The 126,503-nt window shown below is 36.8% G+C and overlaps 9 protein-coding genes across 11 annotated transcripts in view; 6 read left to right on the top strand and 3 right to left on the bottom strand.

The window, feature by feature from the left end:
- The first annotated feature begins 9,392 nt into the window (after window positions 1-9,392).
- Window positions 9,393-25,827, top strand: gjd1a (gap junction protein delta 1a). The gene is made up of 2 exons (XM_051108948.1): window positions 9,393-10,338; window positions 23,468-25,827. Exons 1-2 carry the CDS (start codon window positions 10,268-10,270, stop codon window positions 24,294-24,296), a joined length of 900 nt encoding a protein of 299 aa, XP_050964905.1. The 5' UTR covers window positions 9,393-10,267; the 3' UTR covers window positions 24,297-25,827.
- Window positions 25,828-39,030: 13,203 nt separating this feature from the next.
- On the top strand, window positions 39,031-43,567 carry nfkbib (nuclear factor of kappa light polypeptide gene enhancer in B-cells inhibitor, beta). Its single transcript, XM_051108947.1, has 6 exons — window positions 39,031-39,870; window positions 39,960-40,077; window positions 41,241-41,445; window positions 41,555-41,643; window positions 41,738-41,974; window positions 42,053-43,567. Exons 1-6 carry the CDS (start codon window positions 39,380-39,382, stop codon window positions 42,095-42,097), a joined length of 1,185 nt encoding a protein of 394 aa, XP_050964904.1. The 5' UTR covers window positions 39,031-39,379; the 3' UTR covers window positions 42,098-43,567.
- A 1,220-nt stretch (window positions 43,568-44,787) lies between these two features.
- ftr84 (finTRIM family, member 84) lies at window positions 44,788-53,367 on the bottom strand. The gene is given in 9 exon segments (XM_051108946.1): window positions 44,788-46,397; window positions 46,502-46,555; window positions 46,657-46,710; window positions 48,386-48,416; window positions 48,418-48,543; window positions 48,670-48,777; window positions 49,310-49,435; window positions 51,869-51,964; window positions 52,781-53,367. Coding segments are annotated over 9 exon segments (1,710 nt in total). The 5' UTR covers window positions 53,348-53,367; the 3' UTR covers window positions 44,788-45,849.
- Window positions 53,368-59,098: 5,731 nt separating this feature from the next.
- On the top strand, window positions 59,099-62,921 carry tppp2 (tubulin polymerization-promoting protein family member 2). 2 transcript variants are annotated; one of them, XM_051108954.1, is made up of 5 exons: window positions 59,099-59,389; window positions 59,721-59,826; window positions 60,929-61,126; window positions 61,249-61,402; window positions 61,481-62,921. In XM_051108954.1, exons 3-5 carry the CDS (start codon window positions 60,930-60,932, stop codon window positions 61,673-61,675), a joined length of 546 nt encoding a protein of 181 aa, XP_050964911.1. In that variant the 5' UTR covers window positions 59,099-59,389; window positions 59,721-59,826; window position 60,929; the 3' UTR covers window positions 61,676-62,921. The 2 variants fall into 2 exon arrangements, with proteins under 2 accessions (XP_050964911.1, XP_050964910.1); XM_051108953.1 differs by lacking the exon at window positions 59,721-59,826 and having other exon boundaries at window positions 59,103-59,389.
- Window positions 62,922-63,009: 88 nt separating this feature from the next.
- On the top strand, window positions 63,010-66,761 carry LOC127164846 (complement C1q-like protein 4). Its single transcript, XM_051108951.1, is given in 5 exon segments — window positions 63,010-63,455; window positions 65,435-65,542; window positions 65,633-65,679; window positions 65,681-65,774; window positions 66,041-66,761. Coding segments are annotated over 5 exon segments (684 nt in total). The 5' UTR covers window positions 63,010-63,448; the 3' UTR covers window positions 66,469-66,761.
- Window positions 66,762-71,961: 5,200 nt separating this feature from the next.
- On the top strand, window positions 71,962-75,173 carry LOC127164845 (cerebellin-3-like). Its single transcript, XM_051108949.1, has 4 exons — window positions 71,962-72,146; window positions 72,236-72,412; window positions 72,531-72,662; window positions 74,547-75,173. Exons 1-4 carry the CDS (start codon window positions 72,053-72,055, stop codon window positions 74,846-74,848), a joined length of 705 nt encoding a protein of 234 aa, XP_050964906.1. The 5' UTR covers window positions 71,962-72,052; the 3' UTR covers window positions 74,849-75,173.
- Window positions 75,174-79,358: 4,185 nt separating this feature from the next.
- Window positions 79,359-85,654, top strand: tagln2 (transgelin 2). The gene is made up of 5 exons (XM_051108952.1): window positions 79,359-79,522; window positions 82,846-83,030; window positions 83,121-83,292; window positions 83,745-83,847; window positions 84,975-85,654. Exons 2-5 carry the CDS (start codon window positions 82,851-82,853, stop codon window positions 85,123-85,125), a joined length of 606 nt encoding a protein of 201 aa, XP_050964909.1. The 5' UTR covers window positions 79,359-79,522; window positions 82,846-82,850; the 3' UTR covers window positions 85,126-85,654.
- Window positions 85,655-94,577: 8,923 nt separating this feature from the next.
- il13ra2 (interleukin 13 receptor, alpha 2) lies at window positions 94,578-106,705 on the bottom strand. 2 transcript variants are annotated; one of them, XM_051111058.1, is made up of 10 exons: window positions 106,547-106,705; window positions 105,259-105,391; window positions 103,599-103,750; window positions 102,846-102,999; window positions 99,983-100,103; window positions 96,537-96,721; window positions 96,223-96,374; window positions 95,602-95,755; window positions 95,401-95,518; window positions 94,578-95,307 (listed from the first exon to the last, which is right to left on the bottom strand). In XM_051111058.1, the coding sequence occupies exons 2-10, from the start codon at window positions 105,362-105,364 to the stop codon at window positions 95,208-95,210; spliced, it is 1,242 nt and encodes a 413-aa protein (XP_050967015.1). In that variant the 5' UTR covers window positions 105,365-105,391; window positions 106,547-106,705; the 3' UTR covers window positions 94,578-95,207. The 2 variants fall into 2 exon arrangements, with proteins under 2 accessions (XP_050967015.1, XP_050967016.1); XM_051111059.1 differs by having other exon boundaries at window positions 95,401-95,515.
- A 3,257-nt stretch (window positions 106,706-109,962) lies between these two features.
- lrch2 (leucine-rich repeats and calponin homology (CH) domain containing 2) overlaps window positions 109,963-126,503 on the bottom strand; it is a 26,656-nt gene continuing 10,115 nt past the window's right edge. Inside the window, exons 5-9 of the mRNA XM_051111139.1 lie at window positions 120,570-120,633; window positions 116,624-116,736; window positions 115,671-115,808; window positions 115,428-115,505; window positions 109,963-112,869 (exon numbers count right to left, since the gene is read on the bottom strand). Coding sequence (XP_050967096.1) covers window positions 112,750-112,869; window positions 115,428-115,505; window positions 115,671-115,808; window positions 116,624-116,736; window positions 120,570-120,633 — 513 coding nt within the window. The 3' untranslated portion in view covers window positions 109,963-112,749. The remainder of the gene's footprint in view (window positions 112,870-115,427; window positions 115,506-115,670; window positions 115,809-116,623; window positions 116,737-120,569; window positions 120,634-126,503) is intronic.

Here is a 126,503-nt window from a genome sequence, read left to right as displayed (position 1 = left end):
GAAAGATTTCATTTTCTATGTACCAAAGCACATTTGGTTTATTTTTATATCCTTCATATGTGGAGAAGCACTCAGTATTTTACTACTAAATGCAGTTCTGCATTTAGGCTATAAAATCTGGCAGGACTGTAATATAATGTAGTGTGTTAAGTGATTGTCTCAAGAGTCCTAAAAAGCTTTTAGTTAAGGATCAGGGAGTCCCAGAGGCTAAACGTGCTTTGAAGTCTTTAATGTGACATACTCTCTAATTCATGTATAAATTGGGTAATGCATCAGATCCATTTAAAGATTAGCAATGGCTGCTCAGTAGAAGCAAAGTGGCCTTTCATTTATTTAACTTGGCCCGCATACACACACACACACACACACACACACACATATATATATATATATATATATATAAACCCACATTTAATGGCTGTAAGTGATGGGCTTCCAGGATCACAAATGTAGGTCATCTGCAAGAATGTGTTGCAGTTTCACAACAAAATATCACACCTAAACATTATTACCATAAGTACAGATGTTCCACCTCTCATTATTGTAAGATTAATTGCACCACCATTAGATGCTCTCTATAATGCTTCATGTAGAATGGAAATACTGCTAATTCAGCAGTTGTATTGCAGTATTTTTCGTTCCACTTCCTTGTGTGTTTCTCACGGGAAAAGTAAGGCTCATTCAATTCTTCTTCTTGGTAGCAGCTGCAGTACATTTTACAAACAACAGAGAGCACTGTCCTCCTGATAAAATCAAGCGGATGGTCTGATTAGGTAAAGAGGTAGTGGAGAAACTAATGGATTCATTCATACGAACTGCTATGCTGTTGAAGAGCCAGCTATATCAGTGTTTAATTTCTAAAAGCAGCCTTCTCTGTGGCAAATGGACATATTTTTCATATTAGCATGTTTTGTATTTTTCCTTGTTTACTAAACAGATGTTTGTGAATTTTAAGAAAACTACCACATCTTGTTTGAAACATCATTTGTATGTGACCTTAAAGTAGCAACGTGCAATTTTTAATTACAATGTACATAAATATATAAATATATACATTTATGCCTGACTAAACAGAAAGTACATAGCCTACATAGTATAAGAGAAGTTTATTTGTGATGTAAATATGATGTTTAGAGTCGCTGCCCGACATTTCTCATATACACCATTAGAATGATAAAATATCACAGATTTAGCTCACAAATAAGGCAAACAACAATCCAGCTTAATCCACCACCCACACTCATTGCCTGTGTGCTCCGAAAGGTCAGCCAGGTATCACAGCAAGGTGAAACTCAGTGTGAAAACAGTTACAGCCCATATGTCCTCATCTCCACACATAACACTTTTTCCATCCCCACAGTTCTGGACCAGGTTTTTTCCAAATCCACCGATGTGGCTTTTAAGAGCATTTACCTACTATTAACTATGCTTTTGGGCTGTATCCCAACCCAGTCACACTGTAAACTGACAGTGCCTCTGGAAACCATTGTTGTTGAGCAGAATCCTGAGTTACTAGCAAGTAGGAAATCTGCAGTGCTGAAAAAGTTAAAAAATGACCATATTTATGAGCGTGGTCAGCAGCTATAGCACAGTATGGTATGGCAGCTGCTCTATCTGGGCTCACAGAGCACTCTAGTGTGCTAAAACCTGAACACAACATTCCTGCTACACAGCCCAATCAATTTCCCATCCCTGGCAGCTATTTATTAACATAATAACTTCCATTCAACACAAAATTTAAATAAGGAATTTGCTCTAAATTGCACTCTTTTAATTGCTATACAGAAAGATGGATGGCATGGATGCTGAGCTGGAAGCTCATTGTTCATGTATGCATAGATTCAAATCCTTTTCCCTTAAAATGACGACACAATTAGACAATATTTTGGGAGGTGGTAGCATAATGATATGGACCAGGTCCACTTAGAGGTTAGAGAGTTGATGGCAAGAGATGAGATCTGGATCCTTGTGCCTTCGAGCCAAACACTTTGCTCCATGTTATTCCAGGGAGGGGACTGTTCCTGCAATTAGTGCACTGTAAGTAGCTTTGGATTAAAAGCATCAGCTAAATGGCAAAGATAAGTAAGAAAACCCCCAGCAGCATTCATGTTGGTTTCTATCTTGCCCACCAGCACTAATATTTTAAAAACACAAAGCTTTGTTCTTAGTCTCAGAGCTAAACCCTGCGGTTGCACAGGCTAAGTTGTGGATTATGTCATCAGTTTGCAGACAGGGTATGGTATTCTCAAATTACTACTGCATATGTTTTACAGTTTAGGGCAAATTAGTTTTTTTAGAATCGCTAATCTAAACACATGTATATGGTATGTCTTATGGTATATCACAGACATGCACACAGGGTAAATGAGTATGATGAATGTAAATGTGTCTAAATGTCTGAATGATATATATAAAGCACAAAGCACAAAGCTTTTGACCTGTGTGTTTCCATGTTCCACAGCAGTGTTAAACTAACACTTTCTATTGGATTAACCATGAGGAAGAGCCTGGCTCATGAAAGTCTTTACTTCCCTATTTTCCATGAAAATATGATTTTACAGCAGGGTTATTAACTAAACCTAAAACTAAAACCCAAGGGACACAGAATCGTAGGCCACTAGAGTTAAGCCAGTCAGCATGATAGCTCAGGCATACATACAGTAGATAGTAAAACATGCAGTTCACATGGCTCCTTGAAGCAAATGTTTTGGCAATAAATCTGTTTTTTGGGGGTTGTTGTGTTCTATCCTGTCTTTGTTTTCATTTTTTTTCATATATATGGATATATGCATGCCTGCTGATGCAGCAGTTTATATCTTACACTCAGCAGCATGCATATATATTGGCTTATAGTGTCTCCTGTTTTGCTGCATGGGGGTTAATTTTATATATGTCATATGTGCAGCTGCAGTATTTTACTCATGCTCACAGCAGCATGTCTGTGGATGTTGACAGAAGCAAGTCACGGTACTTGCTCTGTCACAGGAGCAGCAGTGTAATAGGTCTATTCCGCCAAGACCAAACACATTGACATTGCCATGTATCCATTTTTTCTTCCTGTAAAAGTGGGCACGGCCATTTTAACATTTTATGGGTCTGGCTTCCGGTCTCATCTGCGTCCAGCTATTTTTAGCTGTACAAAACAGCTCATTTTGCTGCTTGATATTGCAAATTGGTGTGTCTTACCATATTATTTTTAATGTATTATCTTAAATGAACACACTGGTTTATAGTGCAAACCGTTTTACCATTTACTACACATTGTTATTCTTCTCATTATTTCCCTATAGCGGTGTCACACGGATAGGCTTACTTCCACATTGAAGAAAAACATGGATACTATCATGGTAAACTCTCAGAGAGTTTAGGTGAAACAAATGCAAAGTTGTGTCATGAAGCTCTAGATAGTGCGGGCCAATACTTTGATAGTCTGATATTATCACATCATTATTCTCATGGCAGAGCTGACTGATTTCTTTTATATCAGCAGCCAATGAGCTTGCTGCACAACATTCAAATGCTTGGCTAGTGCTTGCTGTAGCGGTTGCACCTCCACCTTACCCAGCTCCACCTGTATAGATCTGCTATAGCCTATGGGGTGATTTCATGAATTTTGAATATTTTATAGATTTTTCTATTTTATAGATGTTATATGTACAGCAGCAGTATTTAATACATGCTCACAGCAGCATGTCTGTGGATGTATTGGCAGTAGTAAGTATTAGCTGTTTGTCAATTTGTTTCATCATCACTTTGTGTATTTGTGACCATGGACCACAAAACAAGTCATAAAGGTCAATTTTTTGAAATTGAGATTTATACATCACATGAAAGACAAATAAATAAGCGTTTCATTGATGTGTGGTTTGTTAGAATAGGACAATATTTGGCAGAGATAAAACTATTTGAAAATCTGGAATCTGAGGGTGCATAAAAATCAAAATATTGAGAAAACCGCCTTTAAAGTTGTCCAAATGAAGTTCTTAGCAATGCATATTACTAATCAATAATTAGATTTTGATATATTTACAGTAGGAAATGTACAAAATATTTTCATGAAACATGATCTTTCGTTAATATCCTAATGATTTTTGGCATTAAAGAAAAATCGATCATTTTGACCCATACAGTGTATTGTTGGCTATTGCTACAAATATACCCGTGCTACTTGGGGTCCAGGGTCACATTTAAGGTCCTCACTTTCACTCCCTCTTTGTCTGGTATTGTTTGTGTTGCATGCACACTGCTGTTATATAACCTGAATCCTCTTGGTTGTTTCTTTATTTAATAAAATGGACTATTTGATCATCTTTGTCTGTTTTCGAACCTCACTGATATTAAATCATCACCAATGAGCAGCAGTTAGTCATTGTCATGTCTCTTTTCAAAATTAAACTGATGGGATGCAATGAATATTATTTTAATTTCAATAATGCTAATATTTAGTGGTTACACATGCAACAGAAACAATTAGGGTCATTAAATATCTTCATGTTAAATTAACTATGTTAACAGAATTTAGCATTCTAGCCTGACAGAATACTTATAATCCTCATGACGCTCTCATAAGATTGCCTTTTTGTAGGCTAAATGATTCATGATTAAATGAAGGACAGAATTAAATACAAATTATATTCTTAATACTATTAAATCTTAACCGCATGATGTTCTTCCCCTTTTAGTCTTCTGCACACAGGTCCACTTGCTTCCAACCCCGTTTCTGCTAATGGCCTGATTTGGTACCCCAGCAGAGTAAACCGGCTCTATATTTAACTTCACATTACTGTAACCTCTGTAGCAGGCTATAGGTGAATCTAATTTGCAGTTACCACTAAAGTAAACATATAGATTAGCACATGCTAACTCAGCGTACGACCCAATTGATCCTCCTTTTAGACTGTGTTTGCGACCCTTAGAAAATCCCTATATGTCATTTAATTAGTACAATGGCTATAGCAGAACAACTGCAGTCCGAACATGTGCCTCTCGATCTTAGTGCCTTGAGAAATGCATGTGTTGTAACATTTATAATTCAACTTCTATTTCAAATAAATTAACTTAAACTAGCATTCAACATGTTGTTAAACAGTGGTCCTCATTATTCTTCACATGCTCCAAATATGAGAACAATAAAAGAGAAAACAATCTGCACAACAATAAATGTGTGTGTGTGTGTGTGTATGTATCTACCGTTGCTGAGTGTTACTGATGCATAAAGGTACTGTTATTTTCAAAGGGCTCTGTGAGTGTTTGCTGCAATTTTTGGAACACTCCCAGCACAAAATTTGGAGCATCCCTGAAAATTCCCAGGCCTCTACTTCTAGGTACTATATACTGTATGTATTTAATGCGACCTAAAAATGAACACGATGCAGTGAAACTACATGCCAAAAAAATGAAACTATATGCCAAAATGTAGATGTAAGAGATGGTTAGATAGATAGATAAATAGATAGATAGATAGATAGATAGATAGATAGATAGATAGATAGATAGATAGATAGACCATTTCAAATCCACATTGAATACCCATGTTCACTCATGTATATGTAATTTCATTGTATGTGTGTGAGAGGGAGAAAAAGAGAAATAGCTGTTCTAGGTCACAAATGACACACCTGTGCCTCTTTTCTTCAAGCCCACAGCCGCCCAAAACCTGACAGCCCATAATTTCCAAAACCGTGCATTCCCTGAAACAGCAGTCCTGACAGTCTGACCATGAAGAAAACCCTCCCTCCTCCACACGGTTAACATCTTGAGTGTTCATGCGTGTGTGCATTATGAGAGTAAAAACACCTGACATAGCCAAAGTCAGCGTGTCCTTACCCATAATGCTCCCCTTATAATGACATCGCTGCTCTGTGATTAACTATTTCATTTCAGAGTCACTCAGGCAGCGAGAGTGCGAGAAAGGTTAATGACTGCTTGCTTATGTGGATAGTGAACTCCTCCCCTCTCTCTGTGCAGTACAAGACTAATGTAATTATACACAATGTTACCATGGCACTGACACACACACACACACACACACACACACACTCATGCCAGCACACAGTTCAGCCGTATCAGCCATCACACAGCAGCTACAGATACACATTCATGTAAATTACAGTTCAAGTAGGTGCTCTATCAAACTGATTGGACATCAGGCCTTTAAATGTTGTTTGAATAGTTTTCTTTCCCTTTCCCCATCTTCACGCCCCTTGTCTCTGAGTCACATGGAGGAGGTGAAACGAGGGAACGTGCAAGAGGAGGGAAGGGGAGGGAATCACCGAAATATTAATCAAATAAATGCAGCACTCACAGTCATGTGGCCACAGTGATGGACAGTGAAAGAAATAGGGCAAGAAAAAAGAGAGGGAGATATAAGAAAATTAACTTAATGAAATATAAGTGCATGACAGGCAACTGAGGAGCCAACCTTTTAAATACGTGGGAGCAAGCTCTAGAAACTGGATAATACCTTTACTTAGAAAAAAGTTAATAACAGCTATGAGTTTGCACTGTACGAAAGTGACAGCTTGCAATTTTAACTTAAAGAAATATTTCATTCAAAAATCTAAATTCTCTTATTATTTACACACCTACATATAATTCCAAATCTTTATCACACTCTTCCCTGTGTGATGCATAAAAGCAGATGTTCCAAGTGCTGTCATGAAACTGTAGGTGTCGCAGGCTGGTGGTCGTTAATGCAAACTGATGATATTCACAGTGTTGAACTACTTGGCACAAGCTGATTGGTTCATGTTGCATATGCAGCCAATGAGCTTGCTGCTTTACATTTAAATAGCTGGTTAGCATTCAACAGAGCATTTCGCAGCATTCCTCTGAAACCCCGTCACCTCCCCAGCTCCACCTGTATAGATCTACTAGGGGATATTATATATGCAACTTGTGCAGCAGCAGAATGTCTTAAAGGGAACCCGGGTATTAAGACTTGAATGGCTTAATGTAATGTAAATGATGTCTCTTACTGAAATGAGAAATAAAAACCCAAACGAAAGATTCACATTATTTAAAAAAATCCACATAGTTTTATTCATATTTTGGACTATGGGGGGTGGGCGATGGCTACTGGCGCTACCTGTTGCTATTTTTACAGCAACACAACTTGGAAAATAAAATAGATAAGAAAAATGATAAGATGGCACACTGTGCATCTATTGGTTGTAATTTTCAGCCGAAGGGCTACAAGAGAAGCGATGTACGCCTTCACTGCTTCCCCAGTGATAAGAAGAAGAGAAAAGAATGGGAAGGCTTTTAGTCGACCACAGCTACTGAACGAGCTTACAAATGGCAGAGTAAAAAAACGCTGGATGACATCCTGGCAGGATGTAAACATGCTTATGCTTGTCATGACGCCGCAGCCACTGAAGGAGTTTCTCCGTGCAGATTTCATTCAATATCCAGGGGCGTTTAGACTCCTTGTGGGGAAATTCAATGGTACAGCATTTGGTTTAAGCCTATCCATCACCACCTGTAAGCTCTTTCGGTAGCTGTGGTCATTGTATCAATATTTTATTTTAGGAGTTGAGTTGCGCCAGTAGCTCACAGAATGCAACCATTTCACGCCATGATGGCACCCCCATAGTCCAAAATAGGTATAAAACAATGTGGGTTTTTTAAATAATGTAAATCTTTCATGGGTTTTCTACTGCATATTTCAGTAAGATTCATCATTTACGTTATATTAAGCCATACAAGTCTTAATACCCAGGGTATTCTTACTCACAGCACGTATATAAATTGGCAGTAGCAGATTCCCGTACTTGCTTTGCAGCAGCAGCAATAAACTACAACAACAGCAATAACAGCAACTGAGCAGTGTAGCAGATCTATTCTGCCAAGACCAAATACACTGACACTGTCATATCCATTACCATAGTAAAATCTTCATTAGTTACCAATATTCAAAATATCATCTTTTATGTTTTGCAGAATACAGAACGTCAAACAGGTTTGAAGCAGCATGAGGATGAGTAAATGATGACAGAATTTTCATTTTGGGGTGAACTATTTCTTTAAGCAGCTATTTCTTTATGTATTATGTGCTGATTGAGTGATGTCAAAAAATATCTGGTAAAATTTGGTGAAAGTTTATTGAAATGCTCTATGCTTACTGGTCAGTCCCAACATATTGGCCAGATATTTCCTAATATTCAGCACGATCCATGGCAAAGCTGTATATATGAGCCACTCTTTTGGGTAACTGAAAACGGTATACGTTTATGTCTCATGTATCACATCAGCTTTTTTGTTTTTACAAAAATTTTTTATCTCTGTTTTTGACTGTAGTGAAATTCATCTAAGAGGAACCTTTGTTACTATTGCTCTAATATTGTTTCATTGTTTATCTTGTTGCACATTATTTTGTATATTGTAATATATGGAATCCAAGACATTATACAAGTAAAATTATGAAATATTTTCAGCTCCAATAATTTCAACAAAAATGGCTGTACATTATCCCTTAGTTAATGATTTCAGCCAAAAATGAAAATTCTGTCATTAAGTACTCACCCTCATGTCATTCCAAACCCGTAAGACCTTTGTTCATCTTTGGAACACAAATTAAGATATTTTTGATTAAATCCAAGAGCGTTCTGACCCTGCATAGACAGCAATGCAACTGAAATGTTCCCAGACCCAGAAAAGTAGTAAGGACATTGGTAAAACAGTCCATGTGACATCAGTAGTTCAACCGCAATTTTACAAGAATACTTTTTGCACACAAAGAAAACAAAAATAACGACTATAATGTACAATTCTTTTTTTAAATCACATATTCCACCATTATTGAGAATCATCAAAAATATTTTAATTTGTGTTCCGAAGATGAACGAAGATCTTTTGGGTTTGAAGCGACATTACGGTGAGTTATTAATAGCAGAATTTTCATGTTTGGGTCAACTATCCCTTTAAATTTACATTTTTTCAGCATTTGTTCCAAAGAGGTGTGTGGCACACACTGAGGATCAGATATAGATGACTGGGAGAAAAACGATGCAGAACAAAAGAGAAGAACAGTTTGATAGTGAGCTGACCAAAATGAGAAAAACTGAGAGATGGGTTGGGCAGTCCAGAATTACGATTTCCCAATAATCCTCCTGACACTAAACACAAGCCGAGAGGAAAAATTCAGGGGGAAAAGGGTCCTGAAGTCAGGATGTGTCATTATTAAAGCGTATGTAGTGAGGGACAGAATGAGGAATGAGTGCAGAAGGTCAAAACCTGTTTCGCTTCTGCAGCACACATATCCTGAACAGCAGCACAAGTAAAACAGTCAGCAGAGCAGAGGAGAACGAGAGAAAGAAGAGGGGAGGGGAGAAGAGAAGAGAGCAGGTCTGGGATGGAGGGAGGGAGGGAGGGTGGGTGGCATGCTTACGGCATGTGACAGAGGGAAAGAGAGAGAGGAGGAGGAGGAGCAGAGGGAAAGGTATCATCAGCAGCAACAGCAGTGCAGTACAAAGACGAAAAGAACGGGGAAGGTGTGGAGAAAGAGAGCGCAAGAGAGAGAGAAAGAGAGAAAGAAGAGAGGCTGAGGTCTGAAGAAGACTGAGCCCTTTGCCGCAGACATGACCACGGGCTCATCACTCAACCGGACGTAACCTTGACGATCCTCGTCTGCTGCTGCTGCTGCTGCCGCCGCTGCCACACACTGGAGCACAGCCGATAGTGTGTGTATGTGCGTGTGTGAGTGTGAGGGTGCGCTCAGGCGTTGCTATGAGATTCAGAAACCCGCTTCATCATCCGTGTGCTCTTGCATGTGTGCTCCTTTAGCGTTCAGCTCAACTAATGGAAAAAGAGAGCCTGCAGTGACCACCAAGTGAGTGAGTGTGTGTGAGCCAGAGTTGAGTGTGCATGTGGAGGAAAGGGTAGAAAAGGTCAGATAGGTGTACAGAGTGTGTATTCGTAGAACAGGGTACAATGCAAGAGCTGTCAGAGTGTCCCACACCCTGAGAGAGAGAGATAAAACAGTGAAGGTGGACAGAATGTGTGTGTGAGAGATGCAGTATGGTTGAAGTCTCTGTGCCTCAGCATCATCAGATTTTCTGCTGCAGATGCTACACTAGCTCATCTCCGCACTAGAGCGCTACCCTGACACATACGCACGCTCAGACGCACACAGCTGCGGCTTTCAAGAGGAGCCCCAAGAATCCCACCAAAGGTCAACAGAGGGACACTGGAAGAGCTGCCGAGGGCAGAGGTCGTGACAGCTCAGGCTGAAGGTCAGGGGAGGAGTGAGAGCCATAAGCGCGGCATCATGGGCGAGTGGACTATACTGGAGAGATTGCTGGAGGCTGCGGTGCAGCAGCACTCTACTATGATCGGCAGGTAAGAGCTGTAGTGCAACACACACACACACACCTAACAAAAGGACTGTTCCTGTGTTTGCGTGTGTGCGTGGTGAGTGTGCAATAAGAATATGCTGATAAAACTTAAATTTGGTCACATTAGTAAATGCATTAGGTCAGTCTAGGTGGATAGTAATTTCTACATATTCTAATAGATTTTTTAACATTTAAACACATAAATTAACTTAAGGTAGTGTATTAAAAACAGTATTAAGCAGCACAGCTGTTTTCAACATTGATAATAATATGAATGTTTCTTGAGCAGCAAATCGATATACGAGAATGATTTCTGAAGGACTCTGTGACACTTAAGACTGGAGTAATGATGCTGAAAATGTAGCTTTGCCAACACAGGAATGAAATACATTTAAAAATACACTGAAATAGAAAAGATATTTTAAACTGTAATAATATTTCACAATATGTGACCCTGGACCACAAAATCAGTCGTAAGTGTAATTTTTTCTAAATTGTGATTTATACGTCACCTGAATGCTGAATGTCTTTCTATTGATGTATAGTTAGGATAGGACAATATTTGGCTGAGATACAACAATTTGAAAATCATACAGTGTATTTCTGGCTATTGCTACACATATACTGTGCTACTTAAGACTGGTTTTGTGGTCCGGGGTCGCATATTAGACTTTTACTGTATTTTTTAACAAATAAATCCAGTCTAGACAATCCAGACTTTTTTTAAAATTTAAAAATATTTTTTTATATCAATAAATACAACATTCTTGGTCATTTTAGAACTGTATGCATTCCTATCTGCCTCTCTTTGATCCAGAGTAAATTGTCAGTAATCAATAGGCTGCTTTATAGGCTTTAAAGACCAAGACCCAGAGATTTACTATTAATAGAGAGATTATAAATATGGCTGCTGAAAATGAATAGTTGATATAAAGCATATTGGGAAGCATATCAGGGAAGAATACACTCCCATTACCACCTAAACACACACACAGCCGCACTGACCATGTGTATCATGAAGGCATGTTGAGATTGGGAGCTTATAGTGTGCACATTTCTGTGTGTGTGTCAGACTTGAGTAAGCACTACTCTCTGCTGTGCACATTAACCTTAACTGCAGGTAGCCCCAAATCAAGGGCACGTCCTTCTCCTGTCTGTGAGAGGTTGTGTGTGTGGGTTGTGGCACAGAGGGCATGTAAGTGTGTGTGCAGGACACTTTTACAAGTTTATGTATTTCGTTTCTACACACACATCAACTTTTTTTATGTATTAACTGTACAATTTTGCAGTTAACTATTTTAGGGGGAGATTTTTATAGCTTGAGTCAAATTTTGTGTTTTCTTATATTCAGTATATTTCATCAAACATGCCTCTCGAGATGTCTTTAAGTGTTTTTCATTTAATGAATCTTCAGCCTGTAATGGAATACTGATTTAATCTTAGATGATGTAATATACTTCCATCAGTCCAGCACTGCTTAAACCAGCAGTCCATCACTTAACATCAATCGATCACAAAACATCTGACACATAATGAGAAGCAGACCTGCTGTTGTTTAATGAATCCTTAATGTGAGTTTGTCTGAGGTTAGCTAACTGCTTCATACATTATGTAACACTATATACGTATGAAGAAAATGCACACACCGATTTGTTATTCTATCATGATCAGAACTTTCTATTGACTTCTGTTGTTTTTAAACAAAGCTAGTGATGTTTTTGAGGAAAACATTTCAGGATTTTTCTCCATATAGTGGAATTCAATGGGGATCAGCGGGTTGAAGGTCCAAATTGCAGTTTCGATGCAGCTTTAAAGGGCTCTGCATGATCGCAGCTGAGGAATAAGGGGCTTACCTAGTGAAACTATCGGTCATTTTCTAAAATAAATAAATAAATAAAAATGTACGTTTTTTTTTTAAATGCTCATCTTGCACTAGCTCTACGTCTGCTGGGTCAGTACTTCTGCCAATGTCATGCGTGACCTTTCCAATGTGATTATGTAATATGTGAGGTCAAGCTAGTGCAAGATGAGCTTTTGTGATTAAAAAGAATATCCATTTTTATTTTTTTTTTACAAAACGGCCGATCATTTCACTGGATAAGACCATTATTCCTAGGCTGGGATCGTATAGAGTCCTTTGAAGCTGCATTTAAACGGCAATTTGGACCTTCAACTCGTCGATCCCCATTGAAGTCCACTACATGTGACCCTGGACCATAAAACCAGTCACAGGGGTCATTTTTTTTAAAATTGAGTTTTATACATCATGAAGCTTAGTAAATAAGCTTTCCACTGATGTATGGCTTGTTAGGATAGGACAATATTTATTTGTCGAAGATATACCTCTGGAATCTATGGGTGCAAAAAAAAAAAAAAAATCGAAATACTGAGAAAATTGCCTTTAACGTTGTCTAAAAGAAGTTCTTAGCAATGCATATTACTAATCAAAAATGTTTTGATATATTTATGGTAGGAAATTTACAAAATATTTTTATGGAACATGATCTTTACCTAATATCGTAATGATTTTTGGCATAAAAGCAAAATCAATCATTTTGACCCATACAATGTATTTTTGGCTATTGCTTCAAATATACCCGTGCTACATAAGACTGGTTTTGTGGTCCAGGGTCACATATGGAGAAAAATCCTGAAATGTTTTCCTCAAAAATGTTAATTTCTTTCCAACTGAAAAAAGAAAGACATGAACATCTTGGATAACATAAGGGTGAGTAAATTATCAGGGAATTCAGGGAACAAAATAACTTACTTTCCAAAAGCTGGAGCTGTTTTGGAATTTGCATGGCAGTGTTGTGTTTTTGAAAACACGTGTCTGCAAATGTATGTGTGAGCGTGTGAGGTAATCAGCATATTCTTCTCTCCGTCCCTTTGAGGTCTGATCAAGCACTTGAGGCCGGAATCATAGCGACAGAATGAATAAATGAATGAACAGATGAATAAAGCCTCTACTATCATTCATCAGCTGCTGCAATCCCTCCCTCCCTCAGAACACACATAGAGACAAACACACACCGCAGCTCAGCCACTTTCAGTCCCAGGCTTTATAAGTATTGACACAAACACTCTCACACTCTCTGTTCTCGTCCTCCCTGGGAGAGCGTCTAAACGGTTCAGAGCAGTTTGATCTGTCTTTTCCAAATGAATCCTAACAAAAGCACACACAAACACTTGTATGTGCGTCTGTATGTGCACGCTTACAGGTGAAAGATGATCCGTTGCAGTTTCAACTAGTCAATATTTTCTTTCTGCCACTGGTCACAACACTGTAATCTACACCGTTCTCCATTTACTGTTTGGTCTGGACAACATATGGGTCAGCAGAACAAACACACACAAACACACACACACTTACTCATTTTATTACTATGAAACGTCACTATGTTTTGTAGTCAGCGGCAATAGCCGCATTAAAATCTACTAATATTCTTTCACAGATTAAATATAGAAAGAATCATCACTCTCTCTCTCTTTCATAATCTCTTGCCACACACACACATGCACACACCTCCTGTACAAACGCAGATGATTAAGCGGCACCTGTGAGATGGAAGCAGAGAGAGTAATGTGCTCATATATCACTCAATCTTTATTGCACCACTATGAGGGAGAGTGAAAATAACAAGCCTCATATTCAATTCAGTGCAAGTATTTGTAAAGTACCTTTTCCGAAAATGCTTGTTTCAGTGTTATGATTAGAAAGTCTGCAGCTTTAATTATGACAACCATACTAATTACTTAGCAATTTATCACTAACCCCATCTTTAAAAATACTTTTTGTATTTGTACATATACAATACCATTCTGGAATCAGAGTACTTTCATTTATTTATTTATAACTTATAGGGCTACAGGAACACTATTTAAAAGTAAAAACTATCTTCATTCTTTATTATCATATCAAACACACACAGACATCGTGAGTGTGTAGATGAGCATGCTTTGATAAAGTCTATGTACAAATTGTTTTTCTGAAGTCATGGTGCACGCATACAACTAACATTACGCCTCATTTTCTCATCCTTTCATCTATTTAGTTGCTTTTGTCTCTGGAGAATTTTTTTTTCCCTTACTTGTCTTCTTTCATTTTCGCTTAGGATGTAGGGCATTACTAGTTATATCTTGTTTGAAGTAGGAAGTCTTTATTGACACAGAAGAGACGCAGAGGAGACATACAGAAGGAGAAAGCGAGTTAGTGGAAGAGAAAGAGAGCATGTGAGGTAAATCTCTAGAGTGATAGTCATTTGCAAACACATATCTGTCCCGGTGTCCTCGTTTTCCATGTTTGAATAAGTGTGTGTGTGTGCGTGTGCGTGTGTGTTTTGGGGTTTATTTAGCTGTCCTTTGGAGACAAGTGTGTCTACAGCAGTTATTTAAATATGATAAAACCTCCCTTTGAGGACATTTGAGGACGCCCTCATTTGAAGAATTAATTCATAAGTCATAAGTCATTAGAATAAGCTTTCTTTTTAAAACATTTTTCCACTTTAAAGAACATTTTGTGCATTTGAAAGGTTCCATGGATGTTTAAGGTTCTTTGTGGAACCATCGATGCCGATAAAGAACCTTTATTTTTAAGAGTGTAAAGAGAAAAAGCATTGGTTCTTCATATTTGACGTATCAGGTGGCACTGGGACACAGGTCAGGTCAGCTGTATAAAATGAGATGAGATGGTCAGCTATAAATACATAGCAAGGAAACGCTTTTTTTTTTTTACTGGGGACATTGTTTATTTGAAGAATGAGTGTGTTTTGATGTGGAGAAAGAGAGACGATGGAGAGAGACACAGAGCAAGCGAGCTGAAAATCTCAGAAAAGCTCTCAAAGTTCATGAATAATTGATAGCCTGCGAGAAGATGCTGTTAGTTCTAGTAAACTTTCCTTGTTCTTTCTGGTAGGTAAAAATAAATACAAAACCTTTTGGAGCGTTATTTCACCCAAACTAAAATTGTGTGTTGATGGTGTGTGCATAAGTATACTTGGGAAATAAAACACTTATATACTATGTGCATATTTTAAGTGTAACTAATATATACTTGCAATAGTTCCACTTCAGCACAATCAAATATCTTTAGTTGGACTTTAGCACTACTTCTGCACAATTAAAGTACATTCAGTACAATATTAGCAGTTCCAATGTAGCAGACTATATACCAGTTTAGTATACCAAAAATACAATTGCATGGTATAAATGTACATAAATGTATTTGTAGTATACTTAGCATGAAATAAAAGTATTTACATTCACAATACATTTTAGTAATTTTTTTTTTTTTCACTAGGGGTGTTTGCATGTACACTGAAAAAAGCAATTTTCTGAGTACTAAGTATCTACAAGTATTTGTTTTCCAGTATAAATATCTGCTCATCTATAACAGTTTAAAAAAAAAAAAAAAAAACATTTCTTTGAGAAAAAAAAAAACCTACCCTGAAAAAGAAAACTTTTTTTTGCTTGTTTGTTTTTTGTTTCTCCATTGGTGGATATTTTTCTTCTTTTAAGCTTAAACTCACCTAAAGTAGAAGTTCACTTACAGAGCAAAATTTTACAGATACATGTCATCCTCTTGTCATCCAAGATGTCCATGTTTTTCTTTCTTTAGTCATAAAATTTTTTTTTTTTTTTTTGAGAAAAAAAAATTCAGGAATGTTCTCCATATAGTGGACTTCTATAGTGCTCGTGAGTTTGAACTTCCAAAATTCAGTTTACATGCAGCTTCAAAGGGCTCTAAATGATCCCAGCCCAGGAATTAGGGTCTTATCTAGTAAAACAATCAATTATTTTCTAAGAATTTTTTTTTTTTTTTTAAATGGACAATTTACATACTTTTTAACCTCAATACCCTAACATACCCTAACTGTCTTGAACCAGAATACACAGAGTTCACGCAGAGCTAGACAAGACGAGCATTTGAGGTTAAAAAGTATGTATATTTTCAATTTTTTTTTGAGAATAACCGATCATTTTTCTAGATAAGACCCTTCTTCCTCAGCTGGGATCATTTAGAGCCTTTTGAAGCTGCATTTAAACTGCATTTTGGAAGTTCAAACTACGGGCACCGCTGAATTATATGGAGAACAATTTCACTTTGCAAAGACTTGGTCAGTACTTCTGCAGCAATGTAGGATGATTTTGAAATGACTTTTGAAGTTGGGGGAGAAAATAAGATTGGAGTTTTTCAAAATACTGGTCTTGAACCAGAATACACAGAGTTCAGGGAGAATAAGACGAGCGTTTGAGATTAAAAAGCATTTAAATTGTTTTTTCTTAATAAAGACAACTGATCGTTTCGCTAGATAAGACCCTTCTTCCTCGGCTGGGATCATTTACAACTGCGTTTGAAGCCGCATTTAAACTGCATTTTCGAAGTTCAAAATCGGGGCACCATAGCAGTCTATAATATGGAGAACATTGCTGAAATGTTTTCCTCAAAAAACATAATTTCTTTCAGACTGAAGAAAGAAAGACATGAACATCTTGGGTGACAAGGGGGTGAGTACATTATCTGTAAATTTTTTGTTCTGGAAGTGAACTTCTCCTTTAATTTTCATGTATTTTTCTCAGAATTTTTTTCTTGATTTAGGAAAGTCTGAGTCAGGAAAATGAGTAAGAAAATTACTTTTTGTGACTGGAAGGTGGAAGGTGGACACATATTAAAAAAATGTTGTTTAAAGGTTTGTGTGACTTTAGAAACAACAAAGCACAGAAAGCTTGACAGTCTAATGTCCAAACAAGGAGAGAGTCAGTGTACCGTACACATTTCCAGCTGCTTGCTCACACACACACATACACACACAAAGCCCCACCATCACACATGCCCCATTCACTGTAAATTACACTGCAGCTGACACGTTATACACAATATGCATGTTACTACACACTCACACCAGGTGCTTTAAAAGGAGTCATTCAGTATGTTTTATTTCCTGAATATGCTGTTTCTCAGTAACTTGCTCCCAGTCGTCTCTCTCCATCTGTCTCTCCATATCTGTCTATTTGACTCGTTGCTCCTCTAGTCTGTCTCTGCCCATCTGTCTGTCTCCTCTTGCCTCCTTCCTTTTCTTTTTCTCGTCATTTTCAAGCCTTTTCTTTCTCTGTTTAGTTCACCTTGAGATGTCTCTCTTTCACAGTCCCTATGTGTTTTTCATCATCCCCCATTTCCACACTCTTGGTATGTAGGTTTGTTCCTTCCTGTGCCCTTGCGACGCCCACTTGCTCTCTTTCTCTCTCATTCCAGGCTCTACTCTTTCCTCTCTTTCCCAATATTCCATCAATCATTCCTCCCTCCCTGCCTCCTTATTGCATTCTCTCTCTCTCTCTCTCTCTCTCTCTCTCTCACTCTCTCACTGGTACAGTGCAGAGTGCTGAGTGGTTCACTATGTGGTTGCTATAGTAACGGCAGCAGGGAGTGGGGGATGTGCTGCTAATTTAAAGACCCACCAGGGCCTTTGGCCATTGATACAGCGCTAAAGAGCTTGCGTTAGTTTTTTCCGTATCCTACGGTAATTATTATTAAGCGTTATATAAAGGTTACACCGTCTGCCGCTTGAACGAGAAACATCTCTTGCTGTTATACTACAGTAAAGTGCCGTTGAGTTTGATCAAGAGTCATAACTGTCCTACTTAGCGCAGCGCAAATGTTCACCATATGTCCATTAAAACCAGTGCTAGACAGCACTGAGCTAACATTAGCGTCTCTGATTCACAGCACAAATTATTTCCCATTATTCTCTTCACATTTATTTTCTCTGTAGCAATTTCAAGAAATTCTTTCATTAGTGAAGAACTCTATGTCAGGAACCAAATCAACCAGCTCCGGAATGAATCACAACATTATGAGCCTTGATTTGAAAACAAAGAAATATAAAAGAAAAAAAGTACATGGCTGTGTATTTAAATTGTTTTTTTTTTTTTTTTTTTTTTTTTTTTTTTTGAGACAATAAACTATGCATCCCTTGAAGAATTGAGAACAATGTCATTAAGTTACTCTTTCATCAAATTAACTTTCAGAATATACAAATATGAACAAATATCAAACTGGCCAATTTTTTTTTTTTTGGATTGACTGCCCATTATTGCATTAATATTGTATTAACAGCTGCTAAAGTCATTCTGAAAATTCATCAGGAATGCCTTCATTATTTCAACTCACTGACTTTAATTTTCTCTACTTAATTAAGTCTGGGCGGGGGAACTTGTGATTGAGACTCTTTACTGTTGATAGAAAGCAAAAGCAGTTTGTCTTCATTACTCTCTATCTTGTAATATACACTACTGGTTGGGGTCCTGTGTTTTTGTGTTTTGTGTGTGTGTGTGTGTTTTTAAAGAATACTTTGATTCAGCAAGAGTGCATTAAACTGATCAAAGGGGCAGTGGAGACATTTATGATGTTACTAAACATTTGTATTTCAAATAAATACTGTTCTTTTGAACATTCTCTTCATTGAAGAATCCCAAAAAAGATTATTGCATTTTGAACAAAAATACTGAGCAGCTCAACATTTAACAAGTGAAATAATAAGAAATCTTTCTTCAGGAGCAAATCAGCATATTATGATGATTTCTGAAAGATACTGAATACTGAAGCTGCTGAAAATTCAGCTTTGCCTCACAGGAATAATTTCATTTAAAAAATATGAAAATATAAAACAGTTACTTTTCATTAGTAATAATATTTCACTATATTTTACTGTTTTTAAAGGAATAGTTCACTCAAAAATGAAAATTCTGTAATGAATTACTCACCCTCATGTCGTTCCAAACCTGTAGGACCTTCGTTCATCTTCAGAACACAAGTTAAGATATATTTGAAATCCGAGAGCTTTCTGACCCTGCATAGACAGCAATGCAACTGACACGTTCAAGGCCCAGAAAGGAAGTAAGGACAGTTTTAATATAGCCCATGTGACATCAGTGGTTCAACTGTAATTTTATGAAGCTACAAGAAAATTTTTGTGTGCAAAGAAAACTAAAATAAAGACTTTATTCAACAATTTCTTCTCTACTGGAACAGTCCACTGCCATTATCGAGAATACCACAACATATGCGCAATTACGGTTGAACCACTGATGTCACATGGACTATTTTAACGTCATCCTTATGACCTTTCTGGGCTTAAACGTGGTAGTTGTGTTGCTTTCTATGTCTATGCAGAGTCAGAAAGCTCTCAGATTTCATCAAAAAACATCTTAATTTGTGTTCCGAAGATGAATGAAGGTCTTATGAGTTTGGAACGACATGAGGGTGAGTAACTAATGACAGAATTTTAATTTTTAGATGAACTGAGATGTTTTAATAAAACAAATGAACCTTGGTGAGCCTAAAAAACTTTTCAAACATATTTCAAATTCTTCCCAACCCTAAACATTTATATACATTTTAGTGTATATATCTTGTACATCTTAGTAACTGAATCACAACAATGTAAAATATAGAATAGAATAATTGTTTCATTATTTATCACCACACAGCCTACAAATGTATGCAAGTTTACTGCAGAACAGCGCTATGTTAAGTTACAAGGACAGTTTCCATAGAGAAACCTGGGGATAAGAGCTGAGCTCAAGGGCACATACTAGTTATATTTCAAGCATCGCCCCTTGCAACCTTTTCGTTACCAACCCAGATCTTCTGCTACTAAGCTACACCACCCAATATGCTAAAAATAAGCTGAGGGACTTGCACTGAGGGCTATATGAATCATTCTTTAAGGATGAACAGAGAATGCCATTGTTGCAGAGTTAGTACATTAACACGGTCAACAGAGCCTAAATTAAGTACTTTATGATTGCAAGTTTCATGTAATATAAATGAAAACTACTGTATATGTACTATATAGCTCACACTATGTGTGTGTGTGTATGTGTGTAAGAGAGAAAATGTATGTGCTCATGCATCAAGACAGCCTGCAATGAAATAACGTCATGGCTGGTTCTAGAGCAAGGTTATTGTGAGTGAAGGACGGTCTCAGCACAAGAGTGTGTGTGGATCTGTGTGTGAGGAAGAGAGCTAGACAGACTGAGGAAGATCTGTGTGCTCAGGCTGCATCTGTTCAGATGAGTGTGTGTGAGGCAGAAGGGTGGAGATGTTTCGCTCTAAATGGCACACTCACGTGAGTCCCATGCGTAAAGCTTCAAGGTGTTTTACTTCTCATCAGGACGCTCACATTGTATGTCATATTAGTATGCTGCATATGTGATTGTGGGATCATTATTATCTGCACTCTGTTATCTGTCACTATCATCGGATGTGTCTGTGCTTGAGTCTGGATTTCTCTGTGTATGTTTCCTCATTTATTTTTTCACTGAGAAGAGATTTTATCTTGCAAAGAGCTGATAAGAGAGCAGAGATGGGGATACACATAACATACACAGACAGTCGTCCCAACATAAACTCTAATGGCCTTGATGCAGTATGCCCCAGTTATCATCAGCAGGGAACATATGCCTGCACACATACCCGCACGTGAATCAATGTTAAAACATGAAAGGTGTTCCTGAATGGCCTATAAAGATATTTTCAATATTTCATCAATAAAGATGAAGTTTGTAAATTCAGCACCACTAGCATTAATACAGAGACACATGACTTGCAGAAAATATTAAAAATAAAATCTCAATTACGAATTTGTCCCCTCAATTTAGATTCATTGTGGCCAACAATGTATTAAGTCTGTCCCTTGTTTTAGTTAAATCATTGCCTCAGTTTACCCAAATTAAAACAAAGGAGCAGAGTAGTACAACGTGTCCAACAAAGGAATGAATTAATTATGTTGTGTAAATGAATTCTTAATTTGGGGCCATGATATCTTTTATTTATCCCCAGCATGTCATATCCAGGACTCTGTGCATTATCCAAAATATTAGGCGTTTTTGACTTCAACTGTGGCTGACCTTGCAGATCGGCAAGATTTGTCACATTGAGCTGAAAAAGGAGCTGTCAAGTCAGATATTTTCTGCTTCCCATTGTGACTCATGGTATTTGCTTTCTTTAGCGTAGATGAAATGGATTAAATGCAATATTTGTCAAATAACCAGTAGGGCTATTGAGTTAACACTTTAATTTGGAAAAAACAAACAAACAAACACATGTTAAAATTATAGCATTTAACACACCTAGCCAAGCCCTGTATGTCATCTTACCTTGCTACCTCATCTTACAGTGATGCAGGATGCAGGATGATGACTGACTATCCACTTTATACTTCAATGTGGAAGTACGCCTATGGGTGAGACTTCCAGTTCATTAGCAGCTATAGGGAAATAGCAAGAAAAATAACAACGCACCAAGAACAGTAAAACTGCACTACAAACCAGTGTGTTCATAATTGAGTAGTTTTGTACAGCTAAAAATAGCTGGATGCGGATGAGATTGGAAACCAGACCCATAAAATTTACAAATGGCCGCACCCGCTCTTACAGGAAAAATAAGGTGGAAATGCCCCAAAATAACAGATTTGAGGGCAAAAACTATTCTATATGGGCCTTTGTCTTATATCATATGATATACTTTAGCAATATTACACATGCAAGAACACTGTTTTTTCCCCAAATATCACAATTGCAATTGTGAAACTGATTTTATACAACAGTCCAAAATATAGTTAATATTGTTAACATTTCAGACACAATATTGTCTGTTTTGCTATATTTGAAAACAAAAACAGTTCCAAACTAAGCCACAACAAAACTGTTGTGAGTCTCCAAGCAGCACATTGTGGTGTTTCAGTACTGAATGAATCCTCAGTTTTGAATGAATCAAGCCAATGTTTCAGTGACCCATTCAAAAAACAGGCTTCACCTCTGAATAAATTAGTCGTTTGAACAAATCTTTGAATAAATGACTGAATGATTCACCTATGGTTTCAGTTTGAAATTTAGAATATCATTTATTTATTTATTTTTTTAATAAAAACATTATATTTCAACATTCAATATTAAGAATGCACTATATTAAGTCTCCGTAGAGAAACCTGTGGTTCAGTGCTGTGCTTAAGGGCACATACTAGTTATATTTCAAGCATTGCCAAGCAACTTTTTGTTACTAACCCAGATCTTCTGCAATAAATGGTTAAGATTGTTAACATTTTAGACACAATACACTCAAAAATAAAGGTTCCAAAAGGGTGTATTTGCAGACATTCCATAGAAGAACCATTTTTGGCTCCCCAAAGTGAACAGTTCCTCAAAGAACCATTTTAAAAATCTACAAAGAACCTTTTCTGCATTTGAAAGGCTCCATGGATGTTCAAGGTTTTTCATAGAATGACTGATACAAATAAACCTTTGTTTTTAAGTGTGTATTGTCTGTTTTGCTCGATTTTGCAAACTAAATTAATCAATCGTTTGAACCAATTGTTAAATAAATTACTTAATGGTTCGCCTATGGTCTTAGGTTCAAATTTACAGTATCGTTTCTTTTTTAAATAAAGATATCATATTTTAATATTTATTTATAGACATTCAGATGTTTACAACTTTTTTTCAGCTTCATCAGTGCCTAGACTACTTAAATAACATCTAATACCATACCAAATTGATCTATATTTTTATCAGTTTTATTATAAAAATATAACATGAAGATTACATTAAAATAATTTTTACTGGCATAAAAACAGTGGTCTGTGCAGCATCACGGTAAAGTCGAACACACCTAACGATTCTTTTTCAAACAGGTTGCTATTAGTCATACAAATGGATAACCCCGTTATAATTGGTTCAACCAGCATTCAGCTGGTCACAGTGAAAAACAGAGGACAAATGAGTAATGTAGGAAAAATAGGAATGGTTTACTAGAATTATTATATTTATATATAATAGCTGAAATGGAAACATGTTTTATCCTTCAAACTATTTCAAATGTAAGCTTAAAATGAGAAATGCTAAATGCCTGCTAACCTCTGTGTCATAAAGTAATTACTATTTTGTCATGTGTTTTGTGCACGTGTGTCTGCATTTGTGAGAGGGAGTTAGAAAAGCAATTTAACACTGTGCTGTTGAATGGAAAATGAACTCTAATCCTTTTTTCCTCTCGCTTTTTCTTCCTTCCCCTCTTCAATCCTGTCTCTACCACTGCCTTCCTCTGCTTCTCTCTGTCTCTTCTTTTCTCTCCCCCAAAGGATCCTGCTGACAGTGGTGGTGATATTCCGGATCCTGATCGTGGGTATAGTGGGAGAGAAGGTGTACGAGGACGAACAGATAATGTTCATATGTAACACACTGCAACCAGGTTGCAACCAGGCCTGCTACGATAAAGCCTTCCCCATCTCCCATATCCGTTACTGGGTTTTCCAGATCATCCTGGTGTGTACGCCCAGCCTCTGTTTTATCACTTACTCAGTGCACCAGTCTGCCAAGTACAAAGATCGCAGCTACACCCTCCTGCACGGCCCGTACATTGACCACGGACACGGGCCGAGCCGCAAGCTCCGCAACATCAACGGTATCCTAGTGCATCCGGAAAGCAAAGACGACCGCGACTGTCTGGATTTGAAAGACATTCCCAACATTCCGCAGGGGGTCACGTACTCCAAAAGCGCCAAGATCCGTCGGCAGGAGGGCATCTCTCGTTTCTACGTCATACAAGTGGTGTTCCGGAATGTTCTGGAAATCGGCTTTCTTGCCGGCCAGTACTTCCTGTACGGATTCAATGTTCCGGCCATGTTTGAGTGTGACCGCTACCCTTGTGTGAAGGAGGTCGAATGCTACGTGTCGCGCCCCACCGAGAAGACAGTTTTCCTGGTGTTCATGTTCGCAGTTAGCGGGATCTGCGTGGTGCTAAATTTGGCTGAGCTCAACCATCTGGGCTGGCGGAAGATTAAGACGGCCATCCGTGGCGTCCAGGCTCGCAGGAAGTCCATTTGCGAGATCCGGAAAAAGGATGTGTCCCACCTTTCCTCTGTGCCCAACCTGGGCCGCACCCAGTCTAGCGAATCAGCCTATGTCTGACAGCGAATAGGGGAGGGGCTTAGACGAGGTTGGGAGTGGCTGATGAGGCGACGGCCACACCCTGTGCTGCAGACTTGACACTGCAAATTTTATGCATTGTTTGGACAGGGTGAGAGAGGAGTAGGGTGAAAACAAAAAAGCAAAAGGACTGGACTAAATCAGATTTGGCTTTCTAAACTTTACAGAGAATAAAACTGCTTTTTCAGACATTAACGACGAGCACTGGGGAACAGAGCGGGACTCATACTTACAAGACAAACAGTTTACACCACACACACTCACACACACACACACACACTGACATCCCTGAGCCCCGCTTAACAACAAAAGTCTTCCAACAGAAAAAGAGAAATTTAAGAAACAAAACTGATTCGAGTTGCCTGATGTCAAAAGAGATAGAAAGATGGAGGGCTAAAGCTAGAGGGCGGCTCAGCATGTGACTCAGAAGCATTGTAAAATATGAAAAATGTTCTCCAGGGTCAATGCTGAGACATCCCTCACGTTTCGAACAACCCGAAAGAGAAAAAAGGAGGACAAACAAAAGAGTATATAAACTGTACCTCAGCACAGACTCCTCTACGCCTCTCCCCCACTTGCTTTCTTTCATTTTCTCTGTCTCTTTCTGCATAGTTTTATAGATATAGCTATTAAGTATACAAGGCAAGAAGAGAAAACGAACATTCATCTTCTGATAAGCCACCCCCACGTTCGCCGGAGGGCCATAAGAGACTCCATCCTTGTGCAAAAAATCAACATTGACACACTACAGTACCCGGTCCAAATCCCGAAACTCCTTTCACCAACCCCCATGTTCATTACTGTACATATCTTAGAATATCGATATTGCGGCATCCATGTATTTCACACATTGAAGTGTAGCTTTGCCATTATTTAAAAAGAATTACACATTGATCGCCAAAAAGAAAAAAAAAAAACTAAATTGTGTTGTTTATCTGCATTTGTTCTGTAATGGACAGGAAAAATAGTGATTTTATACTATGGGCATTTCCAGACAAAGGCATGTTACGATGCATCATTAGAATGGCTAGATAGTGTTACGAGCTGTGTATAGAAACAGACTGTTTCTTTTTTGCACCCAGTATTTTTGAGGTGTATTCTGAAGCATGCGGGAGGAGATCTATAGCTCTATGGGAATGGCAGAGAGAGTCTATACTGAGTAAGGCTCCAATGCAGCAATAATATATAAAAAAGATATATATAAATTATAAATAAATTTATGTCATAAAAATAAATGATTAAACTATTAAAGAAATAAATGAAATATAATGGCATAACGATTTCTTGGTCACTTGATTCTGTGCATGTGTGTGCACATATGTGTATTCCCATCTAAGTGGGCATTCTATGCTGAAGGGGTTTTGTCCAGAATGCAATCACTGCAGGGATGAAGGCGGTGAAAACATAAATCACAGACTCTATCAAACCAATACACAGCACTGGATCATAGATGCACAGATGTTCTCTGAATGACTGAGAGAAAGTGTGTTCTTGTATATATGGTTTATGAGGACATAAATATGTATAATGACATGGGTACTACAACATGGTTTATGAGGACGCATCCTATGTCCCTATACACAAAAAGGCTTAAAAAAAAAACTCACTAAATGGCGTTTTTTTTTAATTTGCCAGTGGATTCCTGTGGGGAGGGCGATAGAAAATACAGTTTGTACAGTATAAAAACCATTATGCCTAAGGAGAGTCTCCATAAACCACATATGCAAGAATGGGTGTGTGTGTGTGGGTTTTACCTTGACCCAATTGGAAAAGCATTCACACACTAAATAGGCTGACACTACCTATTCAAATGGTTGACATTTTTAAATTAATTTCTGAAAATGTAACTAAAGAGAATGTGCAGCATTACTTGAAGAAGCCTCAGAATTTAATTATGAATTTAATGTGATTTTTGATATGGAAAAACCCAACTCAGTATAGAACCGTGCATTTTGGGAGTTTATGCATATACAAAAATTTACATTCAGGATTTCTTCATTCAGTATTTGCATACATTTTTTGGTTAGAAACCTAGTGTGTGCCATGAATAGCCAAATTAATCCCAGATCTTGCTTAAAACATTATCAGCAAAGAGAGAAGCTGCTAATTGAAGACATTAGAAATGAAAAGAAAATGAGTGTAGGTAAGACAATGTAATGGTTGCTAAATAATGTAGAATGAGTCAGAGCTGTTACAGAAGCTAAGTATAGCTCCTATTGTCTGTGCTGCTGGCATCTCTCTTCATATGGAATACAAATGATCCTGCACTGCAACTATGTTTTATTCAGGATGAGTGCCGTCTTCACAATTATTTCAATTTTAAATTATTAATACTGTTAAATAAATGTTTGGGAATAGGTCTTCTATCATATTTATAGTTTTTACTTGTGGATGATTGCAAGCCATTATCAGAATTCTAATGAAATTCTCTGAATTTTTGAAAGACAAATATAGCTCTTCAAATTACGTAACACACACAAATACAAAAAACATGACTGTACCTTTTTTTTTTCTCATGTCATCTAGCACATCTGATCATTAGAGATTTCCACAAAAACATAAGTGCATTGGTCACATTATGACACTTGTTTTTCTTTTCTGTTATAGTAGGGACTTTCCATTGACTTTCTGTTGTTGTTATTGAGTCAGACAGGTTTTCTTTTCCCTCCCCTTATCTAACCCTTACATGAACCTTTCTGCACTTTTATTACTTTTATTTAGAAATTATTTGTTGTGTTTATTGAGCTGTTTTCATTCTTCGGTCCCCTCAATGTAAGCAAAAACTGATCCAAACACACATACACACAATTATTCTTACAAAACTCTACTTTAAAAAACTGTTTATAGTTGTAAAATACACTCAATGGATCTCACTTGTAAACTCTGCAATGTGTCTAGTCAGTGAAGAAAACCTTAAGTTGTTAAATTAATTTCAAGCTGTTTTCGTAGTATAGAATCAGCCAACAAGCAACTTTGTGTCAACACTGCCATCAGTTTTTTTTTTTTTTGGTGACTCATGTCCTTACTAAGAAATGCATGCTGCTGTGAACACCAAGTTGTGCTGAAGAACACTTAGAGTTTCAATAATACCAGAAACATCTATTATTTACACTACAACAGCGATACTGCAATCACACCCTCCTGTACACACCAAATGACTCAGCATTAAAAATTAACTCCTACTGAGCGAGAGAGAGAGAGAGGGAAAGTGAAAGGCAACGGCAGAATGTGTGCTGCTGAAAATGAAAAATAGAGAGTGGAGCGGCATGTGTGTTTGGCTGCTAAACAAGTGAAAATTAAAGATGCACAGCATAACATGAACCTCTCTGACCTTTGATCCTGCTGACCTTTGACAGTGAAGCAAAATCTATTTTGGTCTGTTACTGCAAATCAGTAAAACAACAGTAAGCAGAAGGAGCATTTGAGATGTGGACATCAGTTTGCTTGGTTGTTTCCTGTCTGATATAAACTCGCTTTAATTATTAAAAAAAAACAACAACAACAACATATTATGAACCAGTGCATAAAGTGCAAGCAGTGAAAAGTGACAATTAATTTGAATAATAATAATAATAATAATAATATAATTATAAGAAAGTGTTATAGGGAATCATCAATAGGTAGGCAGGAATATTTCTAAATTGATTTTCCCTGTAATGTTTCATTGTTATATTATTATAATCCTAATCCTAATCCTCAAATCATGTTATCTAAGTGAGGATGACATTATGAGAGACAGTTCATGGATTTGGAGGGCAAACAGAGAGAGGAACAAAGAGAAGAGAGACAGAAAGAGAGAGATGGTGAGAGCATTAAAGGAGATTAAAACACAATGGAGGAAATGAACTGAACAGAATTACAGGAAAACAGTGGCACCTGTGACTAGTCATGATACTGGTTAGCAAGTTCAAAAGTTAGCAAGGACTTGTGGCAAACATGCCATGAAAATGAACTAAAATGCCCATAAAGTCGAGACCAAGCGGCAAACAATACCCAAGCACAATTAAACAATGTATTACGGCTGTCGCAATTAAAATGAAATGCGAAAATGAATGAAAAGTGTCAATTCGCAAAATTACATTTAGATTCCCTCACACTGCATCACATTGCTTTTACGTGCTGTTTTGTGCAGTGTTATAACCAATCAAATGCGTTTCTGTTGAACTTAAAAATGCGTTGGCCAATCAGAAGCGCTTAGATTAGTCAACGCTGAAAGCGTGCCAGTCAGAGGCGCTTAGATTAGTCATCGTTGAAAACGCTAGAGCTGTTGTTGAGTGTGCACACTCGTGAAGTCCCTCATTGTAAACAACACAGTGCTGATATGATGTAACTTGTGCTAGAATAGACTAATGTCATGGACCGACATGTTTGTCTGTGAAGCCATAATGTGACGTGCCCAAAACAAAACAACAAAGTTTTATATTGTTTACTGTATTAATAATCATTATTACAATATAAAGTGCAATAATATACAATGATGCTTTTTGTTATACAATTGCAGCCTTATGAGCTCCATTTTTTACATGTGTAATTTAGATACAATTTTAAACAGTCTATTGTTATTGACACCAGTTTAAAACATTGATTAAAGTAACTGGGGAAATGTACGTATTTGACATTAAAGACAACATAGAACGGTGATTAATAAGATGATTATAAAAAGAACTTAAGATTTAATTATATATAAGGTATATAAGTTATTGGTGGTGGAGGAGAGCAGCAAATAAAGTCACGTGACCAAAGAGAGAATCATTACTGCTTTTTTTTTTTTAAACTGAATATCATCAATGTAATGAATGGGGTACAAATGAATATTAAATGACAACAACAACAATAACATAACACTGTTCATTAATGATATTCCATATAATTAAACCAAAATTGTTAAATGTGGAGTTTCACTTATGTGTGAATACAATGAAAATGATAATATTTAGCTTTAACTGTAATGGAATTGACTTGAAAATCCATTAATGAATACATCAATGCAATGAGAACCACAGTAAAATGAAAAAATCAATATATTGAAGTCAATCAGTATTTATACTTGCACAGAGGAGTCTCTCTCTCTTTCTCTCTTACACACACACACACACACACACACAGAATGCCGTCTTTCCCACATTTAGATACAAAATGCCTTTGAAAGCACAAATGTTAAAGATCAAAAAGAATTTCTTTCTAAGTGATCTGAGGAGAGGAGATACACCATAGAGAGAGAGAGAGAGAGAGAGAGAGAGAGAGAGATGAAGGAAGAAAGGAGAAGAAAAGGGAATCAGAAAGAATCACATCAGAGGAGGAAAGCAGACCTAAGTGCTCACAGCTAATCTGCTGCGCTCCAACTCCTAGAAAAAAACGCACAGTCATGCAAACACACACAAGCGCTTAACACACTGTCACTTCAGCTTCACATGCTCAGTGCTGTAAGTATACTAGACCTCTCATGAATTTCCCTCGTGTCTGCCAGCGTGCTCTTGAGATGTTTTCCTGAAGTCTGTGTGTGAGGTATTAACACAATACCTTTCTACCACATACATTAACAACCTAAAAAAACCTGTTTTCCCCAGAATGCAAACACCAGAAAGATTTATTCTCTAGAACAAGAACCACAGTGGGATAAAAGTGTGTTCAGACTGTCATACAACAGCAAACAGCATCAAATATTTACCAGCAGAGGGAAAGTTACAGTCTCATCCCAGCTGTACTTGAGCAGCAGAACCAGACATTACAGCTCTTACATGACTCATGTGAATGATAAAGACAGAGCGGGAGAGAGATCAAGTTAGAGAGAGATGATAGATAGAGACAGTAAAGATGTTCTGACATTCAGAAAAGGATCTTGAGGCGAAGACTACCACATACACCCATCAACAACACACACACACACACTCATAAAAGGCCACGTATATAAACCCCATAAAATCAAAATGATCTACAAGTTAGAGCACGTAACATGAGCCTAAGTGCTATTAAAAAGGAGCCTTTTTATATAGCCCACCCAAACTTCATGTCACCACAGGACAGAAAGCTGCACTTGCCGTTTTATGTGTTTTTTAAACATTTTAAACATATGAGTTATTCAATTTGACATACAAAGAGTTTTTTAATCCACAAATTCTCCCTCAATCATTTTTTACTACAAGTGTCAGGCAGTGGCCTACCCACTTATTTTTTCATTATGAAAGTAAGCTATTTTTTATGAATGTGCGAGAGTGTTTTTGTAGAGCTAAAATAACTGGAGGCGGCTGACAGTGGAAGCTTTGCACATTCAAGTTACAAATGGCCAAGTCTGCTCTTAGGTTAAAAATAATGTGGATAGAGTGGCTTAGCTGTTCAGTGCTAGATTGATTTATCAATGGTGCAGAATAACTTGCACGTGGACAGGCCATCAAGATGCCCTTTTGGCAGGTGTGATTGCAAGCAAACATAAACAGGGATCGACCACCAAGGTCACTGCAAGGTAACATGGGGAGAGTTGCTAACATGAGTCCTTTGAGCAATGATGTGATTGGTGAGTTTTTGAAGAGTGGGCCAGTAAACGCTATGGGTGTATTGCTCATTATCAGTCTTAATTAGGTCACCTCTGCACTCCTTATAATCAACAGGTCACAGAGAGTAATTTGTTTATTTTCGATTACTCTTCATTTAGCTTCTGTAGAGGACTGAAGGGTGCATGAAGGTTAGCACAAAAATCAGGATTTTTACCTAGGGGATGGGAAGGTACTGCAGTTGGTTTGCAGAGATGATGTTTAAAGCATGCATAGATGAGTTTCATCACATATCTAATAATTTAATCAATTGTTAACAAAGGTAAACAGATAGAGAACAGGGTGTACACTGCCCTCCGAAAGTTTGGAAACACTCCTGGCAAAGTGTCCTTATCATTTTTTTTTTCAATCATGATATGTTTTCGGTGTTTGTGTCCTTATCAGTGCAAAATTATCACAAATTAAAAAGGATTTATGCCAATATTGTCCAAAACCTTCCAAACTTTCCAAACTTTTGGAGGGCAGTGTATGTTGATATTGTGCTTTCATGACGCGTCATCAGTCGGCGGCACAGAACGTAAACAATTCCACTGAACCAAATGGAACTTGCAAATTTTGCTGATTATTACTGCTGAAAATGGTCCATTATTGTCATGTTTGGGGCTGTACTAATTGGTCGGACTGGGGAAAAAAACGGAGTACTATAGACTGCCAAAAGTAAGAAATCAAGGAAACAAGTGCAGAAAACAGTCTAAGGAAAAAAAGGCATTTGTGGTTGCCTAACAACATTTGAGTTTGTACTTATCATTTTCAGTCAGGTAGGTGAAATATTAGGCTAATATCTTAATTAATACTGCTCATACATATCTTTATGACCTATTAGCTTTAGTTTATCAAAATATTGCGCCCTTTGTCCTTCTCTATATGATTTAGTAGCTTCCACACATTTTTTCCATGTGGCATAAATTAGCAGAACAATGTATTCAGCAGTACATTAACTGTGCATTCAATGCTCTTGTTTACATCCGAGTATTGCCGATATGACAGCACATTCAGGTAACTGACCAAACTGTGACAGAAGTCTAAACCCTCTATACAGTAATTTTTGTTTTAATGATGTGCAAGTAAACACATTTAATAAGGTTATAAAAAATATTACCCTTATGAAAGGTAAAAATGAAAATCAATTAAAAGGAATAGTTCACCAAAAATGAAAATTCTGTAATTAATTATTCACCCTAATGCCATTTCAAACCTTTGTTCATCTTCAGGACACAAATTAATGCATGCATGTGTGAACACACGTCAAAGGCTTGCAGGGAAGAGTTAAATAAAGTCGTTTTGTTTTCTTTGCACACAAAAAGTATTCTTGTAGCTTCATAACATTATGGTTGACCCATGATGTCACATGGACTATTTTATCAATGTTCTTACTACCTTTCTGTGCCTTGAACATGTCAGTTTCGTTGCTGTCTATGCAGGGTCAGAAAGCTCTGGATTTCATCAAAATATCTTAATTTGTGTTTCGATGATGAACGAAGGTCTTCCGGGTTTGGAATGACATAAAAGGTAATTAATAAAAAGTAAGACAGAATTTTTGTTTTTGGGCAAACTATCCTTTTAATGAGGGAAATAATCACTTAATGGAAAAGTAAATTTCTGTCACTGCTGTCATGACACTGAATAGAAAATGAAAATTACGAAAAGCTTCAGAGTCAGGTGTCCACAACAGGCCCAAATCAGACACGGTACAGCACAAAAAACACTCGGCTACGTCTACATGAATCCGGATACATTTGAAAACAGAGCTTTCGTTTTAAAAAGTTCTCCGTCCACATTAGCGTTTTCCAAAAGTTTCTCATCCACACTGAAACGTTGGAAAACGTTAAATTTGCCTTACTGCATATGTGTAAAACTTCCTAAAAGCTCACTGAGAAGATACAGACAGAACAGACATAAGTTTATTTATGGAAATATCTCATCGCGTCCATAACGCGCTCACTCATATCTGATCCAAAAAGCAGCTGCCTTCATGTTTTATCGCAGGACAGCAATTGTGAGTAAATTTTCTCCCATTTTTTAGGACTGTAATATAAAGCATGTACAAAGTAAACATCTTTAGCAACGGTGTGAAACTGAACAGCACATAACAGGCACAATTACTGATAAACACAGATGTTTATTGGTGAAATATACATCACGACTAAACGTGTCATAGTTTTCAGAGTCCACACTACAACGCATAAACAGTGTTTTCCAAAAGCATTTTTCTTGACAAAACGCTGTCTCATTGTGGATGAAAGGCCAAAACAGAGAGAAATATATGCATTTTCAAACAGGTAATCCAAGTCATGTAATCCAAACAGTTTATAATAATCCACACGTAAACACAACCTAAGGCTAACAACCAAATCATAAGCGTAAACAATACTGTGATACTGTGAATACTATCTTTCAAAAGTGAAAGACATGAACCTAAATACACTGGGGGAAAAGGGTAATTAATGTGCAAACAGTGTGAAAGCGCGACAACACCCCTCATATCTTCATCTTGGTATCAAAACAATAGAAGTTGATGGAAAGTCCCTGCCAAAAAAGTGTGAGTGTGCAACCTGTACTAGAAATCTAAGCAAGGGTGAAACGGACAGAGAGAGCACAAGATGGTGGCGTCTCTGGGAATTAGAGGATAGGAGCAGTCAGGTATACAGCAGCTGGAACAGTGTTACATAACGCAAATACAGCTCACCTTATCCCATTCAAATAGAGAGCCTTATCATCACTATCAGCTCTTAAAAAAGCAACCTATACGTTTTTGTACAAATGCACTTTACTAACTGAACATACACAGACTCTATAGAGCCTGGCTAATGCTGCTTTCATACAAACAATTATTCTACTGGGAGGTAACGTATGTGATGAATGTTTGATTATACACACACCTAGATGACAAAACAATGCTTGCTGTTATGCTGAACAGAGGGTGTTAATCATAGTGGACACTTCGAGTCTGGTACAGAGTCCTCTGCAGTGCTGAGATGGGCTCTGACTGTGTGGGCTGAGCTAGTTTTCCTCTACTAAACATTAACAAGCTAGCACACCGTTTCAAGTCCAGAGGCTTTTTATGCTGTAAACAAACCAAGCAGTTTAAAATATTCTTTCTAAACACCATAAAATGGCACTCCAGGCAAGGGGTCCTTTTGTGCAGTCTGGATACAATTCCCTAGTTACAGGGCTGGGATGTATTTTTACAAGTGTATTGTTCTTTTGTGTGGGAATGTTGAATGTTGTATATAGCGCAGTGCAGCACTCTGCAGTGCCGATTCAGAGTTAATACATTACTGAGAGTGTTACTGAGATTAGGAGCCTCTTATAGTCTGTGTGTAAAGCGAAGTGTATGTGTGTGTGTGTGCGTGTCTTGAGGAATGACCAGAGAAAAGTGCAGTGGCAGCAGATCTGGTCTGCAGTTCAGCATTCACCATCAGCCCCCTGTCAAAGCTCAACCCCACCCCTACAGGGGGATTCTCCTTCAGCTCCTCGCTTCCATTTAAACAATCGGCATGTTCATCCTGGGCAAATTTGAACAGTGCAGGACAAATCTGAACCGCCTCATTTCTTTAGCTCCTAAAATCACACACAAATAAGACTTTTACATACACATTTTTTAAAGGGCAATGCAGGCAGGCTAGGAATTAAAGAGTGAGATACACATATTTCACACTTACAGGGATAGTTAATTCAAAAGTGAAAATTCTGTCATTAATTACTCACCCTCATGTTGTTCCAAACCCGTAAGACCTTCGATCTTCAGAATACAAATTAAAATATTTTTGATGAAATCCAAGAACTTTCTGACCCTGCATAGACAGCAATGCAATTGACAGGTTCAAAGGCCAGAAAGGTAGTAAGGACATCATTAAAATAGTCCATGTGGCATCTTTTTTAATCAATGTTTTTAATCAGAGGAATGTACAAGCATGCATTGTGGCACTCTCATGAATGCGTGTCAAAAATTGACACGGAAGAGAAGAAATTGTTGAATAAAGTTGATACACAAAAAGTGTTCTTGTAGCTTCATAAAATTAAGGTTGAACCACTGATGTCACATGACTATTTTAACACTGTCCGTATTACCTTTATGGGCTGTGAATGTGTCAGTTGCACTGCTGTCTATACAGGGTCAGAAAGCTCTCAGATGTTCTCACAAATATCTTAATTTGTGTTCCAAAGATGAACAAGGTCTTACGGGTTTGGAATGACATGACACCCTCACAGTAATTAATGACAGAATTTTTATTTTTGCATGAACTAACCTTTTTAATACAAAGGAACACTCATCCAATATGCATATGCACCCAGATAATATTTATATATACAATTTCAATCAAAATGGTCTTGACCTCCAAGAGAGTCACTTGCCGTAAGCAAAATTTTATGAAAAAAAACTTAACCAATGCTTAAGTAAACTATTATGCGTATGGTATATAACTATAGGCACATGGTGCAGATTCCATCGCTGAAAAGTTCCAAACTTTCACTGGCTTGAATATTAGCCCAAAAACTGTATTAAAAAACTGGCCGAAGAGTACAACGCCAAGCATCAGATGGAGTGGTGTGAAGCGTGTTTACACTGGACTCTGGAGCAGTGGAAATACGTTCTGTGATGAATCATGCTTCTCTGTTTGGCAGTCTAATGGGTGAGTCTGGGTTTTGGGAATGCCAGTTCCACACTGACTGCATTGTGCCAACAGGAAAGATAATGGTATGGAGCTGTTTTTGAGTTGGGCTAGGCCTCTTACTTCAAGGAAAGGAACAGACGTGACGTGTGGCCAATTATAGTGTCCAGTACTTGGAATTTGTGCTCTGTATTTAACCCATCCAAGTGGACACACACAGCAGTGAGTAGTAAACAAACACAGTGGGTAGCCCAGGGAGTAGTTAGGAGTTCGATGCCTTGATCACCTCAGTTGTGGAATTGAGGGTAGAGAGAGAGCTGGACATTCACTCCTCCCACCTACAATCCTTGCCCGTACTGAGACACGAATGCGCGACCTTTGGGTTACAATTTCGACTCTCTAACCATTAGGCCATGACTGCTCCGATGGAGGAAAATCTTAATGCTTCAGCACACCAAGAAATTTTAGACAATGCTATGCTTCCAACTTTGTAGGAACACTTGGGGATGGCACTTTTCTATTCCAGCATGATTGTGCTCCAGTGCACAAAGCAGGATTCATAAAAACATGAATGAATGAGTTTGGTGTGGAAGAACTTGACTGGCCCACAGAGTTGTGACCTTAACCCCAACCATCACCTTTGGGATGGACTCAGTGTTGTCAAGTCTGCCATTTTCTCAAGGAATTGGGCTACTTCAACACTGTTTCTGTGGGTTGTTTTTCACATCCACGAGTTGAAGCGATGTCAATACTATGCCAATAACACAAAAGTGTATTTTATCCCTGGAATGCTATTTTTACTGGGGACCACCTCCGAAACCCGACTGGGATAGTTTTGAGAAGCATTTGGAAGGGCTTTGCTGTGAATACCGGGCAACCTTGGATGGACTGGAATGGAGATTGCAAGCCAGGCCTTCTTGTCCAACATCAGTGTCTGACCTCACAAATGCTCTGTTGGACAAATGGGTGGAAATTCCCACAGAAAACCCTCCCAGAAGAGTGGAAGCTGTTTTATCTGCAAATTGGGGACCAACTCCATATTACTGTCTATGTATTTTGAAGAGAAGAATATAACATCATTTAAATATTTCCTTCCATAGTAATGACATACTATTATTATATCATTTAAAAAACATCTTCTCTTAAGGAGTATGCTGTCCACAGCCCCATACTGAGATCAATAGGTGGCTGCATAAATTAAGCGCAGAACTAATCTTATTTCCTAATTGCTCTTGACAGAGGCTGCGAACATCCATCACAGTACAGACCACAGCACAAAGGACATCACAGTAAACAGAGCAAAGCACAGCTCATGGAACAGTACAAAGAGAGGAAACAGTCCAGGCAATGAGCAATTGACAGAACACAGAGAGGCGCAGGGGCGTCTGAAAATGGGTAGGAAAACAAATTATAAGTCAAAGAGAAAACATGCATATCATGCTTCTCTGTCTCTCTTTTTTGTATCTCACACTCCCTCTCTTCTTGAAGGAGATTGATGTGTATGGGAGTGGGTTTCTTATCAGAGGCATAAGGAGTCTGTCCTGCTGAAAAAAACTGCAATGCAGATACACAGAGACTGAGAGAGACAGAGAGAGGGAGAGAGAAATGCGAACTTAAAATCTGTCAGTAATCCTCTCAAATTCCAGTAACATCCCATTCAGTCCAGCACCTTTTAGGATTTGCACATGCCTATGCACATACACATGTTTGTTTTTCTATCACATTGGGGAGTTTTCATTGCTTTTGTACTCAGCTAATGCTATCATCTATCCCTAATCCCGCCTTTAAACCTTTCTACATTTAAAAAAAAATCATTAAACAATATTTAGTGTGTTTATTACACCATTTTATTTGCAGAGACTACTGACTTTCAGGTTTTACTATTCCTGTGGGGACGTGTTTTTTCTCACAATGTACACAAAACCTAACCACACACAGAGTCACCTTCAAAACACCTTTGCTTACACCATATCCAGTGACTCTTTTTCATCACTCTCTTTCTCCATTTAGCTTCATAGTCACTCTGAATCATCCTTCCCTCAATCTACAGTGGCACTCATGATTAAGACATGTTAACGCAGGGCAAAACAAAAACAGAAAAAAGTGTCCTTGCCCCAAACCTTTTTTAGTGCAGTTTCTGGTGAACCTACACACTTTCTAGGAGTCACAATTGTACATATTTAAGATTATCCCTGCTTTTTGCAAAATAAAAAATACATGCAATTAAAAATTTACAATAATTTAGTACTTGACCAAGTTTTTATTCCTCAATAAATACAAAATAGAACCCAAAAAGACATGAACAATGACATCATCTTGCCACCAGTGAGGATTAATTCTTTTGTTTACCAGAGATAGCCACACAAATATGAAATTAACATATACACTGCCACCTGGTGTCGGATATGATTAAAATAACACCCAGGATCCTTACTAAACAATCTCCTACCCTGTAGGATTTTAGTTCATGACTGTCACGAAAAAGGGAAAGTAGAGAGAACTGATCATGGAAAATATAACTCAAGGAGGCCTGAGGAGTGTTATAAAACAGGTTGAGTCGTAACACCATCAGCTGGAGAGCTACAGTGGTGAAATCACATGACTACCATCTTCCTAAGATGACAGGTTAAAGTCCAACACCATATTTACAGAGATAAAATGTGACCCTGGACCACAAAACCAGTCATGAGGGTCTGATTCATGATTTATACATCATCTGGAAGCTGAATAAATAAGCTTTCCACTGATGCGGTTTGCTGGGATATGACAATATTTGGTCGAGATACAACTATTTGAAACCCTGGAATCTGAGGGTAGCCTTTAAAGTTGTCCAAATGAAGACAGAAGAAAAAGAAAAAGACAGAGCAGCTTTTCGGCAACAAGTACAAAAACAGAAATATCATATAGCCGTGCAGACCGATAGGGTTGTTAACACTTTTCAGTGTACTTCTATACAGAGATAAACCTCCACTTGACTATTGACTATTTTATGTATTATTTATCATTGTTTAGTTTTATTTGCTGTTTTGATTTACCGTGCTATGCCTACCTATATGCTTTTTACCATTTTGAATTAAAATGCTTAAAATGAAATGAGGGTGGGATGGTGCTGTAAAAAAAGATTGTATATGTCTATTTTTTCTAATAGTGTTACAATTAAAACAACAACACTATTTGTACTTGACACTAATTTCTAGTTTATAGATAATTTGTACATTTTTAACTAAGCCTGCTGTAATGTATAACTGTTAGCAGACAGAAATAAAACTTCTCCCCCTTTGTTAACTGGGTATTATATTATTATTTATACTCACCCAAGCTGCATATTAAGATGCAATTCAAAAAAAACAATTATAAACAATTAGAAGACTATTCAAATGGCTACGCCTTTTATGCGCCTTGTTTTTTTAATGCCAGCTGAAATTAATAGCCGGTTGAAATTCCCCAAACAAACGCAACGCGCTGGAATTCCCAAATAAACTAATGTAACGGACAATTAATTATGCGTGCGACGCATGCGCGCTGTGAGCTCTGCGCATGCGCGGTTCCGCACGGTGTCCAGTTACGAGAGTGGCTTTGGGAATTCCCCAGGAAAACACCTACGCAGCCACAAGGCCTTTTCTGGACAAACTGGGCAACAGCAAGCCGCTCACAAGGTGAGCAATTTGTAGTTTTATAATGCTCCGGACATGGAGGGAATCTGAGGCTTGTGCGACAGCGCTTGCCGCTGTTGTTTGGGAATTTGTTCAGAAAGAGCTCATCTTGTTCCCCTAAAAACATCAACAACCGTCAGACGGAATCCATCTGGATAGAAGCGAAAACGGCGCAACAGATAGTTGTTTGTCAGGAAAGGCAGTTTCTCTGGTTACAGCTGACATCGTTTAAACGGCGGATCCATATATAAATGGAGGGGACGCAGGATATTCACGGTGAATCCCGGACACAGAATGCTCGGCCTGGACCCAGCTACGCTACGGAGAAAAGGGGCGCCGTGGACTCTGTCCCGGAGGACTGGTGTGACAGCGGGCTAGACTCCTTAAGCGGGGTCGGACTCGGTTTTGAGGGCTCCTACGGCACGTACAACGAGGCCGAACAGATGTGGACACCTGGTCGCTCTGTGTCTGACATACCTGACATCCCTCCGTCGGACGAGTCCGACAGCAGGAGTACCATGGATTGTGTCTCGATTGGCGGGGGAGAGAGGCTCGACTCTGCCATCGGGGACTCGATTAATGAGGATGCGGTGGTGGGGTGCCTCTCCGACGGGATCGGCACCATGATCCTGAGCGAGCCTGCAGGTACAGACGGACTGGTGGTTTCAAACACCGAGGAGGGTCTGCAGCGCAGGGAAGAGCTTTTCAACACGCTTAACTTTCTGTCAGAGGACGGTGACACGTAAGTCTATGTACTTTTTAACAGTTTAGACTGTAAACATTTCCTTTTGTTGCTCAGGAAACTTCTAAACTTTTGCTCTTGTCTCTCAGGGTACTTCATTTGGCGCTAATTCATGAGCAGTGGGGTGTTGTTCAGTGCCTTCTTGAAGAAATTGTGGTGGACAACACCTGGATTCCTTACCTGGACATCCAAAATGACCTGGGCCAGGTAAGTGCACAACAGTGTTGCCAGATCCCTCTTAAAAAACAAAACAAACTACCTGCTCTGACAAGCCAGCACCTGTGGATCAAAAAGAATCGATTTACTTACAGATTTTTTTGTTGCATAAAACATTACATATTAAATGGACCAGAGTATTTCATCATGGAATATTGCAGTATTTATTATAGAGCAAATCCAGCGTTATGGAAGTGGATATAAATGCTTGGAGAAAGTTTGTGTTACCAATATACTGAACCGTCTGTTTGTATTTTAATAAACCCTAAAGAGGTTTAAGAGTCTAAACATCAGAAAAATATCAGTCTATGCATGAGTTTTCTATGTTAAAAAAGGGAAATAATCATGCGTTATGGACGTGACAAAAAAGGAAACCGTTTTTGAGAGACTACATACTTTGTGGGATGCAATAAGTAAGCCTATGGGTAAGACTTCCAGTTCATTAGCCGCTATAGGGAAATAATGAGAAGAATAACAACGTGCAGTAAACGGTAAAAGTAAAACTGTTTGCACTACAAACTAGTGTGCTCATAATTAACAATTATATGGCAAGACGCACCAATTTGCTATATCAAGCAGCAAAACTAGCTTTTTTTGTACTGCTAAAAATAGCTGGATGCAGGTAAGACCGGAAGCCAGTCCCATAAAATTTACAAATGGCCATGCCCACTTTTGTTGAAAGAAAAAGATGAATAGGAGGCTCCAAACTCACACAAATATACACAACTATATATAGTTACTTTAATGAAAAACATTTATCTTAATATTCACCTCCCCTCCAGCAGCCTATCCCTCACATGACATCACCTCAATTATCAAATGACAAATATATAATCAGTTGTCAAAGGACAAAATCAGTTACCACCCTACTTTTTTTTTTGGAGACAATTAAAATCCTTTCATGTACAACTTTTTTTTTTTTTTTTCTCATGCATATACACCTATAGGGAGACAAAAACCAATACATATCAATCACAAATACACAACAGTACTACAACTGTAAAAATAATGAAAACTGCAACTGACCATATTTATAAGTGACTTTAAAACAAACTCAGAGTTACTTACAATAAGTGAATATGGCAACAGTGACACACTGTTGGTGTATGATTCCTATCTTTAACTTTTTCCACCCTCCCTCCTCCTTTGCTCAGACCGCACTGCATTTAGCAGTCATCGTAGACCAGAGTGAGTGTGTTCGGGCACTGTTGTGGAGTGGAGCCAGTGCAGACATCCAAGAGAGGGGTGGAAACACACCTTTACACCTGGCTGTCAGAGAGCTTCGCACAGACTGTGTGAGAGAGCTGACCAGCTGCTCACGGACCCCACCGGTGCACCTGAACATCACTAATTATGCAGGTACAAAATCAAGCAAATGTATCTTACTGTGTTTAATAACAATTTTTTATTCATCTATGTTTTGCATCCTGTCCCTTTCTTTGTCTGTCTGTCTGTCTGTCTCTTAAAGGTGTAAGTGCACTGCACCTGGCTGTACATAGGGGCAACTGTGAGATCCTCAAAATGCTGCTGGAGGCAGGAGCAGATGTAAATCAACGGGTGAGACATTACCACTTGATTTAAATCAGGGTTATTGTAGTTAACTAAAACTGAAGCTAAAATAAAAACCATTAAAAACATTTTTGTTACGAAGGATTTGGGGTCAGGTCGGTCTCCATTGCACTGGGCGGTGGAAGGTCAGAGGTCAGAGGTAGTGGAGTTATTATTGAGCGCTGGTGCTTCAGTGAATCAGCGCTCATATGCTGGCTACACGCCGTTCCACTGTGCCCTTTACCGACCCAACAAAGAGGTGCAGGCCCTACTTAGTGCCCACGGGGGCACATACACACAGGACGATGAGGAAGAAGAGGAGTACAGAGAGAGTGAGGAGGTCAGAGCCAAATCCACACACATTGACTAACAGAATGCATAAAGGTCTGCTTCTGTGCTGATTATTTCTCTTTCACAGGAGGAGTTTGACGACGTCATCATTAATGGACAGCGAGTGCTGTAGCTGTAAAACATGGACACACTGCCATTAGACCCTGTGATCTCCAGCTGAATGACTGTGGTGTCTGAGTGTATTTGGTGGAGGCTATTACGTGCGTCTGCGTGTGTATGTATGTGTGTGTATTTTGTTTTAAGGTACAGTATGATGTCAGTACGCTGATTTTGGTTCAGGCTGATGGGAGTGCATAGCTAGATACTGTTAGTCATGGATGATCTAAGTTATTTAAGCCTGACATCACGCAAAGCCTTTTAAAGCTATAACAATGGAGGCAGCTTTTCATTTAGTAAATCCTCTCGTTGGCTCATCTCGTGTGTGTTATAATCAAGGGATAGTTTACCAAAAGATGAATATGATGTCTCGCCCTTATGATGGTTTAAGCCTGCATGACTTTTTCTTCTGGGGAATAACAAAATGTCTTGAAAAATGTTTGAAAAGTGTACACATTAAAAATCATAACAAGTCCAGTGTTGTTTATGCAACATGTACTACAGTAGTCAGCATTTGAAGTGGATCAAAACCTTTCAACAAAGTTGTCCTAAAATCAAAACAATACTTGTTCATGTCTTAGGACAACTTTGATGAACTTTTTTGATCCACTTTAAATGTTGACTACTGTATATAATACCTTGCAGAAAAAATATCTTCCACAGAAGAAATAAAGTGATTCAGGTTTGGAATGACATAAGGGTAAGTTAATCATTTTAATTTTGGGTGAATTATCCTTTTAAGAACCAAATTCCCTAGAAGATACCAAACACCATGCATTGGGTGTGATGCTCCCACTAATGGGTAGATTCATTATGTCCTCAACATGTTGATGTACAAAATGAGAAAAGTGGCTTTCTTTCTATTTTAAAAATTAAATTATTAGATTTAGCTTAGGGCTGCACAATAAATTGCATGCGATTGTAATGCGCATCTTGTCAGGAAAGCCGGTTCTGTGATAAGTAGTAAATTTCCATCACGTGGATTCAGATGGAGTGGCATTTAATACACAGAGCCATAGATCACTGACAAGCTACGCAATATCGCGTTTGTAACCGCAGATGAATCGCATTCGATTATGAACACGATATTGCGTAGCTTGTCAGCAAACTACACCTCTGTGTATTAAATGCTGCTCCATCTGAATGTATGTGATGGAGATTTACTACTAATCACAGAACCGGCTTTACTGGCGAGATGCGGCTGACAACTGCATGTGATTTATTGTGCAGCCCTAATGTAGCTGAAGAAAGAGAAATTGAATGGTTTTTAATAAACTTGTTGACTTACTATTACTGCTACAACAGCTGTTGGCTGTTTATTCAGTGTTTTTTTTTTTTTTTTTTTTTTTTTTTTTTTTTACAGTAGATGTTTTTTCTTCTCCTATAATGAGTCGTAGGGGTGAATATGATAGACAGGCGAATATGTAGTTGGTCAAACAGGGATGAAAAGTGCTTAAATAGAGCCCTGACACAAAAATGGATGAAATTACAGACAGCACAGAATTCTGCAATACAATTAGCAACACAAAAACTGAACTAAATGCAGAGAAAAAGAGTTTTTGATTTAGGAACATTCATATTTCAGATTCAACAAACCACTTACAGTTACCCCATTATATTATTTGAACTGTGAAGCATTTAACAAACATTCCAAATTATATTGAACACAACAACACAATTACTTTATTGTCTTATTAATCCATTTTAAAATGTATTATAGAAAACCATTCTAACAGGTTCTGTCTGACTGTTTTAAAGATTGATCTCTATTCACTCATATCGGGGCATTAAGGTTATGGACATTTACAGTATAGGCCTAGTTCAAATTTTCTGTTCGTTGGGGTGAGCGTGAATACTTTTGGGTGATGATGATGATTGGTGCCCTCTGGTAATATAGACACTCCTTTGGAAATCAGGGCTCCTGATCTACTTGTACTTGTCCTCTGTGAGTTGACTGTGTACCGCTGAGCAGAGTAAGTTTGTCCTGTTTTAAATGACAAGGTTAATGGTTATTCATCCATTGAAATATATCATTGGTTTGACCTTATAGTTAAGAAAACCAAGCCACAGTAACAGCTAGGGGTGGATGTAAGACAAGACAGAGAGAGGAAGGAGCAACATTTAGGGATTAGTGAAACACATGTAGCCATGTCTTAAAGTTTGAGAGGTACATTTAATTTTAGGGGAAGCTGGATTTGCATTTGAATGTTTCTAATCCATGTATAAAGAGATTACGGCAGATCGTTCCTCTTATCTGTACATATTTCTGTTTACTTGGTGATGGGTGAAATGACAGAAAAGCTCTTAGAAACCATTCAAATGGACAATAAACAGTAATGACAAGATGGCTTGTTTTATTTGTCTCATGCACATGCTCATAATCACACAAATACATATTTTTATCATGATTTAGCTGCATTTTCTGTCTTATCTAAACACAAAGATTGCAGAATCTGCATGAAGTTTGAGTGGCTGCACGTTTTTAAAATGACACTTTATTCAAAAAAGATTGTCCTGACAGGATTAGCTTGCTTTGTTATTTTTAAACACATATTTACTGCTCATTTTTTTTAGAATCTCACAAAAATGTTTAAGAACTGTCCAGGTCCTATTTTAACACCCATTTCCATTCTATTTAAATTATGGTTCTCATACTAGCAGTGTATTTAATGGTTGATAAGAAATTATATCAAGGCTGTAGGAATTGTAAGCATGGTGTGTTCATTATTTTAATTTCTAATTCATTTTTAAAAGCATTATAAATATTTTTACATGTAAGAATAAGAGGATGTATTTAAAATAAACTAAGCTTAATTCTTCTGAAAATATGAATAAAAGCCACAATACAAAGAGTCTTTTTCTTAATGCAATTTTCTTTCTTTCTTCATTTGTAAAATGTTCAATTCAGGTCATGTTTATTTGTATAGAGCTTTTTACGATACAAATTGTTGCAAAGCAGCTTCACAGAAAATTAAAGTTATATCTACATTATATTTAGAAGTTGCTTATCAGTGGTGACCAGAGGTAACGCATTACAAGTAACATAATCAGATTACTTTTTTCAAGTAACTAGTAAAGTAACGCATCTGAGTTACTTTTTCAAACAAGTAACGCCAGTTACTTTGTTTCCCATTTATTCACTGACACCTTTACTGTCCCGTGTTGAGAGAAAATGGGATTGAGGTGTGAACCAGAGGCACTTACTTCAGCCTGAGGTTTATTAATTTCACAAATTTGGCCTTTACAGTTGCCAAAAATACAACTTGGGGTTTTCTGTTATTAAAAATAAATAAGCAAGCCCAGCTTAGGTGACAAAAAGTAGCACAAATGTAACACAATGCATTACTTTTCACAAAAAGTAACTAAGTAATGCAATTAGTTACTTTTTTTGTAGTAACGCAATATTGTAAGGCATTACTTTTAAAAGTAACTTTCCCCAACACTGGTGTTGACTGTGTCAATGTGATGTCCATATGGCAGAAATGTCCAGTAAAAATCATGCAGTTAGTTAATGACACATTCAGATAAACAGTGAACACTATTAATGGCACATATAATATGTTGTGATAAAACTTATAGGAAAAATTGGTCGTTTTGTATGTTAGTTTAGGGTTGGCATCATCTGAGGTCCTCTGAGAGGTTGGCGTCATCTCTTCTCAGGTGTCAGATCTTTGTAAGGTGTGGTCTTAAGTTCTATTTGATTCTTCAAATTTTGCCTTTTCACCCTTCCAAAACTCTCTCTGAAAGAGCTGAGGGTCAAAGCTCAGCTTAGAACCTATTAGATCGGTAGTTCTTGTCAGGCATACACAGAGTTACAGATGATCCAACGCCAAACCCAGCAAACAGTGGTTCTGAGAACTTGGCTGGAAATCTGTGGATGAGCTCCATCGTCTCAGACACAGAGTAAAAGGACACAGATCCTCCGGCGTAATTCAGATACACACCAATCCGTGAGGCGCGTGCCGCTCCCGGTAGATCTTTATCCATCTTATTGTGCCAGGCGGAGTATCCCGAGTCTGAGCATAGGAGGCTCCAGGATTTATCATTGTATCCCAGAAGGCTGTTTGAGTTCTTTCCTTTGCGGCTAATGCTCTTGTAGGCAACTCCAATAGAAAATTCACCACTCCACTCCACCTCCCAGTAATGGCGTATTCCACTCAGTGGCTCCTTGCACAGGAGCTGGCAAAACCCATCAAACCGCTCTGGGTGATCTGGGTAGAACTGGGTTGTTCGTTTCCGGATCACCCGGCGATTCCCTTCTGAGAGGACCAGCTCTTTATAGGCAGTGTTGAGATCAAATGTAAGTTTACAAAAATCTATGAAATGAAATTGTTGAGAAAAGAGGCTCATTCAGCTATTAGAAGAAATAAATTACATTGAATTAGATTAATTAATGATGTGGGATTGTCTATACACTCACATCTGATGAAATCCGCTCTTGTTTTAGGCTCTGGCAAGTCTGTTTTTATCGGAGCTGAAAATATAGTATAAGTGGCACATAAATGACTGAAGTTCTTCTGTAACATACTTTATTTTACATAAAGTGAAATGTAAAACCTCAGGAAATCCTCTCACCAGTCATACGTCCTCCAGATCGTGGAATCAGGATGTAGACTGAGGTGTCACTCACTAAGATGAAACAGTTTTGAATATCATGCAAATGCATACATGAATTGTAGATAAAATATAGCTTTATACGCGCTACTGATCGAAAGACTGGGGTCAGCAAGATTTTTTGCATTAAATAGATTAAAAGTTAAGAGTTATTCAACTGACAAAACTTCAAATTGATAAAAACTCTCGAAAACAACTGTGAAAGTTGTGAGTTGTGAAAATTACATGATCTAGGACCTTTATATAGTGCATCTTATTATAAAGACCATAATTTTATCCCTCACACGCTCATTGTCATTTGTGTTAAATTCAATATGTCATCTAACCTGATTATGGCCTACTCATCAAAGAATCCTGAAGAAAAGGTATTATAGTTTCCAAAAAAATATTAAAGGAGTAGTTCACTTCCAGAACAAAAATTTACAGATAATGTACTCACCCCCTTGTCATCCAAGTTGTTCGTGTTTTTCTTTCTTCAGTTGTAAAGAAATTATGTTTTTTGATGAAAATATTTTTCAGGATTCCTCTCCGTATAATGGACTTCTATGGGGCCCCAGAGTTTGAACTTCCAAAATGTAGTTTAAATGCAGCTTCAAAGGGCTCTAAATGATCCCAGCCGAGGAAGAAGGGTCTTATCTAGCGAAACAATCGGTTATTTTCTAAAACGTACAATTTATATACTTCTTGACCTCATTCGTCATCTTGTTTAGGTCTGCATGAATTTTTTCATTAGGGTTTGTCGAAAAACTCCCATCTCATTTTCTCCTCCAACTTCATAATTGTCCTAAATCACTGCAGAAGTACCGACCCAGTGTTTACAAAGTGAACATGCAAAGAAGGTCAAACGCCCTTTACAAAAAAAGGTAAAACATCAATGTATGATGATTTTGAAGTTGGAGGAGAACATGAGATGGGAGTTTTTCGACATACCCTAACTGTCTTGAACCGGAAAAAACAGAGTTCACGCAGACCTAGACAAGATGAGCGTTCAAGGTTAAAAAGTATATAAATCATAATTTTTTTTTTTTTTTAGAAAATAACCAATCGTTTCGCTAGATAAGACCCTTATTCCTCGGCTGGAATCATTTAGAGACCTTTGAAGCTGCATTTTGAAAGTTCAGACTCGTGGGCACCACAGAAGTCCACTATATGGAGAGATATTGTGAAATGTTTTCCTCAAAAAACATAATTTCTTTACAACTGAAGAAAGAAAGACATCTTGGATGACAAGGAGGTGAGTACATTATCTGTAAATTTTTGTTCTGGAAGTGAACTGCTCCTTTAAGCAACACAGCTGTTTTCAGAATTGAGTATAATCAGATTTGTTTCTTGAACAACAAATTAGCACATTAAAACGATTTCTGAAGGAGTAATGGCTGCTGAAAATTCATCAAAGGAATAAATTACATTTTAAAATATATGCAAATAGAAAACGAGTTTTTAAAATTGTAATTAATGTTTACAATATTGCTGTTTCAATTGTTTTTGGGATAAAAAAATAGCTCTGGTGAGCATAAGATACAGCTGCATCTGCATTTACATCTATAATTTATTTTGGAACTACAGGGGTGCAGAGCTGATTATATTTTATTTACTGTCTGTATGTCTGATGCAGAGTAATGCCTCCCATCTCTGCTTAAAAGCTACATCATTTCGAACAGTGGTTAAATGTTAGAGTCTTTATGATTACCTCGTTTAGAGATATTTCCCAGCTCTTTTTTTGCAGATGTCGTCTAGGTGTTCTTTCATGTCAGAGACGGTCTTTGTGATCTCACTAAAGGAAAACTCTGGGTTTATCAGTACTTTGGGCACCATGGGCTCCGGTGCGACAGACAGTGTGGGAAAATTCTGCACAAGTAATGAAGGCACTTAACAAAATCGGTAGCTTATATTAAGTATTCAATCTAGTCCACTTTCTGAATGACAGAAATCCAGAATGAAAAAATAGTTAAATGTGACTGGCTATTTCTTTACCTGTAGAAAGTGAATGTTGTCCTCTGTCTCAAGTATTTGACGTAGTTCGGCATCTCTCTTCTGAAGTTCCATGATCTCTTGTTCAAGTCTCTCTACGTAACCCTGTGCCTGTCAGTATAATTAAAGCTATCACAGTCTGAGAGCAGGGAACAGCAACTGTAGTCAGCTCTATGGGTCCTTTTCTCTATCTCAGCATAAAGGTTCATCAAAGTGTGGCTCAGTTTTACACAGTTACACAGTTTTATACAGAGCAGGGATGGGCAACTTCGGTCCTGGAGGGCCACTGTCCTGCAGAGTCTAACTCCAACCCTCATTTAACACACCTGAACAAGCTAATTGGTGTCTTCCACGTTACTACAAAGCTACAGGAATGTGTATTTGATTAGAGTTTGATTAAAAAGCTAAACTCTGCAGGACCGTGGCCCTCCAGGACCAAAGTTGCCCACCCCTGATATAGAATAACAAACAAACTATAACAATATACAATAAGTTTTCTCACCACAGTTCCCCAGTAAGGGGCTGGGAATTTTAATCAGCACATGCTCTCCCTTGGAATCAAACCCAGGCATTACTAGTGCCACGCTCTACAATTAGAGCTACAGGTAGCAGTCTAACCCCTCTGAATCTAATGTGTATGTACCTGAGCCATGGAGGCCTGTAGATTGGCCTGTATGAGTTGGCTTATCTCAGCATGCCAGCGCTCTACCGCCTGTGACATCTCAATGAAGATTTTATCACTTTCAGTCTGAGCCCGCAGTGCATTTCCCTGCAGAAAAGGTGCAAATATCAGCAACAGCATACATCCTCACTGCCAGGGGGCAGCACAGAGCACTTTATTAACAACATTGTGCCTTTGAGAGAATGGGATAACTAGGATGTATTTAAAGGAGAAGTCCACTTCCAGAACAACAATTCACAAATAATTTACTCACCCCCTTGTCATCCAAGATGTTCATGTCTTTCTGTCTTCAGTTGTGAAGAAATTATGGGTTTTGAGAAAAGCATTTCAGGATTTTTCTTCATATAATGGACTTGATTGGTGCCCCGATTTTGAACTTCCAAAATGTAGTTCCAATGCAGCTTCAAAGGGCTCTAAATGATCCCAGCTGAGGAAGAAGGGTCATATTTTTTCCAGAAACTAAAAATTTGAATACTTTTTAAGCACAAAAGCTTGTGTAGCACAGGCTTTGGGATGCTCGTTCACAATGCTACATACTATTGAATCAGGTCGAAAGGTCAAACCACAGACCCAGTGTTTACAAAGCGAATGCGCAAAGACTAAGAAAATGCAAGTAAGTCAAACGCTGTTTACAAACAAAAAGGTACAACAATGTTGGACGATTCTGAAATTCTAGGAGAAAATAAGATGGAGTTTTACTCTACCTTTTTGAGCCGGAGTACACAGACGATGAACTTAGACGTGAAACGTAGTATTGATGGGAAGTTCGGATCATTTTACCGACTCGGACCTTTGAGTCTCATTCGGCAAAATTAACGAATCTTTTTTCGAGTCATTTCATTCATTTTGGCAAAATAAAATAAAAATGTTACGTGTTACTTCCCTAACACATCTACTGCTTATAGACAAAACTATAATGCTGTAAGAAACAGAAAAGATTAATTTATTGTTTACCTGGGTCTTTAGTATATGATTAGCTCATCTCACCTCTTTTTCAGGTTTGAGTCGTTCGTTCATAACGTGACAGCCCCATAAGCTCAACCAATGCAGTGTGAGCCGGAAAGTAATTGATTAGTTCATCTCTCGAGTCTTTGGGTTCAAGACATTTGTTCATCATGTGACACGTGATTCGAAAAACCTGAAGACTTGAAACAGAACCTAATAGGATGTTGCGCATGCGCGACTGAACGAATCACTCCCCGAGACGACTCGTTCTTCCTGAGTCACATTAAAGTTTCGCTCAAAATGAACGAAACGTTCAAGAACCCATCACTAATTCGTAGCATCGTGAATGCACATCCCAGAGCCTGTGCTACATGAGCTTTTGTGCTTAAAAAATATACAAATTTTTATTTTTCAAAAAAAAAAAGACAGATTGTTTCGCTAGATAAGACCCCTCTTCCTCGGCTGGGATTGTTTAGAGCCCTTTGAAGCTGCGTTTAAACTGTATTTTGGAAGTTCAAAATCGGGGACCAATGAAGCCCATTATATGAAGAAAAATCCTGAAATGTTTTCCTCAAAAACCATAATTCCTTTATGACTGAAGACAGAAAGACATGAACATCTTGGATGATAAGGGGGTGAGTAAATTATTTGTAAACTGTTGTTCTGGAAGTGGAGTTATCGTTTAAAGAGGACACTGGATGCAAATTTCACTTTTACTTTTTAAATGGTGTTCGCATATAAATGAATCCCCAAAAAACCTAAACAGTCTCAGTTATCAAGCCTGTCCTGAGTAGGCATATTTCTGCCCTCTGCCAGTAGTATGCTGTCCACCATTTTCTTAGCTCGAGCAGCTGTAGTGACAGGTGTTTAGTAGTTGGATGTAAAAGTGAACATAAGAGTCTTAATTTTCTCCTAACATCAGAACCACTAAGGAAATAAGAGACATGCCCCGAAACGTGTCACTGTGGACAGAGCTGTTTTTGACAAGTTAAAGTTGGTGTTTTTGGAATTTTGTTGCAGACATTTCATGAAGACCCTAAAGAATCATACCCACTTTGAAAATGGGCATCCAATGTCCCCTTTAAGTTGCACTAAGTACTTCTTACTAAACAACACATTATTTAACTAAGACTCTAAACCATTTCTACATTTGACAAATTTAAGATCTTGTTACTGTACTCTTAATAGTATCCTAGATGTAGTTAGCTGTTTGGTTAGTTATACTTGTATGACCAGCAGGAGACAGCAGAGAGACGATGGTAGTTATATATAACACATTATCTGCCAGAGGTACATAAAAATTAAGATTCCATGTACTACCATGTTTCAACCTGACAATAATTCTTTTGCTATCATTTAATTTCATCAGGAGTAAATGACCTATAATAATATATCTCATATCTCAAAAGTATCTAATTAAACTGTTTGGTCTAGGTTAGGGTCTGAGTTGTGGTTATGTCCAAAAAAAAGTAAAAAAAGTAAAAAATGCAGAGCTATAATAACACTTAAATTACATAAAAAAATGAGAAATGTATTCCCCCAAAACTTCTTTAGGACTCTCCTGATTGGACCAACCTTGAGAACATCAACATTGTGTTTGAGTTCTTGAAGTTCTTTCATCCGATCCTGGATAATGTGCTGAACCTCTGTCTGAGTCGCTATCAAGACTTTCTATAATCACACACCCAAATGCACACATAAACACATACACACACATATAGTAAATGCAAAAAAAAAAAAAAAAAAAAAAAAAAGAGAGAGAGAGAGAGAGAGTCAGTTAGCTTTGTGTGAAAATGTGTGAAATTCATGTACACATTACCATTCAGGGTTTGGGATGATATTTTTAAAAAGAAATTAACACTTTTATTTCACTTTAATTACACTTTAAAATCAAATCAAATAGAAAATATTAAAGTTTTACTGTATTTTTGATCAAATAAATCCAGATTTGGTGAGCAAAAGAAACTTCTTTCAATAAAATAAAAAAAAGAAAAAATCTTACAAACTTTTTTAAATGTTAATGTATCCTAAATGATTCTTACAATATGATCTTCTGTTCAAGTGTCCAGAATATTTTTCAGAATAGGTACATTTGCCAAAGTCCAAGCAGATACCGTTGAAGATTTATCTTTACCAACTACTTATTGCCAGGAAACAACTCATTAAATTCATTATGAAACACACACAAAAAAATGCAAATGTTATTTTGAGCAAGTTTTGGTAATTACAATACTAAATCCATGTTTTAGTCAATGAAGACTGCAATTGAAATAAATATATAACTCCATAACATTCAAACCAGTTGCGACAACTTCTCTGACTTGGCATTGAAAAAAAACATTATTCTGAGAACATAGTTCAAAACAGTTCAGTTAAAATCTTCCTTTAATGTATAGGTACACACATACAGACTTTTAGTTTCTCAGATATGACCCCTGTGACAGCTTGCCCTGGTTTATTCACAGCAATTCTAATCTTACGTCTCACCTGTTTCTCTGTGCGTTCATCATCTGCGCTGACTATGTTGTGGCTGCGATGTTCTCTTACTGTACACAGCACACAGATGCACATCTGGTCTGAGCGGCAGAAAAGCTCTAACCCTTTTTCATGCTGTGGGCAGATCTTCCGATCCAGGTGTCCCGTCTCATCCACCAGTTTGTGTCGTTTAAATGTGGCTGATTCGTAATGAGGCTTGATGTGCGTCTCACAGTAATAAGCCAAACACATCAGACATGACTTCACCGCTTTGTTCCGCCGACCGGTACAGAAATCACACAGCGCATCACGCTTGAAGTATGGAAATGGGGTGAGCTCACGTGGGGGCGGCCGAGGCTCTGGGTTGCCTACGTGGGGCACGTTGCGTCTGAGTATGGGCCGAGGAGCGAAGGTCGTCTGGCACTGCGGACAACTGTATACACCAAGGTGGTCAGAATGGTCCCAGTAGATCTTAATGCACTCCAAGCAGAAGGTGTCTCCACACGGGATGGTAACGGGGTCTCGCTGGATGTCTGTGCAGAGGGGGCACGTGTAGTCGAGGTAGTCAGAATCTGCCATTTTCTAAAGCAAAGATGTGAGAAAGAAAGGTGAACTGAAGGAGCAAATGAAGCAGGAACACACCCGTATTTATAGATGAGAAAGAAGGGTGGAGGAACTGAGCATGTCTACAAATACAGTAGTTGACATAAATGAGGGATTGTGATGCCCAGAAAAATCATTCAGAACACAAGTTCAGCATTATAGCAAATGTTAAAGCAAGCTTAAAGAGATAGTTTTCATGTTGTTCCAAACTGTTATAGAACAAAAAAGAAGATATTCTGACGAACTGTTTTTGGCAAATGAGGTAGAAAACAACATTGGACCCCACTGACTTTCATGGTATGGACAGAAAACACCACCAAAAACTTTCAACCAATTTTCGGTGAACTGTTCCTTTAAAGTTCCAATAGTGAAAATTATAACAAATAAACTCATAGACAGCCAAGGCACTCTCTTTCTCTTTGTGCATAAATGCACTGAAGTGAAATTTGAAGCTGTTTTGTCTGTAAATATGAAAACTGGTTAGAATAAATTTGTCTAGTCAGTGCTTGCATTCTGTGAGTAAACTACAACGACATGATACCACAGTGTGTACTGTAAACACTAGTATTATGCAGGTAGAGCATAAACACAGTTAATTGCTGGATCTGAAGTATGTCAAGGTCAAACTGATCCGTGTCATGAAGGGAAACTCACTACAGCATGCTTTATATTGGTATGTATATTGTCTGCCATTACCTGACTGTAATTTTCCTGGCACTTGACTGATCTGTCTTCCACACAGATCCCAGCTAACAATTTTACGTTATAAAAACATTCTTGTAATGTTCCCATTAAGTTATGAAAACGTTATTTTTGAATGTTCTCAGAACATTCCAAACGTCAATTTTTTTTAGATGTTGTATTAACATTCTTGTTTGGTTCTAAGAACGTTATTTGCTGAAGTTCTGGAAACAACCCCCCGAAGCAACTAACACCCTAAAAGGGCTCAGTTGCCAGGGCAACCATCTGATAATGTGGGTTTTATTGCTCGACGGAATGCGAGCAGAGCACATTACATTTGCCTATAGAAACAGACTCTTTCCTATTCAATCACAGACAAACCTTTCTTTGACCTTCCTATCACACATTGCCCAGGTCATTGTGTACAGTATAACTGGATTGTATTTTAATTTTGTCTGTTGTATTTGTCTTTCTACTGTTTTATGCATGTGTTATGACTAGTCGTATAACCCACCTATGCCATGTTTGGTCTCTTTGAATTCGTATTTTGATGATCTAAAAGATGGTGTATATTATATGTTGATACCTATGCAACATATTAGTGTTTTAAGAAACCTTAGTAGTTTTTGCATCAACACCCAATCAAATTACATATGCAAAATACCATGCTCACAGACAAAGAGTCATAAACTTTCCCTCCAGAAGTGAAAACCGCCATTGGCTCTCTGACCTCCTGGAGGTGTAGCTTCGAGAGACCTTAAATGCATCCCCCCCTTTTTTTTTTTTTTTTCTTCTGCAAAATCCTCCGATTGCTGCCCATGTGGAGGAACCCACAGGGAGCCTGAGCAGGCACAGGGCGTGCCTGGCGGGCCCAACAGGCCCCAACATATAGAGCTGTGGCTCTCGACCACAAAGAGCCAGACATTAGCATTCAACCCTGGAATTCATCTTCATGGAAATGTCCTCGAACAGACATTTCTCTCTTCAGCATTTTCTTCAATTGTCTCACATGAGTTCTTTTAGAACCTAAGAAGATGAGCTAGAACTCTTCAGAACTTCTTTAAGTTGTGCCAGGCCTTGTGGCCTTGTCTTTCCATTCCCCAAAGATCACAGGACTTCAGCTGGGTCCCTCTCAGCTCTTGTTCTTCTTCACTTTTCACATGGGAAGAAACTCCCAGTCACCATCGAGTCAGAACACCTTTGGAATTCATCACTCTTCGGACCCGGAAGAACGTGATCACAATTCCGAAACCACCACTACTCCAAGCCATCAAGACGTTCAATTTTCACATTCTGGGAATGTTATATTAACATTGGGGTTCGGGGAACGTTTGAATAACTTCTACAAACTAAAAACTTACGTTCTGGGAACGTTATATTAACGTTAGAGGAACATTACAATAATGTTCTAAAAATCTAACGTTCTGGGAACCAAAAACTAATGTTCTGGGAATATTTGAAAAATGTTAGAATAACGTTCTACAAACCAAAAACTAACATTCTGGTAACATTAAGAAAACTTTTCTAGCTAACCAAAAACAAACCATAAATAATAACGTACTGGGAACCAAAAACTAACATTCTGGGAACCAAAAATTGTTAGCTGGGATGTCTCTTTCTGTCTTTGTGTCATTGGATACACAAATTATGTTGCTATGCAAATTATGTATCATTTTGTCAAGACATATTTTTAGTAATGTTTTTAAAATGTTCCACTAACAATGCAAAAAAAAAAAAAAAGTTTTTATGCTAACGTGTTTAGAACGTTTTTCAATTACATATAACCTTGAGAAAACATTCTACTAACGTTACTGCATGAACGTTTTTTTTTGATAACTTTGAGAGAACCTTCAGAGAACGTTAGCCAAAGTAAGGAGAATGTTTTCTGTTAGGTGAGATGGTACTAAATGATTTTATATTGGTCATCTTAGTTTCAGTATCTTATTTTTAGTACCTTATTTTTTAACATGTAATCTATTTCCTGTGAATGTGCGATTCGTTAGCCGCTAAAGGTAAATAACTACAAGAATAACAAAGTGTGGTAAATGGTGAAACTATCTGCAGCACAAAACAGAGAGTAAAATAATATAACAAATTCCAGTTTGTAACATCAGGCAGGAAAATTGTCCATATTTGTACAGATAAAACAACTGGTAGTGCCTGATACCGTAAAAGTTAAAAATAGCTGCACTTGCTCTTACAGTACGTTAAAATAAGATGGATATAATAATAATATTCCTGCTTTCCTGTGCATTCGCAATGGTGTCCTTGCAGGCCCAGGGAGGGAACGGTAAAGGATGCTGAGCCGCCATCTGGATGAGCTGCCAGACCTACACTTCAGAGAAAAGACACAAAATTCTTTGCACACATTAATACACCCTTAATACCAGTTGAACATTGTTTACATACCACAGCCTTATTAATGACCATGTGCATCCTTTTATGTTTACAGTCTATTTGTCTATTTGAATATAGAGCAGCTACATAATGTTTTTACATTAACATGAACCATAAACTTGGAAAATTTCCAGTACCTTGTTGAATCCATGTCATGAAGAAATCAGACTGTTCTGGGAGCAACAGGGGTCCAGCACAGTTTTAGGAATGTGACCTAATAAGTTCAAAATTGCATGTGTGTACATAATTTGTTAGTAAATGGAAACATTTACTTTCAATACTGCATGAAAAGTATCATTGCTGAGTATTCTTGTCTTAATTATCAAATTCCAAACTTCTTCCACTGCTCTCAAAACATACTTTGCACAAATTTATCTTAACATTTTTAGAATTAGTAGTAGTTTTCATTTGTCATTCTCCATGAGCCTCATGTGTTTGTGTGCTGACCTCTATAAAGTTTTTTGCAGCTTGTAATCTGTATATTCAAGTAGTAACTTATAAATGGATGTGTTTAATGATTGTGATCTTCAGGGTTTATCTGTCTTCAGGTTGTCTTTGTAGCCACTGTATGAAATATGCTACCAATTTTTATAGCAAACTGTAGAGGGAGCTCTTGTAATTCATATACAGAAATGCTTTGCTAAGCAAAGCTATGCTTGCTTATTAGTGTTTTTCCAGTACTGGTTTTAAACAGTTGCGCTGCTGAATAAATATATTTTGTTGTGTTCAAGGACTCATGCTTCTTGTGTCTAAACAATTATAGACAAATTTGAAAAAATATTACGTGTTTGTGCTTTAGGTTATAATATGAGGCTATAATGTTAGTATGATGTTTGCTCTAAACTGCTGGATGATACAAGTTTGTAAAATGGTAGGAGTGAGGTAATCTGAGCCAGTGGCTCACCCCAGTTGATTTTGTTCTGTAAATTGTAAATAGGCCTTGTTTATGAAAACTGGCCACTGAGGTTTTTATGAAATTGTATTTCCATACAACATTTATAAGTGGGATGTTTAGTACTATTAGCCCATTTCTGTAAGGTCAGTGTTTTTTTTTTTTTGTTTTTTTTTAATTCTTTAATTTGAACTTTTTGTTCTGAAATTTTTTTAGAATTTTAAAAACGGCTTTGGAGTTGTGAACTGTGTCTTCAAATAAAACTTTTAAGAAGTCATCCATCCATCCATTCTATTATCCATATTACCTATATGTCCTTATTAGGGTCACAGAGAGCTGGAGCCTAACCCAGCATCTTGAACCATAGGTGAGGAAACTCCCTGGATGGATGGCCTGTGCATCACGAGGCTCACACATAGATTTTTTTTAAAAAAAGGCATTTTTATTGAATTTCTCTTCCTTTGATATAGCATGAGGTGAAAATGTTCAGTTTTACTTTGGCATAATCAATGGCACAGTTTAACTCCATGTGGCTCAACCTACCCTCTCACTAGGCTCAGTTAGAGACCACTTTTTTTGGAAAGCGTTACTGTCGTGTGTTTGCTTTAAACACTGCGCAAGTAAAAACAGGCTCAACTCACTCCGCTCTCCCCTATGTTTATATGTAAAGTTATGGTAGATAGTATGTTGAACTTATGTGGTTATTGCAATCATTGTTAATGCCATTAATGTACATCACATTTACAACTGGAATATGACCAAATTTCAATTCTTGTTCATGTACACTCTAAAAATAACACAATTTGAATTTTGTGTCAGTAATTCGTCAGTTTACTGGCATCAGTTTACTGTCGGGGATTTGTTGTGTCAAGTTGCACCGCATCCAGTGTAGACAGCATCAATGATTATAATGGGTTCTACAGTATTTTGTTGCATTGCATCACACCACGCCGCTGACGTCCACTGTAGACACGGTGTAAGATCCCAAAAGGGGGTTTTTGAACCACACTCTTAAAAATAAAGGCCCCAAAGAGGTGTTTTTACAGTGATGCCATAAAAGAACCATTTTTGGTTACCCAAAGAACCTTTCAATAAACAATTTTTAAAAGAACCATTTTGAAGTACATTTTAAAAATCTAAAGAACCTTGTTCCACTATAAAGAAGCTTTAATAGGTTCCATGAATGTTCAAGGTTCTTAATGGAAACATCTATGCCAGTAAGGAATCTTTATTTTTTTAAGAGTGCAATGCAAGGGAAGAACACTTTTGAGTTCCCCAAAAAACCTCTCTGTGAACGATCATTTATAGATCATTTATAATCTGAATAAATCTTTTTACACTATAAAGTACATTTTGTTTAATGGAAAGTTTCCATGAATGTTAAAGGTTCTTCATCGAACCATCAATGCCAATAAATAACCTTTATATTTAAGAGTGTAAACAGTCATTGTTCCATTGTCAGCAACGGTGATCTACTATGAGCGGGTCTTTATCTATATGTGGTTATGTTGTGAGTAAGTGGTGAGTTGCTCAGAGACATTAGACAGAGGTTCCCTGAAGCCATTAGAGCAAATAACATTGAGAGCATCACAGTCTAGAAATGAGTGTGTACGTGTTTGGCTTCACTGTGTAACATCTGAACACTGCTCCACAGAGACTGATGGAAAAGGGTGTGGCAGCAGAGAGAGACAAAAACAAAGACAGAAGGAGAAAAAGAGGAGGAGGAGGGAGAGAGGGCTGAAAGTGAAGGACTACTGTATCTACTCAGCAAAGAGGACAAATGAAAGGGCTAAAGAGACAGAGAAAATCAAACAGCAGGAAGACAAGAGGGCATATGTGACAGAAAGAGAGAGAGGAGCGAGTGATGTCATCATTTGTGCTGGGCTGTGCTCTCTCCTCCCTCCGTCTCACGTCATTGTACGCTCTCACACACACACACATACACTTACCAGGGGCAGAGAGGAAGACAGAGGAACACACACCCACATTCAGCATCCTTTCAGTAGCAGCTTAGCATCCGTATCCAGGATTGTTCACCTCATTGTCAGGTAGGCTGGATCTCACTCTCAATAACACGCACCCATCCGGAAGCGTCTGAAGGACAAACAGGGCTTTATGAATGAGATAGAGTTAGCATGTTTTTATCATACCGTTTTCAAATGATATAGTGCACATGTAGATGCATTATTTAAATATGTACAATAACTACATACAGAATAAAGAAACGTAAGCTCTATTACTTGTTTATCATAGTCCTTTCATTTCTAATAATGCAAGAGTATCAAGCATTTTTGAGTAATTTCGATTTAATCTACTTGTATTTCATTATTCTGTCTATAAAGGTAAGTACAGATGCATATTTATTTATATTTTTTATAGATAAAAGACCCAATACTGGAGAAGGAGATAGAGAGAGTGAGAGAAGAAGCTCAAAGTCAGCGAAAGCTCATTTAGTAAAGTGGACAATTAAATTAAGGCTTTTAGTGTGAGTAATATACATCATGTGCGTGTGTGTGTGTGGTAAATGAGCACAGTATTTTTGAGTATGGAAGATGATGGAACAGCCTGGGAAGGTAATTCTGGGTGTAACCAGCACAAGAACATTACAGCAGCTTTCAATGTTCATAACCAGCAGATATGAATATATGACAATATTAACAAAGCAGTACAGCACTGAGTAAAACAGTAACTACACATTTAAAAAACAATACACAAAGTACACAACTTTGAGTAAAATGCTGAGCAAGTTCATACAGTGGAGTTTTTCCACTAAACAAATAAATCAGTATTTGGCTGCAAATAACCAGGTAAATATGTGACCCTGGACCACAAACCAGTCGTAAGTAGCATGGGAATATTTGTATAATAATTAATACATTGTATCCTTCAAAATTATCGATTTTTCTTTTATGCCAAAAATCATTCAGATATTAAGTAAAGATCCATGAAGTTCCATGAAGATATTTTGTAAATCTCCTACCGTAAATATATAAAAACGTAATTTTTTATTAGTAATATGCATTTCTAAGAACTTCATTTGGACAAAAATATTTTCTCAATATTTAATTTTTTTGCACCATCAGATTCCAGATTTTCAAATAGTTGTATCTCAGCCAAATATTGCCCCCCTAACAAACCATACATAACTGAAAAGCTTATTTACTTATTTACTCAAAAATTGACCCTTATTACTGGTTTTGTGGTCCAGGGTCACATATACACGTTACAATTTTAAAGACTTACAGCTGGAAATATTAAAATCATTATAAAAATTAAAATAAAGCTGAAATTAAATTAGCAACTAACTAAAGTAAAATTAGTTGAAGTTCTAAAACTAAAATGGAAATACTTAGAAAAATAAAAATGACAAAAGCTTAAAAAGTTTCACACTAAATAAACTCACACTAAAATTAAAAACACAACTGAAAATCTAAAAATAACATACAAAAATACTCAAATAACTGCATCAATCAGAAGCCAGGGTTGGAAAGATCAGCTTTATAATATTGGCAAAGCCATAAAACATCTGTGTTCCATTTTCCATATTTCTTTAAAATTTTCACTTTCTCTCATGCTTGATCTGACAGGATGGCTGAAGGTTCGGGTGAGGTATCACTGGCAGATGTTGAGATGGCTTTTCACAAATTTGCAATTCATGGAGACACCAAAGCGACAGGAAAAGAGATGAACGGGAAAAACTTTGTTAAGCTGTGTAAGGACTGCAAGGTCATCGATGGCAAAAGTGTGACCAGCACAGATGTGGACATTGTCTTCAGCAAAGTCAAGTACGATTATCCTCACAATAACTGATAGAGAACAGCTTTTCCCTAAATGCTGTGCGTCACAATAGACGCACCCATGACTAAACCTAAGGATGTGCTGTTTTGTGCCTGCTTATGTGTTTTAGAGTTAAATCAGCACGAGTCATCACATTTGAGCAGTTCATCCAAGCCATGGCTGAGCTGGCTACAAAACGTTTTAAAGGGAAGAGCCAAGAAGAGGCAGTACAGCTTCTCTACGGTCTCATTGCAGGCAAAGAACCTGCCAACGTTGGTGTCACTGTGAGTACCAGCCAATCAAAACAGTCTGTTGAGCAATAAGCATGTACAATAACCATGGATAATCTCTTTCTTTCACAGAAAGTGGCAAAAGCCTCTGCTGTGGACAGGTTAACAGACACCAGCAAGTACACTGGTTCTCATAAGGAGCGCTTTGATGAGTCGGGAAAGGGAAAAGGCCGTGTGGGGAGGGAAGACATCCCTGACAGCAGTGGATACGTTTCGGCATACAAAGGCGAAGGCTCCTACGACAGCAAAGTAAAAGAGAACGAATGAAGGGAAGGGATGAAAGGAAAAGAATGCTTTATGCATGACATAATGAGCATATGTGTGAAGTCTTCCTGGTTTTATTTCAGCAGCTGGGTCGTGGCTTGTCTGCAAAAACATACCCCTGGCTAAAAGCTTGCACGAAAACCAATGTCTTTATCATTTTTGCACTCATGAGTACTTCACAGTTAATGATCTACTGCCATTATAAATCATAAACACCCTTTGGCGAGGCTTGTGTTTGTTATTTTTTTACACTGGTTCTTACTGCCATGTAGCGACCTGCCTGTCTGTCCATACCTGCTAGCTACCTGAAAAACAGTGATTTGGATCCCAGGGAATACATATCTTGAATACAAGCAATCTTAGACAAAAGCTGCTGCCAAATTTTTTTAGTGAGACATTCAACACTCAAAACAATACTCCTTTAAAAATAAGCAACAGCTTAGAGTTGACAGATGTGGGGTCATACACTAATCTAAAAGTCATCATGTTGCTCATTTTTCGTGTAATGTTTGCCGTTCATAAAATCAATATTTTTTTTATATTTAAGACTAAATAAAACCAAATAATAACATGAAAATAATAAAATAATAAAAATGAAAACTGTAATCATTTACTCACTCTCATGTCCTTCCAAATCTGATTTTTTTTTCTACTGTGAAACAAGATTTTTTTTTAAAAAAAAAAATTGTCCTAGTGTCAATTGTCACCAAACAGTTTGGTTACCAACATTCTTCAAAATATTTCGATTCTGTGATGTACAGAAGTAAGTTGTACTCCCTGTAAAAAAACACAAACACAATTTGTTGAGTCAACTTAATCTGTTACCCTACGTAAAAGCTGGGTTTGTTACCCAGCTGCCTTAAAATTTTAAGTTCAACTCAACTCAAATATATAAGTTGTCACTTAGTACAACTTAGCATTTGAAGTTGACTAAACTTTTTTGAGTTGACTGAACTTAAAATTTTAATGGCAGCCAGGTAACAAATTATTTTAAGTTGACTCGACAAATTGTTTTTTTTTTTTACAGTGTACTGGTTTGAAACGACATGAAGGTGAGTAAATGACAGAATTTTCTTTTTTGTGTGAACTATCCCTTAAAGTGCTGCTTTCTCTCTGCTGAGGTTAATATTTTGCTGGCTAAATGAGCTTTATTGTGTGCTATTTGAGCTTTTTGGCTTTGTTGCACTGAGATCTCTATCAGGCTGTAAACACTGAACTGAGTCGACTCAAATAAAGTCAAATAAAGAAACGCCATGTGGGAATACTTTACTTAAATTACAGCACACATTATTGTGATTTTTTTTTTTTGTATCATCTCTGACTGTGTTGTATTGTAGACAGGTGTGGTGTGTTTTTTGAATAGCTGTTTTGGGACTTCAATCAATAAGAAACAGAGATCCTTTCCTGGGAAAGTGCATGCCTGATTGCTCAGAAAAGATAGCAGCTCGAAATTTTTGCGTTTAGTTTCATCACATGTCATGTCTTTGATGCATGTCATTGTGTGGCTGTATAATCTAAAGCTCAGTGGGGTTTTGTATTTCAGTGCATCTGAGGAAAGTCAGAGTCACAGGGGCTGATTTCCCCCTTGTTGTAGTTTTTTTTTTTTTCTTATATTACTGATGTAAAGCTTCTCTTCACAAACACAAACCTGAGTATCCCTCCTTGAATACAGGAGGAGGAGTGCCGCCAGGATATAAAGCTGAACATAATACAGACTCCAATTTTCACTCACTTCAGCTGAGACTCAAAAGGCAGAAACAGAAACAGCTGTGAAATATGAAAGGTGAGAAAATAATCTCTGCTTCTGTAAATATTTATTATGATAGTAAAAGTCTAACCAACAAACCTGACAGATCGTTGCACCTTGTAATTTTGAATAATATTTATTTTCTTAATATTTTATTTTATCTGAAATGTTATTCATTTTTATTTATGTACATTTTACTTATTACATTTCATTTATTACAAACTATTCTAAAACAAGTCTATCTGAAACACAGATGTTACAGAAAGAGCATTTTATTAATTAAAAAAAAAAATTAACAAAAACTTTTATAATATACTAAATAATACATTTTAATAAATTGTATTTTTAAAACAAATTGAATATTTAAAATATAATATTGTACAATATATGTGTGTATATATATATGTCTGTGTGTGTATATATATACATATATATATATATATATAATATTCTGGTTTATACACATGGGTTAAAATGCTGGGTTAAAAGCAACCCAATACTGGGTAAATGTTAGACAGAACACATGCTAGGTTATTTTGACCCAGCTGGTTGTGTTAAATGTTTTTACCAAACATTATTTTAATAATGTTTAATAACTTCATAAAAATTATTATATTGCTGGCTTAACATGGACTGGAACTGCTAAAAACACACACAGAAAATTACTAGCAATAATCAAAAGGTGAACATTCATTATTAAGCAAAGAACACATGGACAAAATACAAGACAATTTGAATTTATTTGATAAATAATACAGCATAGTTTACAATATTACATACATTTAAACTGGTTTTACAAGCATTTTAAACATAAGAAATGTAACATTTAAAAGCATTTTAATTTTAAAGTATTCAACGGTTCTCTGTAATCGCTTTTTACCAAAATAGCGCTAATTCTCGTGCTGGTGTGCCACATAAATCTGAGCTGGAGAAGGGCTGCTGTTCGCCAGGATAGCTGCAAACTTCAGACCAAGGCCTCACGTTTCACTCCAAAACCTGCCCATAAACAAACAGTACTGACATTAGAGAACATATTTTAACATCAAATTAAATGAAACTCAGTACTATAACAAATAAAATCCATTTATTTTATGCAAGGCAAAAGGCGTTTCCATCATGCGAAATGATCGCTGCTAATGCAGCTGACTGATATCTCGTCCTTATGTTGCGTTGTGTAAAATAATACAATTTAAAGCAAAGTAAAGACTTTATAAATGAAATAAAATGTATACAAACCTTTATTTTGCTGAAGAAGTGCACCAAATCAGCAGCGCTGAGAACCACTCTCTCCTATAGGACTCAAAAAGCCCATGCTCTGACTGTAACTCAGCAGCTGGGTTGTTTCGTCCAGGACAGGCTCAACCAGCGGTTGGGTAGAAAAAAAAATAACCCAGCGTTGAAAATGATCCAGCAACTTAGTTACAGAAAACCCAGCACCTGGTTAAAAAATATTTTAAATAACCCAATAAAATGACCCAACAAGTTGAACCCAGCATTTGGGTTTAAAAAAATAACCCAGCATTTTAGTCAACATCTGAAGTGGATCAAAAAAGTTCATCAAAGTAGTCCTAAGACAAGAACAGGTATTGTTTTGGTTTTAGGACAACTTTGATGAAAAGTTTTGATCCACTTCAAATGTTGACTACTATATTATGTTAAATATTAGCGGGCCTTGATGGAATCTGCAGACTTTTTTTTTTTTTCAGATTTTGTAGAATAAATCTGTGTAATACTACAGAATCAATTTAAATTTAGCAAAATGTTTAATAGAGCTGAGATTATGGCACTCTTATTGGCAGCCAAAAGAATGGTTAAATTAGCTAACATAAACAAATTGGAAATCTGCAGACAGATTCCATGTGGGCCTAGTAATACGTGACAAGTTTTTATACAATTGTTCTGTTTTCATGAACCATAGAGCGTAAACCAAACTGACTCAGTGCCATACAGACTGTTTAATGGTATCACAATAGTCATGACAGAATGTTATTACCCTCTGTGAACAATTTAATCAGGAAAAGGTGTTGTGCTGTTCTTTGTGTTGCCGCTGGTGCTGGGCCAGGAAAGGACCTTCAGCTGGGACGGGCCAGGAGAGCAAACCCTTGCTCCAGATCCCATCAACCGTAAGTCTTTGCAAGTCTCCCTAAAAATAGAATATGAAATACACCAAAATGTAAAGCTAGACATCATGTTCTTTATTGCTCTCTCCTTAGCGTGCCTGACTGACGAGAACTCATGTGGTTGTTGCTTGATGCAGAAGAAAAAAATGGGAGTTAGAACAATATATCAACTCCAGTATGAATTCACTGGAGGATTTGCTGGCCAAAGCACAAAACACACTAAAAAACATCAGAGGTAAACACACTCATACACACAAACACACATATATCTTCACCTCTAGCTCAAAGGAAAAATAGATCTATTGATCTTTATTCAATATCCCTTATTAAATTTAGAGAGGGGATATTTTATATACTCTAAGTCTAACTAAGGCAAAATAAAAGCATGAGAAGTTTCCTAGTACTTACAAACTAAACAGGCAAAAAAAACATTATGTTGGCTAGAAATAACTGCATCTAATCTTTTTGCCATATTTTGTGTCATTTTCACGTTACCTTTAGACAATCGAGTGGCGTTTTCGGTGGGTCTAACTGACAGGAGACGTTGCATTGGTCCGTTGAGGACGGCGACAAATGTGATCTATCAAAGCATCTTCATCAACATTGGAGAGGCCTATAACTCATCCACTGGTGTGTTCACGGTTCCACGGTCTGGCGTGTACAACCTGGCATTTACTGTGTTTAGTGATGCAGGCTCACCGGGTGCAGCGCTGGCCGTCTGTGTCAGTATCAGAAGGAATAGTGTGGCTCTAGCTGCACTTAGGGAGATTTATGATCAAGACCAGGAGGATCAGGCCACTGCCGTCCTACTTGTGCAGCTCAGCGCAGGGGACCGTATTACCATCAGTCTTCAGGCTGGCTGCTGGATCTGTGATGATCAGAATCACTATAACACATTTAGTGGTTTTCTGCTGTATGCTACAGAGTGAAGCAAACAAACACACACATACACACGCTTTAAAAGCTGTATTAGAGAGAAGCTCTTATAAATGCAGTGGTTTTCATACAAAGATCAGAAATTCTATGCCTAAATCTCGCAAACTTGTTGACATTATTAGATTTGCAGCAAAACATGATTTGGTAAATGTATGAGGATTAGTGAAAACCAATAAAACCTTCAATAGGTTTTACAATATTTTTTTTTTTTTTTAATATTTGACACTGAACCAAATAAACAAACCTAGAAACACACACGCATATGGATTGTAAAATAAAATGGATTGCAAAAGGCACACATGTTGAACTAACATTAATAAAATGTTGTCATGAAAAACAAAATTTTGTGTGGCTATTTAACTTGTCTTTCTCTTTAATTATTGTAAACTAAATTTATAGATTACTGAAAAGAGGTGTTCTACCATCGAAAGGGGAGGTGCAACCAAAAATCAAAAAGCCATGTCAGGTGCAGCATTCACTCTTGAAGAGATCAAACTTGATTGGTTAAAATGATGTTTTGGCCATTATTAAGGCCTTCATCAGACATCTGTAAACTAAATGTAAAAAGGTATTATATTATATATTGTAAACATAATATACATATATTGTATGAGTTTTTTTTGTTTTTTTTGTTTTTACAATTAACAATGGACAATTCCGAGAGAAAAAAAAATTGTCACTGATGGAGTTTGAGGTCCTTGACTTGACATTTTCATCTTTGGCTTGCTTAGTTGGGGACACATGATAATACTGGCAATATCATATTATATTATATTATATTTTGGTGTATTTCATATTGCTGAGAACTTCATATTACTACGATTTTTAAGTAGGCTTGCAAATACTTACTGATGGGATCTGGAGCAAGGGTTTGTCCTGGTCCGTTCCAGCTTTTCTATTCTATTCTATTCTTATGTCGTGAAATTCAGCTCATTCCATAATTTGATGGACTTTACACAGTTACTGAACCTAACTGAACTGATTCCAGCTAAATAATGACTGTTTACTTTTGTCTTTTTACAGATGCTGTACAGCAGAATTGAATTTTGTTTGCATTATTTAATTACTGTTTTCTTGTTTGGCACTGTAAAGCTGCTTTGAAACTATCTGTATTGTATAAAGTGCTAGATATATATATATATATATATATATATACACTGCCCTCCAAAAGTTTGGAAATGCCCTAGAAAAGTGGGGTTTTGGACAATATTGGCATGAATCCTTTTTCATTTGTGATAATTTTGCACTGATAAGAGACAGCACAAACTTCGAAAACATATTTTATTACATAAACAGTTTATACATAGAAAAAAAATAAATTTTTGATTCATCAAAATATCCACCATTAGCAACTATTACAGCTCTGCATAATCTGGGCCTAAATTCATTGTATTCTAAAGTTAATTGGCATTCAATTGTTGAAGCTATTAAGGTGTGCTGACCCAAAAATCTTTCAAAAACCTGGGCCAAGTTTAAACCAGTAACCAGGCATCACAACTGGCAAAGGGGCATGTCTGACTTTGACATGTATATATTGCCTTTATTATGTAATCAAAATGAAAATTATTATTGCTGGTCTTCAATGATAATGTCAAGTTACTTTAATGTATTTGCACCAAAAATGATGAAAAAAAAGAATTGATTTTGCTATTGTCCCAAACCACACTTCGCCAGGGGTGTTTCCAAACTTTTGGAGGACAGTGTGTGTATATATATATAAGGGTGATTTGACTTGACAAGCCAACTATTCATATTCATATTCATCAGTATTTTATTATTAGAAATAATAATTTAACTAAATATTATAATACTATTATATTACTTGTAGTAAAAAATGCTGGGTTAAAAACAAATATGGATCTGCACCGATATCCTTGTGGGGAGCACGCTGACATACAATGCTGTTGCACTCCGGGCGTCCTGTGTGAATCCTTGACTCGAGGACCTTTTTATATATATATGGATAAACCCAGCGATTGGGTTGTTTTGACCCAGCGGTTGGGTTAAATGTTTAACCCAGCCTTCTGGATAGTTTTATTTAAATGTTAGAAATTAACATTTATTAATATGTTCAATACATTAATGTTTATTAATAAGTTGAATAAAGAACAATTCATTTTTTTTTTTTATTGCTTATTAATAATTGTTCACCTTATGATTATTGCCTCTAGATTATTGCCTCTTAAATTTACAGCATATTTTGCGTTTATTTTAAGCCAGCCATATTGTAATTTTTAAACAATAGTTAAGTTAAATAGTACTATCCAGAAGGATGGGATGAACATTTAACCCAAACGCTGGGTTTTTCTATATTTCACGTAGCATTTTTTGTGTAATATTATATTATTTTTTATATACTTAATTTGTCTATAAACTAGCTTATATCCTTGTATATCAGTGTATACATCAGACATTCCACTACATAATGTAATATGTGACCCTGGAATACAAAACCAGTCATAAGTAGCACAAGTATATTTGTAGCAATAGCCAAAAATAAATTGTATGGGTCAAAAGTATCATTAGGTTATTAAGTAAAGATCATGTTACATTAAGATATTTTGTAAATTTCCTACCATAAATATATCAAAACTTAATTTCTGATTAGTAATATGCATTGCTAAGAACTTCATTTGGACAAGTTATATTTTCTCAATATTTCTCAATATTCCAGATTTGCAAATAGTTGTATCTCAGACAAATATTGTCCTATCCTAACAAACCATACATCAATGGAATAAATGGAATGGAATAAATTTTCAGTGACCCATATGACTGGTTTTGTGGTCCAAGGTCACATAAAATATAAATATAATATAGGCCTAGTTTTATATAGTATAAAAGTTTGAAATTTGTTTAAATTTGTTTGTTATACATAACTAAGTTACTCTCATTTCCTATTTCATGAACCTTAATAAAACCAAACCCAGAACACCCAAACACATAATACATCCGATCTCACTAAGGAACAAACAAATTCTGACCCAATGAAAATCAGGCTGTTGATACACCCATAACTGATAATATCAGCCAGTTCTTCACACAAACAAAAACACATGTGCAACCAGAGCCAGCTGACCTACTGATACTGTCTTTCTCTGTTTTATTTGTTGTCACCATCTCATAACACACAGACATTGAGGAGTTCAGTTCAGGGAGACATCTGAGAGTGCTTTGCACTTCCTTGGGATTTTACATCAGAGCAGCTATAGAATATGTACAAATACACTCACCCAAACACACACTCATACAGATGCACAACGACTGATGGCCATCAGGGTGGGACTGCCCTCTGCGTCTGACATCAACGCTAATGAAAACTATAAGCACCAATAATTAACAGAGCAGATATCATTGCTCTCACACCTCCTCACACAGTGATTGAGAAGGACTCTTCAAAAGTTCAAAGCCAGTCTTGAGTGTTTAACAGGTGTTTTTGCCAATAAGTCATTGTTAAGCTGTGAACTTAACAGGATCTGAAGAAAACTAAGCGCCGCCAAAAACAACAAAGCTGTTTTGACTGAAGAAAAAGGTTACATTTGGTCACAGAAAAGGTGAGTATTTTAAAGAATATGTGAGTATACATGGAGAATTTTCCTATGCAGACCGGAAACAGCTACTTAGATTCACAGCAGAAGCTTTCTCACAAAAATCACGGCAAGGTTAAATTGTGGGCAAGGTTAAATTGTGTTGATGACAATTAAATAAACTGTACAATTCAGTTACCATAAATGACTAAAAGTCTAGCAAGATTTTGAATATCCCACTGCAAATAAATGTGGAGAACCGAAAACCATTTGAAAGATTTTGTGTTTAGAAAATCGGCTAATTAAATCACATCATTTCAGTCTGTTTCAGCTCAAAGTGACAGTTGTTTCTAATCAGGACTTGGTACCCTGACCTGAAGTGAATCTTGTTTCTCAAACTGAGCTGTGAGCTCAAAGCTGTAACAAAATAGCTCAAAATGTTTTATATTAAAAGTTCAGGCTGAAGTGTAATTTTTCATTGTCAAAAAACTTCCTCCGATCATGGCTTAAAAATGCAGAAAGAGCTACGTTTGTAGACTGCTCAAACTGTTTGAACAGCCCGACACAGTAACACAGGCTCAACCCAACGGCATGAGTTTGGGGTGGGACTGGGGCGTATCCCCATCTTATATTCGTCATCTGCTTTATTGCTGACAATTGACTTTTGTTTGCCAAAATGGATTGCAGATAAGTACAATGCAAGAAACCAATGCAAACAATTCTTTGCATGAGTGAACTGTCTGAACAAGTTAAACTAAGTCACAAACTTCTTTGACCAGTTGTATCAAAAGAGTGATTAATCTGCAAAAAAGGCTTTGTTAGTCCTGCTTCTAAACTGATAAAACTAAGCTGACAGAAAACAAACATGACGATTGCTTAAATATTATAAGTAAACAGAGTTTCTCTAAGCTCTCAGGTCAGTATATGGGAATCTTCATTGTCAGACAAACATTTAGCAGTAATATCAAAGCCTATGGAATACCCAACACCTGTCACTTTTTGAAAGGGGAAAGATGCAACGCTTATTATGGCCGCGAAGCCCCTCCTTCTTAATAAAAGAGCCAATCGATGATTAGTAAAGTAAGCGTGTCGCTGCAGCTGCTGTCATAAGTCCCGGTTGCTACAGTCAGTGTTCTGAGATGCTGCGCATGCGCAGATCTAACCTGAAAAATAAGCTTTTTTTAGCGCTATTGGAGAATAAGGAACTATATTTATGAGGCAGTTCTTGTCAGATTTCATTGGTGATTTCAAATATGAAATTTAATCGTGAGCTTGGTGAACAGTTTTGGAGAATTTAATGTTTCCCCATTCAAAGAGATAGGAGCTGCACTTGCCTGCCTGAGAGGCGTTTCAAAGATGGCCGGCGAGTGAAATTACTTGCCTTAAAGGAGAAGTCCACTTCCAGAACAGTTTACAAATAATTTACTCACCCCCTTTTTGAAGTTGAGGGAGAAAATAAGGTCAGAGTTTTTCGACATACCCCAACTGTCTTTAGCCAGAGTACGCAGAGTTCAAGGACTGCAAGGCAAGACGAGTGTTTGAGAATATTAAGTATTTAAATTATATTTTTTTTAATGTAACTAACCGATCGTTTTGCTAGATAAGACCCTTCTTCCTTGGCTGGGATCGTTTACAACCGCATTTGAGATCGTTTGAAGCCGCATTTAAAGTTCAAAATCGGGGCACCATAGCAGACCATTATATGGAGAAAAATCCTAAAATGTTTTCCTCAAAAAACATAATTTCTTTACGACTGAAGAAAGAAAGACATGAACATCGTGGATGACAAAGGGGTGAGTAAATTATTTGTAAATAGTTGTTCTGGAAATGGACTTCTCCTTTAAAGGGACTTTGGTAATATGAGCCACAGTAAATGGTGACGTCTCTGGGCGGGACTAAGGGAGTGTTCGTGAAACCAGAAAAACTTTTTTTTGCAATTCCATTTCAGTTGGTCGCCCTAGTTTTCACAGATTGTAAAAAGGCAACTTGTGTTTCTTGTGAATCTTGTGTTTGCAGCTGTCTATGTTTTTAAGCACTGCTGGATGTGAAGATGAATACCGCAGTCATCAGTGTGTGTGTGATGGTTGTGCTGTTTATCACCAGAGAGACAGCCAGCATTTCCCCAGAACTGGAAGTAGCAGCAAGTTCGTTTAAGACTCTGAGTCTGAATGTTTCATTTTCCTCTCTCTTCTCTAACTACATGGTACTGACCCCTCGTCCATCTCTCTTTCAGATGCGTGGCAGGGCTCTCTGCCATGTGGAGGCTGGAACTGTGAATGCACAGCTAGGCAGCAGAGCTGCTGTTGTGCAGCTGCGCAGATGGATGAACTTGAGGACCAAATGTTCACTCGCCTCTTAAACATCTTTACTGCACTTTCAGAGCTTAAGACAGACATTGAGCAGATCACAGGTCACTCCACTCTTTTACCAGAGATCCAGTGATGTTTATATGATATGACACAACATTTTACATGTGAATCTGAAATCTTATTTTTCAAAAGCTTGTGTTTTTCTGTTTGTCATTGCAGCTTGTAGGGGGGTTGCATTTACCGCGAGTATGTCTCAGATGTTTGGATGTTTTGGCCCCTTTACTTCCGATTTTCCCATTCCTTATAGCAATACCACACTTAACCATGGCAATGGATACAATTCTGCGCTAGGTACAAAATACACTCTCTCTCTGAGTCAATCAACAAAGCTTCTCTGGAATGACTGTTAAAAAAACTAGACTTCCAAAGAGTACTTACAGTAGTACTACAATAGAATATACAAAACATAAATAAATAAAACAAATTTCAAAAAAAAAAAAATAAATAAATAAATAAATCCCATAGGCTGTGAAGGGGAAAATAGAAAAGGGACAAGGCTAAATAAATAAATAAATGTTAAATAAAAAATGTAGTGAACTTAAAATTAGAACAGATAAATAAACACAACAGTCAATTTTTTATATGTTGCAAAAGCAAAATTTGGAACAAAAATAGAATATGCTCAAAAAAACATCACACACACATACACACACACATTTTAGTACTTCAGTATTATTAATATAGCATTATAGTATTTAAGATTTTGATTTAGCTTTTATTCTTATATAGTCTGTATTTCAATTTAGTTTAAGTTTTAAAGTTTTGTTAATTTTTCACTTGCATTATTTTCAAAAATATCTCTACTGTTGCTTCAGTTTTTTTTTTTTTTTTTTTCAGTTTTAGTAATTTTAGCTTTATTTCAATTAGCTGCCATGACTATTTGGAATAACAACAACAATAGCACAAATGATCTTAATGTTTAGTTTTTTCCCTTATTAATAATATTTTTTGTTTAAAAAATAAGAAAATAATGATTCGATATCCAAATTATTCCAAAAGATTCCAAATCCCAAATTATTAATTCTAAGAGTGTTACAAATCTATTGTTGCCACCATGCATCAAATGGACAAATACTTTAATACATTTTAAAATATGTTTTATTTTATTTTTAAATATGTTATTATTTAGAATAAATAAATCAAGAAATACACTAATAACATTTTTTAAAGAACAAACGAATGTTAAACAAATGTAGTAACTTGGTATATGCTGCACACATATGGGATTATTTTTGTGCCAATAAGAATGAACGTAACTTTATAAAACTGAACGTAACTTTCCAAGAAACGATCAAAAATATGCCACTGCAAAAGAAGAAAAACACAATGAAAATGAAAAAATGAACTCAGTCGCACGAATTTAACATGCTCTTCAAATATGCTTCATTCTTTGTTAATGATTTTCAAAGAATCGTTTTCGCGAATCATGGATTCTGAATGCGTTGCCACAGCTTTTGTTTATATTAAGTATTAATGTTATTAGTATTTCACCTACGGTCGTCTCTTAGTTTCTAAAGATGAGCTCCCAGGAGAGACACGGAGTGGCATCATCTTCCACCTCAGCTTGTCCCTCAAGGCAGCTTGAAGTTCGTGTTGCTAAAGTAACGTTAATCAATAACATCGATAAAAGTTTTATTCATGTACAGTGTGCAACAGTTCTGATAGTTTCTATAAACAAAGCACGACGTATTGCACACCGCAACAACTTTCCAATATGTGCGCCACCGTCACCGTCACCGTCCGTGCTTCCAGGTCAGAGAGCAACTGTCCATCAAAAGCTCATTAGCCAATCAGAGTAGATCGCTGTTAAGCCCGCCCCCACGAGAGGTTTGTGCCAAAACAGCAAACGAAAATTTGCGAAGCGTAAGCGAAAGCTGTGTCAACGCATTCAGAATCCATGATTCGCGAAAACGATTCTTTGAAAATCATTAACAAAGAATGAAGCATATTTGAAGAGCATGTTAAATTCGTGCGACTGAGTTCATTTTTTCATTTTCATTGTGTTTTTCTTCTTTTGCAGTGGCATATTTTTGATCGTTTCTTGGAAAGTTACGTTCAGTTTTATAAAGTTACGTTCATTCTTATTGGCACAAAAATAATCCCATACACACACCACATATGCATATTCTATAAAAATGCACTTAATAAATCTGTGTGTGACTCATTCACACACAGGTATCTTCACGGCTCCTTGTGCGGGCGTCTTCTCCTTCAGTCTAACGGTGTACTCAAACAAAGGATCTGAAGGACAGCGATTGTACCAGCGGGTGGCGCTAGTGAGACAGGGACGTGCTGAGGTCGCTACGTGGGAGGACAACCGGGAGGATGCAGAAGACAGCGCCACACAAACGGTCCTGTTCAATCTCAGAGCTGGAGAGCAGGTTTACGCACAGCTCATGTCTGGCAGAGAAATCTGTGGGGACATATGGGGCCGAAACATCTTTAGCGGATACTTACTTTATCCTGCTGAGAGCTAAAACAGCACCACAGAGCTGCATACGCATTCAAACATACACACAGACAGTGATGTTATCGTTATGTTCAGTAGAATAAACTAAGATTTGTGAAGACAAAATCATTGCTATGACCTCTGTAAAAGACACTTAGTTTCACAGACAAGGCTTTAAGTCCCACACTAAAATAAGTCTGAGCTGTTTCAACTGAAAGAAACTTACACTAACTGATCTTAAAATATATCAGTGCCTTTGTTTTGTCTCAAGATGCACACCAGTAATGTTTTTTCAAAGGCACAGTTATGAAAATTAGTTAAATGTCCTAATTAAACTATGGCCTAATCCTGATTTAGTCTAAGCCCTGTTTGTGAAACCAGGCCACAGACGTCTTGTCACTCCCAGAAATACTCAGACAAACATTTATCATACAGTGGTATAACAAGTTTTTTTTTTTTCACACAGCTGCAGGCTCACTTTATCAATGCTGAATAAACGGAAAAAAAAAAAACAAAAAACTTTTGAACAGTAGTGTAGTAAACTCATCATTTGTGTGTGAATGTGTAAGTGAGAGAGAGGAACTCCACCCAAAGCCACGATTATCTCATCTCACATCAGACCAGTGAACGACACACACCTTTGTTAGGCCTCTGCCACTGATCAATCTAAACTCAGCTTAGACCTCACTTCACAGTCAGTTACATGATTTCCAACATCAGACACTAACTGTCTGTATTTCATTATTTCATTAATCCGACAATATAATCAAGTGTGACAACCGCATGCATTTAAAAGCAGGAGTCTCCTAAATTATAGTTTGTGTGTGTATTTAACAAAGCTCACTCTCGAAATTGCAGTGACTATCATCATTGTAACTGTAGCCATAGGCGGAGAGTGTGTAAGGCTGGGCGAGCCATAGCCTTCCCCTGGCTTTGGAAAGGAAATTAACAGTTCATTAGTTATAATAGTTTTTAGAAGACTGAAATCAGTGATGTTCTTTGATGATGTAATGGTTCTTCAGATGTTTCAGATGTTTAAATGTACAGACTACTGGATGAAACCTGATTACTCTACTTTTAAAGCATAAAATTGATTTAAACCCATAATATTCACATACACAGTTCATAGGGAACATATTACAATAGCCCTACAGTTGCAGCATGAAATACTATTTAAACCTATAACATTTTATATTTACGTATTTTATCCCACAATTCTGACCTTTTTTCTCACAATTGTAAGTTTATATCTTGTATTTCAGACTTTATAGCTCGATTTAACTCAACAATAGTGAGTTCATTCTAAGGGGGGAAAAAAAAGCCAGAAGTGTGGGATATAAACTCACAAGAGAGAATGATGAGTTGATTTTTCTTCAGAATTGTGAGATTTTAAAATATGAACTCAAATTTACCTTTTTTATACTTTTAATCGATGTTTTCCATAGACTGCTACTTGAAAACTGTCATTTTCTGCCACCAAATAGTCTCTGCCCACAAAAAAACTAACAAAAAACAAAACGTCATCACTGTTTGCAAACTCCACATTGGTCTATTGAACTGTGTGTGTACAGAACAAGCATTTATTCTGAATTTTGCTAGTGTGTGTACATGGTCATAGTCTTTTTTTTTTATTTTTTACTGCAGATAGTGTTAACGTTTTCCAACCCAGGATCATCTGATATCAGACTCTGTCATCCCATAAATCCCCAATAAAAGAATACTAGATTTTTTTTCAGTAAAACTGAGAAAAACTTTCCATGTTTAGAAATACACTTGAAATATTTAGAATATTTTCAACAACCCCCTGCACGGAATTCTGGACTTATTAGAAGTTTTCATGTTGCACTTAAAGGAAAAATCCACTTCCAAAACAAAGATTCACATATAATGTACTCACCCCCTTGTCATCCAAGATGTTCATGTCTTTCTTTCTTCAGTCGTAAAGAAATTATGTTTTTTGAGGAAAACATTTCTGCATTTTTCTCCATATAATGAACTGATGTGGTGCCCAAATTTTGAACTTCCAAAATGCAGTTTAAATGCGGCTTCAAACGATCCCAAATGCGGTTGTAAATGATCCCAGCTGAGGAAGAAGGGTCTTATCTAGCGGAACAATCGGTTATATACAATTTAAATACTTTTTAATCTCAAACGCTCATCTTGCCTTGCTCTCCCTGAACTCCATTCTGACTCAAGTTAGGGTTATCTCCACCTTTAGGATATGTCGAAAAACTCCAATCATATTTTGTCTCTCAACTTTAAAAATCATTTCAAAATCATCCTACATCGCTGCAGAAGTACCGACCCAGTCTTTACAAAGTGAACATGCAAAGAAGACCAAACACCCTTAACAAAAAAGCTAAAACAGCGATATAGAACGATTTTGAAGTTGAGGGAAAACATGAGATGGGAGTTTTTCGACATACCCTAACTGTCATGAACCGGAACAAAAACAGTCCAGGCAGAGTAAGATAAGACGTAACCGATCGTAATGCGAGATAAGACCCTTCTTCCTCAGCTGGGATCATTTCCAACCGCATCTGGGATAATTTGAAGCCGCATTTAAACTGCATTTTGGAACTTCAAACTCAGGGCACCATATCAGTCCATTATATGGAGAAAAATACAGAAATGTTTTTTCTCAAAAAGCATCATTTCTTTACGACTGAAGAAAGAAAGACATGAACATCTTGGATGACAAGGGGGTGAGCACATTTTATGTAAATCTTTGTTTTGGAAGTGGACTTATCCTTTAACCCCAGGTTATCACTGTTTTTTTACCCAGGGTTATGAAACCCTTAGGGTTAGTAGGGTTAGCATAACTTTTGAGATGTTAAGCCTACGTTTGCTTTGCCAGACTTGTACAATGTGAAACAATGAAGTGTTAGAATGTTACAGCTAGACATTTAGCCACAGACAATCACATGCCTCATAATCACATGCTTTGACAGTCACAAAAACACATATAAACAGTTTTTGAAAAATGTCAAATAGTGACAGAAAATGTGTCTATTGGACTGAAGAAGAGACTACCTTATTCCTACGCTTATAGTCCGAAAATTCAATGCAGGGAAAAAAATTGACAGTAGAGTCTGTAATATATAATATGTGGGTGAGCAATGCTAGATCCTTTATGTAAACAAGTCATGTGCTGGGTTGGCCAAAACAATGACAATAGCCCCTTTCACACATACAGTCTTTACTGGTAAATTACCATTAAGAGACCATGTGTAAACAGAACAGAAGTTGTAACATTACCAGTAAATTACCGGTAATATCCTCTGTGTGAATGCAGACCGAGATTACCGTTACGAGCACGTACAAGTTCAGAATATGCTGACATAAGACACCTAAGACCATTCTGACGCAGATGACGCATTTACTCTGCGCTATGTAGTGTGGTTTGAAGTGGTCTAATATGATGTCTATATGTTTACACCTCCAAATTTACAAACACCAGGAGGCACAGCCTTTCAGAGGTCATTTCTGGTTAGTGATGTCACAGAATTTACCGGTATTTTTAACTGATGTGTAAATGGTGCTTTACCGGTAAGAAGCCAGAACGTTGTTGCTTGTGTGAACAGAGCATTTTTGTATTTACTTATTTAGTCGTTCCGGTAATTTTACGGCAATTTAATGGTATTATTGTGTTAAAGTGGCTGACACTGCAAACATGCAGATAAGAATGTCAACACAGACCTTAGGAATGTACAATGTGAAGCGCCAGATTATGAACACCCCGGATTAATTATTAACTCTGGGTAAACTATAAGCAGTGTGAAACATGAAACAAAGAAACACTAGATTCTGTTAACCCGGAACTTAAGGTTAACTATCAAATGTGAAACGCCCTATCGAATGAATAGAATATATTATACTTAGAACACTGTAAACTAAATTAAATATACAAGTAAACCTAACATATAACACACTGTACAAAGCACAGACAAGTAAACCAAGGTTACCTTACAAAGACTATACATAAATGCCACGGGAAGTGACTCAATTCTGTGTTGCTAGGGAAGCAAAGGTCAGCCAAAGTCATCATTACAGCTTACTTTGTTCAGTGATGTCATGGCATGTCAGGAAAGGTATGCACGTCTGTCTGATGTTCGATCTGGCTCTAACTTCTGCCTCATGTAATGTCCCACGTCATTTAATTTTTCATTCGGTTGTCATGTGTTTACTGTGTGACTTCCTGTTTCATCAGACCCTTTCAGCAGCCCCATAGAAAATGCCAAGATATTGTCTCATTCATGCCCGTGTCATTCCTATCGCCCTCTTTCCACTGCTCTGGGCGGAGTGGAGGAGAAGGCATGTGAAGAAATTCCTCGCTCTGTCCAGACCACTTCTTTTCCCTCTCCCAAATAAGGACGCACATTGCAATACAGGAAAACGAGAGAGGGAGGGAGGGGCAGAAAACGGTGGGGAAAAAGTGCTCTGAAAAAAGTCATGACCTTTTATGGATGTGGTTACCTCCTCTTTTGCCTTTCTTGCTGTGTCCTTCACTCCCTCTTTCTCATGCTTGGTCTCGCTCTTGGTGAAGTCATTTCCATGAGGGTGGCACTCCCTGAGCTTGGACCCTAAACTCTGTCATAAAGGGGAAGAGACTCTCTTTCACATAGACACACGCACTTGTGTGCATCACAGAATACGCATTTTCACATCAAGACTACTGAGCAGCCTTTCCACACATAAACTGGTAAGTACTACACATATAAAACTACATATGGCTAGGTTAAAATGCTTTTGTACATAAATATGTAACACGCACAAAGACCGAGAGAGAACAGTGAGCATGTAAGAAAGAATGACAAGCTGAGAGAAAGTAAGTTCGAGCATTTAGAGATGTGATTTGGTGGTACAAACTGACTACAGCAGACAATGACATCAGAATGAAGAAGAAATCTTATAATTTATTTCGTTCTTCAGAATACTGTTGGATGCCTCTGCCTGTTTTCACATGTTCTGTGCCTATAAAGTGTTTTTATTGGCAGTAGCTGATGATGTTGCAAGTTCGTTCTTCTCCATGTCATTTTTCTCTGTCTCTCTCACAAACACACACACACACACACACATTCTGGAACCGCATACTCCAAAACCAAATAATAATCTAGCTGTATGACGCACATGTTTTTCCCCCTTTAGATGAGGGTTGTTCTTTATACTCCTCTCTCTCTCTCTTGTGAGATTTAAGTGAGAGTATCAGATCTCTGTAAAAATGCTTTTGGTTCTGAACTGAAACCAGCTCCTCGAAAAGCCTCTGGTTTCCTGTGTTTAAAGACTGAGTGTTAGTGGTTAAAGCTCAGCTGACTATTTGATTTTCTGGTTTGGCAAACCTTAACAAACTTGATTATCACATAAAGTCATTCTTAATTATTTCTCTCTCCATTTACCATATCAAAAGTGTTTGCTTACATACCACGTCTTCATATAGGATACTACTATGAGCTGAAGAGGGAGTCTTAGTGCAGCATAATATTGAGCTTGAAGCCAAACAGCAGTTAAAATGAACATTTATGAGAAAGTTTTGCAACTCAGTATGATTGCATCAGAGACTCCAGGTGTGCTCCAGGTGTTTGTCTGTTTATATTGTATTTGTACTGCTTACAAATAAAATGAATGCTCACCGGATGTGAACTAATCGGACTCTGAAATAAAGAGTTGCAGTCATCAAGACACGCATAACTCACCTCCTCTACAAACATGGGCAGGGCAGGCTGTAACTTGTCTTTTTTGCATATATCACCCATAGCAGTGATGTGAGTTGAGTTATTTGCAGGGACAAGGCTGTGTAGATGTGCATGAAAGATTTGCAAATGCTGGTATTATAACAGTTTCATAGTGGAAACAGCGAGAAAATAGGAAGAAAGAAAGGTTGTTTGCTTTATGTGTTTGGATGACTGATTATTAAACGGGCCACAGTTTTCTTTAGATGCCTTTGGGATTGGACTTTGACAAATTTATCTTGAGTTTTACCTAGTCTCTCTGATTCTATCTGTATAAGTTTGCCTATACTGTTGTGTTTGCATTAAGTTCTCGATGTGGTGACTAAAACAATAATGAATTCAAATGAAGGCCTGATAAATCCAATATGGCCTAACAGCAGTTTTAAAGGTGATAAGAACATGTCGACACAAAAGCAGGTTGCAGCATTTCTGACACTCAGTTGTCATCAGTTTCTGATTACTATCTGATGGGTCTTTGCAGGTTCAGAGGTTGTGTTGTGTTGTCAGAGATTAAGGTTACTCTTGTTAGAAACTACACACTACAGTGAACGCAGGTTATTACCAGAGTGCATCCAATATTTGCATTGAAACTTTGCATTACTTTCGAGAAAGGAATTTGCATGGTAGCCTTTACAGTTAGGTACTCCTTACATAGCTAAATCCTTGGACTATACACAGATTCTGGCTTATTAACAATAAAACCAAACCTGCCTGAACAGATCATGTAAAATAGCATGGCATGCTAAAAACACAAAAAGCACATCTGCTTATTCTTGTTCAAGTTTGGTCCAGTGATAAATAACATGACTGAAAAAACTAAAACTAAGCTCAAATACTTTTTTTTAAATCTACAATTAAAATAAAAAGGTAGATCAATTTTTTTTAGTTTATGGTACAGCCCCTTTCCTACATACAATCTTTACTGGTTAATTACTGTTAAGAGATCATGTGTTAACAGGACTTTTTTTAAAGATGCTGGTACATTTGTTCTGGCAATTTACCAGTAAAGTACACTACCGTTCAAAAGTTTGGGGTCAGTAAGACTTGTAATAGTCTTTAAAGTAGTCTCTTATGCTCATCAAGGCTGCATTTATTTGATTAAAAATATAGAAAAAAAAAAAAAAACAGTAATATTGCAAAATGTTTTTACAATATAAAATAATGTTTTTTTATTTTAACATACTTTAAAATAGAATTTATTCTTGTGATGAAAAGCTGAATTTTTATCAGCTGTTACTCCAGTCTTAAGTGTCACATGATCCTTCAGAAATCATTCTAATATGCGGATTTATTATTAGAATGATCAATGTTGAATAATATCAACAGTTGTGCTGCCAAATATTTTTTGGAACCTGTAATTTTTTTTTCAGGATTCTTTCATGAATAACAAGTTTAAAAAGTACAGTGTTTATTCAAAATATAAATCTTTTATAACAATGTAAATTATTTATTATTAACTTTTAATAAACTTTTAATTATTAAGTTAATACATCCTTGGTGAATAAAAGTATTAATTTCTTAAAAATCTTAAAAAAACTTTTGAACGGTAGTGTAGTTGTAACATTCCCAGTAAATTACCAGTAATGTGCTCTGTGTGAACACAAGATTACCGGTATGAGCATGTACGAGTTCAGAACACACTGACGTAAGATGTCTACTCTGGGCCAATCATAACATGCTGACACAGATGATGCATTTATTCCGTACAACAACATTTTTTCTTTTATAGTTCAGTAGTTCAGTTTAAAGTCATTTAATACGATGTGTCTGGGCCAAAAGCAGCTGCACACAGTATATGTGAAGGTTTTCCACAAAAATGAAAAAAAAAAAATCAACAAAAACCAGTATTTTATAGTTACCAGTATTTTGAAGCCGTTGTGTGAATGGTGCTTTACTGGTAAAAAAGACGGAACATCATTGCCTGTGTGAACAACACATTTTTGATTTTACCTGTAAAGTCGTTCTGGTAATTTTGTGACAATTTACTGGTATTACTGTGTGAAAGGGACTACAGTATACTGTATATGTTGTCTATTTTTATTAAACATGAAAATGGCACTAGATAATACTAGCAATAACACTTGATGTCTTTGAGAAATTAAATGCCAGCATTTAAATGGTATCAGCTGTCACAATAACTTTGGCAGCACAACAATTCCAAAACTAAAATATAATTAAATACACATTGAAACATTAAAAAAGCACTATGAAACTGAACTAAAACTCACAAAGTGGAAACTAATGAAAGTTACAATAAATTAAAATGACTATTTTTGTGTGTGGGTGTGTTTTTCAGTCCAAATGGCAAACAAAGGTCCATCCTACGGTCTGAGTCGCGAGGTGCAGAGTAAGATTGACAAGAAGTACGATCCAGAGCTGGAGGATCGGCTGGTGCAGTGGATCATCGCTCAGTGTGGGGATTCCGTAGGAAAACCTCAACCTGGAAAACAAGGCTTCCAGCAATGGCTTAAGGATGGATGTGTAAGCCACCACTTATACTAAAGTCTACATAACATCATCACAATCCTTTGACCATTTTAATCAGCTATTTTTCTGTTCTCTTTTTTGTAGGTTTTATGTGAGCTGATTAACAGTCTCTGTAAGGATACAAAGCTTGTGAAAAAGATCCAAAGCTCTGCAATGGCTTTTAAACAGATGGAGCAGATCTCTCAGTTCCTTGGTGCTGCCGAACGCTACGGGGTCACCAAGTCTGACATGTTTCAAACAGTTGACCTGTGGGAGGGTGAGTGCCTGTTTTTATCATGTGACCTCTAAATTATGGCATTAAAAACAGACCTGGTATCCACCTTTTTCTGAACGCGGAAGTCTCGCCCGACTGGAGCGGTGCTTTACATTTCCGGTCTCCGGTGTTTCTAGTCAAATGAACATATTTTTCGAGCCGATGATATAACGTTAAACCTGCACACATTTTTATGTTTAGTTATACTAAAAAAGTTTCAATTCGGTCCGTTTCACATGGATTTCTATGGAAACCGGAACACGAAAGCACCTGAACAGAACTTAGAATCCTTCATGGCGCTGCTCATCGGTTTATTTAGGAAAAAGGTGGATATTTTGGCATATATATACACTATTATAGAGTTTATTAGTATTTTGAGTCAGTTTTTATATTTTACTGCCAAAAAGGAACCATGTATTGATCTCTACTTGATCTATATGTTTGTGCGTGGATAGGTAAGGACCTTGCCGCTGTGCAAATGACACTGATGTCTTTGGGGAGTCTGGCTGTTACTAAGAGTGATGGCTGTTACCGCGGTGACCCCAGTTGGTTTCACAAGTGAGTGTTTTTGTAGTTTCCTCTTCCTGTTCGCAAAATGAACCTGCTGCCATAGCAACCAAATAACAAAACAAGCCACTGCACTGGCTGATTTGCGGTTGTGGCTTATTGTCATAGCAACACGATAACAAACACGTATTGGCCAGACATTTTTAATGCATCCAGCATTAAATCAGAAACACAGATAAGTGTGTTTCTCATAGAAATACATTGTTACTAGATATTAAGAAGAAATTTAACAGTTACAGCAGTTATAAACAAATAGACAGTTTCTTTGGTGGCTAAGAGGGAAAGTTACTTGAAAAAAGTAGACTGCTGTTCAAAAACCTGGCGTCTGTAAAAAATTTTTTAAAGAAGTCTCTTCTCATCAAGGCTGTATTAATTTGATCAAAATTACAGTAAAAACAGAAATTTTGTGAAGTGCTATTAGAATTTAAAATGACTGTTTTCTGTGATAATTTATTATAGAATGCAATTTATTCTTATAATGACAAAGCTGAATTTTCAGCATCATTACTCTAATCTTTAAAATCACATGATCCTTTGGAAATCATTCTAATCTGATGATTTGCTGTTCAAGAAACATTTATATGTTCATCAATGTTGGAAACAGTTAATATTTTTGTGGAAACTGTGATACATTTTATTTCTTAGGATTCTTTGATGAATAAATAGGTTTTAAAAAAAACTGTCACATTATTAATGTCTATTAATGCATAATTGCAGAATACATTTAATAATTTCGGTAACACTTTATAATAAGGTGTCATTTGTTAGCATTAGTCAATGTATTGACTAACATGAACGAACAATGAACGATACATTTATTACATTATTTATTAAACTTTGTTAATGTTAATAAAAATACAGTTGTTCATTGTTAGTTCATGTTAGTTAACAGTGCATTAAATAATGTTAACAAGCACAACGTGATTTTTAATGCTGAAATTAACATTAACTAAGATTAATAAATGCTGTAGAAGAATTTTTCATTCTTAGTTCATGTTAACTAATTTTGAACCTTATTGTAAAATGTTACTATAATTTCTTTTTGAAAAATTACTAAGCCCAAAGATTTAATCAGTAGAGTATGTTTACCCAAATATTTGTTCTCGTCTTTACATCAGGAAATCCCAGGAGAACAGGAGGGATTTCAGTGAGGAGCAGCTGAAAGAAGGTCAAAGTGTAATCGGCCTACAGATGGGCACTAACAAAGGGGCATCGCAGGCAGGCATGACTGGTTACGGTCGACCTCGGCAAATCCTGAACAACCAATAAAGGCCTGACAATCCGTGATCTGTCCTTCTTGGCCCATCAGCAGGGCAGATCAGACGTACAGTCTCACTTTAACCTTCAGCAAGCTGGACAATAACAATGAACACACATTGCTTAAACTAAAGTTTACAAATTCGTTCTATCATTTCAAACTAAAAGTGCTCCAGGTGTTTGCTTCAGAAACCAACTATTCCCTACACATGAGCTGTTATCTTATACATTCCATTAGAATTCCATTAGTCTGCCGTAAATTCTGTTAGGGTGCAGACAGACATACATTCCATTATTCTATTACATACATTCCAGAGAAACGCATTCTACTGCACTCCATTGGAACAAAATGCCTATAAGGTGAATTCAGCCTTGCATGGTCAGGTGTTGTCGTGTCTTGTGGATCCGATTTGTATACTCCGCTCTATATTCATTTTCTGATCTAAAATCAATATGAAAATAGGGCTTTACACCATTATGTTTATACATTGTACATGAGTAACTAATAATTGATTTTGCTAATAAAAATGTTCAAATCTCATTGTGTTCAGTTGTATTCCAGCCTTTGTTCAGTTTTTCTGCTTATGTAACAATGCTGGCAGTTACAGATGCCAGATAACAGCTTTGCTCACACCCTTCTGAACCCAACATATTTCTCATTTCATCTCTTTATCCAGCCTGCTTTCTGCTTTTGATGGTTATGTTAGATTATGTTTTAGTTGTGGAAGAAAGAAAACAGAATTGAAAAGAAGAAAAAGAAGGGGTGAAAGGGAAGCAGATCTTATATGTGAGCAATGTCACGGAATGCCACAGCAATTGCAAAATGCTTTAAAACATGGGGAAAATCATGGGGAGGCGGCACTTGAGGTTGGAATCTAGTTTTTTTCCTACCATCAGTATTTTTCTCTCACACGGTCCAGATACCAGTAGTTCCATAGCAACAATCTATGTGCAAAATGAATTAAGGCACGAACATGACCTGAAATTTTTATCTGATCCTGACTAACATACAGAACCAGTCAAAAGTTTAGACACACCGACTCTAAATCTACTCTAAGTCTTCATTAGACTTTCCCTACATTTTAGGATAATTATATTCATTTAATTTCTGTTAATAAAAATACAACAATGTAGAAAACAGGACTTAAGCAGTGATCAAAAAACTAAACAAATGAGAACTTTCAACCATATTTTAATGTACATATTCACACTGATTGCTGTTCTTTCATTGGCATACCTCCTAAAACAAAACCAGAACACACTTATAATGTACAACAGTCTCTAAATTAAAATTAGACTAAATTGTTAATGCATTTTTTCTAAATGCATGTTATTGATCTTATTCATTCCTGCATATGATCTGAGACAACAGACTTTCCCAAGCATTTAGTCAGCTTAAACCCTTCCCCTTTCTTACAACCAACTGCAACCTCCTATCAGATTTGCCTCTGTCTAGTCAACACTCAATGGGCTGAACAATTCTTTTTCGTTAATTGATTTCACCTACTGTATATGTACATCACAGTACAGAGGAATGCATCAGTCACTACCATTACATTCTGACTTCAAACTGACATGCACATAAAAAAAGTTTGAAATGAGTAGTCCTGAATGAATACATCAAGTCACATTATGAACCCGAGTATTCAGACACAATGGATTTATGTCTGTTTTTATTGTTAGGTTCGTGCAAAGTGTTTGCAAGCAAAAAACAATGCTGTTCTCAGAGGCGCATTGGAATGCTATTGTAATCATTGCAAAAGTAATACACAAGAAAAACATCTGCAAACTCTATAACTCCTACGTCTATAACTGACATCCCTTCATCCTCCCCTTCCTTCCTTTTCTACATCCTGCCTTCACACTTCCTGGTTTGTCCATTACATGATTTAACATATGTCTCTTGTGGCTCAGCAGATAACCATAATTACATAATAGAAATTCCAAAAGCGCCTATGTTAAAACAACAACAACAACTTCCAGAACAACATCCAGCAGCCTAGAAAGAAACATAAAAGGAAAATACCATGCTTATTATTTTTTATTGTGGTTTTGAAGCTTAATCAACCACAACATAAGTAGTTTTCATGCAACTAAATGACTTATGACCACTGTGCAAATTACAGATTTGTTAAGATTCATGTGGTTATGGTGTGAAACGATGAACATGGACACATTTTCTGTCCTGTGCTGCTCCCTGCTGTTATACTCAACTAACAGCAACATATCGCCTGTCTAAGCCAGAGCCGTATAGAGAGAGAGTTGCGACAACTCCATTGACTCCAATGGACCAGTTTTTTACAGCAATGGCGGATCGTGGAGGCGCGCAATAGTTCCCGGAAGTAAGCGCTAATACTATCAGCGCCATAGAGATGCAGCAGAAGAGACCGCTGTGACCGATTTTTACAAGGTAAGACATTTATAGAACAAAACTGTATATTATCAGAGCAGTTAATTAAATTACCTTATGCATTAAAACAGATTATTATTAGATTATTCCTCACTATTCCTCATTATTCGTTTTCTTAAAGCAGTTTAATTCATCGTTGTGAAATTGAGGCTTTTAAACGTGATTTTTGCTGGTGGAAAGTTAAATATTAGAATTAAATTTATTGCAAAGGATGCTGATGGACCTAAGTGAGAATGAAATAGAGGAAGGCAATTTTCATTTGAGAATCATACTAGGCTAAATTACCAGAAATATATTAAATACCACTCCTGTATACAGTTGAAGTCAAAAGCTTACATAGACCTTGCAGATACTGCAAAATGTTAATTAAAATAATTTATATTACCAAAATAAATACGTTTAAACATTTATTTAGTACTGACCTGAATGAGATATTTCACATAAAAGATGTTGTTTACATATAGTCCATAAGAGAAAATAATAGTTACATTTATAAAAATGACCCAGTTCAAAAGTTTACATACACTTCATTCTTAATACTGTGTTAATATTGGTAAATTAATTCAAATTTTGCAGATTCTGGAAGCTGTATGTAAACTTTTGACTTCAACTTTAATAAATCTAATCACAGTAAACATGTACTTTATTACTGTGTTTTATATTTACTGTACTTTTGTACTTCGACTGTAGAAACACTGTGTGTGGAGGAGCAGCAATGCCACAGGACTGATATGTGATAGAGCATCACTTTACCATTTCTCCCATGTTTTTCTCCTTCTCTATTTTGCTCTCAGAACAAGAACCACCTGAAGACTCCCTGTAATGAGAACACCTCTGAAGACAAGACGCCAAGCCTTGAGAGGACTTCAGATGACGCCAACTCTGAATAAACACATAAAACTACCAAATTTTCTTTGTATTATAATCAACATGATCAAATCATGTGATCATGACTTTAATGTATTAATTGTTTCTGCTGAATACATTATGTTAACTAACTGCATGATTTGTATAAGCTAATTTTAGAACATTTCTGCCATATGAACATTACTTTGACAGTTACACCTGTTAACAGAACTCTTATTTGTAATGTAGAAACATTAATTTTCCTGTAAAGCTGCTTTGAAACACTGTGTATAATAAAAAGTGCTATACAAATAAATGTGAATAAAATAAAACTTGATGCATCTTTTTTCTCCTCTCCATGTCAGTAGGAAAACCATAAATTCATTCTGCTTTCTGTGAGTGACTCTGGATCATTCCCATTTAGCACAGGAAACTACAAGGACAACATGCTTTTCCGTTTATTATAAATGAATAAATCAGTTGCTGTAAATAAGTGTATAACAAAAGTCAACATACGTAAAATATATGATTAAATGTGTAAAAACAATGTTTTAAGTTGAATATACTATGAAAATATTTATATATTAATAATTATGGGGTGAACAAGAATCAAAAACATTAAACAAGATGAATTTTCCTTAATTTAATTTTATAATTCACTTATTTGGTATTAAGACAACATACCAACAAGACAATACCATTTCAAAACAGCAAATGCAGTCTTTAACCAAAGTTACTTTAGCCTAAAATATGTTAACAAGGCAAGTAGCGATAGTTGACCACATTAATCCTCAAATATTAGCATAGTATTTTATATTTTAAATACAACACTGATATAACTGCGTATGCATTTTATAAATGATGTAAATACATTCTTTTATTGTCTACAAATTAATCAAAATCGCAGTTCTGCCTCTCCAACTCCATGTATTCCAATTGCCCGCTATGAACTTCCTGGAACTATTTGAAGTCTACACGAATCACGTGACGATCGAGCGTTTTGAACTTCCGTTGTCGCAACTCTCTCTCTCTCTATGGCTCTGGTCTAAGCCAGCCTCATAGATTTGATTGACCAATAAGAATAAACTGGTTCATGGAGGTTTCAGCATGGTTTGTATAATTAGTCGCCAACAGAGCGTACTGTAGCCCTTGGCTGAACATCAGTGAAGAACAAACATTTCGTTGTCTTACCATTAATCATCAACTAAATACACTGGTTGGTGTACTGAATTACTGGGCTGGTCACATTTGTATATGATTGTTGATTATTTAACAGGATATTGTAATAGTTGTCTGTAGAGCAGATCAAACATCTAGAAGGAGAACATCAGTAAATCAGTAAGTGTAAATAAATTTCGTACAGTGCTGACACACACTTTATAGCCAAAACTCCCTTTTAAATTTCAGCATGACATTCTGGAGAACTAACCATAAACTGTTGCAACAGTTTGGAAATATCGTTTTCTAATCCAGCATGACACACTGCCTCCAATATATGTAGAACTTCACTAGATGGTATAAAGTAGCTAACAGAACAGTAATGTAGTCCAAAAGTTGTTTCAACACATCATGCCCTCAGCATATATCATAAGTGTTCTTTGTTTCACACACACAAAAGCCCAGATTTCCTGTGAAACTTTAAAACAACCTTCAAAAACAATCTTCAAAGCTATACAGGTGCAACAGGTTTCTAAGATTAAAACACAGCTGAATTAATCCTTTTTCCAATAACCAAGATTAAGATGCCATTTATTCCTACACAAAGTCAATGAACTGCATCCCTGGTGAAAAAAACCAGCATATGCTGGTTAGGTAGGTTTTGATGCTGGTTTATGCTGGTCCTTTGCTGGTTCATGCTGGTCCTTGACCAGCAACATGACCAGCATAAACCATCATAGGACCAGCTTAAACCAGCATCAAAACATACCTACCAGCATATGCTAGTTTTTTCACCAGGGATGTGAGCCATGTGCTTTTTAAAAACATTTTACTAGCTTTAACATTAGATTATTAAATTGGAATATACGCTAATTTGACTAGAAACACTGGAGACTGAAGTTAAAAGTGAGGCGTAACGTTCAGGAAAAACAATAAGAATAAAATATAATAAGAAGAATTTAATATAAACATAATTATAAATAAGAATTTTCACCGGATATTGTAAACTGAACAAGTAAGCACCATGTCTGCCATTTTATTCTGGCTGAGGAAAAAACATTACAATAAATCACGCAATGGTGATTAAATATAACAATCACTCAGTTTATATCAGATTGTGCAAATTATTATTACTTTTATGCTTTGTTCTCAAACTGTTAATGTTAACAACATTAACACTGCGTGACTACGTGCATTTCGTGTCTATTAGCATGTAGATTTCAATTTCTATGCAGCATTTGAATTTCATATAAATAAATTGTTCTTTTAACTTAAAAAGCAAATTTATGTTCCTTAGAACTGGTTTTCTTTGAAATGCAGGCTATCTGTAATCAGATGCACATTTAAAAACTGGAATATAATTTAATTTCAGTCACATGTGTTTCATAAACACATAATTCTTTCTAGATTACAATCCGCCATTTAAATAATACATGTAATTATTCCAGCTGTGAGAAAAAGCTATAAACGTTGAGCACCACTAGCCTGGATGCCTTCTTTGTGTTTACAAACCTGAGGTAATGACGCGGAAACATGCTTAAATTCCCCACTATTTCCTACCAGTACCATCCAAATTAAAAAACATTACTGTTGTGAATGTGTGCCTAAACAAGTAACTAAAACCCCCTTAGCTGTTATAAATTCACTAAAAACCATGGCTTCAGAGGGCTTACTGCTTTTATAAAATGGTTATACATAGTAAAGTTTTAACAAACTCAAACAGAGCAAATAAAGGCCACGTTCACACTGTCAGTTTTTGTTAATAATGATTTGATGGATGATCTCACGGCTCGATTGAACTGTTGTTGTGTCAGAAAGTGATAAAACTTTCAGTTTACGGACGTCGCCATCTTTGATATTACTTTGACCATTGTTGCTGTGGTTACTAATAAGGAATATGGGCTTGACTCCGGTTTCACGTTCATACAGACAGTATTCAAAAAGCGACTGTAAGCTACTGTGTGAACGTGTCATTTAGAAAATCACACCTGTAAGTAAATGCGGTTGTCAATCCCAAAAACTGACAGTGTGAACTTGGCTTTATAATTTACAACAGCTTCAAACGCGGCTCAACCAATCAGAATTGGACCAGAACTATCTGTTTCATAAACTTATTTTTTGTTGAACCTGTATGTGAACATAATTAATTTTTACAAAATCGCTTCATTACTTTTTCAAACACTTCTGATTGGTGTTTAGGTTGCAATGCTTAGCTCTTCAAAAATACGTAGATCTAAATGGAACGCTGTTATGGACTATTTTCAACTTTCAATTGACCAGGACAGTTATCAGTAATCTATTAGGCTAACAGATAGTCTTTAATTATTGAACATGACTGTGAAGTTTGATTGTGTGACTCCTGGGAAATGCGATAGACTGTAGCCCCTTTCACACAGCAATCCCTGTAAATTTCCATAAAATTAACCAGCGTGACTTTACCGGTAAATACACAAATATGCTGTTCACACGCATGGTAAGAAGCCATTCACACATCAGCTCCAAAATGACATAAATTCTGTGATGTCAGTCATCCTAAACTATCTCTAAAAGTCTTCATTCACCCACATAATTAGAAATGATTTAGAATCACAGTTCTGAAGTCTGAGTGACAGGCATATCAGGGATCCAAAGAAACACGTTTTTGTGCTTATAAACACCAGATGTACTGTAATAGTATCCAGTCCCTGTTGAAAAAAACAGCATATGATGGTTAGGTATATTCTGACGCATGGCTGCTGGTTTATGATGGTTCTAAGCACATGACAAGCTTAAACCAGCATATGACCAGCACATGACCAGTTTAAATCAGCTCATGACCATCTAAGGACCAGCTTAACCCAGCTCAAACCAGCAGTCATGCTTCAAAACATACCTAACCTTCATATGCTGATTTTTTCAACAGGGGTTGCAGAGCCGCAGCCCTGATGAGTGGAAAAGAAGGCTGGGTCTTGAGCGCAATACATTGAAAAAGCTGCGAGACAAGGCACAGTGGTCAAAGATATGCATATCTATACATATTTACATAGAAGAACTAATTGGAGGCAGTGGAGGTTTGTAAACAGTTTAGAGTAATCGTATCATCTTCAGAAGAATGCTACGATTGGCCAGTTTGGACTGTTTGTGGTATACGGGATGGCTCACCTTCGACTAATCTTCCATCACCATATCACTGATGTTTTCATCTTCCACTTTTTGATGAATGGCCACCCATGTGTGGATGACATGCTTGCTGATGGTCAAAGTTGATGTGTAGCTTTACTTGGAAATGACTTCTTTCATTTTCCTTATTCCAGTGATTACCGAGGTTGATATCGTAAGATTGTTGAATAGAGGGTTACTGTATTAATGATCTTTATCTGTTCAAGACAACATGGTGTTTCAAAACTGATGGGTGTATAAAGTATATTGCTTCACTGATAATGTTCATAGCTGTCAGTCAATTTAAATCCCGTACTTGCAACAAACAAAACTGATAACTACAGTACAAACACAAACCCATATAGTCATCTTAAGTTCCAAACAGGCTTCTACAGGAAAAGACCTCACAAGATGAGTTCAATGACTGTATACTTGCTTGGGTTATAAAAACACAAATAGGCTATTGTATAAGAATTATTTATTTATGCAAATGTACAATTTTACAATGTAAACATTAGATACAAAAATAGGATAAACTTGGGAAAACTGGACTGTTTTTGACATCATATCAGCTAGGGCTGCAACGAGTCCTTGATCCTATTCGAGTAAATCCCTCGATTGCAATTTGCCCGTGTCAAGTAATCGGCAAAATACTGTAAATGGCGCATTCCACATATTAAACCCATTTAAAAATCACAATGCATAATGCTGTTAAGAATTCACAAACATTATGATTCAATTAAATAAATATATGCAAAGCCGTTGTAATATGTGCACTTTATGTACGTGCGTGTAGGTTACATACGTGTGTGTATTAAAGATGAAGTGGACATTTGAATTAAATGTTGTTTAGTCAGTATTAAACAAGAATTAGATACATGTATAATTATCTGATTACTCGATTAATCGTCAGAATAATCGACGGATTACTCAATTACCAAAATTAACCGTTAACGACAGCCGTAATATCAATATCAATAAGTGGCCCAACTTGAATTCAACATGATTTAAAATACTCTAACAAAGAGGTATTTATTATTATTTATTTATTTATTTTTAACTAAAAAAATGTATAAAAAGTTTTATAAGAAAATATAGTTTTTCAGATTTAATTCAGTGTGCTACAAAATAAAAAAATGAGGTTGGAATGATGAAAGTTCATAATGAATTAGACCAAATAAAGATCTACTACACAACAGCCAGCAAATTAGAGACTTTTTACCCCAAATTAAAAAGAAGTCCAATAGACAAAACTAGATATTTTCAAGAAACATTCAACATTTTGTCCATACATAAAAGCAAATAAGGTCCAAAACAACATCACTGAATGAAGAAAAAAAAAACAGAAATTTTCCAGACATCTTCTGTTGTGTTCCACAGAAGAAAGGAAGACATACAGTATGAGTTTGTATTGACATGAGGGTGAGTAAATGCTGACAGAATTTTCATTTTTGGAGAACTATCCTTTTAACAGTTTCTTATTTCTAGGCAAGTTGAGTCATAAAGTGAGCAGGGTATAGATACCGCACTAGAAACCATAAATATTAAATAAGTAGGTTAAAGAAAGTGCTTTGATTTACTATTAGAGGATTGTGGCCTGAAGACATTTGAACGTAGAACACTGCCAAAAAAACACTGCTTGTTGCCTGAGTGATAATTCTATAAATTCAGTAACTCCCTTTTTCTTGGAGGTAATGCAGTGTGTCATTTGTTATGATGAACCACCCAAACATCACCATTCCAGTCACTATACATACTCACCAGGCCTAGACAGCACAGGAAGTGATGATGACCACCAGGAAGGGCTTTGATGTTCTAAATAGGAACTGGACAAATATGGAAATATGTTGTGCAACTGCATATCTGTGCACACTGTAGTAGTGGTGGGTGTTTGTATATATTGTAAAAAAAAAAAAAAAAAAAAAAAAAAAAAAAAAAAAAAAAAACATACACAAACAGAATAGACATTTAGTTTAATTTTAATAATGTATTTAAAAAAAAGTTTGCACTTTTTCCCAAAATTCTACTCCTGATTTCTTCATTATGTATTTAGCAGTAAAATACTGAGAGAGTAATACATCCAAACAGCAAAAAAGCTCATAGAAAAATAAAACTGACAAGATCATTGTCATTTAAAAATATCACTGGCTAAAATATCAAGATCATTGGCATTTGAAAAATCATTAGCAGAACTGGCAAGATCGCTGGCATTCGAAAAATCATTGGCTAAACTGGCAAGATCAGTGAACTTTGAAACATCTTTGAGTAACTTTAAGTGACTTGACGTGCGTAAACACATCACATAATAGTATATTGGCTTGGCAAACAAAGTGGCTCATACATTCAGGGTCAGTGCTGTGGTTCATTTCCACATACGTCCACATACAGTATCCATTTCGCAAGATTACTGGTTCTATCACTACCACTTTAAATACACTAAGCGTGTTAAAGTCTCACTTATGTTTCTGTCTCTGAGTAGTGTGCTTTTACTGCAGTCTGGAACTGCTAAACGGTAATTTAGCATAGCAGGTCAAAAGGAGCATCACTTGAAAATGGGACTGAGGATAGTGGGCATGGTCTCGTTGACCTTCTCCTTGTATAACGTATAGAGGACATCCTTTTTGCTGATCTTTTTTATGCAACTGTGGAACAGAACTGAGTTTTAGAATCAATGAAGAACAAACCTATCAAAGAATCTGCAAATGCATCTGTTTTCTTATCAGCCATATACTTACATCTTCCTTAATATCCATAATGAAAGACAGAGGATGATGACTCCAGCAATGCCAATGACCACCAGGCCCACCAGACCGAGATATTTCCACGTTGGGATGTCCTGAGTTTCCGTGTCTGCTGGTGGTGACAAGAGGAAAAAGACATTAATGATCAAAAGTTCAAAACAGAAAAGGAAATTGTCTTAAATCAAGAGGTCTAACCTGTACACTTTGTTTGGCTCCAGTTACTCCAGAATCCTTCATCAGCACAGTACGTGTTCACCTTCGACCTGATTCGAAAGCATGTTTTCTGACTTTCCGCCTGTCTCGGGACGCCATAAGATGTGTCCGCTAAATTCTGAAGAACCATCCTTTCCTGAAAGGGAAAAAGAAAGACAACATGGGTGCTTTTGAAATTGGATTCCTGTCTTGTTTTGGTGTTTGTATTGGCATACTACACAAATTTTTGGTTTAACAGTGCAAGCCAAGATTCAGAATGAAGTAGGAATGTGAATGGCAGTGGTTCATTTCGACAAGTGTTATTTACAAATTACTGGATGTTACAAACATAAAAACACTTGTCATGAATGTTCCTTCAGTCCCTTTCCTGAAGCATTTTGGATGTATGTTCCCCTTATCTAATTTGATCTGTCTTGCACGGGTAAAATATGAGACACCTAAAATATGCAGCGACAGCCACCAAAAACTGACAACTACAAATCGGGTTGGCAGAACAGAGCTGAGGATAATGTTTATTTTTACTGTAATAATTATTGAGGATTTTAATCATCTAACTGCACTGGATAGAAGGTAAAAAAAAAAAAGACAGAATGATTAAAATACCTGCTCTTCTTTGCCATTTTCCATCATAGTGCTGCTCTCCACCTCATATTCCAAGCAGTGTTCTGGCACCTGACCACTAGGTGGTGACCAATCTAACTTCAACCCTTCATCAGTCTCTGAGACATGCACAGAGGAGACCACTGCTGGTTTTACTGCACAGAAAAAGAAAGTGAGAACAAAATGAGGAAGATGTTTTTAAAATGCATGTTACTATTAAGTCAGACCAGGTGCTCATCCTGTATATGTCCCTAGTTTGCAATTTCTAGACTCATTGTCAAATTTGTTCTGTCAGGTATAAAGCAGTCTGTACTTACCATGGTTTTGGACCTCGATAGAAAAGTAGGCCGTTCTCAGACTTCCTGCTGGAGACGATCCATTTACACATAAGTTAAACTTTGAGAACTCCAAAAGTGATTCTCGTGGAAACCTGCATCCTCTTCGACCCTCAGATGACATGATGTATTCTGGACATTCCTTTGTTTCATCCATTTCCCTGTGCCTGGAAAAACAGATACATTAAGTCATTAAGTCTGTGTAAAGCAATATTAAATATGTGTTCTGAGTTCGTCAAGCCACAGAAATGTGTTATTAACCACCTAGTCAAATTTGACCAATAAAAAAGCAAGAAGTTAAGTTTCCAATAGGTGCAAGGAGTTGCGCACTGTCTGTGCCTCAGGGGAAGCAGAAGACAGGTTGAAGCACAAGTCATTTTACTTCAACATCCTGAGTAACCTTATGGAGTTCAGTGTTCAAATGCAAAAACTTCCGCTGTTGTATCTGTTCCATGGAAAGAAAAATAAACCACACAATGTATTTTAGACATTCCTTTGTTTCATTCATTTCCCTAGATACATTTACTCATCGCGTTTAGACATTAAAGTCATAAAGTGTTATTAACCACCCAGCCACATTGGAATGATAAAAAAATAAGTTGTCAAGCTTGTATTCTCTGCTCTCAAAAGCTAGGGCCGTGTCCGCTGTTTAGTACTACATAGTTCACAGTCTTTGTAACACGTTTTCAGCAATACATTTCTAACATATATAATGTGTTTAGAAATAATTCTCTGAATTGCCTGTATACAGACTTTAAAGGCACAATATGTACGTTTTTGCTGCTAGAGGGCATATATTCGAAACAACCAAGAAATAAAGGTGATTGAGTGTTGAATCGTGAGAGTTGTTGTCTTCATCCTCACAGCCGGGACTCGGGCAGAAATCATGTTCACTGATGAGCTAATGTATTAAGTCTTATTAAGGTCAATGTAATATGAAGCAGCGTGGGGTTGAAAGTCATAAAAGCGAAATGAGGCCGCTGGAGCAATTGCTAATAGGAGATGAGCACGATACGTGGCTAGAAAGAAGCAGAGCTTTTATTATGCCACAGTCGGGTGTGTTGAAGTGCTGTTATAATGCCACTCTGTGCGTTCATCACCTGTCTAATAAAATGCATAACATATTAAAGTGTCTTTGGGGTTTCCATGTTTTCTACTAAATAAAACGGGAAAATCGAGGGTGTATGACGTCAATGGCAGGCGAAGCAATGACACGGTCTGTTACACTAGTTAAAATTGCTTATTTCACTGGATTTAAACATTCTTCGAAACATTTGGGATAATGTAAGTACACAAGTCAGCAAAGTATATAACACTGATCTATGGTTTTTGGATGTTTTAATCAAAAAAGGCACATATTGTGTCTTTAAAGCTGCAGACTGTAAATTTTGCCTCTTTGTCGCCATCTCTGTTTGAAATCTGCAACTGCACTTATTTGCAGAATCATCATCTGTATGTGGGTTGTGCAGCGGCATGGCTCCTCAGTGTGAATGAGTCTAATGTTTTGAGGTGTATTTATGGCTGTCAGCAAAGCCACTGGAAGGCAAGCCCGCAACCATGAACCAAAAAAAGGGTAATCGCTGCAGCTAATGCTTCTGGTCTGGCAGAGTACATGGGAAAGGAGACCAGAGGCCGTTTTTTAAAATAGATGTCAATGCTAAATAAACAGCTTTTTAGAGGAAATGACTTATCATTTAATAAACTGACAGCCTATCTGCTAATCTTCAACATGTTTTACATTAAACAATACTTTTGGATTGAACTATTTTAAAGTTTACCATGAAAATGCTGTTTTATAAGAGAAGTAACTGACTTTTTGCGACAGGTGGGATTCAGCTTAAGGCACTTCTCATTCATTCCTATGGTATCCGTAAATGGGGACTGAGTGTTGCACAACTTTGACTAAAATTCAATGACGTCAATGCTGTAATGTGATCGGTTATTAAGGGGCACATAATACAAGTTAGCCGTTATGCTTTCTCCGATTTTAAGTAATACAGACCCTCTCATCTCCTAACAGTAAGGCAATCTCTGCTGTCTGTCACCGCACTGGCGTGGATATTCACTATAACTCAGAATTGCAGATTCTACGTCTTGGAAGTATGACCCAAATAAGAATTTATTTATTTTTCGGATATGTCATCCGAACAAGTAAGTAACATGTCTGCCACTTTTGTTCTGACCAACTAAGGAAAAAAAGCCTTACTATAAATCACACTACCGATGGTGATTTGCTTAAGTCATATCACATCAAACTGTGCAAATTATCACTTTGTTCTCAAATTGTCAATGTTAACAACATCAGCACTGCGTGACTATGTGTATAATGTGTGCATTAGCGTACATGTAAATTTTAATTTCTGTACAGTTTGATCTGTAATTGTAATACCATTCGAATTTCATATAAAGAAACTGTTCTTTTAACTGGTTCTCTTTAAAATACAAATCTTGTGCAATCCCACGTATCTGTAATTAGATGCATTTATACTGGAATCTAATTTCAGTCACATGTGTTTCATTAACACAGTTCTTTCTGGATTACAATCCGCCATCAAAATGATACATTTAATTATTCCAACTGCTGTGAGAAAAGGCTATAAATGATACTCACATGTAATATAGCCTACTAGCTGGGACTATTTCTTTATGTTTACAGACGTGAAGTAATAACGCAAAGACGAGTGGTGGCATGTTTGTTTTTCTCACGAAAACCTACCAGTACCACTAAATCTGAAAACATTATTACTAGCTTACCACTGTCAATCGGGCTAAAGTAAGGAGGTAGTTTTCAACACTGGCCGGTTTTGTACTTGCTCAAAACCAATTTCGGATCATTTTTAACCAAAAACGTTATGGACTGCAGCTTTAAGTGTACTTATTTTATTACTAAAAATTTGTAATATCGACGTAAAACTGATTTGTTTCTTATTATGTGCATCATTAGAAAGAAAATTCTGCATGCGATTGACCTTAGCAAGAAATTAAGACTATATTACAGAATAGATGAATAGATGTTTGGGTTATACATGGTATTTTGGCATCAATTTAAAGATTCTGTTGTATTGTAATCTGTCACATAAATTTACAGAGAGAACTAGACACTGGCTTGTTCCAGGTAAGTAGTCCTGTCTTGACCTGTAGGGCAGTGGAATGTACTGATCAGATCTTAGTGGTTCACCATGACCACCAACCAGATTGGCTTATGTTAACCTTTGCCAAAGGTAAATTTGTGTACTGTACACTCTAGTGAGCATAGCGGATTTTTTTTTCTTTTTTTTCCATGGAACTTTTAAAACAGCGGAACTCTATAAGGTTACTCAGTACATTCAAGTAAATTGACTCCCCTGAGGCACAAACATGATAAGCCCTTAATGCCCCTGTGAAAGCATTTGGAATTTGTAAGCAGCATTTTACATGGAAGTGCTCACCAGTAATAGAGGTAATGCTGTGAATTTGGAGGCTGGACAGGTCCTGACTCCCAAGTGCATTCCATGTACTCCTTCCCATAGTAGACACAGTGAAAATCTCTTATTCGGGATCCTGCCACACCTGAGACAGGTGATAACATGTTATTTAATAGGTGATAATTATTAGGACAATAATCAATAGAAATTATACAGAAAGAATAATGTAGTCTTCATGTAATTTTATTGAATATTTTATGATATGCTATATTATAGCAGCATTCGTAACACTGGAATTGCAGTTCTGCAAAAGAAGTTAATATTACAACTTGGTTTCCTCAAACTCAGTCAATTAAATTTGCAGTTATTATTAAATTTAACATGTAATCCAATAGTTAGGCCTATATTAAGATTTACACTACCAGTGTAAGATTTTAAATTTTTTTTAAGAAGTCCCTTTTGCTCACCAAGCCTGAATTTACTAGATCCAAAGTACAGCAAAATATTTTTACTATTTAAAAGTTTCTATTTGAGTATATTTTAAAATGTTAATTTATTCCTGTGATTTCAAAGCTGAATTTTTAGCATCATTACTCCAGTCATATGATCCTTCAAAAATATTCCAATATTCTGATTTGCTGCTCCATTTTATTATTATTACATTTACATTTATTATTATTATTATGTTGAAAACAGGTTTTCAGGTTTCTTCAAAGAAAAGAAAGTTAAGAAGAACAGCATTTAAAAAAAATCTTTTGTAACATAATAAACGTCTTTATCAGCACTTATGAACAATTTTAAACACTGCTAAATAAAAGTAAGAATTTATATAACTTCTGTCACACCCCTGTGGACTGTTTTGCTGGTTTCGCCCTTCTGTGCCCTTATTTGGTCTTTCCTGTTCTGGTTCTTGTTTAGTCATTAGTGGTTTATTATCTACACCTGTCTTTGTCTCGTTTGCCACCCCTTTATAAGTTTGATTCAGTACCTTGGTTCTCATCCGTTCTTAAAGTTATGTTGGTGTGTGCTTCCCTGCTTTTCCTGTCTGTACGTACCCTGTTTGGATTACATTAAAGCCCCTTTTTGTTATATTTTGTCATCCTACGTCTTCCTCCTACACACGACCTGACAGAAGATCGGACCTTTAAAAATGACTGAGGCTGAGGACGCGCTAGTTGGTCGGAGGTTGGAGCGATATGTGGAGGATTTCCTCGAGCTCGCTAACCAGCTGAGCTGGCATGACGCTGCTCTAGGTGTGTGTTTTCAGCTGGGGCTGGACAACGAGACTATCCGTTGCAATCTTCCCGTGTGTGAGGAAATCCTTCACATACCGGTCCAACTTCCGACCGCCCTGCCACAAACCACACAGAGCTTCCTCAGCCGTCATATTGTTAGGTCTGTTCTTCTGTCAGGTCGTGAGTAGGAGGAAGACGTAGGACGACAAAATATAACAAAAAGGGGCTTTGATATAATCCAGACACGAACGGCAGGGAAACACACACCAACATAACTTTAAGACTGGATGAGAACCAAGGCACTGAATCAAACTTATAAAGGGGTGGCAAACGAGACAAAGACAGGTGTAGATAATAAACCACTAATGACTAAACAAGAACCAGAACAGCAAAGACAAATAAGGGCACAGAAAGGGCACGAAACCAATAAAACAGTCCACAGGGGTGTGACAATTTCACCCCACCCAAATGCTTCTGCTGTATTTTGGATCAAATAAATGCAACTTCTTTAAAAAAGCTTAAATCTTTTGACTGCTAGTGTATTTTATCAATTTCCTAAAAAGAACTTGTGCAACAGCTGGTTCACTTCTCAAAAGCAATTTCCGGGACAAACAGGACAATAATATTATGAAAATGTTCCACATAGGTGTGTTTAGACTAGCATGCTCCTATTTTTTTTACCTTCGGCATTTTGTTTATGTAATACGCTTCAGATTAAAAAGGCTAGGAACAGATGTGGAAAATATTCATGTGTCAGTTCAAGTGATTTTGAGTTTAATTTTTTGAGTAATTATTTATGTTTAAATAATAAATGTATATGTCTGGAAGTCCAAAGAATTACGCCACACAAAAAGAAGCCAACATATTCATACTAAAGCAAGTACTTACAGTACGTTTGCATGGCTTTGCTGATGTTTGTAGACAGTTACTTTTAAAAGTAATGCATTACAGTATTGAGTTACTCCCTAAAACAAATGTTAGATTATCTTTAGTAATTTTTGCTTATTAGTATGGCTGAATTGGATCATTAAAGGTCGGCAGCAAAGACACTGGTTAATAAAACGGTATTAAATGCATATTTAGGATATTTGCATTGTTTAACATATTTAATTATTGCAGGTTTGCATCATATTCTGAGTTGAATTTCACTGTTTTTATTCATTTTGAGGAATACTGAATCTGTTTTTGTAAGTGAGATGAATTAATGCATGTTCACATTTATTTTCTAAAACTAATATCTTACTCCCGATTTCTCTCAACATAGGGAAAGGAGAGCTTTTAATCAATAAACTGGGGGAAAAGTAACTGGCATTACTTATTTGAAAAAAGTAACTCAGATATTTGCTTGTCAATTAAAAAGTAATGCGTTACTTTACTAGTTACTTGGAAAAAGTAATAATATTACGAAACTTGCGTTACTTGTAATGCGTTACCCCCAACAATGTTTGTAGATTATTTCTGTGCAATCTGTTTTTTGTTCCTAATTTTTAATTATTTTTAAAATAACCATTTTTAGAGGTAAAATGATTGTGATTAAAAAATGTAAAGAATAAAATGAGGGCTTCATATAGATTCCTTGCAATCACAATACACTATGTATGGTTGATCTTTGCTCTCAGTGGGGTAGAATACTGTAGGTTTTAAATCTTTACCTGTAGGTTCAGGTGTGTAGGCCCACTCTGTCTCCTTCCCTTGGACCTCTGTCCCATTGGTGCAGGCACACTTCAGCAAAGTGAGTATTCTCAACTTGACTGGTTTCTCAAGATCAAACTGAGCAGCGTAAGTCAGCTTGACAGTTCGGACACTCTGTACAACACAAAACAAGGGCAATTTTGAGTCATGAACCACTGCATGAATAAGGCTGCTTTGGTTCGAAGATGCTGTAGAACAAATATGTCTCTCCGAATACTAAGTACATCACCCGCAGGGAGATGTTCTCTCTGAGGAGTTGCATTAAATAGAACACAGATTTTGGCTCTGATTTAAAAGAGTTACAGATTGAGTTTCATGGAACGCTGAACTGCCTTTAGTTTACTAAACCATGATTTATGAAGAGAGAAAAATACATATTTACTGACTTGGCTCTGATCTTTTTTCCCCAATTAAAGCACTAAATGTTATTTACAAATTCAGTTTGCTTTCAAAACAAAGTTGATGTATAACAAGTCTAAACGTTTAGGTTAAGTAATGTGATGTCAGAACAATTTCAGAGAAGCAACCAAAAAACTAACTCTCGATTCATCATAGCACAGTTATTTCAAACACTTCTGAGTGTAGCATGCGTGTGTAAAATACACTTCTCTACCACAGCATTTTGTGGTTTTGTGAAATGAACGCTTATGTACTGAAAGGAAAACAAATGAGGCTGTGTGTCGTGTGTTTTGTGGGTTCCCAAGGATTCTTACCCTCCATCGTTCCTCATAGGTGTCGTAGTATCTGAGCTGGTATCGCACTGTGCAGTCTGTAAGGTTCTGAAGGCCGGCTGGCCGAGTCCAGTGGATACTGATGTAACCCAGGAAGCCAGGGTCTGATATCTCAATATTGGCAGGTGGATCCACTGTGGGAAATTAACATTGTAAGTCTGTGAACAATGCTGATTGCACTAACGACACTTGGCTTGAAGACAGACCAAGCACCTGCATTAAACATCCAGTTGTAATTCTAAACTCAAATATAATTCCATGAGTCACACTGTTTGTGTGTGCATGAGGACAACAGTTGTGAAATCCAGTGAACTCAGCCAAACTATTAGTGATCTACGACACAATGTCATGCTAAAACCTTTGTCTGTCTGGTCATCAAGTTAAGCAACAAGGAAATGATGTCAAAGGAAAAACGTAAATGGTGTGTCAAATGATAAAGGCAGATGAATTTAAGAAATATCAAATATGGTAACTATTTGCTTACACTCTACAAAAAGATGGTTCTTTAACGCTTCTTTACGCATAGTAATAGTTCTATTTATAGTCACATTGTCACATTGTTAGTTTAGGGTTGTTTATTCCCAACTTTTTAAAAAAATCTGTACCTGTCAGAAAACCTTTTCAAACCCACCTCACTACTGATTTTGGGAGCTCAGCTATCCAACTCTCAACAGACACTTGAAATTCTGATGTCCAAAATTTTAAATTTAGGTTTTCTACCAGTTTTTCTCTTTTCAGTTTTTTATCAGAACATGTGTGATCAGCTGGAACCAGCTTCGTTGAGGTTATTTCTCTCATCTTCTCCACTGAGCAACTAAGTGACAGAGATTTTGAGTTTATGATCTGTGTTCTTATCAACTTTTCAATTATTATTTGGGGTTATGCATAACCATTTCCAGCCGCAAGAACGTTAAAGCTATCTCATTACATTTCATTTCGGTAACACATACAATAAGGTTCATTAATATTAGTTAACTACTTTAGTTAACATGAAGTAAGAATGAACAATACTTCTACACCATTTATTAATTGTAATTAATGCATAAATAAAAGGTAATGCACTATGAACTAACATGAACAAACAGTGAATGTATTTTTACTAACATTAACAAAGATTAATAAATAGGGTAATAAATGTATTGTTCATTGTTTATTCATGTTAATTAATATATTAACTGATGTTAACAAATTACACCTTATTGTAAAGTTAAGTGATTTATTGATGTAACTAACTGTTCAGTCATTTGTACTACAATTTTCCATTCTAATTAACGTTTTTTAAATTGTAAAACGCTAATAGAGACTACGAAGTTTAAAACCAGGTAGAGAAATGTGTAAAGGGATAATATTAATAAATAAATAAATAAATGATATTAAAGAAAATAAACTAGCATTAAAAGATTCTTTATAGCACTGTCAACGCATGGTTCATTATATGTAACCTTCTAAAAAGGGTTACATTTATCAGTTCATTTAAGAATCTATTCTATTTCAGAATCTGATAAAGCTTAGATAAGTTATGTTCATGCAAACACTGTTTTTTAATATCTTCACAATATCTTTGTACTCTACAGAATGAGCAGAAGTTTGGAATTGTGCCAATTTTTTTTAACATTTCAGTGGAATCAGCGAGGAAGCTTACCCGCCACTCCACAGGCCGTGACCTCTGATGTAGAGACAGGCTCTTGAGTCAGCAAAAGCAGAGTGAATGCAGAGAGCCATGCAGGAACCTTATCCAGCAGCAACATGTTCTTCTGAAGGGCTATTATCAGTGTCTAGAGAGGAAAAAAGCATTGAACATTTACGTCAGTTGTCTTTCTTCGCACTTGTTTTTGTTATGTTTAGAGTGATGTAATGTGGCAGTGATGTGCAATGATAAAATAATACATTGTCTTTACATGGGAGGTGTTTAGATCTCCCACGCTGTCACCAGTATTTTTTCTACATGTGAATGGAAAATGAATAACTGCTCTCACGTATTAAACGCTCACGCATAAGGTGTGGCTACCTCGATTTGGTATAGCGTGGTTTTTACCATGTCAGATCTTGGCATCTTAACCTTAAAACAGCTGTTCTGCATCACTCTGTATTTGGCTAGTTCTTCGCCTTAAAGAGACAGCTTATTCAAAAATAGATATTCTGTTATTACCCAGGGTTTTTTTTTTTTTAAATATTGGTAACTGAGCAGTTTGGTGTCCATTAACATTAATTATATGGACAGAAAAATAATCATCCTTAATGTTGGATACAAGAAAGAAAGTCTACATGAGGTTGAGCAAATGATTCAGTGAACTACCCATTCTCAAATCAAATTTTCTGCACAAATATGCATTAAAAATAGAAGAGAAAGCAAATGATAGACCATATACTGTAAATTCAGCATATAAATGGAACATACATTAAAAAAACAAAAGTTGATATTTTGTTCAAATCAAAGGTTGCCACATAAACAGAATGACAGAATGTATTTTTATTTTTTACATAATTAAAAAAAAATACACAAATATTACATTTCCATTATGTTTAAACTGACATTAAATAAATCTTATATATAGAAATTTCTTTAGATATTCAATTTCAAGATGTTCACAATCAATTATAATGATCAAAGAAGCAGACAAAATAGTGTCATACATAGTACTGTATGTTCTGTTATTTCTATTTCTTTCAGGAGTTCTTGTTTTGAATATATTATAAACTATTAGATAAACTATTCACAAATATTCATTAGTGTTCATATCTACACACACACAAACAAATATAAAGCGTTACAGAGTGGATTCAGGTAAATTAGGCCACACAGTAAACCTGCATTCAATTTATATACATAAAGCAGATCTGAAAATGTGCTAAAAAAGAGGAGGTAGGCAAAATATCTACATGCTACAGCTACTACAGCCCAAAAGAACAAGGTAAACAAGTATACTCACCGTCACTGTTCTGTAATATAAAGATCCTGATGTTATGAGTCCATATAGTTGCCTTAGGATGGTCTGAATGAAGCTGAGCTCAATGTTCTCGCATTTTGTTGGCTACAGGACCCTCTCTGACTCACTGCGTTTGCGCGCTTGCGCACGCGTTATCGTGGCATTGTTCACAGACTGCCTACTTAGTGCATACACTATTTTTCTTGAGCAGCATACAGCCCACACTGCCAAGATAGGTAATTCCATCGAAAGGTTTAATTAAATACTTGCGGTTTTGTCATTTGTTGCGAACTGTTCAACTGATCGTTCGAGAGCTGTTTGAAAAGATTTATTGTTAAAAACACCCGTGTTATTCGTGCGTACTTTCTGTGTAGCTACGTGTGTCATGCTCTGAGAATCAGCTCTGTTAGGCTAATACGTGTTTACTTTGGTTTACCCTGTTTATTCACTTTCCCCTAATGTGCTTCAAACACGGCCACTTTCAGACAAACCCCCACATCGTCTCTTCAAAAAAACTTTTCACAAGTCTATTTGCAAGAGAAATGTTTATGCTGAATAAGCTTTGAGTCTTCTCAGCTCCCACAAGTCCAAACATTTCTCTTTTTTTTCTTTTAGCCTAAAACGTTCCCTCAGGGGTTTATACTGATGAGAAACAGCACGTCTGCAATTAGCTTTCGATGAGAAATATCAAAAAATTGAAAGAGAAATGCTCAGATCATCATTTGCACACACACATCATTGGGCTTCAAAAGCGGATATGCTATAAAAGATACCAGGTTTATAGTTTATAGACCATGAAAATAATACCATTAAGTGTTATTTAATATTAATGAAAGAAAGAGCTAAATAGAGATAATCGCGCGCTTCACGGTCTATAAACTATAGTAAACAGTACATGTAGCAGTACACACGTAGAATGATCTCAAATATCTAACGTCATAAATTAAGCAATAAGTAGTAAAATTAGCTTACAGTAACACGTTTTCTCTTGCTACTGTTTAAGTAAATGAGTTCATGTCTCATAAATACAAACTGTATTGGGCAAGGATTTGAATGACTCTTTCAAGTTATTCAGCTACTAAACGCTGAGAGCTGCAAACAGCATCTAGTGTCTATTTTTTATAAGTAGTATCATTTTGTGTTCACAAGAGTATCTCAAAAGAGCACAACCCTTCCTTCCTGGCCCCCCGTCTTGGATGATTCTCTGGAAAAAAGTCAGGAGCTTTCCTTGGAAATGGATTCATACTTTATTAATGCTGCAGATGTCAGATGGTCACATCTCATGCTATACCTCTTCGCTTGACCAAGCATTTCAAGCATTGCTTATTTTAATTTGACATTAAGAGGGTATCTGTATTTTCTCCTCCTGTCATGTTACTGCAGTGAATAAGCACAAAGCAAATGTCAAAGACACAATGAAACACTGTAAAAGGTCCATTTATTCCAGTATTTTGACCTTCGTTTAGTTTCCTTTTTAGGAAACACCCTAATGTGTTGAAACATAGATTATGTACATGAACAATGGTATGATCCAGACATGCAATCCAGTTGTCATACAAAAACATTTATTTATACATACAGTACGCACTGCATAGGAGTCGTCTCCTGTCTATTACTTTTTAATCACGTCTTTTTACAAACTGGATAGTTTCCCATCAACATAACTGTAAACCAGAGCTGTCGTATGCAATCTATGGCCTGTAGCAGGTGACCTAATTTTCTAAGTGATGGCAGTAGTAGTGACAGATGCCTAATTGGGAAACTGTGTCATAAATATTGAAGGCAAGCAGGCAGAAACGGCAAAATTAGAAGGTGTGGCTGAGTGAAACTAAAACAGAAGTTAACTTGTAACCTGTAGAAAGCCCTTTAGATTCTTGGCTGAGATTGTGTCAAGGAGGCAATTCGCCTCAGGAAATGCTGTCACCAATCCATCCATCACATCTCTCTGGAATTAAACCAGACGTATCTGCTACACTGTGTGTTGCATGATAGGGGAGTAAGATATCTTGGTTCTAAAACTCCTTTCCACAGAACAAGATGTCAACAGTTGCTAATGCTGCCAAATAAGCGTACTGTAACTTTTTGAAAGGCATAAATCAATAAACAGAATTTTCTTTTCAAAACACCATCAACACACCAGGCAGGCTAACTTTCAAGACATGTTGGAAGTGACTAAATAGCCATGACTGCAGTAAGAGAAACAAACATACACGGTGAACAGTAACCAGTGGTAAAAGTGTTCGAATAACAACACCATGAAGTGGCTTAAGACAACAGGATTTACGTTTGCATGCACTGTCCACTCGTGTGGAGCAGAGCAAGTGTTTTCAGATTATTCTTATGGGAGGAAAGCTTCACGCTCACCCGGTGAATTGCGGGATTGACAGAAAGCATTGGGAGAATTCGAGAGCATCAAAAATGTTTTTTGTGCAAACGTCAAGCAAAAGACACTTATGATGATCATTAAATTGGCCATGCACTAAAATAAACATACATACAACAGACATACCCTAAAGCAGAGGACATTTAGTGTAAATCAGGTTAGATGGCATTTTTATTTAAAGTGGATGAAAACGAGGGTGTAAGAGATAGACTTACAGTCTTTATGCACTGTATAAAGGTCAAAACATCACAGTTTTCAGAACGTCTATTCCTCACATCATTGTTTTCATTCCTGCCAAACACTGGATTAGCTGAAAGGATTAGTTCACTCCTGAATTAAAATTTCCTGGTGATTTACTCACCCCCATGTCATGCAAGATGTTCATGTCTTTCTTTCTTCGGTTGAAAAGAAGTCAAGGTTTTTGAGGAAAACATTCCAGATTATTACTCCATATAGTGGACGTTAATGGTGATCAACAGGTTGAAGGTCCAAATTGCAGTTTCAACGCAGCTTCAAAGGGCTCTAAACGAGCCCAGCAGAGGTATAAGGGTTTATCTAGCGAAACAATCAATCATTTTCTGAAAAAAACAAAAAAAACAACATTTATATACTTTTTAGCCACAAATGCATATCTTGTACTAGGCTCTGCGATGTGCGTCTGCGACTTCACGCATTATGTAATCACTATGGAAATGTCACGCATGGTTAGTTCTTCATCTGTGTACTTCAGTTCAAAATAAAAACTAAAAACTAATGATAAAAAACTGTAAAAATGCTACAGTAAAAACCTGTTAAATGGTTAACCGTAAGTTCCGCTACTATATACGATGAAAAACTATATTGGAAATTGCATGCAATTTTACAGTAGTATACCATTTTTGGAAGTGAAAAAGAACGTAAATTTACAGAGAATAAACATAACATTCCCAGTAATTTCCTGCATTACATTTTTTACATTTTCTGTTTTTTTTTTTTTTGTTGAAATAACTGTTTCTTCTTAGTTTTTTTCTTATCAGTTTTGTACATTAGGGTTGTATGTTACAATGTTGTTAATGTTTATTGCATTATTTCAGTTTCATGTGTGTTACCATGATGGTGTTTACTGTCTGTGTGAATGACACTGTCCATCATATTTTAATAATTAAAAGGTGCTTGTGATGGGCTTTGGTTCATCACGTGTAGTGTACACTGTAAAAAAATCCCTAAATTTCACGGTAAAAAAACGGCTGAACTTAAATTTACATTTAAATACCGTAATTGCATTAACTGATGTAATGTTAATGTACCAACCTATTGAAGTACTGAAATCTGTTTTGTACCTTTGTAATACTCTGAAAAAGCAGGTGGTGATGAGAAAGTCACATGATACACATATACAAAAGGTGCACAGTTTCATTCACACAAACACTAAACCCCACCATGGTAACACACATGAAACTGAAATAATGCAATAAACAAAGCATACAACACTGGTGTACAAAACTGATAAGAAAAAACCAAGAAGAAACAGTTATTTCAACAACAAAACATCACAAAATGTAACACAGCGAATTCTGGGAATGTCAATTTACGGTTATTCACTGTAAATTTTCACTTCCAAAAACGGTAGTTTACTACCGTAAAATTACATGCAATGTCAAATACAGTTGTTCACCGTATATAACAGGGGAACTTACCGTTAACCGTTTAACAGGTTTTTATTGTAGCATACAGTTTTTTACCGTTAAATTCACAGCCATTTTTACAGTCTATGGAGAAAAACAAATCCAAAATCATCTGACATCATTGTTTTACCTTTTTTTTGGTAAAGGCTGTTTGATTTTCTTTGCATGTTTGCTTTGAAAGTGCACTGGGTTGGTACTTTCTTCAACATCACACGTGACCTTTCCAACGTGACTATGTAATGCATAGCCAAGTCAAGCTAGTGCAAGACAGGCATTTGTGGTTAAAAAGTATAATTTTTTTTTTGTGTTTTTTTAGAAAATGACCACTTGTTTTTTTAGTAAATGACCACAATCCTCAGCTGGGATCGTGTAGAGGTCTTTGAAGCTGCAATTTGGACCTTCAACCCATTGACGACTACTGAAGTCCACTATATGGAGAAAAATCCTGGAAAGTTTTTCTCGAAAACCTTTATCTATTTTCGACTGAAGAAAGAAAGACATGAACATCGTGGATAACATGGGGTAAACAAATTATCAGGAACTTTTAAATATGTGGAGAAATCACTTACTGATGCACCACATGTACAGTCTATCCCCAAAACAGGACATGTAAACACTGACATCTGATCTTCTAAAAATAGCGGCTTTCTGTGTAAATACAGTGACATACAGAAATTGCCTGCGAGGAACTTCCAAAGCTACAACCTGTTAAGATGACTGCCCCAGTTTCCATGTTTGGAAACGAATAAATTACACTCCAGAATTTCTGAAAAGTATTGCTGATTTTTGGACAATACAGTTAATGTAGTTCTGAGGTTGATAAAGAAGTAAATAGAACTCAAAGAAATAAATAAAACATACAAAAGTACATAAAAGTAAATAAATAAACTCGCAGATAAAACAAATGAAAACTATTTGTACATATTTTAAAATTTCTATAAACCTTCACAGTTTACTGTGGTGAACGAACTGCTGCACATCAAACCCTTTACTTAATTCAGTTTTCCAAGTATCAAAGACTCTCCTGATTTGTTTCTTTACAAATCACAAATTCTTTAGCTGATTGTGTATCTAATCATACAATCAAACGCACCGCTTTCATTATTGAACTGTTCTTACTCTGTAATTATAATTAGGCTTTGCAAATGCTAACAATTGACCTATTTTTAGTGCTGAAGCTTTCCATACCTGCCAAGACCTGCACAACAGACAAAAATATAGCACAATGCAATTACACTGGCACGCATGAAACTTCATCATGTTGTGAATTCCTGTCATACGCAGGATATGAGAACTTAAGCACTTAATAAAACCTGTGAGAAAAACACTAATGAAAACAAACATTAGGCAAAGCTGGCATTTACGTAGAAGAAAACAGAAAAGTCTTTGTTTTGCATGGCCACGTGAGCAGTATCTGCACTGTCAAGCGCCCAGGCATGCAGAAAGATATGATTACTTTCTAATGCAGTGCCGATGACTCACCTGACTGCAATACATCAACAGCTGCGACAGCAGTGTCAGTTTTTATGGCAACACTTTCCTTTCCAGGTGTCCTCGCTAATGGTCTGGTTGTTATTACATGCACATCAATACATGTCTCTGCCCCACTTACTTCTTCAAAGAGACAGGAAACAACAGTCAGAATGTAACAAGATGTTTGACAGCTCTTAGTGACTTCATACAGGAGAGGGCACTGAATATCATCTTCCCTCTGGTCCAGAATCGGCCAGACAGCTGCAGGCTTTTCTCATGTCCTCGCCCGCTGGGGGCTCACCGGTCCAAGAGAAGAGCAAACATGAGAGAGATGAGAAGTAGACACAAAATAAAGGAGACTGAGGCGTCCAGCATTGAGAGGGGACAGACGGCATTGCCAGTTGTAGAATAGAAACAGGTGTTTCCCCTCAGAATGAAATCTGTGGCTTTAAGAATTACATTTTCCCTCATATAGGGCAAGATATTGAAGGTTTAAAATGTCTAGACCCCTCCAGAGAGGCTTGTAAGAGGTAGGGGGAAGCCGACCTGTTCACCACAGTTGTGAAGGGTGAAGGGTCATGACCTCCCCATAGTAGGTCAAAGATCAGCATTGAGAGTGAGGAGTGAGAATGAGGTGGTAAGGCAGGGTAAAGGGATGCTAGTAGACGTCCCATGATCCAGCGATGCTACATGGTAGAAAGTTGGTTGGGTTTTGATGACGGAAGATCCAGCAGTGCCTGTACAGTGACACCAACCTTTACCAGACCTCGCTCCTCTAGGATGTGATGCGGCAAACACAACTTGTCCTGTTTAAAAACACAAGTAAACGCAAGTATGAATAAAGAACAATGGCAGGTTTTCTAAACCTAAATACCTTGTTAAAAAGACGATTAAGTAGTGGTAGTAGTAATAGTAGTTAGTAGGCAATAGTAGGCAATTTTATGGCAAAAACTGACCTGGGATAATATAAAAGTTACATAAAATAAAAACCAAGCAAACATAAAAATAAAGATTTTTAAAATCAACACATAAAAATTCTGGGAAAATCTTACAAAACAAGTACCCGAGTAAGTGTGCTTTATAAAAAAGTTTTCTGCTGGGACAAAAAGATGATTAAAATACGGTAAAACAAACATAAACTGGCATTACAGCAGTTTAATACACTACCGTTTGGGGTCGGTAATATTTATGAATATTTGTGAAATGTTATTACAATTTAAAATAACTTTTCTATTTAAATATATTTTTAAATGCAATTTATTCCTGTGATGTCATTCCTCTAGTGTCACATGATCCTTTGGAAATCATTCTAATATGCTGATTTGCTGCTCAAGACATACTACTTGGGTAGCTGACAAATAAAAATTGGACTGTGTCCTATGGTGTGACATAGCAAAAATGTACGAAAAAAAAAAAGTAACATACAAATAACACGAGAAAATGTATCTTCATTCTTACAGTTACAAATAGCATGAGAGAGGTTTATCTTCAGTGTTAGAGGTTTTTTGTTTTTTTACATTTTTCCATCACACCACAGGACACATTGATACGTCAACTACCCACTTATAAATGTTGAAAATAGTGGTTAGAGACCTGCACAGGCCTCAAATCTAGGCTCTAGCCCGGCCCTTGTCCGACAGCTTATCAGAATTCTCGGCCCAAGTCCGACCCGAGCCCGTCTTTTTTCCCCTTCTCCCAAAACAGCTTGTACTACTGTTTCAGCAATTAAAATAGTTCATTTTTGTATGTAATGTCAAAGTGATGTTATTATTTTTTTTTTTTAATTAAGTTAATTTTGAAAAAAAGTAAAGTTTTTAGTGAATCAAGATTGTCAACTTCATCCTTGCTCCACTGATTCAGAAAAACTAGTTTATTAATAAATAATTCAAATATCTCCTTAATATTTCCCCTGACACATTCATGGTAATTACTTTTGCTGGTGCTTTGTGGCAAGCTTTAGCCTATTGCGTGCACTTGAACGCAGATTTTTTTTCCAGCTGCGCTGAAGGCGCACTTGCTACTGCTGCTTGAGGTGACACTAAACACCGTCCGAGCCGCTCTTGACAGTTGCGGTAACCTGGTCTTGTGTTGTTTTCACCAGCGCTGTAAATTTTTTTTAATCACCGTAATTGATGGATGTCTAAAATATACAAATAAGGAGAAGCCTAAAACAGGCCCGATGCTTGGTCCGCATCTGAACTATGACGTGAACATTGGTCCAAAGCCCAGCCCGAGGGCGTAAAAAAAGTCAGGGCCCATTGGGCCCAGGCTGAAATGCAGGGCTCTAACAGTGGTGCTATTTAATATTTTTGTGGAAACCATGATACATTTTTTAGGCATTAGGTCTTTTATAACATTATAAATGTCTTTACTCCGACTGTCTGAATACAAAATAATTTCTTAACAAAATCATACTGAACTTAAACCTTTGAATGTGTATGGATAATGAATGGATACATTTTCATCTTAACATTTTTATACATAACTGCACAGCTTATGTGTTTTCAGCCTCTGCCGGCTTAATACAGGAATACATGAACACATAAACATCTCTAGGGCTGCTTTGAGAGTCACTTCATGAGCATTTTACCCTTTCATTTGAGAAAAACTATCGTCATGTCAAACAAATAAAAACCTAAAAGATTACACAGCAAACCTTCAAAATACAAGTTTGGGTTAACCTGAAGAAACTGTGACAGAAATATATTACTTAATGTAATGACATTACTACTACCAATAATACGATTTTTATTACAACAATTTTTTTAAGGAACACTTACCAGAAAAATTATTTACCAGAAAATGTAAATACACAACAACAACAAAAAAGAAATAAATACAACAATAATAATAAAATCAATTAATTAGAGATGCTTTTGATTATTAAAATGTAATGAAACCATTTAAAAATGAAATCAAGAAAATTAATGGAAAACAGAATTTGGCAAAAATAAAACTGAATTTGAGAAAAAAAAAAAAAAAGTATTTCATAAGGCCCTAAAGTTTATTTTTTGTTAAACTTTTAATAAATTACTGTTAAACTATAAGTTTCATGATTTCAATTAATTAGACACGAGTTTTGTTAGAATAATTAGACGTTAATAATTTTAAATAAAATAAATAAAAACAGAAACTGGGGAAAAAACTAAACAAAACAGATTGCATAGGGCCTTCTAGAGAACATGTTCTTGCAGGGTTAAATCTTATAATCAATCAATATATCTTTAAGTAAAAGCTAGATTAGGTTGTAATTAAAAAATATTAATTTGATACTGATTTAAAAAACAGATATATGCTGATAACTGATATGGTGCTGATATATCATGTATTCGCACAACAAAACAAAATAAACACTCAATCTTACCTGTGGCACTCCAAGCTTTTTACATGCATCCAAGAAGTTCTCAACATTCCGCCGACATTTGGCCATACTCAGCTTTGGCTGTTAGAGGGATTGTGGACAGAAAGTGTAATATCAAACAGAACCACAAAACAAGCTATTTATGTGCTAGTTTTGCATGCGCAATATTTACCAACGCATGTCAATTAAAATTCAGAAAATATGATTTCATTTGAAAGTCTGTATTAAACATTTAGTGAAACTCACCACGGCAGGGGAAGGTACATGAATGCTGGCTACGGAACGAGGGCGAATGTGATTTGCCAGATGGCATAAAACAACACCATCCATCAAGGCAGCGCCCACATCGTCTGGCAGCAAAACCTTTAGCCTAGACTCAAGGTTCTGCAAACACACACAAACACTCCGTTTACTTCATCTCATTCCAAATAAAGCATAGGTGTATCATGTGAACCAAGAATCATCCATTTTCTAAACGTCGAGATAAGACGTCTGTGCTCTTTTCAGTCATTCCGGCTATCGCACGAGTGGCCCTTCAGCACCAAGGACAGCACAAAGCTGAGGTGGAGGATATGAAATTGGACATGATTGGAAATCATTAACAAGGACAAGCAAGCTTCAGCTTCAGTTAATCTCACACTCACTTCTTACATAAAAACTAGTCTATAGATGCTATGTACACACAGGGAGTCTAATACAGCATCATAACTGAAGCGGAACCTTATACAAGAATAAACTCAAATAGTGTGCCATACAAATAGAGTTTCTCATGTGAAACGCATGTGAGAAGTGGTTTAATTGCATATACTTCATTGCTTTTCCTGAGAACTGAATAGGAATTCTTTGTTCCTGCCCTCTCTGATTACACCTTGCTAACTATTGTCTGAAATATATGATCCCTTTCTGACATCATGACTGAACAAGTAAAAATAACACTGTTGGTAAGAGCTGCCAGTGACAAGTAAAAACAGAGCAATTAAAGACTGTTGAAAGAAACTTTTATACCATTTGACAACATAATCAACAAATTTACAAAGAACTTTTACCAATTTAAACTTCTGGGATCAGCTCATACCAAAAAAAAAAAAAATCTGTTTATCTGTTTGTCTAATTAGCGCCACGTGTCTTACCCTAGAGATATGAATAAATAATTTTTCATTATACACTGTCAAATATATATAATTCGATGGAATTCTGACCTGCCGCAAGAGTCTGATCTGCTCCATCTCTTCCCTGAGGTGCTCCATTTTTCTCCTCATGGTGAAGCTTGGGTCTGTGGAGCTGAAGTCTTGACGATTTCCACGGGAGAAGGCTGAGTAGTAGATACATAGTCAACATCATTATCTTGTTCCTCTTCATTGCAAGCTTCCCCTGTCTGACCTTTGAGTCTGGTAAATTATTGAATTATTGAGTCCATTAAAGGAGAAGTCCACTTCCAGAATGACAATTTACAGATAATGTACTCACCCCCCTTGTCATCCAAGATGTTCATGTCTTTCTTTCTTCAGTCGTAAAGAAATTACATTTTTTGAGGAAAACATTTAAGCATTTTTCTCCATATAATGGAGTGATGTGGTGCCCCGATTTTGAACTTCCAAAATGCAGTTTAAATGCGGCTTCAGACAATCCCAAATGCGGTTGTAAACCATCCCAGCCGAGGAAGAAGGGTCTTATCTAGCAAAATGATCGGTTATTTTCATAAAAATAATCCAATTTATATACTTTTTAATGTCAAACAACTGTCTTGTCTTGCTCTTCCTGAACTGTATTTTCTCCCTCAACTTCAAAATCGTCCTACATCGCTGTTTTACCTTTTTTGTTAAGGGTGTCTGATCTTTTTTGCATGTTCACTTTGCAAAGACTTCTGCAGCCATGTAGGATGATTTTGAAATGATTTTTGTAGTTGAGGGAGAAAATACGATCGTTTGAACTGCATTTTGGAAGTTCAATCTCGGGGAACCATATCAGTCCATTATATGGAGAAAAATCCTGAAATGCTTTCCTCAAAAAACAATTTCTTTACGACTAAAGAAAGAAAGACATGAACATCTTGGATGACAAGGGGGTGAGTACATTATCTCTAAATTGTTGTTCTGGAAGTGGACTTCTCCTTTAACACACTTTCATGTGGAATAAACAAAGTGTAAACAACTTCAGAAAAGACTTTCCCGTCTTTTGTCAAACTGTTTGTCCGGTTCCTTTTTTGTCAGGCCAGACTATTATTTACTGGATGATATTACAGACTTACATGGCCATTAAAAGTAATTGAGCTGTTTCAACTGAGAACTGCTTTTTTCAACTGTGAGCTGTAAGTCTGAGCTGTTTCAACTGAAACAAACTTGATCTTTAAATACATCAGTGCCTTGTTTTTGTCTCAAGATGCACACTTTATAAAAGGCACGTTTATAAAAATTACTTAAATGTCTTAATTGAACTATGGCCTGGCTTAGTCTAAGCCCTGTCTGTGAAACCAGGGGCCAGTTGCTTAAAAGGTTAAGACTAGTCTTAAAAGTTGAATTTTTTAATTCAGTTTGATTGGTCTTAGTTGAATCCAAAAAATAAGACTGATTACCCTTTGGCTAACTGCTAGTTGGTCAGACTAGTTCTTAAGACACTTGCCACATCCCAATGTGCCTAAATATACTACGGCCTCAAAGTAAGTTCTTTTTGGTGAAGAAAAAGCACACACTTTTGAGTGTGTAGTAGAAGAGCAATGGATTGTGGGCAATATTAGCCATTAGAGTGTGCAAGGATCCACACTTCAAAAATCAACCTGAAATAGTAGACCATCCAGGGAATTTTGGCATACTCTTTTCAGCATACTACAGTTATGGCCAAAAATATCGGCACCCTTGCAATTCTGTCAGAAAATGCAACACTTCTCTCAGAAAATTGTTCCAATTGCAAATGTTTTGGTTATTCTCATGCTTATTGTTTTTGTTTGCACTGCAACAACACAAAAAAAAACAAGAGAAGAAAAGTCAAACTTGATCAAATTTCACACAGAACTCAAAAATGGACTGGATAAAATTATTGGCACCTTTGTCAAAACTGTAAGAAATAACTGCTTTTCAAGCATGTGATGCTCCTGTAATTTGTATTGAGACACACCTGTGGCAAGAAACAGGTGTGGGCAATATAGTAATTACACTTGCAACCAATTAAAATAGAGAAAAGCTGACTCAACCTTTGTGTTGTGTGCCACACTGAGCATGGAGAAAAGAAAGAAGTGTAAAGAGTTGTCTGTGGATTTGAGAGAAAAAATTGTGGAAAAACATGGACAATCTCAAGGCTACAAGTCCACCTCCAGAGATCTTAATGTTCCTGTGTCCACTAGGCACAATACCATCAAAAGGTTTACAGCCCATGGCACTGTAGCTAAGAAATAATTGCTGATGTGATGCTCCTGTAATTTGTATTGAGACACACCTGTGGCAAGAAACAGGTGTATAGTAGAGAAAAGCTGACTCAGCCTTTGTGTTGTGTGTCAAACTGAGCATGGAGAAAAGAAAGAAGTGTAAAGAGTTGTCTGTGGATTTGAGAGAAAAAATTGTGGAAAAACATGGACAATCTCAAGGCTACAAGTCCACCTCCAGAGATCTTAATGTTCCTGTGTCCACTAGGCACAATACCATCAAGAGGTTTACAGCCCATGGCACTGTAGCTAAGAAATAATTGCTTTTCAAGCATGTGATGCTCCTGTAATTTGTATTGAGACACACCTGTGGCAAGAAACAGGTGTGGGAAATATAGTAGAGAAAAGCTGACTCAGCCTTTGTGTTGTGTGTCAAACTGAGCATGGAGAAAAGAAAGAAGTGTAAAGAGTTGGTGGATTTGAGAGAAAAAATTGTGGAAAAACATGGACAATATCAAGGCTACAAGTCCATCTCAGTCAAACATGGTGGAGGTTCAAAGATTTTTTGCTTCTGGCACTGGATGCCTTGACTGTGTGAATGATATCATGAAATCTGATGATTACCAAAGAATTTTGGGGCGTAACGTAGTGGCCAGTGTTAGAACGCCTCCACCAGAGGTCATGGGTCAGAAAGCACTCAGAAATGGTTACAAACAAAGCGCTGGAGAGTACTGAAATGGCCAGCAATGAGTCCAAATCTGAATCCCATAGAACACCTGTAGAGAGATCTCAAAACAGCAGGAGAAGGAATCCTTCAAATCTAAATGACCTGGAGCAGTTTGCAAAAGAAGACTGGTCCAAAATTCCAGTAGGGAGGTGTAAGAAACTTTCAAAACGGGGTGCTACCAAATATTAAGTTAAGGGTGCCAATAATTTTGTCCAGTGCATTTTTTGGGTTCTGTGTGGAATTGTATTAGATTTAAACCAAAACATTTGCAACTGCAACAATTTTCTGAGAGAAGGGTTCCATTTTCTGACAGAATCGCAAGGGTGCCTATATTTTTGGCCATGACTGTATGCCTTGGGGACACACTTATTGTAATCTCACATACTATTAGGATGGATAGTCTTAACATAGAGGCTAAGGTTATGCAACTGGTCCCACGCCTGTATGTCTCATTGCTATGAGGCCTAATTTACATGACCAATAAAATACAGAGAAGCATGTTTTGTCTTGTTGATGTCTTTCTGCTGATAATTAAATATTTTAAAAATATAAATGGCATAAACAATAAAACAGGAAGCATTTGTGAGACTGATAACATTGCAAAACAAGCGGTTTTACTATCATGTGCAGCATAATTTGTATTGTATTTCTGTTAGACAGGAAGTACTGGCCTTCCTTGTGCTTTCCACTGAACTGCAATGTCATTAAAAATGACAAAATGATAAAGAAATACCACTAAATCAATACCACAGTTTACGACATCTTTCCAAAGAAATTAAACAAAGGTGATGAAAGGTATTATCAGAGTTAAATGCAGTCTCAAAATACGATGTATGTGCAAACACTGCTGTTAATGTAGTTAGGACTTCAGACATGATGCTTGTCTGTTTAAAATGTGACTGCTAGAAATTGATTGTTTTAACAGAGAAAAAATGATTTTTTATTTTATTTTATTTGGCTAACACATAAATATAACTTTAATTGCTCATATACGCTGAAAAGGAAATGCTTTGCCAAGCTGCCAAGTCTTGTGATGAGAGAAATAGAAGGGATAACACTTTACCTGATCTGGGTTTCAGGCCAAAAACAGTGAGAGTTGTGGTGAAATCATTAGATCGCATTCCCTCCTGTAACAGCACAAATACGGAAACATTGCTGGATTTTATAATTAATTCAATTTCTTCTGACTGAAATTGTCTGTTTTTACACAGATGTTTCTCTTTCTCATGAATTTTGTAATTGTAGCATTCTACTTCTACTTCTAACTTCTACAGAATGAGACAAAAAACAGGTTTCCCGCAACATCTGACCAACGAATTACCATGAACTTTCAAAACATTTTACAGATTGCATTCACAAAGAGCATATTTGTAACTGATGAAATATTTAAAGCTGCGCATGACTAGAAAAAACATATTGACTATAGATATTTCTATGGTTGGAATCGTTGATAAAGGATGAAACAGGAACTTTCTTGAAAAGACTCATAATGAAAGTGAGTGAAAGGAATATGAAAATAGTTAAACTATACATGCTTATGTTGCAGTTGGAGGTAGCTAAAAACTATGATATAGTAGTCTAGACAAAACGTGACCAACAGGAGTGCTTAGATCCGAAAAGATCAGAAATGCATGACTGAAGTTCAGTGATGTGCCTGAGTGGCTAAAAGATAAAGTTGTTTGTTCTTCACATTTCACAACAGACTGTTTTGTGAATTAATCTAAACATGCTGTTATTTTTTTTTTTACTTTTACTGAAAGACATAGCAGTGCCAAGCATTCTGTCATCAGATGCAATGCAGGTAAGTACATGTACAGTGGAGATCAAAATTTGAGAACAATGTAAAATTTCCTAAATTTCAAGGTGCTTAGTCCTATTTGAAGTTATTCTAAGAGGAGAAAAAAGAACCATTTTTAAACATACTTCACAAATGAATTCTGAAGCACAGTATAAAAACATAAATGAGATATTTGAAAAAGAACTCTGATCAAAATTAGCGTACACTCACAGATACCTCCAAGTTATTGGCGTTAATCTGGCAACTGGTGCTAATTTCCTTAAAGGAGAAGTCCACTTCCGGAACAAAAATTTACAGATAATTTACTCACCCCCTTGTCATCCAAGATGTTCATGTCTTTCTTTCTTCAGTTGATAAGAATTTATGTTTCTTGAGGAAAACTATTCACTATTTTTCTGCATATATGGTGCCCCCAAGTTTGAGCTTCCAAAATGCAGTTTAAATGCAGCTTCAAATGGCTTAGCCAAGAAAGAAGGGTCTTATCTAGCAAAACGATCGTTCATTTTCAAAACAAACTGACAGCTTATATACTTTTTAATACAGTTAGGGTATGTCAGAAAACTCCCATCTTGTTTTCTTCCCCAACTTCAAAATCATCCTACATCGCTGCAGAAGTACTAATGCTATCTCGTACGTATTTTACGAGGTGGCTAATTCGTACGATTTCGTACAATCTAACTCAGTGACAGGTAGGTTTAGGGGCGGGGTTAGGTGTAGGGCATTCGTACAAATTCATACGTATTATGCAATTCGTCAAATACATACGTTTTAGCTAAAATCGACAAATTACAAATTAGCCACCTCGTAAAATATGTAAGAATTGCCATGAGATTGGGCTGGAAGTACAACCCAGTGTTTACAAAGTGAACATGCAAAGACGATCAAATGCTCTTTACAAAAAAAGGTAAAACAGCGATGTAGGATGATTTTGACGATGAAAAAGTAAACGAGATGGGAGTTTTGACACACCCTAACTGTATTGACCCGGATTACACAGACTACGCTTGTGCATCGCAGAGACGAGACAAGACAAAAATAACAGATCGTTTCACTAGATAAGACCCTTCTTCCTTCACTGAGATCGTTTAGAGCTCTTTGAAGCTGCATTTAAACTGCATTTTGGAAGTTCAACCTTGGGGGCACCACTGAAGTCCACTATATGGAGATAATTCCTAAAATATTTTCCTCAAGAAACATAAATTCTTATTGACTGAAGAAAAAAAGACACAAACATCTTGGATGTGAGTAAATTATCTGTACATTTTCGGAGCAAGTTTAATTTATTTGGGTCAATTTATTTGGGAAACATTTAGTTTGGCGGCAAAATGGGGAATGACTGAAGCCCAAGTGCATAAAGAAATCAGTGAAAGGTGGAGGAGGTAGTGTCATGGATTGGGGGATGTTTACTACAGCAGGAGTTGGGCCTCTTAGGCCCTGTTTACACCTGGTTTTAAAATGCGTTTTAATCGATCCGATCACAAGTGGACAACGCTAAGCACAGGTGTAAACTGGGTGTGAAACGTTTTAAGCTTGTCCACTTTCGACCATATTCAGAGGTGGTCGAAAACGCATTCGATCAGATTGCTTTTGTAGTGTAGACACGCATGTGGTGATTATCAGATGGGATTTAAACTTTGACAGGCCGAAACGAAACGAAAGCGGCTGCTTGCCGCATTTTCTCTTTTATCTAATTTTGCGAACATGTCAAATTTGTCCGACCATATGTCTTCCATTGCTCTGAAATATTTGAAAAAGCCCATACATATACACAAACAAAACTTTGTGTTTGCTAATAACACTGGCAGCAGAAAACGGCTATGTGTCTCCATTTGTGGTCCAACTGACCAAAATGCATCTTAATACCAAGTGTAAACAAGGCCTTGTACAGCTACATGGCAGCGTGAATGCACTTTGTTTTTCAGCAACATGCAGTTCCTTCCCCGCAAGCATCTTCCAATCAGCCTGCAAACTGCATGCAAGACAATGTCCCTGTCAAAAGCAAGCAAGGGCCTCTACACTTCCTACTAATTTCTGACAGTGTAACCCTCCAAAATTTTAGTTGTAACAGTAGGGGGGACAATAAACATAAAATTTCTTAAGAGCAATTTCTAAAGAGGACACAAATAATACAGCCAACATTTTACTGGTAAAGATAGATATGTGTACACAGCATGTGTACATAGCACGGAGTGTTTAAATATGAGATTGATTCACCACGCGGTCATATTATAATCGTTGAATTATTTTGCACATAGTATTTTAGGTTTCCTCTGGGACTGAGGATGTCTCTTATTTAGATATTCAACTGCAGCAAACTCACTGATCTGCCACTTAACATCATATTGAGCAAAACCCAACACATCGGTAGGTCTACAAAATTAGCTTAATATCAGTTATCGCCATTTTCGTTGTAGTGGGTGACAAGCCACAGTATTAAACAAAGCTAAGCTTGATAACCCTCGGATATCATCATTTTTGTCATGACTAATTTATTAATGATCCAGCATCATCTTAATAAAGAGAAGGAATCACTTCACACAATGTTTAAAGTGAAGTGAATAAAATAGCCTTGACAGCCTAAGTTACTTACACATAACTACTGAAGAACTTTGCTCTCTCCCACCGGACTCGAGTGTGTGCATTGGTAAAGGGGGAAAGCAGGCAGTGGACCAAACCACTGTTAGGCAAGGGAGGGGGGACTCAAAACATTTCTGAACTTAAAACGCTTTTTGCGTTTATACTGTTTTACTACTTACACAATTATTTTAAAGGGGTCATCAGATGCCCATTTTTCAGAAGTTGATATGATTCTTTATATACCAATATACAGAACTGTGCAAAAGTTTTAGGCCACTAGTATTTTCACCAGCTAAAAAATGGTTTAAAGTAAGTTATTTCTATCTTTTGCTGTAGTGTGTCAGTAAAAAATATCGGTTTACATTTCCAAACATTCTGTTTGCCGTTAATTGTAATAATCTAGTGAGATTTTTGTTTGCACAAGGAGTCTGACAACAGCCAGTGCTCCACACTGATCTAATCTCATCATCATCCAGTCTGTCTGGAATGACATGAAGACACAGAACAAACTGAAACAGAGTAAATCCAGAAGAACTGTGGCAACGTCTCCAAGACGCTTCAAGAGACCTACCTGCAAAGCTACCTGAAAAATTTTGCGCAAGTGCACCTAGGGCAAAAGCTGCTGTAAACGCAAAGAACGGTCGCACCAAATGTTGATTTCATTTAGTTAATAAAAGGTAATTGATAAAGAAAATCTATTTATGACAGCATCCTCATTTTACAGCATTTTTACATTTTATTTTTTGGATTTAGTCTGTCTGAGTTTGTTCTGTTTCTTCATGTCGTTCCAGACAGACTGGATGATGATGAGATCAGATCTCTGTGCAGAGCACTCGCTGTTGTCAGACTCCTTGTGCAAACAAAAATCTCACTGGATTATTAGAATTAATGACAAAATGAATGTTTGGAAATGTAATCTGATATTTCCTACAGCAAAAGACTGACTTTAACTGACTTTAAACCATTTTTTAGCTGATGAAAATACTAGTGCCTAAGACTTTGGCACAGTACTGTACTTTGGTTAAAAATTCTCAATTGTGTAAAACAACACCCTTTTAACCTTGCCAAAATAAGCTCTGCAAAAATAATCTCATTCTGGTCGTGGCTGCTTTAAATGCACATGAGCTCTGCTCGCCCCGCCCCTCTCTTCTCTTTGTGGAGAGACGAGCCTGTTTACTTTAGCCGCATTCAGCCGCTAACTAGCACATAATTAGGAAAGGCGATCGCAAAGATACTCACTTCACGAGTTCACCCTTACATCTAATCTGGTTGAGTAAACAGTAAGCATATTTTGGCGTGCTGTCCTGGGGGAGGGCTCCGAGCCCGGAACATGGCCCGAACCTAGAGAACTCCCCCCATCCCAAGTGTGGGATGAGGATAGATTAAGAGTGAGGAGTTGGGGTGGAGGGGGGATGCCGAAAAACAGTCGAATGACGGAGGTAAGATGGCTGTGTGCATATATATATGACTTCTGCTAGATTGGATGATTACCTAGACGAGTTGCACCTGAGCCAAATTAGTTGATTATCTGATCGTGCTCCTCCCGAACTTTGTTATCAAACATCATTTCTGCTGTAAGTGAAGCTGGATCACGAATGATTCGCACAAACTTAGACGGATATATATAGATCGGGAGGCGCATTCCCTTCACAAACAAACATAATCCACTGCATCTTCAGCAGCTCAGATGTCAGGAGTAAATGACGACCATTATGTTCATTATTACATCCAGCAACACAACACCTCAATCACTCAATCTGAGATATTTTTGTCTAATTTACATCCCTGCTCCGGCATCGAAACAAAGAGTTACAGCTGTTCTGAGGTAAGATGCTCATGTCAATCAACTATCGTGGGAGCGGCCTCTGTTGGTGAATCTGAGAATGGCTCAATTTAAAAAAGGGAATATTATTTTTACAGATTAATTAAAAACCACTGCATGGATTTTTATCATTATAGGGCAACACATTACTATGTTCAAACAGAATGTAAAAGTGAACTTAGCATCCGATGACCACTTTAATTATATATCCATTATATTATTTACAATACACAGAGTCATTGTAATGGTATTTGTTTGGGGTGGGGGGCAACCCTCAGACGGGGGGTCCTGTCTATGGTTGTAATCTTCTTTGGTGCTACAGTGGGGACTGTTCTCTAATTTTGATCACTGTTTTCCACAAAACAAAAGAACAGTGGTATACTTACAGCTGATATTCCTTCAAATTGTGAGTTGAGAATATAAGTCTTTACAGATTGTTCTCTTATATTTGATCTTTGTATTTTTAATCTTACAGTGTTTTTGTAATAAATGTTAAACATGTTTAACGATATAAAGACACCAAGTATCATTTGAGTCCTGCTGATAAAATCAGTACATATGTGCATACACGCAGTGCCTTTGTAATACGACATGCAACAATAGTACTTTTGAAACTATATACCAAAAATTAAGCAAATAAGCAAGCAAAAGAAATTACCATGCTTTAAAGGACTGTTGCAATTGCTGTGGTTGCCTTTCAATTTTTTTGTGGTTGTTTAAATGTTTTGCCTCAGGATCTGGCTTGGACTCAAATATACACAGTCTTTCAGAGAGCTAGCCATCTCAAGTATCAAAACACA

Source organism: Labeo rohita, chromosome 5 (assembly GCF_022985175.1).
Source record: "Labeo rohita strain BAU-BD-2019 chromosome 5, IGBB_LRoh.1.0, whole genome shotgun sequence".
Classification (NCBI taxonomy): Eukaryota; Metazoa; Chordata; class Actinopteri; order Cypriniformes; family Cyprinidae; genus Labeo; species Labeo rohita.
Note: the sequence above shows the minus strand (reverse complement) of the source record. Positions and strands in the feature narration are given on the sequence as shown.

What these genes read in the sequence shown, in the direction of transcription:
- il13ra2 (XM_051111058.1), bottom strand. Translation starts at nt 105,364, where the DNA reads ATGTTGCTGCTGGATAAGGTTCCTGCATGGCTCTCTGCATTCACTCTG. An exon ending in GAGCCAAACAAAGTGTACAG is followed by an intron (nt 95,519 to 95,601) that starts GTTAGACCTCTT and finishes TGTCACCACCAG; the next exon opens with CAGACACGGAAACTCAGGAC. An exon ending in TTATGGATATTAAGGAAGAT is followed by an intron (nt 95,308 to 95,400) that starts GTAAGTATATGG and finishes TCTGTTCCACAG; the next exon opens with TTGCATAAAAAAGATCAGCA.
- tagln2 (XM_051108952.1), top strand. Translation starts at nt 82,851, where the DNA reads ATGGCAAACAAAGGTCCATCCTACGGTCTGAGTCGCGAGGTGCAGAGT. An exon ending in AACAGTTGACCTGTGGGAGG is followed by an intron (nt 83,293 to 83,744) that starts GTGAGTGCCTGT and finishes GTGCGTGGATAG; the next exon opens with GTAAGGACCTTGCCGCTGTG. An exon ending in GACCCCAGTTGGTTTCACAA is followed by an intron (nt 83,848 to 84,974) that starts GTGAGTGTTTTT and finishes TCTTTACATCAG; the next exon opens with GAAATCCCAGGAGAACAGGA.
- gjd1a (XM_051108948.1), top strand. Translation starts at nt 10,268, where the DNA reads ATGGGCGAGTGGACTATACTGGAGAGATTGCTGGAGGCTGCGGTGCAG. An exon ending in CACTCTACTATGATCGGCAG is followed by an intron (nt 10,339 to 23,467) that starts GTAAGAGCTGTA and finishes TCTCCCCCAAAG; the next exon opens with GATCCTGCTGACAGTGGTGG.
- LOC127164845 (XM_051108949.1), top strand. Translation starts at nt 72,053, where the DNA reads ATGAATACCGCAGTCATCAGTGTGTGTGTGATGGTTGTGCTGTTTATC. An exon ending in AGAACTGGAAGTAGCAGCAA is followed by an intron (nt 72,147 to 72,235) that starts GTTCGTTTAAGA and finishes TCTCTCTTTCAG; the next exon opens with ATGCGTGGCAGGGCTCTCTG. An exon ending in AGACATTGAGCAGATCACAG is followed by an intron (nt 72,413 to 72,530) that starts GTCACTCCACTC and finishes TTGTCATTGCAG; the next exon opens with CTTGTAGGGGGGTTGCATTT.
- nfkbib (XM_051108947.1), top strand. Translation starts at nt 39,380, where the DNA reads ATGGAGGGGACGCAGGATATTCACGGTGAATCCCGGACACAGAATGCT. An exon ending in CTGTCAGAGGACGGTGACAC is followed by an intron (nt 39,871 to 39,959) that starts GTAAGTCTATGT and finishes CTTGTCTCTCAG; the next exon opens with GGTACTTCATTTGGCGCTAA. An exon ending in AGTACAGAGAGAGTGAGGAG is followed by an intron (nt 41,975 to 42,052) that starts GTCAGAGCCAAA and finishes TCTCTTTCACAG; the next exon opens with GAGGAGTTTGACGACGTCAT.
- tppp2 (XM_051108954.1), top strand. Translation starts at nt 60,930, where the DNA reads ATGGCTGAAGGTTCGGGTGAGGTATCACTGGCAGATGTTGAGATGGCT. An exon ending in ATTGTCTTCAGCAAAGTCAA is followed by an intron (nt 61,127 to 61,248) that starts GTACGATTATCC and finishes TATGTGTTTTAG; the next exon opens with AGTTAAATCAGCACGAGTCA. An exon ending in CTGCCAACGTTGGTGTCACT is followed by an intron (nt 61,403 to 61,480) that starts GTGAGTACCAGC and finishes TTTCTTTCACAG; the next exon opens with AAAGTGGCAAAAGCCTCTGC.